This window comes from Styela clava, chromosome 2, assembly GCF_964204865.1.
Source record: "Styela clava chromosome 2, kaStyClav1.hap1.2, whole genome shotgun sequence".
Lineage (NCBI taxonomy): Eukaryota > Metazoa > Chordata > Ascidiacea > Stolidobranchia > Styelidae > Styela > Styela clava.
In genome coordinates this window covers 18,163,544-18,307,722 of record NC_135251.1, presented here as the reverse complement: position 1 = coordinate 18,307,722, position 144,179 = coordinate 18,163,544, and the positions used below count along the sequence as shown (strand labels likewise).

The 144,179-nt window shown below is 34.3% G+C and overlaps 10 protein-coding genes and 1 long non-coding RNA gene across 17 annotated transcripts; 5 read left to right on the top strand and 6 right to left on the bottom strand.

The window, feature by feature from the left end:
- Positions 1-3,608: 3,608 nt before the first annotated feature.
- Positions 3,609-12,064, bottom strand: LOC120336307 (glucoside xylosyltransferase 1-like). Its single transcript, XM_039403964.2, has 9 exons — positions 11,727-12,064; positions 11,456-11,559; positions 11,277-11,373; positions 10,916-11,038; positions 10,311-10,454; positions 9,545-9,760; positions 9,142-9,325; positions 5,766-5,941; positions 3,609-4,664 (listed from the first exon to the last, which is right to left on the bottom strand). Exons 1-9 carry the CDS (start codon positions 11,727-11,729, stop codon positions 4,476-4,478), a joined length of 1,236 nt encoding a protein of 411 aa, XP_039259898.2. The 5' UTR covers positions 11,730-12,064; the 3' UTR covers positions 3,609-4,475.
- Positions 12,065-12,516: 452 nt separating this feature from the next.
- LOC144432004 (uncharacterized) lies at positions 12,517-13,104 on the top strand. The gene has a single exon (XM_078119992.1). It carries the CDS (start codon positions 12,517-12,519, stop codon positions 13,102-13,104), a length of 588 nt encoding a protein of 195 aa, XP_077976118.1.
- Positions 13,105-30,787: 17,683 nt separating this feature from the next.
- On the top strand, positions 30,788-44,868 carry LOC120336204 (uncharacterized). 3 transcript variants are annotated; one of them, XM_078109650.1, is made up of 20 exons: positions 30,788-30,967; positions 31,737-31,891; positions 32,489-32,624; positions 33,010-33,072; positions 33,503-33,589; positions 34,202-34,320; positions 34,840-34,926; positions 35,392-35,589; positions 36,333-36,388; positions 36,930-37,113; positions 37,764-37,907; positions 38,670-38,804; positions 39,338-39,459; positions 40,601-40,706; positions 41,760-41,885; positions 42,539-42,642; positions 42,744-42,860; positions 42,939-43,087; positions 43,667-43,862; positions 44,529-44,868. In XM_078109650.1, the coding sequence occupies exons 1-20, from the start codon at positions 30,882-30,884 to the stop codon at positions 44,619-44,621; spliced, it is 2,463 nt and encodes an 820-aa protein (XP_077965776.1). In that variant the 5' UTR covers positions 30,788-30,881; the 3' UTR covers positions 44,622-44,868. The 3 variants fall into 3 exon arrangements, with proteins under 3 accessions (XP_077965776.1, XP_077965775.1, XP_077965777.1); XM_078109649.1 differs by having other exon boundaries at positions 33,491-33,589; XM_078109651.1 differs by lacking the exon at positions 33,010-33,072 and having other exon boundaries at positions 33,491-33,589.
- Positions 44,869-47,354: 2,486 nt separating this feature from the next.
- LOC120336477 (etoposide-induced protein 2.4 homolog) lies at positions 47,355-51,847 on the bottom strand. The gene is made up of 5 exons (XM_039404164.2): positions 51,491-51,847; positions 50,790-50,988; positions 50,196-50,324; positions 49,518-49,661; positions 47,355-48,701 (listed from the first exon to the last, which is right to left on the bottom strand). The coding sequence occupies exons 1-5, from the start codon at positions 51,640-51,642 to the stop codon at positions 48,255-48,257; spliced, it is 1,071 nt and encodes a 356-aa protein (XP_039260098.2). The 5' UTR covers positions 51,643-51,847; the 3' UTR covers positions 47,355-48,254.
- Positions 51,848-55,584: 3,737 nt separating this feature from the next.
- On the bottom strand, positions 55,585-56,859 carry LOC144413186 (uncharacterized). The gene is made up of 3 exons (XR_013469228.1): positions 56,686-56,859; positions 56,106-56,286; positions 55,585-55,795 (listed from the first exon to the last, which is right to left on the bottom strand). It is a non-coding gene; the product is annotated as an uncharacterized LOC144413186 (long non-coding RNA).
- Positions 56,860-59,971: 3,112 nt separating this feature from the next.
- On the bottom strand, positions 59,972-60,781 carry LOC120336697 (venom protein 302-like). Its single transcript, XM_039404432.2, has 3 exons — positions 60,524-60,781; positions 60,334-60,442; positions 59,972-60,140 (listed from the first exon to the last, which is right to left on the bottom strand). The coding sequence occupies exons 1-3, from the start codon at positions 60,655-60,657 to the stop codon at positions 60,072-60,074; spliced, it is 312 nt and encodes a 103-aa protein (XP_039260366.2). The 5' UTR covers positions 60,658-60,781; the 3' UTR covers positions 59,972-60,071.
- A 2,343-nt stretch (positions 60,782-63,124) lies between these two features.
- Positions 63,125-66,533, top strand: LOC120335424 (uncharacterized). Its single transcript, XM_039402928.2, has 2 exons — positions 63,125-63,371; positions 63,983-66,533. Exons 1-2 carry the CDS (start codon positions 63,179-63,181, stop codon positions 64,456-64,458), a joined length of 669 nt encoding a protein of 222 aa, XP_039258862.2. The 5' UTR covers positions 63,125-63,178; the 3' UTR covers positions 64,459-66,533.
- Positions 66,534-66,542: 9 nt separating this feature from the next.
- LOC120336905 (uncharacterized) lies at positions 66,543-82,449 on the bottom strand. Of its 2 annotated transcripts, XM_039404685.2 has the most exons (13): positions 82,311-82,449; positions 78,460-78,688; positions 77,328-77,505; positions 74,996-75,141; positions 74,663-74,778; positions 72,888-72,991; positions 72,177-72,300; positions 71,594-71,745; positions 70,505-70,760; positions 68,907-69,032; positions 68,629-68,827; positions 67,536-67,663; positions 66,543-66,985 (listed from the first exon to the last, which is right to left on the bottom strand). In XM_039404685.2, the coding sequence occupies exons 2-13, from the start codon at positions 78,628-78,630 to the stop codon at positions 66,766-66,768; spliced, it is 1,920 nt and encodes a 639-aa protein (XP_039260619.2). In that variant the 5' UTR covers positions 78,631-78,688; positions 82,311-82,449; the 3' UTR covers positions 66,543-66,765. The 2 variants fall into 2 exon arrangements, with proteins under 2 accessions (XP_039260619.2, XP_039260620.2); XM_039404686.2 differs by lacking the exons at positions 77,328-77,505; positions 78,460-78,688; positions 82,311-82,449 and adding an exon at positions 76,155-76,286 and having other exon boundaries at positions 66,546-66,985.
- A 9,793-nt stretch (positions 82,450-92,242) lies between these two features.
- LOC120336221 (somatostatin receptor type 2-like) lies at positions 92,243-103,205 on the top strand. 3 transcript variants are annotated; one of them, XM_039403848.2, is made up of 11 exons: positions 92,243-92,405; positions 96,372-96,567; positions 97,898-98,060; positions 98,169-98,350; positions 98,445-98,663; positions 98,868-99,024; positions 99,182-99,469; positions 99,810-99,922; positions 101,087-101,337; positions 101,966-102,112; positions 102,199-102,338. In XM_039403848.2, exons 2-10 carry the CDS (start codon positions 96,386-96,388, stop codon positions 102,091-102,093), a joined length of 1,683 nt encoding a protein of 560 aa, XP_039259782.2. In that variant the 5' UTR covers positions 92,243-92,405; positions 96,372-96,385; the 3' UTR covers positions 102,094-102,112; positions 102,199-102,338. The 3 variants fall into 3 exon arrangements, with proteins under 3 accessions (XP_039259782.2, XP_039259778.2, XP_039259779.2); XM_039403844.2 differs by lacking the exon at positions 92,243-92,405 and adding an exon at positions 95,609-95,804; XM_039403845.2 differs by lacking the exons at positions 92,243-92,405; positions 101,087-101,337 and adding an exon at positions 95,612-95,804 and having other exon boundaries at positions 102,199-103,205.
- A 13,642-nt stretch (positions 103,206-116,847) lies between these two features.
- Positions 116,848-121,053, bottom strand: LOC120336637 (uncharacterized). Its single transcript, XM_039404355.2, has 5 exons — positions 120,269-121,053; positions 119,353-119,446; positions 119,053-119,270; positions 118,636-118,776; positions 116,848-118,014 (listed from the first exon to the last, which is right to left on the bottom strand). Exons 1-5 carry the CDS (start codon positions 120,365-120,367, stop codon positions 117,118-117,120), a joined length of 1,449 nt encoding a protein of 482 aa, XP_039260289.2. The 5' UTR covers positions 120,368-121,053; the 3' UTR covers positions 116,848-117,117.
- A 6,280-nt stretch (positions 121,054-127,333) lies between these two features.
- Positions 127,334-141,121, top strand: LOC120336233 (T-cell immunomodulatory protein-like). Of its 2 annotated transcripts, none has more exons than XM_039403860.2 (13): positions 127,334-127,526; positions 128,694-128,784; positions 129,135-129,293; positions 129,826-129,991; positions 130,947-131,142; positions 131,405-131,553; positions 131,827-131,919; positions 132,452-132,583; positions 133,596-133,806; positions 134,693-134,776; positions 135,499-135,697; positions 136,548-136,671; positions 136,884-139,519. In XM_039403860.2, the coding sequence occupies exons 1-13, from the start codon at positions 127,431-127,433 to the stop codon at positions 136,945-136,947; spliced, it is 1,764 nt and encodes a 587-aa protein (XP_039259794.2). In that variant the 5' UTR covers positions 127,334-127,430; the 3' UTR covers positions 136,948-139,519. The 2 variants fall into 2 exon arrangements, with proteins under 2 accessions (XP_039259794.2, XP_039259792.2); XM_039403858.2 differs by lacking the exon at positions 136,884-139,519 and adding an exon at positions 139,563-141,121 and having other exon boundaries at positions 127,337-127,526.
- The last annotated feature ends 3,058 nt before the right edge of the window (positions 141,122-144,179 follow it).

The window sequence follows — 144,179 nt, the reverse complement described above, 5'->3', positions numbered from 1 at the left end:
ATGATAAAGTAGAACCGAAAAATATTATAAAAATTGATGGGAAAACAAGACGATTTTTACGTAACATTCACTCCAAATAGTATATCATATTTGCTTGGTCACTTTTATTATTTTACAGACACAATTTTCATTTTCACGACAATCCTATGTTTTAGTTTTTGCTTACATATCGTTAATGTTAAACGCAGAATGGCATACAATTTTGTAATGAATAAATGGATGGGCAGCTGCTAAACCGTTACTGATAAATGCTTCAGCCACCGCCAAATCTAGATATTGCGCTGGGCAGAACCCTCTCGAGAGCAATCGAATATTTGTTGCGGTTAATTTTAAAATTGATTCTAACGTTGTCACCTGCCGTTTCAGTGCGTAGGTACGCTACGCTTGCTCTTTTTGCGTTTGTCGGCGTAATGGAACTACTTATGGGCGCCTTATCACCGAGTTCATATTATCGGTTATCAAACACAAAATGCATTTTTGTATTTCACAGATATAACCAATCGTACATAACCCAAGACGTTTTGTAAATTTTGAATGTTCAACTTGTGATGAGTTGATAGCATGAGTATGCAATAGCATGATATGACCCAGCGGAGCTACTTTGCGATTTCTATTCGTGGCGAATTATGCAATTATTGCTTTCGGAGTTACATTATGAACCAATAGCAAAGGCGACAATAAAGTTCGGCAATCTTTTCCGATTAGGGTTATTAACCCGTCCCTCCTCATATAACGTTACATGTCACATGATTGTAGAGTTTTTAGAAATTTTATTCAGGTATTGAAAGAAGTAAAACAATGAGGGTAAATTATATTCCATTCGACAATGAGGAAAAGTCTTATATTTGAAATACGATTTTAAACACGACAGTTGTGCTTCGAATCTGTTCCAATCGAGTCATGCAGAGGTCGCTGTGATAATCGAGAGAAACCAACATGTGTCGCGTGCCGTTCTTATCGATCATATTATTTGTTCAATAACGCCATGGATTGGATTAATTTATCGCCTATAACTAGATTATACACATTGGATATGCGTGGGTGCATACGTCCAGATTAAATGTAATAAAAATAGTTTCCTAATCTACTGGCTTATTTTAATGCATTTGCAAGGCATGTTTAGGTATATGTATATACTAAGAAAACACATTTCCGATAATGACACATACGTAACTAAAACTACCAATAATGGTAATTTGATTCTGCATGAAAATTTCCATATTTCATTTAAAATATATACATATCATGTCATACAACCATGATATTTAGATGAACGGAATCGCTTGTGAATAACTGCATTGCAAGGCATACTTATATACTCATAACTATAAGTTCCCTGTAAGCTGTAAGTGAATATGAAATAACAGCCAATTAATTGCATATGCAAACGTACCTTTTTGTATACAAATCTTCCAAGCGAACCGGCTGTTGCACAGGTTACAACGTGTCCATTTTCGGCGTTGGTAGTCAATTTCTTTATATTGCCGCCTTCTAATAATACACTGTAGTATAGCCCGGCGAAACAAAGTAAAGTTGTGATCTCGTTTTGTTTAGAAGTGGTACCACAATATATATCACAATAAAAACCGCAATTATTGAAAACCTTTGAGACTAAAAATGACGATCAAACAACTTGAGGTCGCCTTACTTTTCCACTCCAGCTTGTTAATGTACTGGTAAACTGTTGAAGAGTGATTTTGAAGTCTCAAGTACTTCTTTGAATCCAACTCAATAAATCGTGTTGTTTATATGTTTGTTTGTATGAAATGAGAATTTTAGATGTAATAGGTGTTGGCGAAATAAATTCTTTAGCGTTTTATTACATAAACTTTAGTAGTGATGAAAATAGAAATAACTAGTCCTAGAGGGAATTTTTAAACATTAAAAGTTTTGATTATATTTACTTTTTATTTGCCATTTACCCCTGGTATGAGATGATAAATGTGAATGGAATCAATCAAATAATGCAAACTATTACTTTCTACGTGTTATTAAGTATTAACTATCTTATAATATAGGGTGAAATTAGGTTAGTTTTAAGTCAGAAGCTCGTTACCCCGAAATCATCCAAATGATGTCATCCCACAAATTTCTCACGGTACCGATGACGCCGATTAATAGCAATTCACCGCTAACAATAAGATGAAACCCAATATATCTGGCGGCACCTAGACCGCATGTAAATCGTCGTCAACTAGAAAACTCGTCTCAAGTATGTCCCTCGCTCTACCTAATGGGTATTTTTGCTGCCCACTCCGGTGACTAAAAGCCACTTTAAAGATGATATACAAATATAACATTTTTTTTAGTAAAACTGACAAATGTGACGAAAACTTTCAAGTGCTCTCATGCTGAGCTAACATGAGAATATCTGCCGTTCATGAATAAATTACATTTTCAAAATATAAAAAAATATGTCAACTCACTATACTTCTGTTTTTAGGTATTCTGTGCCTATGTGCTACATTTATCTTACATGCTAAATGTCGACTTCCATAGGTTTTTGTTCAATTCTTTACTAATTAAAAAAAAATACTTCTATGTATAAATCTTAAAATATGCCATGGGATTCGTGAGACAAGCGATAATTTTTAATGGGTCGTTTTTTAAAACATCGGGTACAAAGTACGTTTATTACTATAAAAATGCTAAAATGGTCTTCTGGTGCGACATCTCTTGTCGACAATGGACAAAATACACATTGACTGTTTGAAAGTTGCTGTTAAGCATGCATTCACTGGTTGAGCAAAACAAGTTTGTAATAGACAAGGTACAAAGTACGTTTCTTGCTGTGAAAGATGATGCAATAGTATATATTTGCAACATCATTTGTCGATTATAGATTGAACGCGGATTTACAGATTGATCTAGTGTACTCAAGTCTATTATAACTATTCTAGTAAACTTGAAACGATAAAGTAGCATTTTGATATTTTCATAAATATAGTAAAGTCTAATCGGACCGGATTTAAAGATATGATTAACAGAGCATATGATAAATTTACAAAACGATCTGATTCATTATCCGGAATATATACAAAATTGCATTTAATTATAAAAATATTGTTTTTTTCTGTCTGCAATGAATAAATGAACGATTTTTTTCGTTGCCTAGCTTTATGTATCGGGGCCACTAAACAATTAGGAAACCAACAAACATAATTCGCTTTCCTTGAATTACTTGATTCGTTGAGTTTTCTTCACGATGACAATTTCTTTCATATCATTCTGGCCTACGCTGATCCTGGGACTTCTTGCCGATGCAGACTATAGGACTATTTGGACTTCACTTCAAAACCAACAAATAAGCCCTATCGTACGTGTAGCTCATTCTAAACTATTGTTTTGTAGTATAGACTCTTTGAATACTAATATCTCTATTCGAATAACGTGAGCCATTCTACTCCGGGAATTCAAATCAGCAACATAATATGTAATTTCGCTTATATTTTTGGCCTTAGACAGATTTTGTCTCAAACAAGCGAGCTCACTCATAATTCTGGTTTGAGACTATTGTCTCATTTTTTTAATTAATCTTTAGTGCGACCCGGTTTACAGTTGACTCGCGCGCCAGTCCTGTACCATTACTCACATAACTGCGCATGATACCGTATCACCAACCATATTATTATTTTCTTTCCAATTCTGTCACATTTAATTAAATTATAAAATATTTATAGAAGATGTTCCAAAGTTATCATCTATTCCGTCCCATAAGCCAAATAACAAATTGTGTCACAATGTCAAAAATTATAGTAAAATTATACTTGCATAGTTCAACAAGCGTGAACTATCCAAAGTGTATAGAATCACATCGCTTAATTGTTAAATAGTCAATATTAATAATGCCGATAAAAATGTTATATATATGCTCGCTCAATACAAGGCCTCGAGCACTAACTATAGAAGTTGAACTGAGTAAATTCGCAAGGGACCACTGACGTGCAAAAATAGCAATAAGTCAAATATTATTGAAAGAGTGAGACGGGGGCGGTGCGTGTTTACAGAAGCCCGTTTCTGGCATGTTTAATTAAATTTTTCATTGTTAATATGTAATGAAAAGTATCATCTTCTTTTAGCAAATATAATCACTGTAAATTTAAAACATGACACATGATGGGCAACTTACTCAGCGGTTTGGTTCCTGATTTGGAATTAACCGATTTCTGAATTTCCAGTAAAATGCTACAAAACGAGTTGATAAATGTTTCATAAAAGTAATTGTGAGATCAGGTAAGAAATCGTGAATTATGAACGTAAAATTAGCCAGCAGGGCAGTCAATCATAAAAAATATGCAAAACGTAAATAGTTTCTTATGAAAAAATAAGCATGTTCGACTTATTATTATTAAGCGTATAATTTGAAAAAAAAAATTCAAAACATAATATTTGATTTGACTTGTTGGGTTTCACTCTATTTCTTAAACCAATATTGATATATTATATAACGATAAATGAATAACGATATATTGTATTCATTCGAATGCAGGTGCCACTTCAACATCTATATCAGGTGTAATGAAGTCTACTTCCTTCACACTTTTTCCTAGTGATTCAGTAATTATTCGTGATTTTTTTCCACAATATGTCTTCGAAGCAAACGCACCGAGAAAGGATAAATATCGCCGATATAATTTCTTCTCTGGATCTTGTCCGAGCTTATACTATGAAAACAAATTATTGAAGAAAGTTTTTCAGTAAAAATCTAAACGAGATCAAAATTAAAAGGCGATAAAGCTCTCAAGCGACATAGTTAAATAAAACCTATGAGTGTCTAAAAAGGGCAAATGAAATTACCAATAATGTCAAAACAAATTGAGAGCCAATGTGCCTTATTCATGAAATAATATATAATGTCGTATCGAAGTTGGAGTATACAATTGTTCACAAAGGTTAATTATATACGAGATAGTAAGTACAAATGTGTGTATATACGAATAAAAGTATGAATTCAGCAAATACAATTAAAACTATGAATCCATCAACTTTGTTTATTAGTAGCAAATATAGATCATGAAGACAATATTGGTTCCTGTAAATTGATAATATTGTCGTCGGTAATGAAGCTATTTCAATATTTTAACATAATATTTTAACGCTTAGATTCAGTCTACAATCTACAACACGTTGTTGCTTGGTGTAGTTGGGTCCGTTTGCTGAAAGTATTTTGCGAAGGTGAATTAATCCTTTTCATTTTTTTGTCGTTTTTGGTAAATATAACAACATTGGTTGATATCATAATCATGGAGAATAATATATTATATCCTGGATCATGGGTGTCATTGAATCATTATTCCTATATTAAATATAGCTTTGTTCCCATAAATTTTTCATCTATGAAATTATATACCAACGACCCGATATATACGTTCTCAATGACAATACTTTGTTTAATATCTTTTTTTATGAGGATCCTTTTATTCAATGGTTTGTTAAAAGAAAACATATCATGGTACATCATAGATTTGTATATGTAATATACTATATAATGCAAATTCAAGTCATATTAATTTCTATTAAAATAATTCCTGAAGGAATACAGATTTCAAACATTGTTAATTATATTGAAATAACGATCATTTTAATAAATCCCAAATTAAAAAAAAAGGGGTTTTATTAAATATAAAAGATTTTAATTATATTTGGGTACTTTAAAAAAGGCGGCTGAGGCTCATCAACTCTACTCTCACAACTTTGCCTTTGACTAATTTATATATGAGATGAATATATTTTTTCTGGCTATTTTACATTGAATAATAATTTACCATTAAAAAAAATTCATATAATCCTTTGAATGTCGGATTTGAATCCCCGAAAAAGGATCCTGATATTCCATGTACTGCTCCTGCTCCATTCGTTTCTGCATCGTCACATATATTACCATCGTCAGTGCAAAAATTATTCTTGAAATTCCAAGAGCATGGAAGTTGATAAAGCAGATCTAAAATATTGTGTTCATAAAATTAAGTGAATTTTAGAAAAGCAGAAAATTGAGAAAAAATATCTATTTTCAAATAGTTAATTATGGTTGGTTCACATACAGATTGTGCAACAACAATGTGGATTTAACTTTATCTTCCCGACGAGTGAATTTGCCGTCATAATTCGCGCCAAAACAGTCACCTGTTATTCAAATACAAACAAGGCCCATTGTAAGTATTTTATGTCCACAAGTAACTCAATACATTGCTAAAAACAAGTGAATTTAACTGTGATTCACAAGTTACATAATAACAATTATGTTTTGAGAACACCTGTGTGATTTAAGTTGAACGTCAAAGTAAATTGAGATGCTTTATGGTAATGGCGTAATTATGTTGAATTATTATTTTATTAAATTCTGTAAATTTGTTATATTTTTAATTAATATAAACATCATTTTCCAGGCAGTATAATGAAATCATTAATTGTTGACGTGAAAAGAAATCGCTCATGACAAGTAAATTATCACGTAACAATTAAGTGCTTTCAAACGAATTGAATTTTCAGAAATTTGGCTCGAGTTTCTGAATTTTTTGAGGTGACGAAACCCAACAAGAATGAAATTACTAAGTGCCTGGTGGTATTGCTAAATTTTGAAAAACAATACATCATGGATATTAGAACATGAAGAATTTCAGAACAATTAACTTCAATTAATGTTATAATTGCCTCAAGCATCACCACACGTATAATTGTTATCACATTTGAGTTTTAATTATTATCAATTCTTTAAGTGCATTGTACTTATAAGATAAAAGATAATGCCACTTTTGTGTAAGTAAAAACTAAAAATAACTATTGATCTCATATGGGGCAAATAAAATCACATATTTAAAGTAATGTAATTGTTGGGAACTTTTTTGCGAATTGTATACATTTTATTTGACGCTTACCCCATTCATTTTCTAATGAGAAGCAAGCGTTAACTTCAGCCATGTTGGGGTAATGGAGTCGGAATGGAAAATTCAATTCCATACAGCGAATGTCAATCATTTCTGATATCTTAAATTATTTGCCGAAGTATGAAAGGACTTTACAGGATTGCAATCGTAACAAAAAATTCTCGTTGAAAAAAAAAGTAAATCGTTTTTGAACTCTTTCCAATCATTGGATGACCCTGATTCGATGAATCCTATTTATACATTTTTTTTTTCATATAATTTGAATATATGTATTCATATGTGTATTAAAATGTTAAATAGCGCAGTAAATTTTACGCAAAAATACCTATCAATTCGATTTTATATTATTAATATTTGCCATTATGCCATTTATTATAGGTGTCGCGTCTGTGGTGCGCAAAAGGTACTAAAATATCATGATACACCAAATTGAAGAGCCTTTGACAGGAGCTGATGTGTGTTAACACGACATAATGAAGATGGTATAAAATATTCATGCGTTTGAATACAAATGGATAAGCAGTCTCTCGAGATGTTCGAAGAAGCGAAACCACTTAACGCTGAATTGAACCTATTGTGTAAGCTGCTGTAACAAAGTCTTTGTAAATTCATTGACATTTTACAGAAAATCGCTTTCGTGATTCTCTGAAACAATACTTGTATTTATTTACAGTTTGTTTAGGCTGGTTGGTGCAGGGTTGACCATGCGTAATTGATCAGTGACAATATATTTACGCTACTTAACAATAATATCACCACGAAGCTATAATGCGACAGCAATGCCGTGAACGCAAATTATAAATAGCCTTTGTTTGTGGCAAACAACAGAATATCTGGTCATAATAGAGTTCGGTAATGAAATCTAAATAAAATGACACAATATAATAAAAAAAAATAGTGTAGGCATCTGTCATATTGGCTAGATCGCATTAGAATATACTTGCAATTTCCACATTAAATTTATTATCATTTTTTATTGTAATATCAACAAGCCAAGCGTGCCTCCCCAGTTGAAGAACAAAAAGAGATTTATTTAATAGTCGGTATTCGCACCTGACACTGGCATAAATTGTCGTATAATCATTTGATAATAATGACAATTTTACGTCTAGAAATAGCATGCTTATACCAAGAAAGCGGCAGTGTATAAGTCATGAGTATTTCACGCAAATTGACACGGTCGGGCCTGTTTACTTTATACTGCTTCGTTGCCAGGGATCGCGGTTACGTACGCGACATTGTGCATAAATGACAATCTTCGTAATACGTCGCAATTTAAAATGATTTGATTAGTCGAATTTGTCGTCAAAAGTCGTCAAAATAAAACGGGAATTTAGCAAAAAACTTACCACTTCTCAATATAAGTTTTTCTTTCATAGTTGTGTCAAGAATAAACACAAATATGAATGAAACATCTGACAACTAATGGATGACAATAGGAAAATCGTTTTAAACAGCTGGGAACTGCCATTTGCCCAGTTGGGCAACAAGTTACAAAAGTCCCGTAGGTCCGTTAGCCCGTTCTTAGGTCAAGTACTCTAATGCGTGTCCCCTGAGGCAGACTCCAAACTTAATAGGTAGATCTTGCGGATTGTATTTTATTTTCGTGCTATTACTCGCGTGCTGGCAATTAGAGGAACAAACCGCTTTTATGTTTTGAAAGCGAAAATGAGAACGAGATCAGGTTTTGTGGTTTATTTTTCCTAGTAGCCATATGCTAGGCTCGCTGTCAAAGGTCGTGCATTAACTGGATATAGCACACCATATGCCGCGTGTGCCAAACTGACATCGAACTATTTGCTGAACATCGGCAAAGATAAAAGATATATAAAGGCGATTAAGCAGTTTCTGAAGAAGGATTAGAAGCGACACTCAGCTCATAAACTGACGAAAAAAGGTCATCTGCTCTTAATCGAGTGTTAATGGATAAATGATTTTCATTTAAACCGATGATTCAAGAAGCGTAATCTAAGTACGAGAAATTCCCGCCCTTTTCATTATCATTAAATTTTAATAAGAACGTGACTTGAGATTAAAACGACATTTATATTCGCGCGCCGAAAATTGCAAATTGTCTGTCTATATTTCCGATTACTCTGGTTCTCAAAAAAGTACCAATTTCTTAAATGCCAAACGTCAACGTGTCATTCTTCCCTGTGAGAATAGGGTTGAACACAAAAAATGAGACTTTGTCCCGGTCTAGTTATCACTAGTGTATAGCGTTACAAATCTATTTTATTCATTGCACACCTCTTACCAGAATTAAAATGAAACATTATATTCAACAACTTCTGATCATGTTCAGCTTCATCCTTATATTTTCTATAAAAATTCAGCAATAAGTCAGCTCCATATTTCGATGTGGATACTGTAAGATCGTCCACATCATGAAACATTTTCCAATCAGCTCTTAGTATTCTCGTGAAATTCAACACCATTACCTGTAATACATCAAACAATACCACATTCAAATGATTACATTAATAAATTTGCACAGAGGTTTAATGAAGATTACAATGCTCTTTTTTATGTCCTCTGATATACTAAATATATATACTATTATTATTTCTTTATGTTCGACAAAGAATGCAGGCAAATTGGCTGAAACATCTTCTATTTCTCTGGTACCCGGAACTTTAAGCAATATAGTGTCAACCTACACCGGAATTTATTTGAAACATTTTTCCGTTTGAATCAGATATAAATTTTTCATTGCTCTTCGGTACACTTATCGGATGACCCGATGTGGATGAAATACCCGCTACATGGCGCTCGTTCATCAATTTCAACTGTTTCCAAAGTTCATCAATCGGTTTTACGAAAACAACGTCGCTGTCACAGTATATTGCGGCGTCAGTGATGTTTTTCAAAATCATCTAAATTAGATTAATATATTTTTAAAATAAAAACGTATTTACTGCAAACACCACTTATTCACGAAGCAGTTGTTGGTGAAATTAGCAATCATAAAACGCATTGTATCACACGATAATATTCACCGGTGACATTATATTTAAAGTACTTGATTTCACTTGGTTTTCCGAAAGTTTTTATCATTAGTAAAAGGTATATAGATAAAAAAAACAATTCCTCGTTATTCAAAACATATGAAGGTTGCTAATCTAATGGCTTTTGGGACAATATGTCACAGTGAATCCGTAGCCTAGCCTAAAGAAGGGAACAGTTTCGACGCGCTAAGAAAATTATAGGTTCGTATTACGGGATTTACTGAAGCGTTAGACAATGATCATCATACATTGATATTCCACGCTGTTCACTTGCTCAGATGTGTGTGATTTTGGGGAGGAAGTATAAGAGGGCAGAATGAAAGTGAAAAGATAGTGGGGGATTCGATAAAATACCATATATAAGGAGGGAACAGTTTGAAATATTTCAAATATATACGTGTTTTTCTAGTATTCTTACTGGAAGAAATAGCCTAAAAGATCCACATGGCTTGTACCAGCGTTTCCATTCATTTATCAATTCCTCTGGAAGTTGGTTTGAATAATCAGCAGAATATATTGAATACTTTACACGTGCTTGAACTTTGATGGGCCAAGATTTTATCTAAAATATGACAAAAGTAATATATGACATATGGCGTAATGTTTTTGTCGTTGCTCTGATGTTGCTCATACTACATATTATGCAAATAAATGGGGTGCAAGCAATCTCCACATCAGAAAATTCTATCTTTCAATATTGTATTATAGTAATACTACGTCAAGTTGTAGCGAATGTGCATTGTGTAACTATGGATTATAATGAAATAACCCTTTCATATTAATAGCATGTAATATGAAAGGGTTAAATACATTATAATCCATAGTTACACAATGCACATTCGCTACAAAGTCATGTCATGACTTTTCATTACAGCCTTGAGCTCCTCAAATTGTTTGAAAATGCAACTTATTATTCAATATACGTGTGGCATTAACACAGGTATTTTTCATATTTATAACAATTGTATGACGTCACCGCAGAGATGAGCCCCACAGTTGGGATTTGGAACTAACATAGCCTACCTCTTCTTCAAACAAACCCTTTATCTCATCCTCTGTGAATATATGAATATGTAATGGGGATTTGGCAAACATTGAAGCTGATTTGATCATTGTTAAACTTTGGTCCAATGGTTTTGAGAAATCCTGAAATATATATTTATATAACATGAATTTGTGACTGTTAATTTGTTAAAAATAGAACATGCATAGTCTTGCTACATTTTGCGTTTTAATAATAATAATAATTTTTTGCATGATTCTCCATTACGCGAATCACTATATTATGGCTGGAATTATGAGATCCAATGTAAACATAACATGATAGGATCCACAAATGACTGCGGCACACTTTCACGGTTTTTATAAATTAAAATCATAGTACCTTGATTCCAATATAGCCTGGTCTTCCACAGGATACGACAGCAAGGTGCATCGTTTCCGGTACAGTGAACTTTTCAATGCGATCGAACGTAAAGTAGCTGTAAAATATAAACCCGTTGTGATGCTATAACAAAGCCTCAATACTAAAATGTCTGCATAGATTTCATCAACTCAACTCACCGCATTTCTTTTTCTTTGAAGAGAATCAGGCATATAGTTGAAATAATAATAAGAAATAAGAACATTACTGGCCTCCACTTGATCTTCCATGCCATGTAATAGGGCTGAAACAAATTGTTTTGCTGTTTTACATTTACTTTCGAGTGGCAAATTTTCAATTTCCAAGAGAATATGTTTATAAAAGAAACATTGGAAATCTAATAGAGTTTCTAAGAGATAAAAACCTCTCTCATTGTATTGAAAAGCTATTGCAATAACTAGTTTGACATACCATTTTGATATTTGCAATATGCCTGCGGCAGTTTTGTATACGCCTGATGTCAATATTGTATTAAATGCCAATGGCTGTCCATCATATTATAAAATGTTGTTATTCAAATTTCATTTCAAACGACTCTTCCTTTATTTAAATGTCATGTAGATCTTAGTAAGCTTTTGTGGCTGGTTTGCAGTAAAATATATGGTTTCATAGTTCAAATAAAACATTGTCTATCTGAGTTGCAAATACAATATAGTATTTTATCGAATCCCCCACTATCTTTTCACTTTCATTCTGCCCTCTTATACTTCCTCCCCAAAATCACACACATCTGAGCAAGTGAACAGCGTGGAATATCACTGTATGATGATCATTGTCTAACGCTTCAGTGAATCCCGTAATACAAACCTATAATTTTCTTAACGCCACAACGTACCCACGGGCTATTATTATGAAATGAGAAGATAACCAACGCCGACGTGAATGTGGACGCTCGTGGTGATAAAAAGAATTAAAACTGTAACAAAAACATGAATATTCATCAGTAGCTTACCGGTGATTGACTTTGGCCCTATTTAAAACTTTTCCACTTCAAATGTAAATGTGACATTCTTCCTCCTTCAAGCAAACTCACACTCTTTTTTTCTCCAAGAATACTACAAGTCTAACAACTTCTTTGCGTCAACCCTTTCGAAATATAACGGTCAAGCAATTTTTGTGTATTTTTCGCCAAAACCGTAACTGCTCATTGCCATTAACTTGTTTCTCAGCAATCTTTCACGCGACATGTCTCAGTACCGACATGACTGTTGAATTGTGTATTAATTGTACACTACTATTTTTTCTTGTTGATACTGGTAGTCCAGTTACATTGTTATCGCGTTACTTTTATCGCAAATATTTTTCTAATCTGAAATTGATGAAACCTACAATAATTCTTACATCCTACTCCAAAATCAAAATTAACTTGTTCGGTTGTTTCCATGCTAATCTTTCTTACAATGGTAAATCCGGCAATAGTATTAGGGAGAAAGAAGGTCTTTCATTGCTGGAACGTGATATTTTACATGTGAAACTTGATGGTACAAGTATGTCTGTGATGCATACTGATACAAATGCTTCCTACAAATTGCCAAAAGGCTTAGGGTCTGAATTTGTTAAATATGCTGAATGTTTTGAACCTATTGCTGGAACTATTAAAGGGTTTGTGCATAAAGTAAAAATGAAAAAAGATGCTAAATCACTCCAACAAAAGTTGAGACGATTACCTTTTTCTATCCGTGATGGTGTTACTGTTAAATTGAAACAGTTAGAAAATGCTAATATAATTGAAAAGATTAATTCCTCTGAATATATTTCACCAGTAGTCGTAGTTCGAAAGAAGACTTAAGAAAAGTTAACGAAATGATTGTGGTTGATGAATTTCCTTTGCCTACAGTATATGAAATATTTAGGGAAACGCATGGTGCCAAGTATTTTTCAACATTGGATCTTGCTTCTGCTTATCATCAATTAGCTTTAGCTGAGGGAAGTAGAGATTTAACTGTTTTTGTTACACATGATGGTTTATTTCGTTTTCGTTGTGCTTGTTTTGGTTTAGTCTCTGTTCCTAGTGATTTCCAAAAGATGATGGTATCTGTTCTTGAAGTTTTAAAAAGTGTTAAATGTTTATATATACTTGATGATATTGTAATTTGGGGTCGCACCAATCAAGAACATGATGCTAATTTACATAAAAATTTTGAACGACTTTTGAAGCTTGGTTTCAAATTGAATGATAAATGTGGGTTTAATGTTGACAAAATTGATTTTTTTTCAGACATGTTCTTACTACTCAGGGTTTAATGCCACACCCTAAATTGTCTAATGCTATATATACTGGATGCTCTCTCCCCTCATGACACTACTTCTTTACGTTCCTTTCTTGGTTTGATTGGATATTATTCTAAATTTTGTCATAATTTTGTTGAACCAATGAGACGTCTTTTGCGCAAAGATGTTACTTTTTGCTGGAATACTGATGCTCAGAAAAGTTTTATTGCTACTAAAAAGTGTATTTCTGACCATATTACGCTTGCTTTTTATGATCCTAATTTGCTTATTATAATTACTACTGATGCTTCTGGCTATGGTTTGGGTGATATTTTGAGTCAAATTGATGCAAATAAGACTGAACGTGTTATAACATGTGCATCCAGAACACTTACTGAAAATGAAAAAAAGTACTCCGTTGGTGAACGTGAGGCACTTGCTTGTGTATGGGCATGTGAAAATTTTCATAACTACATCTGGGGTAGAAAATTTAAACTGCAAACTGATCATCAAGCTCTTACTACTTTGCTTACATCTCAAGGAAATACTCGACAATCTATGAGAGTTGATCGATGGAATGCTCGTTTGCTACACTATGATTATACAGTGAAATGCAAATCTGGTGCTGAAAATAAATTTGCTGATGCTTTATCCAAATTACCCCTGGATTCTACTGAAAATGTTGATTGCGAAGATGGATACTACGGATACTGATTTATTCATTTCATTACTTGAACTACTAGAAGCTACATGTAATGCTGCAATGCTGTCTAAAATGAAAGGTTACATTTGTAATGGATGGCCTTACATAAAAGATGTTGATTCTGCTTTACAAACATTTTATCATGTACGTGTACGTGATGAGCTGACAATTTACAAAGAGTTGATAATCTCTGGTGAAAGAATCCTTGTTCCTAATGCTCTTACTACTAAGTTGATTAACCTTGCACATATGACACATCAAGCAACAACCACCTAAATATCGAGGACGGAAAAGTGCACAACTATGAGACAAACTTCCATTTTATTAATTTCCCCTTAGCTACGGGGAAGGTGGCGCTTTTTATCATAACATTTAAAATCGTTGTGCCACTATATAAATTCCAATTACGGTATAACTGCAGAAAATTAACTTGATGCTTACGATAAAAAAAAATATCTTTAAATAAACCAGTTTTATTCAACGTTTGCTACTTTGCAGAAAAGTTAAAGTTTGTGTTTATCTATAATTGCTAAAGTAAATGCTACAAAATTCGAGAATATTGTATTTTGCTTATTTTCGTGTATGCATCACGCCATCACGACTGAAGATTGTTGCAAGTTGCAACTAACGCCTGAAAGAAGATGCCATTGTAGAAATTTAGACAGAATATTTACAATAACTGTCAATATTTTTTACGCGAATTTGATGCGCCATCTTTTGAAAAATGTAACTTTTTTTTAAATAATTTAACAAATTAATATAATAAACTCTGCTACGCATAATAAGAATATAAGTTTTTTTTTATTTTTTTTTTATTCAACTATAGAGAATTAAAAATTAATTACGAAATATGAAACACATTTTTAAACGTATGGGAATTTTTTGAGACTATCAATGCAAATCAAGTCGTTTTTCTGAGGTCTATGAAAGTAGATTTGAGGAAACGCATCCTTTGATTGACTTGCTCAATTTTCCACTGGCGTTCGGTATTTTTCATTATTGAGTGCTTTTTACCACTGTGAAGCTAGCAGCACTTTCAGCCAGAATATTTTTACACATTGAATATAGGTTCCACGCGCATATAGTGTTCATTTATAGGTAAATATGAAAATTGAAAATGCTGATCAAAATATAATATTGTCACGAAAATAGATGAAAAATCTTTAAACTGAATGAATACATTAAATTTAACAAGAAAATAGTGCTCAAAAAAAGACTAACTAAGCGAAAAATGAATTTTTAGGTATTCCGCAAATACAAAGTTTCGGAAAATTATCCTTTTCGGAACCTCGATTCCTCGAAAACCGCCAATAAAGGCAGCACCACGACACATTTGGAGAAAAGCAGATACCATATAAATTCAATTTTTCTATAACAGAACAGTAGCAGTACGTTTTGGCTTGACCATATAGATTACCAAACATATCGTGTAATCTAAATTTTAATAACGGCATGGACGTAACAAATTTAAAATTGATTTTGTATTTCAACTAAATTTGCTAGATAATGGATAAAATATCATTTTCTTTTTGTCACACATTAATACTGTACATCTTTTAAACTTGGAATACGTTGCGGGAAGTATAAAACAGCAAAAAATCATTTGCGACTTCTAGTGGATTCTGTCCTGGATTACAAAAAATTATCGTTTTTAAAATGGCGATTTTTTCGAAAACCGCCAATAAAGGCAGCACTACGACATATTCGGATAAAAGCACATACATTATAGATTCGATTTTATTATGCCAGAACAGTAGCAGCACGTTTTGACTTGGCCATATATAATACCAAAAATAGCGTATATTCCTCGATTTTTAAAACAAAGGTACGTAACATATTAAAAAAGGGTTTGTATTTCAACTAAAGTTGCAGGATAATTGATCAAATATCTTTTTCTCTTTGTCGCACATCAATACTGTACGTCTATTAAAGTTAGAATAAGTTTCAGAAAGTATAAAGTAATAATAAAAATTTTGCGCACCCCCTTGAATTAGTTTGAGAATTTCGAAAATTATCGTTTTTGGATTAGTGATTTCTCAAAAACCGCCAATAAAGGCAGCATCACGACACATTCAGAGAAAAGCACATACCTTATAGATTCAATTTTATTATGTCAGAACGGTAGCAGAACGTTTTGACTTTGCCATATATAATACCAAACATAGCGTATACTCTTCAATTTTATGAACAATGTGGACGAAACAAATTTAAAAAGGAATTGTATGTCAACTAAATTTGCTGAACAATTGATAAAATATATATTTTTCTCTTTGTCACACATTAATACTGTACGTCTATTAAACTTAGAATGAGTTGCAGAAGAAAAGTATAAAATACCAAAAAAATATTTTACGCCCTCTCGTGGATTCTTTTCAAAATTTCGAAAAATTATCGATTTTGGAAGGGGAATTTCTCGAAAACCGCCAATAAAGGCAGCACTACGACACTTTGGAAAAAGTATATACCCTATAGATTTGATTTCACTATAACAAAACAGTGGCAGCATGTTTTGACTCGGCTACATATAATACCAAAATAGCGTGTATTCTCAGTTTTATAAACATTGTCGACGTAACAAATTTAATAGGGATTTGTATTTCAACTGAAGCTGCTGGAAAATTGATCAAATATATTTTTCTCTTTGTCACAAATGAATACTGTACGTTTATTAAACTAAGAATTAATTGGGAAAGTTTAAAATAAAAAAAAAACATTTTACGCTCTCTATAATGGGTTCTTTTCTGAATTCCGAAAAATATTCGTTTTTGAAAGGGCGATTTCTCGAAAACCGCCAATAAAGGCAGCACTACGACACATTCGGAAAAAAGCAAATACCTTTTAGATTCGACTTCACTATACCATAACAGTAGCAGCACGTTTTGACTTGGCCTTTATAATACCAAACATAGCGTATATCTCAAATATTTGAATAGCGTAGATGTTCACATATTTTGAAAAGGTTTGGTATTTCAAATAAACTCACCTAATATCGTAATATTCCATTTTCTTACTTTTTCAAACACCGATACTGTGTGTTAATTAAACTTGGAATAAGATGCAAATTGTATGAAAAAGTGAAAAATGTCTTACAACCTATATATAATTTTTCAATTTCCCAAGCATGCCGTTTTTGGAGTGACGATTTCTTGGACAATGGCCAATAAAGGCAGCAATACGACACTTTTGGAGAACAGCAGATACGTTAAAGATTCGATTTCACCAAACCAGAACAGTAGCAGCACGTTTTGATCTGGCCATATTTAATACTAAACATAGCATATCATTTTCAATTTTATCAACTATGTATATGTAACATATTTAAAAACGGTTAAGTATTTCAACTAAATTTCATCAAACACTTTTCTCTCTTGGTCATACATCAAAACTGTACGTTCATTAAACTTGAAATTAGTGTGCAAATCTTAAGATGCCAAAAAATGATTTGCCCTCTAGTGGATCCTTTTCGGAATTTCGAAAAATTATCGTTTTTGAAAGGGCGATTTCTCAAAAACCGCCAATAAAGGCAGCACTACGACACATTCGGAGTAAAGCAGATACCTTATAGATTTGATTTCATTATGTCAGAACAGTAGCAGCACGTTTTGACTTGGTCATATATGATACCAAACATAGTGTGTATTCAAAATGTTATAAACAATGCAGACGTAACATATTTAAAAACCGTTTGGTATTTCAACTAAATTTACTAGATAATTTATCAAACATCATTTTCTTTTGGTATACATACATACTGTACGTCCATTAAACTTGGAAGGAGTTGCGTAAAGTAGGAAATACCGAAAAAATCATTTTACGCCCTCTTGTGGATTTTTTTTGGAATTTCAAAATAATATCGTTTTTGAAAGGGCGATTTCTCAAAAATTGCCAATAAAGGCAGCACTACGAGACATTCGGAGAAAAGCAGATATCTTATATATTTGATTTCATTATGTCAGAACAGTAGCAGCAAGTTTTGACTTGGCCATATATAATACCAAACATAGTGTGTATTCAAAAAGTTTTAAACAATGCAGACGTAACATATTCAAAAAACGTTTGGTATTTCAACTAAATTTCCTAGATGATTTATCAAACATCTTTTTCTCTTTGACATACATATATCCTAAACGATCATTAAACTTGGAATAAGTTGCGGAAAGTATAAAATACCAAAAAGCATTTTACGTCCTTTTGTGAATTATTTTCAAAATTTCAAAAAATTATCGTTATTGAAATAGCGATTTCTCGAAAACCGCCAATAAAGGCAGCATTGCGACACATTTGGAGAGAAGCAGATACCTTATAGATTCGATTTTAATAAGTCAGAACAGTAGCAGCACGTTTTGACTTGGCCATATATAATTCCAAATATAGCGTATATTTTCAATTTCATTAAAAAATGTAGATGTGACATATTTAAAATCGGTTTGGTATTTCAACTAAATTTACTGGAAAATTCATCAAATACTTTCTTCTCTTGGGTATACAACAAAACTGTACGTTCATTAAACTTGGAATTAGTGTGCAAATCTTAAAATGCCAAAAAATGATTTGACGCGCTCTTGTGGATCCTTTTCGGAATTTCGAAAAATTATCGTTTTTGAAAGGGCGATTTCTCAAAAACCGCCAATAAAGGCAGCACTACGACACAGTCGGAGTAAAGCAGATACCTTATAGATTTGATTTCATTGTGTCAGAACAGTAGCAGCACGTTTTGACTTGGCCATATATAATACCAAACATAGTGTGTATTCAAAAAGTTATAAACAATGCAGACGTAACATATCCAAAAAACGTTTGGTATTTCAACTAAATTTCCTAGATAATTTATCAAACATCTTTTTCTCTTGAACATACATATATACTATACGTTCATTAAACTTGGAATAAGTTGCGGAAAGTATAAAATACCAAAAAGCATTTAACGTCCTTTTGTGAATTATTTTCAAAATTTCAAAAAATTATCGTTATTGAAATAGCGATTTCTCGAAAACCGCCAATAAAGGCAGCATTGCGACACATTTGAAGAGAAGCAGATACCTTTTAGATTCGATTTTAATAAGTCAGAACAGTAGCAGCACGTTTTGACTTGGCCATATATAATTCCAAACATAGCGTATATTTTCAATTTTATTAAAAAATGTAGATGTGACATATTTAAAATCGGTTTGGTATTTCAACTAAATTTACTGGAAAATTCATCAAATACTTTCTTCTCTTGGGTATACAACAAAACTGTACGTTCATTAAACTTGGAATTAGTGTGCAAATCTTAAAATGCCAAAAAATGATTTGACGCGCTCTTGTGTATCCTTTTCGGAATTTCGAAAAATTATCGTTTTTGAAAGGGCGATTTCTCAAAAACCGCCAATAAAGGCAGCACTACGACACAGTCGGAGTAAAGCAAATACCTTATAGATTTGATTTCATTGTGTCACAACAGTAGCAGCACGTTTTGACCTGGCCATATATAATACCAAACATAGCGTGTATTCAAACTTTTATAAACAATGCAGACGTAACATATTTAGAAACGGTTTGGTATATCAACTAAATTTCCTAGATAATTTATCAAACATCTTTTTCTTTTGGACATACATATATACTGTACCTCCATTGAACTTGGAATGAGTTGCGGAAAGTATGAAATAACGGAAAATCATGTTTCGCCTTCTTGTTGATTATTTTCAAATTTTCGAAAAATTATCGTTTTTGAAATAGCGATTTCTCAAAAACCGCCAATAAAGACAGCACTACGACACATTCGGAGAAAAGCAGATACCTTATAGATTCGATTTTATTATGTCAGAACAGTAGCAGCACGTTTTGACTTGGCCATATATAATACCAAACATAGCGTATAATTTTCAATTTTATCAACTATTTAGATGTAACATATTTAAAAACGGTTAGGTGTTTCAACTTAATTTACTGGATAATTCATCAAACACTTTTCTCTCTTGGTCATACATCAAAACTGTATGTTCATTAAACTTGGAATTATTGTGCAAATCCTAAAATGCCAAAAAATGATTTGACGCCCTCTTGTGGATTATTTTCGGAATTTCGAAAAATTATCGTTTTTGAAAGGGTGATTTCTCAAAAACCGCCAATAAAGGCATCACTACGACACATTCGGAGTAAAGCAGATACCTTATAGATATGATTTCATTATGTCAGAACAGTAGCAGCACGTTTTGACTTGGTCATACATAATACCAAACGTAGCGTGTATTTAAACTTTTATAAACAATGCAGACGTAAGATATTTTAAAACGGTTTGGTATTTCAACTAAATTTTCTAGATAATTTATCAAACATCTTTTTCTCTTGGACATACATATATACTATTCGTTCATTAAACTTGGAATAAGTTGCGGAAAGTATAAAATACCAAAAAGCATTTTACGTCCTTTTGTGGATTATTTTCAAAATTTCAAAAAATTATCGTTATTGAAATAGCGATTTCTCGGAAACCGCCAATAAAGGCAGCATTACGACACATTTGGAGAGAAGCAGATACCTTATAAATTCGATTTTAATATGTCAGAACAGGAGCAGCACGTTTTGACTAGGCCATATATAATTCCAAACATAGCGTATATTTTCAATTTTATTAAAAAATGTAGATGTGACATATTTAAAAAGGGTTTGGTATTTCAACTAAATTTTACTAGAAAATTCATCAAATACTTTCTTTACTTGGGTATACAACAAAACTGTACGTTCATTAAACTTGGAATTAGTGTGCAAATCTTAAAATGCCAAAAATGATTTGACGCCCTCTTGTGGACGCTTTTCAGAATTTCGAAAAATTATCGTTTTTGAAAGAGCGATTTCTCAAAAACCGCCAATAAAGGCAGCACTACGACACATTCGGAGTAAAGCAGATACCTTATAGATTTGATTTCATTATGTCAGAACAGTAGCAGCACGTTTTGACTTGGCCATATATAATACCAAACATAGCGTGTATTCAAACTTTTATAAACAATGCAGACGTAACATATTTAAAAACGGTTAGGTATTTCAACAAAATCTATGGAGTATCTGCTTTTCTTCGAATGTGTCGTAGTGCTGCCTTTATTGGCGGTTTTGTGGAAATCGCCACTCCAAAAACGGTATGTTCGAGATATTAAACAAAATTACTATGGGGCGTAAGTCATTTTTTTGTTGTTTTATACAATTTGCAACTTTTTGATGAATTATCCAGTAAATTTAGTTAAAATACAAAATCTTTTTACAATATGTTACGTGTACATTGTTTATAAAATTGTAAATAGACGTTATATTTGGTATTATATATGGCCTAGTAAAAACGTGCTGCTGTTGTTCTGACATAATGAAATGAAATCTATATGGTATTTTCTTTTCTCCGACTGTGTCGTAGTGCTGCCTTTATTGGCGGTTTTTGAGAAATCGCCCTTTTAAAAACGATATTTTTTCAAAACTTCAAAAAAACACCACAAGAGAGCGTCAAATCATTTTTTGTTATTTTAGGATTCGCCGTCTTATTCCAAGATTAATGAACATACAGTTTTGATGTATGACCAAGAGAGAAAAGTGTTTGGTGAATTATCCAGTAAATTAAGTTGAAATACCTAACCGTTTTTAAATATGTTACATCTACATAGTTGATAAAATTATATATGGCCAAGTCAAAACGTGCTGCTACTGTTCTGACATAATGAAATCAAATCTATAAGGTATCTGCTTCACTCCGAATGTGTCGTAGTGCTGCCTTTATTGGCGGTTTTTGAGAAATCGCGCTTTCAAAAACGATAATTTTTCGAAATTCCGAAAAGAATCCACAAGAGGGCGTAGAATCATTTTTTGGCATTTTAAGATTTGCACACTAATTCCAAGTTTAATGAACGTACAGTTTTGTTGTATACCCAAGAGAAGAAAGTATTTGATGAATTTTCCAGTAAATTTAGTTGAAATACCAAACCGTTTTTAAATATGTCACATCTACATTTTTTAATAAAATTGAAAATATACGCTATGTTTGGAATTATATATGGCCAAGTCAAAACGTGCTGCTACTGTTCTGACATATTAAAATAGAATCTATAAGGTATCTGCTTTTCTCCAAATGTGTCGTAATGCTGCCTTTATTGGCGGTTTTCGAGAAATCGCTATTTCAATAACGATAATTTTTTGAAATTTTGAAAATAATCCACAAAAGGACGTAAAATGCTTTTTGGTATTTTATACTTTCCGCAACTTATTCCAAGTTTAATGAACGTATAGTATATATGTATGTCCAAGAAAAAAAGATGTTTGATAAATTATCTAGGAAATTTATTTGAAATACCAAACCGTTTTTAAATATTTTACGACTGCATTGTTTATAAAAGTTTGAATACACGCTATATTTGGTATTATATATTGCCGAGTCAAAACGTGCTGCTACTGTTCTGACATAATAAAATCAAATCTATCAGGTATCTGCTTTACTCCGAATGTGTCGTAGTGCTGCCTTTATTGGCGGTTTTCGAGAAATCGCTATTTCAATTACCATAATTTTTTGGAATTTTGAAAGTAATCCACAAGAGGACGTAAAATGCTTTTTGGTATTTTATACTTTCCGCAACCTTTTTCCAAGTTTAATGAACGAATAGTATATATATATGTCCAAGAGAAAAAGATGTTTGATAAATTATCTAGAAAATTTAGTTGAAATATCAAACCGTTTTTAAATATGTTACGTCTGCATTTTTTATAAAAGTTTAAATACACGCTATGTTTGGTATTATATATGACCAAGTCAAAACGTGCTGCTACTGTTCTGACATAATGAAATCAAATCTATAAGGTATCTGCTTTACTCCGAATGTGTCGTAGTGATGCCTTTATTGGCGGTTTTTTAGAAATCGCCTTTTCAAAAACGATAATTTTTTGAAATTTTGAAAATAATCCACAAGAGGACGTAAAATGCTTTTTGGTATTTTATACTTTCCGTAACTTATTCCAAGTTTATTGAACGAATAGTATATATGTATGTCCAAGAGAAAAAGATGTTTGATAAATTATCTAGAAAATTTAGTTGAAATATCAAACCGTTTTTAAATATGTTACGTCTGCATTGTTTATAAAAGTTTGAATATACGCTATGTTTGGTATTATATATGGCCAAGTCAAAACGTGCTGCTACTGTTCTGACATAATAAAATAAAATCTATTAGGTATCTGCTTTACTCCGAATGTGTCGTAGTGATGCCTTTATTGGCGGTTTTTGAGAAATCGCCTTTTCAAAAACGATAATTTTTTGAAATTTTGAAAATAATCCACAAAAGGACGTAAAATGCTTTTTGGTATTTTATACTTTCCGCAACTTATTCCAAGTTTAATGAACGTATAGTATATATGTATGTCCAAGAAAAAAAGATGTTTGATAAATTATCTAGGAAATTTATTTGAAATATCAAACCGTTTTTAAATATTTTACGACTGCATTGTTTATAAAAGTTTGAATACACGCTATATTTGGTATTATATATGGCCGAGTCAAAACGTGCTGCTACTGTTCTGACATAATAAAATCAAATCTATCAGGTATCTGCTTTACCCCGAATGTGTCGTAGTGCTGCCTTTATTGGCGGTTTTCGAGAAATCGCTATTTCAATTACCATAATTTTTTGGAATTTTGAAAGTAATCCACAAGAGGACGTAAAATGCTTTTTGGTATTTTATACTTTCCGCAACCTTTTTCCAAGTTTAATGAACGAATAGTATATATATATGTCCAAGAGAAAAAGATGTTTGATAAATTATCTAGAAAATTTAGTTGAAATATCAAACCGTTTTTAAATATGTTACGTCTGCATTTTTTATAAAAGTTTAAATACACGCTATGTTTGGTATTATATATGACCAAGTCAAAACGTGCTGCTACTGTTCTGACATAATGAAATCAAATCTATAAGGTATCTGCTTTACTCCGAATGTGTCGTAGTGATGCCTTTATTGGCGGTTTTTTAGAAATCGCCTTTTCAAAAACGATAATTTTTTGAAATTTTGAAAATAATCCACAAGAGGACGTAAAATGCTTTTTGGTATTTTATACTTTCCGTAACTTATTCCAAGTTTATTGAACGAATAGTATATATGTATGTCCAAGAGAAAAAGATGTTTGATAAATTATCTAGAAAATTTAGTTGAAATATCAAACCGTTTTTAAATATGTTACGTCTGCATTGTTTATAAAAGTTTGAATATACGCTATGTTTGGTATTATATATGGCCAAGTCAAAACGTGCTGCTACTGTTCTGACATAATAAAATCAAATCTATTAGGTATCTGCTTTACTCCGAATGTGTCGTAGTGCTGCCTTTATTGGCGGTTTTCGAGAAATCGCCATTTCAATTACCATAATTTTTTGGAATTTTGAAAGTAATCCACAAGAGGACGTAAAATGCTTTTTGGTATTTTATACTTTCCGCAACCTTTTTCCAAGTTTAATGAACGAATAGTATATATATATGTCCAAGAGAAAAAGATGTTTGATAAATTATCTAGAAAATTTAGTTGAAATATCAAACCGTTTTTAAATATGTTACGTCTGCATTTTTTATAAAAGTTTAAATACACGCTATGTTTGGTATTATATATGACCAAGTCAAAACGTGCTGCTACTGTTCTGACATAATGAAATCAAATCTATAAGGTATCTGCTTTACTCCGAATGTGTCGTAGTGATGCCTTTATTGGCGGTTTTTGAGAAATCGCCTTTTCAAAAACGATAATTTTTTGAAATTTTGAAAATAATCCACAAGAGGACGTAAAATGCTTTTTGGTATTTTATACTTTCCGTAACTTATTCCAAGTTTAATGAACGAATAATATATATGTATGTCCAAGAGAAAAAGATGTTTGATAAATTATCTAGAAAATTTAGTTGAAATATCAAACCGTTTTTAAATATGTTACGTCTGCATTGTTTATAAAAGTTTAAATACACGCTATGTTTGGTATTATATATGACCAAGTCAAAACGTGCTGCTACTGTTCTGACATAATGAAATCAAATCTATAAGGTATCTGCTTTACTCCGAATGTGTCGTAGTGATGCCTTTATTGGCGGTTTTTGAGAAATCGCCTTTTCAAAAACGATAATTTTTTGAAATTTTGAAAATAATCCACAAGAGGACATAAAATGCTTTTTGGTATTTTATACTTTCCTAACTTATTCCAAGTTTAATGAACGAATAATATATATGTATGTCCAAGAGAAAAAGATGTTTGATAACTTTTCTAGAAAATTTAGTTGAAATATCAAACCGTTTTTAAATATGTTACGTCTGCATTGTTTATAAAAGTTTAAATACACGCTATGTTTGGTATTATATATGACCGAGTCAAAATGTGCTGCTACTGTTCTGACATAATGAAATCAAATCTATAAGGTATCTGCTTTACTCCGAATGTGTCGTAGTGCTGCCTTTATTGGCGGTTTTTGAGAAATCGCCTTTTCACAAACGATAAATTTTCGAAATTCCGAAAAGAATCCACAAGAGGGCGTCAAATCATTTTTTGGCATTTTGGGATTTGCACAATAATTCCAAGTTTATTGAACATGCAGTTTTGATGTATGACCAAGAGAGAAAAGTGTTTGATGAATTATCCAGTAAATTAAGTTGAAATACCTAACTGTTTTTAAATATGTTACATATACATGGTTGATAAAATTAAAAATTATACGCTATGTTAGGTATTATATATGGCCAACTCAAAACGTGCTGCTACTGTTCTGACTTATTAAAATCGAATCTATAAGGTATCTGCTTCTCTTCAAATGTGTCGTAGTGCTGCCTTTATTGGCGGTTTCCGAGAAATCGCAATTTCAATTACGATAATTTTTTGAAATTTTGAAAATGATCCACAAGAGGACGTAAAATGCTTTTTGGTATTTTATACTTTCCGCAACTTATTCCAAGTTTAATGAACGTATAGTATATATGTATGTCCAAGAGAAAAAGATGTTTGATAAATTATCTAGGAAATTTATTTGAAATACCAAACCGTTTTTAAATATGTTACGTCTGCATTGTTTATAAAAGTTTGAATACACGCTATGTTTGGTATTATATATGGCCAAGTTAAAACGTGCTGCTACTGTTCTGACATAATGAAATCAAATCTATAAGGTACCTGCTTTACTCCGAATGTGTCGTAGTGTTGCCTTTATTGGCGGTTTTTGAGAAATCGCCCTTTCAAAAACGATATTTTTTTTAAAACTTCGAAAAAAATCCACAAGAGGGCGTCAAATCATTTTTTGTTATTTTAGGATTCGCCGTCTTATTCCAAGTTTAATGAACATACAGTTTTGATGTATGACCAAGAGAGAAAAGTGTTTGATGAATTATCCAGTAAATTAAGTTGAAATACCTAACCGTTTTTGAATATGTTACATCTACATAGTTGATAAAATTGAAAATTATACGCTATGTTTGGTATTATATATGGCCAAGTCAAAACGTGCTGCTACTGTTCTGACATAATGAAATCAAATCTATAAGGTATCTGCTTTACTCCGAATGTGTCGTAGTGCTGCCTTTATTGGCGGTTTTTGAGAAATCGCCCTTTCAAAAACGATAATTTTTCGAAATTCCGAAAAGGATCCACAAGGAGCGTCAAATCATTTTTTGACATTTTAAGATTTGCACACTAATTCCAAGTTTAATGAACGTACAGTTTTGTTGTATACCCAAGAGAAGAAAGTATTTGATGAATTTTCCAGTAAATTTAGTTGAAATACCAAACCGTTTTTAAATATGTCACATCTACATTTTTTAACAAAATTGAAAATATACGCTATGTTTGGAATTATATATTGCCAAGTCAAAACGTGCTGCTACTGTTCTGACATATTAAAATAGAATTTATAAGGTATTTGCTTTTCTCCAAATGTGTCGTAATGCTGCCTTTATTGGCGGTTTTCGTGAAATCGCTATTTCAATTACGATAATTTTTTGAAATTTTGAAAATAATCCACAAAAGGACGTAAAATGCTTTTTGGTATTTTATACTTTCCGCAACTTATTCCAAGTTTAATGAACGTATAGTATATATGTATGTCCAAGAGAAAAAGATGTTTGATAAATTATCTAGGAAATTTATTTGAAATACCAAACCGTTTTTAAATATTTTACAACTGCATTGTTTATAAAAGTTTGAATACACGCTATGTTTGGTATTATATATGGCCGAGTCAAAACGTGCTGCTACTGTTCTGACATAATAAAATCAAATCTATTAGGTATCTGCTTTACTCCGAATGTGTCGTAGTGCTGCCTTTATTGGCGGTTTTCGAGAAATCGCTATTTCAATTACCATAATTTTTTGGAGTTTTGAAAGTAATCCACAAGAGGACGTAAAATGCTTTTTGGTATTTTATACTTTCCGCAACCTTTTTCCAAGTTTAATGAACGAATAGTATATATATATGTCCAAGAGTAAAAGATGTTTGATAAATTATCTAGAAAATTTAGTTGAAATATCAAACCGTTTTTAAATATGTTACGTCTGCATTTTTTATAAAAGTTTAAATACACGCTATGTTTGGTATTATATATGACCAAGTCAAAACGTGCTGCTACTGTTCTGACATAATGAAATCAAATCTATAAGGTATCTGCTTTACTCCGAATGTGTCGTAGTGCTGCCTTTATTGGCGGTTTTTGAGAAATCGCCCTTTCAAAAACGATAATTTTTCGAAATTCCGAAAAGGATCCACAAGGAGCGTCAAATCATTTTTTGACATTTTAAGATTTGCACACTAATTCCAAGTTTAATGAACGTACAGTTTTGTTGTATACCCAAGAGAAGAAAGTATTTGATGAATTTTCCAGTAAATTTAGTTGAAATACCAAACCGTTTTTAAATATGTCACATCTACATTTTTAAACAAAATTGAAAATATACGCTATGTTTGGAATTATATATGGCCAAGTCAAAACGTGCTGCTACTGTTCTGACATATTAAAATCGAATCTATAAGGTATCTGCTTTACTCCGAATGTGTCGTAGTGCTGCCTTTATTGGCGGTTTTTGAGAAATCGCCCTTTCAAAAACGATAATTTTTCGAAATTCCGAAAAGGATCCACAAGGAGCGTCAAATCATTTTTTGACATTTTAAGATTTGCACACTAATTCCAAGTTTATTGAACATACAGTTTTGATGTATGACCAAGAGAGAAAAGTGTTTGATGAATTATCCAGTAAATTAAGTTGAAATACCTAACCGTTTTTAAATATGTTACATATACATGGTTGATAAAATTAAAAATTATACGCTATGTTTGGTATTATATATGGCCAACTCAAAACGTGCTGCTACTGTTCTGATTATTAAAATCGAATCTATAAGGTATCTGCTTCTCTCCAAATGTGTCGTAGTGCTTCCTTTATTGGCGGTTTCCGAGAAATCGCTATTTCAATTACGATAATTTTTTGAAATTTTGAAAAAAATCCACAAGAGGACGTAAAATGCTTTTTGGTATTTTATACTTTCCGCAACTTATTCCAAGTTTAATGAACGTATAGTATATATGTATGTCCAAGAGAAAAATATGTTTGATAAATTATCTAGGAAATTTATTTGAAATACCAAACCGTTTTTAAATATGTTACGTCTGCATTGTTTATAAAAGTTTGAATACACGCTATGTTTGGTATTATATATGGCCAAGTCAAAACGTGCTGCTACTGTTCTGACATAATAAAATAAAATCTATAAGGTATCTGCTTTACTCCGAATGTGTCGTAGTGATGCCTTTATTGGCGGTTTTCGAGAAATCGCCTTTTCAAAAACGATAATTTTTCGAAATTCCGAAAATAATCCACAAGAGGGCGTCAAATCATTTTTTGGCATTTTAGGATTTGCACAATAATTCCAAGTTTAAGGAACATACAGTTTTGATGTATGACCAAGAGAGAAAAGTGTTTGATGAATTATCCAGTAAATTAAGTTGAAATACCTAACCGTTTTTAAATATGTTACATATACATGGTTGATAAAATTAAAAATTATACGCTATGTTTGGTATTATATATGACCAACTCAAAACGTGCTGCTACTGTTCTGACTTATTAAAATCGAATCTATAAGGTATCTGCTTCTCGCCAAATGTGTCGTAGTGCTGCCTTTATTGGCGGTTTCCGAGAAATCGCTATTTCAATTACGATAATTTTTTTGAAATTTTGAAAAAAATCCACAAGAGGACGTAAAATGCTTTTTGGTATTTTATACTTTCCGCAACTTATTCCAAGTTTAATGAACGTATAGTATATATGTATGTCCAAGAGAAAAAGATGTTTGATAAATTATCTAGGAAATTTATTTGAAATACCAAACCGTTTTTAAATATGTTACGTCTGCATTGTTTATAAAAGTTTGAATACACGCTATGTTTGGTATTATATATGGCCAAGTCAAAACGTGCTGCTACTGTTCTGACATAATAAAATCAAATCTATTAGGTATCTGCTTTACTCCGAATGTGTCGTAGTGCTGCCTTTATTGGCGGTTTTTGAGAAATCGCCCTTTTCAAAAACAATAATTTTTCGAAATTCCGAAAAGAATCCACAAGAGGGCGTCAAATCATTTTTTGGCATTTTAACATTTGCACACTAATTCCAAGTTTAATAAACGTACAGTTTTGTTGTATACCCAAGAGAAGAAAGTATTTGATGAATTTTCCAGTAAATTTAGTTGAAATACCAAACCGTTTTTAAATATGTCAATCTACATTTTTTTCAATGAAATTAAAAATATACTCTATGTTTGGAATTATATTTGGCCAAGTCAAAACGTGCTGCTACTGTTCTGACATATTAAAATCGAATCTATAGGGTATCTGCTTTTCTTCGAATGTGTCGTAGTGCTGCCTTTATTGGCGGTTTTTGAGAAATTGCCCTTTCGAAAACGATAACTTTGTGAAATTTATCAAAGAATCCACAAGAGGGCGTACATTTTTTTTCAGTATTTCAGACTTTACTCAACTTATTCTAAGTTTAATGAAGTGCATTATTGTTGTGTGACAAAGAGAAAAATATCTTCTTTGATGAACTATTCAGTAATTTTAATTGAAATACAAAATCAGTTTCAAATTTGTTGTATATACATTGTTTTAAAAATTGAAGAATATACGCTATGTTTAGTATTATATATGGTCAAGTCAAAACGTGCTGAGACTGTTCTGACATATTGAAATCGAATCTTTGAGGTTTCTACTTTTCACCAATGGTGTTGCAATGCTGCCTTTATTGGAGGTTTTCATGAAACGACCATGTTACACGACGAAAATTCAGTCATTTTTAAACATCTCTCAAAGAATTATAAAAAAATTTTGTGCACTGTAACAGTCGCTTTAGCTTGTTTACCATATATTAACAATACGAGGAGTGTAGTTAATGATTGTTTTGCTTTAATTGCTATTGTGAAAATAATCAAAATATACACTTTTTTATAAAAATCATTGGGAACATTTAATTTTACGCGTGGGTATTTTCTGCGATTCTGTCAGTCACAATTTCGTGTTTTGCTGCTAGCTTCGCAGAGGTGTGCTTTTTGGGGAGTTTTGGACGATATTCAGCGCGGGGATTTTCTTGTGAGATCATTTACTTTTCGTTTAAATCAGTCTTCAAAATGGCGTCGGATCACAGTGACATGGAGGAGGGTGAGGTAGTTGAAGTAAAAGAAGAAACAGACCTGAGACAAAAATTGCTCAAAAGGTACCGTATGGGTGCTCCTACGTCTGTCTTAATATTCCTTATATTAATTGAAAAATTGGACAAGATGATTTTATTCTAAGAAATCTCAATGCAATAAATATCTCAAATGGCAAGCATGTTTTTACTGAACGTCTGCACCAACGATTCAATTTTTTTTAATAAGTTGGTTTAAATCAAAACCTTCAACATGACCAACTAAAGTGAGATAGTTGATCATTTGGCTTAGTTATGCAATATGGCACAGCTTGACAGTACTCTGATTCCAAGAATACGATACCAAAGCCCCCACACTGAAAGACATCAATTATAACAGTCAGTGCAAACCCCTTCTATACGAGACAGTCTGGGCCTCCTTATCGACAATTCCGCACTGCACTATAAAATAGAAAAGGAGCGCGGTCTAAAAACGTCACCATTGGATTCCTATTCCTCGGAAAAAAATAATCCGACTTACCGAAGGAAAAAAATATTTACCGTAGCATCAAGAGTTTTTGCAAAAAATTGCAATTTTGGTCATGGGACGGCCGGCGCATGTCACGATAAATTTATTTTAATAGTGAATCAAGCATGGCGCGATCTGACGCATCTGTTGTCGTGCCAGACGCCCTCATTTCAGAGACCAATTGAGTGATTGTTTTATTGCCAAATGTTGGGGCATCTTGGAATCGGAGAACTGTGTTATATGATCATGCACTATTTTCACCCTATATATTGTTTATCAAGCATGTAGCAATGCAAGAATATCTACCTAATATTTCGATTCAACTAGGGAGCGCTTTGATGCTGAAGAAGAAGAAGATGAGGAAGGATTATCAATAAAACCTCCCCCTGTTCCAACTAAGAAACACAAGCATAGGCACAAAAATAAGGAAGAAAAAAAGAAAAAACACAGGAAAAAAAGGAGCAGATCGAGAGAGAAAAAAAGTAAGTATCAATTATTAGTTTTTACTCAAATAAACCTTTCAAAAGAATTTTTGAAAATATGAATAAGATTGCGAATTATTTTCAATGAAATGAAATTTGTTCGAACAATTATAATATGTAGTTTGACAGTTTACATAAAAAAAAACAAAATATACATGTTGTACGGGTGGTAGACAAAAAAATTGTTTAATGAGTGAAATATGGTAATATATTACTTTACATATATAATTGATCACAATTGAAATTATTTTACTTGGCAACGTTTTACTCATTTATGCTTGTATATTTCTTCTTCGTGCTATAATAAGTTTTATCTTTTAACTTTTTCCCAAGATTTTTGGTTATGAGGAATTGTTTATCTCAAAGCTGTTTTCCTGATTGTATGCACTTAGAGTCTCATTTTAATTGTCATGTAAAACACTACCATAAGTCTATACAGTTGCAGTAGTTCTTGGAATGTCATTGGTCACTTGTAACTCTGATCACATTGGAGTCTTCTTTACATCCAAGTGAGTGCGAGTGTCAATGCTCCGAGCGAAATCTTAGATTCTCACATATTTTGACCAGAATTATATTTTTCCTCTATTTCATATACAGATGAACAAAAATCAAGAGTCACAGTTCTAAAACCAGACGATAGAACTGATCGTAATAAATACCCAGAAAAATATGATGATTACAGAGGAGGTAAAGATGAGAGAAGGAGAAATGACGATAATAGAAATTATGATCGGTAATTAATAATTGAATTGCTGTAGATGGTTGAAATCGTAGCATACTATTTATCTTGTGATTAGATAGAGGTTCATTTTGTAGCAAGATCACCAGCAGGCTTGTCCAAAAAGAATTGAATATTTGAATCGATTTGTACTTGATTCTATTCAACTCAATATGGATATTTTTATTTTAAATATTCATTTCTGTCACCCATATTTTTTGTAAAAGTTCAAACAAATATATGATAGTTTGATGCAATGTTGTACTTACTTACCTTATACCTAAAAATAGTCACCATTTTTTCTTAATTGAAAATTGAAATTCCAAAATTGATAGATTAAGCTTTTTAGCTATCTTTTTATATCATACATTAACGCCCAATTTTGTGTTGTTTTAATTAGTGGTAGAGGAAACACAAATCGTCAACCTAGGATTCATGAAAGAAGGGAAGAATTCGGTAGCCGGTTTGTTTCAAGCTTATTGTCCCATTCAGCTTAATTTAAACTTATGAAGATAACATACCACCTGAATGAATTTTTATTTTTTTTTTGTTTACTTTTATACCCTGCTCATTTTTTCCTTCACATATAGGTGTAGTTAGCTTTTTCTAAGAAGTTAAGGTTTTTTTATTTTAAATTTGTTTGCAAGTGCGATTGGGAAATTTTGATATTTACGATATATAGAAAACTGTCATTGTAAAACTGACAAAAACTGAACATTATGCCAAACTGGAAACTGATGTTGGCCTAGCTGTGTCTGATTGAAAGAGTACGCAATCTTTCTGAAAATAAAAAATAGATTAAAACTAATCTAACCCAAGTAAGAATTATTATACAACATTTTCTGTGCCAAATTGACCAGATTTTTATTACTTTTTACCAGAGGTGATGCCAGAGGTGACCGAGATAACTATTATCATCCATTGAGAAGAGAAGATGATGACAGAATAAGTGGAGGAGATAGATATTCTTCACAATATCGGTTAGTATACTATTGTTCATCATTCCAGGCTTTTTCGGACGCTGTTCAAGTTTTTTGATTGTTCACTTATTTTAGGTGGTAGTTTATATGATGCTAAGATTAACCTTCTCCGTGCTCTTGTCAGCCTTGCTAGGCCAAAGCCTTGAAATAACTACAGATGAAAAAATGGAAATGGTGGTAATCAAATTTGATGTTTGATGGAGAGTTTGTAGACAGTGACATACTGACATGTGAATCTGTAGCAACCTTGTTTGTAGGGAGACATGACACCTGGCATTACTTGAGTACAGGCTTTGTAATAAACATGGATTATTTATACTTTTTATAACTATGTGTGGACTTTGTTTGCATACACAGTTGTTCAGTCACAGGAAATAATTCAACTACAATATAACAGTCCGCTCAGTTATTTGGTTCATGTCCTTTTTTTCCAATTAGAGCAAAGCAGCCTTCCAGTGAACCCTGGTAAACTTATTTACATTCAAGAAAATTGAAAAATTATCAAGATTGCCTGTATTGTATCAACTGATGAATTCTGTTTTCATTTTATGTGACAATGTGCTGTATCCTCAATATATAGTATTTCTTTATTTACATTCTTCTTTATATCAGTGGTAAAGATCATGGCCGATACCAGACAACAGGTGGGGTAGACTTTCATACTCGTCCTGGATCACAAATCTCAAGAAGAGGAGGTGAAAGTTCATCAGCACAACATAGAAGAGAGGAAGGTAATGAGAGCTGAATATATCTATGAAAGTTTAATCAATCTAGCTCTAGGGATGAGGTCAAAACTCACTTTCTCTGTTTGGTAAACCCAAGGGATTTTGGTAGGCTCTTTGATTTTCTAATCTAAAACCATATCTTTTGTAAGCATTTGAATGATCACTATTCTAAGATAAATTGTTGGTAATCTCATTGTTATTCTCTTTAATATTTTCCTACAATTTATTTATCCTATATCATGTATTTTTCTTTATTTGTTGAGAACCAAGATTCACAGGCATCAGTGCCATGCTCACTCACTCGTGCATATTTCAGACTTATATGTGTTTAGTGAGAATAAGAGCTTCATTAATCATAAAATCTTACGCTTGTATATGAATGATACAAATAATTATGATGTGGCAGGAACAGGCAGAAAAGGAGCATGAATATTTTAACAATTTATCAATGAAATCCTGTGTTTATAACAAAACTATATAGGCTACTTATTTATTTACCTTGATTTCTTTGTTTATTTTCATCAGTTCGGGGTGGTAGACGAGATAGACCACCGCCGCCATTACTTGTTCGACGTTATGATGATGAAGATGACAGATCTAAAAATGAACCAGGTGGGTTTGTACCATTAATATATCCTTGTTTTCATTGAATTCATGTTTCAAAATTTCATTTCATAATGGGCTAAATTATTATGTGATATGTGAAACTGAAAGTAAACTAGATTTTGTAGAGTCTTGTTTCTGATGATGCCCAAAACAAATCGGAAATTGGTTAAATGTTATATATTTGATTTCTATTTTTCTTGAACTGATATAGATAAGAAATTTCATATTTATTCTGGGAAGAGGAAAGATGATAAGACACCTTAATCATATGGCAAGCCACAGCCATTTGTCTGGTTACCAGTCCATGTCTTGTATGGGAATAGTTATTTGTTTCAGAGGCATGACCTTGATGATGGAGCAAGCCATAACCGAACGGCAATCTACTCGCACATAGTAATCTCCCACACGATTTTTCTGAATGTTGAATATGTAACCAATATGTTCATGTTTATCGATTCATTGATATTTCAGGAAAATATTCAAAACCGTCATCAACGGTGTCATCGTCTTCTGAAAGATCCAAAATATCAATCAGAGATCAAGATAGAAAACGAAGAGATGAATCACGAAATAAATCTCCAACAAAATCTCATCGACGAGCACAAACTTCTACGGGTGTAAGAGTTGAAAATAATATGAATGATGAAGTTTTGAGCATCAATTCATCAGGTGCGAATTGTTTTTGGACACTTAAGTGTCGTGAAATATGGATATTTGGCACTGTGATGGCCTAGTGAAGCATTAATAACTGCTTGGCATCTCACATTACACACCTCAGGTTCAAACCCCATGCTCTCTATCTCACCCAGGGTTTTATACATTCAGTAGGCAATGCTGAACCAGAAAGATACCGGTCCCTCCAAATAAAAGTAACTCCTTATATATTGTAAGATATCAGTGGCTGCTTGCTTGTACTGGGCTTTGTTCTTGAAAGGCGTGAATAAGTGCATGAAAAATCTTGTAGAAAATTCATCGGAACACTTTTCCAGTCACGTTTGACTGAATCTTTACAGCAAGCTCGGTGTTCAGATAAGGTCTTACTGATACTAAAGCAAGGGACGTTTGTGTCTATATATTTGAGCTCTGCTCTCATGTTTATATCAATGAGATTTTTATCTTATATGGAAATCATTAATTTCTTAATGCTTGTACGAAACTTGTAAAAAAAATATTCATTTAACACTTGAACTTCTGTTTGTGTATGACTGTAAAAAGTTTTAGTAATCTTAGACACTTTGCACAAAAATTATGTTCTCTCTAGAATATGTTCCAAATTACCTACATTCTGTTTTTTTGGATCACCCCGTATTTAAGCTAGTTATATTCTACCCATTGGGTTAGCTAACCTGCCTTGCATTTGGCCCATGGTTACATTTTGATATTATGCCAACCCAGCTTGGATTTATTTCTAGATGAAGATATATCAGAAAATCAAAAAGACGAAGAAAGTGACAAAGATGTTACTGAGGTTTCTATTGTTTTTCTTCAATTAAAACGGTCAACTGAGATTGAGCAGATCTAACCACCTGATTTCTATAGTGAATATGCCACTCTACCAAACAATACAAAATGATGCTAAAAATAAAAGCTTTCGCTATTGAAATTGTTTAGGCACCCGGGTTTTAAGCTCTCACTGTGAATGTATATTTATGGTTTGAAAAGATTCCAATTTTCTAACGTGGTACACAGGTGGCTCGGCCGTGTGGCGCATTGTGCTAACTGCTAAGCATTAGGAATATGCTTGCCACCGCACCTCTGATTACCCTGCGTATTATGTACGAGAGGATTGCTGCTTTGCTGGACCCCCGCTGCCGTAGGGTGTTTCACGTAACTGCTGGTAGGTTACGGCTTCTTCCACCATCAAGTCCATGCTTCCGAAAACAATCAACTGGTCGAGAGGCCGTGGTTCAACATATGATTAAGCCGGGATAAATATGTAAATCCTATCCTACTATTATAGAAACAACAATATTGCTTCTATAGAAAATAGCTACTTTAATTTTTTCAAGGAAATGGCAGACCAGAGCCCAGCAGGATCTGGTTCAGGAGAAGATGTAGAAGCATCTTCTGGGTCTGAGGGTTCTGATGAGGAGGAACAAGATTTATCTGGAGAGGAGAGTGGGAGTGGTGAGGAAGAGGTACCAGGATCTTCTGAAGAGGAGGATGCTGAGAGTGGAAATGAATCTCCTTTGGGTTACATTATTTCTTGTCTTTGTAAATCACGGGTATCCAAAACGAATCATTAATCCTTCAAATGTTGAAATTTTGTGAGCATTATGACAGGGGCGTGCAAGTGGCAGCCAGCTGGCCACAACCCGTTCCGCCGAGTCATTTAGTATGACCCTTGTCGCCACTTAGATTTTTCCCCACCAAGCACAAAAGTCGGAATCTGACAATTTGTTTACAAAGGCGCTCACAGTCACATGGGTAAAAATACATGTTTTTTTGTTCTTGTCGTTGCATTAGACCTTTTGCTGTTTTACCCGGTGCCTCTATTACTGATAGCGGTAAAATAATTCAGCCCACGACGCTTAATTGAAATTTAGCGACAAAACGCAAGCAGATTATTTGCCTAGTAAGATAGTTTGAGAGTAGTCGTAGTGTTCGCTCTTTATTGAAAGTCGCTTGCCAAGCGATCTCTTTCTCACAGCGAATTTTTAAATTTGTTGTGTACATGGAAAAACTAAACTTTTTGTGTGGCCAAGCTAGATGTCAGAAGTTGGTCATATGGCCCACTGATAAAAAATAATGCACATTCTTGATTTAAGATGTTATTCTGTTTATTGTTGAAATGAATGCATTTTAATTTTTGTCATAAAACTCAATTTCAATTATTCACACAGAGCCTTTGAGATCAAAGTTTGATTCTCCAGAACCTGATCAAGAAGGTTCAGAATCTGATGATGATGGACAGGAGGAAGGTGAAGATGAAAGTGCTGCATCCGATTCTGATCAACAAATGGAGGAATCTCCTGTTCCTTCTCCAGGTAATTCATTATTGTTATTACAAAATTATTGTAGAATATTTCACGGGAGACCAGATTTTTATGACCGTGTCTGGGGTGATATTTTACTGATTTTGTCCAACATTTGCGGGTGTGCCGTCTGCCGTGTTAGCGAGGTTAAAACCCAATGAACCCCCGAGTTGTTTGAGCCACAAAAGAATGATAGTTTATTTGTCCACCAGAAAACATATTCACAACAAAAACATAATTAATAGAAAACAAAATAGTTCTCAGTAAAGACTGGGTGGCAACGATACGACCGTGCGATCATTGGAGTCAGTTACCACCCATTATTATTATCAATAAACATGAATAAAAAACTCTTCAGATATGGTATAGCATATTTCAGGTGTGTCCAAAAACAACATTAAATTTTCATGAAAAGAAAAAACAAAATAGTTACATATACGCAATACATACGGGCAATAAAAGCTAAATACAATGACGGACAAGTTACACACTTGATCAAGTGTGGTATTTCATACGAATATGCATTTTGAGTAAATGGTGGAAGATTTAAGGCAGCACAGAACCTTGCTTGAAATGAAAGGCTTGAAAACGCGATATAAAAATGATTGTTATTATTGTAATTTCTATTATCAATTTGTTATTGAAATTAATATTTTCTTCGTATTATATAGCTCCATAGGCCATAACAGTTCTGTTTGAAGCTTTCACTCCGAACTATATAGTAGCTTGTCTTTGCAAATGTTTTTAATAGGATAATTTACTTGACATCTACAGAGATATTGAAGCCAGAACTTCCATATTATTTACCTGCGATACAAGGATGTCGAAGTGTTGATGAGTTCCAGTGTTTAAATCGAATTGAAGAAGGCACTTATGGTGTTGTCTATAGAGCAAAAGACAAGAAAACAGGTATTCATGCTTTTATATTTGTGTGCTAACTGCTAATACTATATTCATTACTACCAATGAGAGATAGGATTTTCATATTTAATATGAAAAAGAGTTAAACTGGACAGCTTGATCATATTGCAAATTAACACTTTTCAATATCATCCAGTCTCCAGTGCAGTCAATGCATGATAGTCAACCAGTGCCCCATAAAACTGAACCCAGGACATTTGGAACATATTCTAGGGCGAGCATAACTTTTGTGCGAATTGTCTAGATAACTGTAACTTTTTTGAGTTAAATCATACACAAGCAGAAGTTTTAGTGTTACTTATTAGTGTTAAGTGTCAGTTATTAAGAAAATTATGGGTTCTGTTTTGGGGTTGCGCTGTACCATGGACTTAACCTTGAGTTATCAATTATTGAATTTCAAACACCATGCTTGTGCGTCATTTGAAGCCTTCTTTATCCACAAAAAGTTTTAGAATATTTTAGGTAATCAAAAGTATGTACATTGGCTGTGATGTCTCATAGTACCATAATTTTTTATTCAGGTGAAGTTGTTGCATTAAAACGTTTAAAAATGGAGAAAGAACGTGAGGGTTTTCCTATCACATCTTTAAGAGAAGTTTGCACTTTATTAAAAGCACATCATCCTAATATTGTTACAGTACAGGTGATTTACTTTGGGCTACTTTCTGTTTATCAATAATGTGAAAGATTTTTATACCTTTCTAAATCAGTATCCCCCTATATCTGAGAGCTTGGTGTTGTATAGTGCCACAAGTTTCTGTTCAAGTTCCGTGTTGGGTCCTGTTGCAATTCCGCTCTACTAAAAGTAATTGTTATACTGTACACATGGCCCAAATCTATGGAGCGGAGGTGTAAAACTTTATAAAAAGTATACCTGCATTTTTTCATTAGTCTTGATCAGGCATGTCCAAAACGAATCGAATATTCAAATACATTTGTTATAGGGAATTTTTCATTTTAGGAATGATTCACAAAATATTTTCATTTGAAAATTGATTTTTTTATGGGTTTGATATCTTACGGTCGGCTAGGGTTCCAAATAGCGACTGTCAATAGAGCGAACTCACGACAGCAATTAATTTAAAACAGTGACTGTCAATTGAGTGACTACACGACAGCGATTCATTCAAAACAGCGACATCACTTCCTTTATTAAATCCAAGTCTTACTCGCACACACACTCTCCCCCCCAACCCCTTCCCACACACACACCTTCCATCCCCCCACACCCTAGCCCTAACTTTGTTTTGGCATTCCTGTACAAAAAGCCTTCGTGACATATCATGTCACTTCCTTTTATGTTATGAAATCCATTGGGCAAATTTTTCAAACGACCTTTTTCAAATTAATGTGACACGACATCATAGCGTTACCTTTCAACGACCGACCAGGAAATTTGACTCAGTGAATTCAACTCAGTGGACATGGATTAAGTCGCTATCATAACAGTCGCTGTTTTAATGTGGTCAGCATTTATACAATCGCTGTTTGGAATGTCACTCACTTGATTACGTCGCTATTATGAAGTCGCTGTTTTGACAGTCGCTATCAGGCCTGGATACCCTTATGGTCAGACGAAAAATTACTTCTGGCGCTATAACACAGAGAATACTAATTAGAACATAATCAATCTCAAACATTTGACATAACCAAATTCAAATTCTACTATTTTACAGAGTGGATTTTTCTATGGAGCAGACGCATTTCAGAAGATATTCAGAATATTAAATTATTTGGTTTTGTCCATCCCTGGTCATGACATAATAATGAAATTTCATTTCTAGGAAATTGTTGTCGGATCAAACATGGATAAGATATACATTGTGATGGATTATGTTGAACACGATTTGAAAAGTTTGATGGAAACTATGAAACAACCTTTCCTCGTTGGTATGAAGTTTACTTTTATTTATAATATTCAAAAACATCTTTTTGATAAAATTGCATTTTTATGTTTGTGTGGTATTTAATACAATTTTTTCAAATGTTGTCACATTCATAAATTTGCATTGAAGATGATGATATACCATGATAATAAAACTGTGTTGAATCTGTGCCGGGTAGGGAGACTGGAGCTGTTTATTTTCTGTATGAGTCTGAACTGGAGCCAAGCTTACCATCATAGGTGGAACTGAAGCTACCAGAAGTATTGGTGTCTCCAGCTCTTAATATTCAGTTATTTTTCACATTAATGATTTTCTGATACTCTATAAAAATAGTAAAACACTTTTCCTTCTGGCTTCTATATATATTTTTCCAATATTCAGGTTGTAAAATTAATGTAAATGGTAAATTAAAAGTATAATGTTTAATTTCAAAATTTGAATCCCTTATAGCAGTGGTTCTCAACCTTTTATGACTCGTGGCCCCCTTTCGGAGGCTTTCAGCACTCATGGCCCCCACTTTAATATTTCAGAGGTATTTATAGGGTTATTTTCATTGACAGATTCCAAATCCCATTATGTTATAACAATTTGCACAAAAGAGAGCGAAAACACCCTGCGAAATAACCTTGTTGAGCAGCAAACTAGAAAAAACTGTGAGATTTCTTTTAAAGTGAAAAGTAAATTCAGATTTCAGCCCATCCTTGTGGCTCCCCTCCAACTCCTCTGTGGCCCCCGGTTGAGAACCGCTGCCTTATAGCATGGTTTTTAGCCTCTCCGCTGCAAAACTTGATGGGGCTGATGTTTCATGGTGCTCTGTTTATACCAAAAACATATCGGTTATGGAGCCAGGGCTGGAACCACAGTTTCAGTTTTAATATTAATTTAAAAGTTTTGAGTTTTGACTTTAGTTCTGGAGCCAGAGACATTGTGGTTTCAAACCAGCTCCCCATTTCTGGATTGGTAAATGCTTTAAGATATGATAAAGTTTAGGTGCATTCTCGCACAAATAAGAGCTAGCCTTTTGAATAACCAATGAAATAAAAATTCTCTTATTTAGGTGAAGTTAAAACATTGATGATTCAATTATTAAGAGGTGTCCATCATCTACATGATAACTGGATATTACACAGAGATTTAAAAACATCTAATTTGTTATTGAGCCACAGAGGAATATTGAAAATTGGTGAGTACATGTTCCATGTGTACTTGTTAAGGGATTTCAATAATAATCGTGGATTATTGATTCAATTTTCTAATGTATTATGGCATAGTTTCTGAATATGACTAGTATATAATGTAAGTTTATAATATTTGTGTTCCCCAGTAGTTAATGGTGATAGTTTGTGCATTGACAAATTAACCTCGTCTACCATGTCTATTTATACTATCCGATATGAAACAGACAGATTTGCCCAAATTGTTTCAATCCAGATACCAGTCAGGCACAGTGGCTTACATTAAACAAACAATAAAAGATTATCATGAAAATAAGTACTACAAGCAAGCATGAATATACATATCACTTCACTTGCATTTAAATAAGTCTTAGTCAGAACAGATAATCTTAGAAACTTAAGAAATAACTGCACCAGTAACTAGCTGAAAAAACTGATTTAAACCAGAGTGCAAAATAGTGAACCATAGCAAGAAGCAATCAATTAAGCAACCAATTATCACGAAGTAAGTGTACAATGCACACTAAACATAAATAGTGATTGGTAAATCAGTTGCAAGTTTAAACCACGTTGGTGAGAACAAGTCAATTAGCAGTTCATTCACATGTTCAACTGCAGCAAAATACCCTGAGCACTAATAATTGTTTTTTTTATTTCACAGGTGATTTTGGACTTGCGAGGGAGTACGGATCACCATTGAAACCTTATACACCCATTGTTGTTACATTATGGTATCGATCTCCTGAGTTATTACTAGGATGCAAGGTATGATGTCAAGGTCAATGTCAAAAGTTTAACTATGAGTCTCAACTCTCAACATAAAGTTCGGAAATCTTGGTATCTTTTCAATGTATTTTTCTCTTTAGGAATATTCAACATATATAGACATATGGAGTGTTGGTTGTATATTTGCTGAACTTCTAACAATGAAACCTTTGTTTCCTGGGAAATCTGAAATAATGCAACTCAACTTAATATTTAAGGTAAATTCATAATATTTTATATGTTTCCGGTAATTTCATTTGTAAATATTTTATAAACACCGACTTGATGTATTTCAGGAACTCGGTACACCAAGCGAAAAAATTTGGCCAGGTTACGATGAGTTGCCGATGGTGAGAAAAGCGACTTTTGTAAATTATCCATATAATCAGTTAAGAAAAAGATTTGGAACAAGCATAACTGAGAAAGGATTCAAACTTCTGAACAGGTCATTTAAAGATAACACTTTTTGTAATGGTGGATGGTGCAAAGATTTCGGTCTTTCCAAATAAAAGTAACATGATCTATCAGTGGCTGCTTGGAAAGGGCCTTGTTTGGAGCAAAAGTGAATAAGTGTTATATAAAAAAAATATTTTAGATAAGTTGTCAGTGTAACGCCAACTGATTGTCACTTTTCAAATCGTTTCTTAAAATATAGATTAAAATAAAAACTCGATACCAATGTCGAAATCTATTTTGCATCTCCTTACATGAAGTTCCAGGTTTGTTTATGTAATGATGATTAATTGGAAGTTGGGACAATACTCAATAACAATACTTATAACAGTGTATAAAATCAAGCTTTGTGTATTCATAAACACTATGAGCTTAGTGGTTCTTAGCTCATGTAAATCCTCTCTGTCAGCCAGACTATTTAAAACAAATCTTCACTCTAAATTTGTTGATTTTTTCTTCTTCTTGAACTTACCCATTAAAGTATGTTTGATATTTTGCTTTGGAGAGTGTTTATTCGAGAACATAGAGTTATAGACTATCAGTAATCCTGCATCGTTTAATTCTGATTTAGGTTTCTCACATACTGCCCAAGCAAGCGCATCACTGCCCAAGGAGCGTTAAAGCATGACTGGTTTCATGAAACTCCACAACCCGTTGATCCTGCTATGTTTCCAACGTGGCCTGCAAAGAGTGAACAACCCAGGGTGAAGAAAGTTGTTGACAGTCCTAAAGCTCCACAAGGTGGAAAAGAATACAACAGTCTTATAGTGAGTTTTGTTCCTGATTCTTATGTTTTACGTAAAAAGTCCTCTTTGGTATACAAAATTCCATGTATATATATATGGTGGTTATTTATCAAGACTTTACATTTGAAAGTCTCGTCAGGGCCGAGACCAGGTGTCTGCATATTAGACTTACCTAAGCTAAAGATGAATGCCTTTTCACTCAAAAGTATTATAAATTGGTAGGATTTTCTTTTAACTGGAAAAATTATATTCCTTCCAAAATTATGATAACTTCTTGCATATCAGCTTGTATGCACCACTTGATGAAAAAGGTGTTTATGCTATACAAATGTTGTTCTATTGCTTCTTTGAGCTTCGATTTTTGGTCAGTAAATCTTGCATTTTATTATACTTAACTGTTTTATTGCTACAATACGAAGGTTGTTTAAAACACTAGAAACTTGAAATGACGACGTCGTAAACTGGAAATGGGGTTTGATGGGAACTATGCTGTTTCAAGTGTTGCTCTTGCCTTGATTTTATAATAATGGACATCTGCTCAAAATTTCATGATTTAAAGTTCATCATGCTTCTTAGACTATTATTGAAACCTGTACGTTTTATGTACGAACATTTCATATCTTCGAATCACTAGAGTACAACAGAATTTATAATTCAAAGTTTGAAGATTGAACTTTTTTTCTGTAGAATGATGAAGAAGGATTAGTCACAGGATTTCAATTAACTGCACCAAAGCATGGAATAAGTAAACATGGAGTTGGATTCAATCTAAAGTTCTGAAAGCATCTTGTCAGTAATATAGTCTTCAAACTTGCTCGATAACTACCCTACCTGGAAGACATGGGAAGAACCTGAAATTTCAGTTTGAGGACCTGGTGGTACTACAGAATGAACAGATATGCTCCCAGTGCCATGTAGAAACCTGGCTTACAAAATTCTGTGGTTTGTTTGAAAGAATGGCAATTTATACTTCTTTACTATGTTTTATGAATAAAATATTGTTGATAGTACAATCAATGCACGTCAAGTTGAGTTTTTGCGTTTGGTTCAAGGGGAAGAATTAGGACTGATTGCAAGTATGTAGTGTGGGACCATCTTTTAAGTTTTTAAATGGAACTGATGACTGCCAAGTCGGCGAAGAACATAATGCCAGGGGTTCGCCAACCCCCAGGGGTTCACGAGCAGATTTCCAGGAGTACTTGGATGACAGTTGAGTTTGCATGTGTTGCTATTTTTTAATGTCTATTACTATCAGAGGAAAAAGCGTGCCGATTGAAAATTAGCGTGGATTTTCCCTGATCTTGAGTTGTTGTGACCGAACAATGTGAAATCAACAGCTTTGCAGCCAAACAGGGCAAATCTCAATAGACAATGTGCTGTTTGCTCCTCGAATTAAGAAACTTATTCGCAATAAACAGGGACAGCCTTCACACTAATGTTCTGTATAAATAAAATGAATACTTTTGTTTAATATCATTTAAAACAGGGGTCCCCAACCTTTCTGGCGGACCGGTAAAATTAAATAAAATGTACTCGCAGACCGGCAAAAAATTGAAATGGAATAGTAAAATAATAACACATAGATCAAACTTTGTCCAGAAGAGGACCTATTCTCCTCGTTCTTATTTGAAAAAATACCAAAATGCGCTGTTGGTTAACTGATCTCATATTAATCCTTCTGCAGTTAATCAAAGCATCAAACAAAAGTCGTCTGTAACTTGGCACCAGGTTCACAATCTCTCTCTCTCTCTGCTGTGCATAACCTGGAAAAGATCTCTGCGGCCCATGCTTTTGTTGCGCGTCTTGTGACCACATGCAGGATCGCAACAAGACCCTATTTTACTATATGTCAAAGCGAAGCCCTGGAATATTATATTGTCCATGACTGTTTTCCGGCTTGAACAAAGAAATATTCAAACCTTCACAATGTTCACATTAAGCAGGAAAAGCATGCAGAACAGAGAAAATACATTTTTGGCCTTCTGAATCTTGCGAGATTTGACGGACGCTTCGCGATGAATTTGAACCGAAAAAGCGTGATTACTCGGCGCCAAGCCGTCGTCGGGCCACAAACAGCAATATGTCGGCGAAAGATAAATTGTGTAATAAACAAACACAACGTCGTTATTTCGGGTTCGGTAAAGCGATTGAAAAACAACAAAATTTCTCGCAGACTTATTAGTTAATATATGACAACTTTGTTTGGTGTCTAATTACCGGGGGTTCGTGTTGATTATTTCATGACTCGGGGGGTACTTAACAGGAAAAGGGTTGAGAACCCCTGACATATGCAAACGAGGTCCTAATTAAAATGCGATCCTCCAGTCGGGCAGTGAAGTGAGTTGTAGGTAAAAAGGAAGTTTCGCGTTCTTCACATCTAGCACATAATTATAACATTGTCGCCTAATTCTGGCCTGCATGTGATCAGAAATAACTATTATCAGTTATCACCTTGTTAAACTGACTTAGCTGAGGCACTGGACATTAGGACTAAACATGCACACAATAAATTCAGAAAGATTGTATTGCTTCAAATCAACAACAGGCAAATCTTAAAAATAGAGAAAAAAAACATCCTCAATTCACCAAGCTTATTATACATGCATGGTATGACTGGATTTACAACAATTATGGGTCACTAATGTCATTTTCATTGCTGAATTGAAACAGAAATATAAAAAAAAAAAAATTCTGGAAGTACGTAATTTGTAGGATAGTGGGTTGTTTGATACCAGATATTACTGTAGTATAAAGGCAGCAGCTATAAACAAACGAAAAAATATAAATTTTACATTAAAAGCTTATAAAATAATAAACAAAAACCAGAACTGCGAATCTCCAACTGAATTATATTGTAAATGTTATTTTACCCTATGTCAACTCGGATCATAAAAGTGACGCTGCAAGAATGTATATAGCGATGACTGACTGATGAGTCACTGTCACTATTTGTCAGGAAAAAATAATCTTTGTTATTAATCATAGGTTACTATGGATAACCCAAGTTAAGAAATGCGAACAAATTTCTAAATCTAAACAAGCAGTCTTGATTCTAAGTTAACTTCCTAGTGCCATGTAGAACCTTGCTTACAAAATTCTGTGGTTTGTTTGAAAGAATGCCAATTTATACTTCTTCTTGAATATACAATCGAATTATTTAAAATCAAACTTATTAATCCGATCTATGTTTGTAACAAGCTTGGAGCCATTAGGACTGAGTATACTACAACCATCTAAGATTTACGAAGTTGAGTATGTAGCGTGGGATCATCTTGACAAGTTCTTGAATGATGATGACCGAGAAGTCGGCAAAAAACATGCAAACAAGGTCCTAACTGAAATGGATCCTCCAGTCAGGCAGTGATTATTAAGTACAAAGGAAGTTTCACGATCTTCACATACTTATAATATTGTCGCCTAATTCTGGCCTGCCTGTGATCAGAAATAACTATTATCATCTTGTTAAACTGACTTGGCTAAAGCTCTGGAAATTAAGACTGAACATGCACACAATAAATTCAAAAAGATTGTATTGCTTCAAATAAACAACAGGCAAATCTTAAAAATAAGAAGAAAAAAACATTCACAAATCACCAAGCTTATTAAACATGCATGGTATGACTGAGTTTACAACAATATGCGTCACTAATATGCCATTTCCATTGCTGAATCGAAACACAGAAATGTAATTAAATTTTTTTTCTGGAAGTACCTAATTTGTAGGATAGTGGGTTGCTTGATACCAGATATTACTGTAGTATAAAGGCAGCAGGTATAAACAATTTCTATTCTATTTAAAATTCTCTGCTGGCCATTAAATATTTTTGGTGAATTTTGAAAACGGAAAATATATCATGTTGACATGTGCAAACGTCTGTTTGATCTGAACAATGAATGAATATTTGTACTCAATAAGGAGTAATTCAATGAATGAAACTTATCCATAGATAAATGCTAACTTATAAACACTGCAAATTCATAAAATGTCATAGAAGAGAGAGGATTAATCAAATAAACATATCAGTCATCACACACTCTTTAGTTGCCATGTAAAATCCATTTCATTTTGTAACAAACATTGAGGCAGATAGTTACAACAATTTATGTTCAAATACTCAGTACGACTAAAAGAAACGAAAAAATAAAAATTTTACATTAAAAGCTTAAAAAATAATAAACAAAAGTCAGAACTGCGAGTCTCAAACTAAATTATATTGTAAATGTTATTTTACCATATGTCATATATTACAAATACCAATTGTGATATATTACAAATATCAACTCAGATCATAAAAGTAACGCTGCAAGAATGTATATAGCATTGACTGATGTGAAGCTAAGAAATGCGAGTAAATTTTTAAGTCTATATAAGCAGTCTTGTTGGCAATTGATTCTAAATCAAGAAATTGAAATTCATCTTTGTTGCTGATTGCTCAAATAATATTGGCTATTGTTATCTGCTTCTGCATTATTTCTTGCTTTGACTGAAGTTTTGAATAGAGTATTGCATAATGACATGGAAAGCTCAAATATCCTTAACCTGACAGCAGGAGTTTCTCTAGGGGTCCCTGCTTTTGTGGCACTTATGATAAAAAATGGAAACAGTATAGAAAATACACAAGCACTTATAACGGTAGGATAAAAACTATAAGTTACGCTTGTAAGTACGAAAAGTGGAGTACCAAATCCACAAAAATACGGCCAGTGAGTTTCAACCATCTGTATCCTCAATCGTACATCCAAGCCCATATTAAACCATTTGTATTCGAAAGCGTATAATGCATAGAGAAGAGAGTGATGTATGCAGAACATTATGTAAGTCAATTCTTGCATAACTGGAATATGTTTCACCAACATGGCCTGTGAGATACAGAATATACAATTAGAAACAAAATAAACAATTAGAAATAAAGAATGGTGGAAAAGAGAATATTGGAACATAATTAGAGTTTGAGATGATTAATAAGGATGACCAAAACTAGATATCTGATACTAGATAAATAGAAAAGGTACACATGGAAAGAAGAATGAGGAAAAACGAATAAGAACTGCGAACGGTAACACTTGTCGTTCAGCGTTCACTGAATATCGCTAGCAACTGAAACCAAGTGAGGAGCATTGTATGTGCCGTGGGTAACAAATGGGCCAATGGTGCCGTGGGTAACAAATGGGCCAATGGAATGGCAGTAAGTTATTTGAAACATTATTTCTACGAAAAGACGTTTCATAACTTGGATATTTTGTATTTGAATATATTCTGAATTGAGTCTTAGTTGACAGAGAAGTTGAACAAATTATTGTAGTTCCATAGAAATAAAGTAGGCAAATTCAGAAGAGTCAAGATAAACATTGTTATTATTGATTTTACATTTATACAGTGTCAGATGATAAATGAAGTTTATTCTTCGTCTGACCATCAACTCATATGCCCAAAATTCAAAATGAAAATACAAGTATTCTAAATTATTCCCCAGGAAGAAAAATTTAATATAAAGAATGTAGCTAATTTAAAACTAATTCAAAAGTTTGATATGTTTAGGAAAACGAACTTTGAGATACTGGTATATGAAGTATTTTAACAATAACAAACAACAATAGGTGGCTGGTGAGATAATCAATCCACTGTGGATATAAACAGAAAATACAACTCGTACATCATTAATAAAGCAATATTACCTGCAATAAGAACACAGTTTCAATGACAAGTCCATATATAAAATCTGCTATCATTTTTCCTACGGTAGGAAAAGCACGAGGTCTACCATGATATAACTGATAAACAGAGTTTGATACATCGACAAACCAGAATCCATTGACAATCTACAAAGTGAAAAAACACTCAAATAAAAAGCAGTAAAAAATGTGAGAAGACGAATTTCTTCAGTAATTTAGTTTTAAAAAAAGTATATAGCTATATTGGAATGGAGAATATGTGGAATTGGGAATGTTAAAACATTTAGAATATATATTTGTGAACTTACAACTGTGTGAAATTTACATAGAGAATTAGTGATGCTTGGGACTGTTGGGAGTTACATTGACGACAAGCATACAGATTAAGAGCAAACAATAAAATAAGACTATTATTAGCCTATTGAATGGTAATTTTTTCCTCAAATAGTAGATAATTTTATCACATATAGTCAAGATTTGGAAACATTCTTTCATTTAATATACCTATTTGGAAGAAAAAAACATTTTAATAGACATCCACCATGCGAACATTGCACAAAGGCATGAAACAGGTCATATAGATTTTACTGTGTTTGGTGTTATAGAATGTAGAAAATTGATCTAAAGACAACAAGTTAGGCTCTGATTGTACTCAAATAAATATGAATAAATTAATTTAACCTTGCTGATTATATACAAAGGCAACACCCATAATGAAGAAAAAATAAACTGCAGAACAAATTCTGTGTTTTCCCAAACTTTTCTTGTTTTTTCTACAGTTTCAACAGCTGGAGATCCAGGTAGAAGATTCTAAAGTACAATTGGTTAAAGTTATTCAATATCATAATCATTCTAAAAGATTGGAAAAACCACATATGGGTAATAATTCTAAGCACACTCATGAGGTATAAAAAATTTGGCAATGAAATTGAAACTAAGATTCAGATACCGAATATCGAAAATAATACTAAGACAAATACTAATACATCATAGTAGAAAAAGTGAATAGTAAGAAGGAAAAAAGAAGCAATGATGAAACGATGAGAAATAACTTCTCTACATTTGAATTTCCAACTACCAATCTGCATCAAGTTTACTATAATGGGTGACATAAATAATAAAAATTAGATTTATTGTTTGACAAAAATATATCAGAATTCCATCATTCCTAAGTATTTATAAAATGATAAATAAATCTTATAGCCTTCAACAGTAACTTAAAAAGCATCCAAATGTGTGCAAAATACACTTCCTTTACTACTAAAAAAATATTACCTGAGCATAGTACCGAATCAAGGGCAGCAAAAATGTATTAAATCCCCAAATACTAATCCAAATAAATGAACTCATTGTTGCACTGAGAGCGACTCTCCCCAATAAACGAGGTTCTGTTTTAACTGGAAGACTTTGATCATTTAATCTTGATGTTCCGGGATGTATTGGCCGCCGTACGTCAAATCTACCTCTTTGCCTCCTGTGGAATTAATAATTGATAATATTTAATAATTGAGTGCGTGTCCTAAATCAAAATCTAGTGGTTTGAGTAAAACTAAGCCAATGTCAAATTTTTACATATGAGTAAGTCTGACTGAAATGAAGAAGACTGTAAAGAGACAGGGACGGTTGAAAGATCCAACTTTTACAAGTACCCTACCTCGGTACCGTACTTATTTATTAAGCAAGATACTCGAGACAGAGTCATAATTCATCATGTAAAGGTGAATAATGGATCGATTCCAATTTAGGAAATTTACAAGCAACCATTGACATAATACAGTGCAGCAGGAGAGCACAGTTCTCTGATTCAAAGAATAGCCCCCATATCAGCATATCAATGACAAGCTTGGTGCAATTTGACGCACCCGCTGTCTGCCACATGCCCTCGTTTCAATACATAAGCCAGAAGACAACTGAAAATTACGATATAATACATAAACAGGAAAAAATCATACAGTCTGGATGTCAGATTGAACTACCTTGAATTGATTTCATCTTGAATTCGTTGTCGCTTTCGACGATTTTGATCTTTTACTTTTTTATCCAATTGATAAATATAAACAATTCCATAACCAGAGTCTTTCAGTCCTTGTAAATATTGATAAAAAGATCCTTTAATGGCTTCTCCCATTTCAAAACAGCCAAAGCATTCATTTAGGCTAAATTTTCTAAGTTCATAAGTTAGGTTTATTAATTTATCAACAGACAGAAAACATAGGTGTAAGAATTTCAAAACAGGTGTTTAAAGGTTAGTAACCCATGAAAGTCATATTTAGAGTGAGTGGCTTTTATCAACGCCCGCGATTTCCGAACTTACAAATTGAAATCTAGGCATTCAAAACAAAGAAACAAAGCAACAGTAAACAGGCCCAACTCACAAAGAAATCACCAATGTTCAGAACCCAGAACAGGTATAACATAGATTGCATAGGTAAACACACCGCTAGAGGGTGCAAGTAAACTGCGCGAAAAAAATCGTTGGTTCTCAATGTTTTACTTCAGGTCCAGATTAGGCTTGCACGTAATTTACGGATTTACGGAATTACGGAATTATTTCGAGTTACGGAAGCGAAGTTACGAATTACGTAAAGTCGTAATTATTGGTCGAGCGCTTTCGCGATTGAAACGAGCTCTCTTCGGAGCAGTCAATTCTGTCGATTGTAAAAAATTATAAGTTTAAGTGAAAGAAGTTTTTCTCTCTCTTGTTAGGCAGATGGGGAAGGGATAACGCGTCACTTACTAACCTATTATCAACTTATCTAGGATGGCCAATGTACATTTTAACCGTAGATAAGGAATAGAATTGTGTTGAGACCGATGGACGTCAACACACCTGGTTTCAACTTCTTCGGGTGAAATGACTAAAGAATGTAAGAGATCAACTTATAAAACATGGTCTATTTGTAAATGCCGTGATAATTGATGTCGCGCTCATCAAGCAGCAATATAAAGACGGAAGAGAAATTGCGTAATGAACCAACGCAACTTAGTCTTTTCGGCATCGTTAAAGCGATTGAGACGGCAGAGAAACAACAATACGACGGGATTTCCCGTGTTTACTCTGCACGAGATCCATTTTCTATCACAAAATCTTGATGTTCTGTTACCGATTTTATCGTTATATATCTGTCCGGACTTGGCATTGCTCAATACGTTTTTCACAATGCCTCGCAATATGTCGGCCAAATATGATTACCTGTCTTTACCAAATGCGGCAACTTATTTTGATTTATCGTCGACTCGAATACCACCGGCACTCGACCAAACTTGTGTCAATCTTGACAAATAGGATTGTCGACTTTAGTTAGAAAAATAAATTAATATTTTCATGAGTGCAAAATAAATGTCACAAAATGCATTGTTTTGCGATATAACTTTGTATTTTCGGAGAAGGCATGTCATATAAGTACGGTATTTTAAATAATGCGCAAATAATTAATATTTGGTCTAAATTTATCGCAAATAATGTTATAACTTTTAGGCCGCGAAATGATTTAATGTAAAATGAAGCATGGAATTCGGAATATCGTCAATAAGTCGGCATCAATAATTATTATAAAATGCTTACTAAGTAGTAAAGTCGGATATTCTAAAAAACGGTGAAATAACAAGTATTCGTCGCGAGGCAAGCGAAAGTATAATCAAACGAAAGAATACGCTTGTAGTTGATTAATAAATTAGCAACCCGGAATTTTTATTTAATACGAAAGTCGTCATAATACGTTAATACGATTTTAAAAAAGTGAACTATCGTTTCTTAAATATATTACCAGTGTTGGTAATGATAAAATTGATCGCATAAAATTTGTTTATAAAGTGGATAATAAAATCAAACCTAATACAAAAGATAAAAATCAGAATAAAATTATTTTGAATTCACTCCTTGGTATTTGTCTTTAACATCTGTCGCCGGCGTGTAGTATTGCCGGGAATATGAAAACCAAACTTCGATGTCCCATTCGGAATAGAAGTGGATTAAATTGGTTGTTATGATAGGTTTAAATGTGTGAAAAAATATCGCAATTACGGGGTCATTACGTAATCGATTTGGCCGTAATTACGGAATTGATTTTTGTCAATTACGTGCAAGCCTAGTCCAGATCATAGAATTCAATGCTCATTATTGGACACGTAGTGGGCATAACGATCGTTTCAGTATTATGTTGTTCTTGTTCTTGGACACAGAATAACACACCTAGTGGAAATATCAAAAAACCGTTTTTTCTTCGAATACTGGACCAATTGCTTTGAAATTTTCAGTGGTTGAAGATAAAATTTTTCCCCAGACGGCTATTACTTTTATTCATTTTAAATATTTCTGTTAGCTCTGTGAGATTTGTTTTTGTTTTCTATGACGTCATTAAACGTTCTGCGGACATCGGACGCTGTTTTGTGTCCTACTGTACTGCTTCGCTTGGTGTGAATATATTTGCAGACTGTGATCTGACGGTACAGTAAACCGTACTGTACTGCGAACAGACGTGTCCATATATTTGGGCGTGGCTCTCTTGTTATTATTATAGTGTTTTCGCGAGTTGGTGTGTGCAACTCGGCAGTGTGGCTCATTGTGCAATGTGTTAGAAATACCGCACCGCACGCACCTTCGATTACCCTGAGTGGTTCGAATCCCATGCGGGGAAAATTATGTGCAAGAGGATTGCTGGACTCTTCGACGCCATAGTGTGGTTCACGTAACCTCTGGTCGGTTACGTCTCCCTCCACCATCAAGCCCATGCACCTATAAACAAATATCTGGCTAACTAATCACTTTCCAACATGGACTGGCAATCGGACGAGAGGCCGCGGTTCGCTATATGGTTGAGCCATCTTGTACAATTTCCTCTCTCCTGGGATAAATACGTAAATCTAATCCTATCTAATCTTTTCCTTTCTGTTTCTCCAATACTACAACTTAACTAAAACTCACTCACAGCTAAAATTTTGAATTACGTGTACTCGTGCCCATCTCGCATCTCGTGTCAAAATTACTATATCGTCACGCTAATAACCGAATTGCGTAAGTCATTTTTAGCAGTTTTGAGAAAAACGTAAAAAACTTCCTGTTGATATTGTTATGCCATTGAGAGTCAATAATTTGCCATGGTTCAATTTTTTGATCGTAGCAGGACTTAAGTTGATTTATATGACGCAGTTAAGTGACGTCATAATGGCGCACTGTGACTCGGGTAGAAATGTGTCTATGACTTGGGGACATACGCAATTTTGCAACTTTACTATATGCACCAGTCCAGAAAACTAAACATTCCAAAAACGAATGTAATTTTCAGTATCTACAATGTCTAATCCCCCAAATTGCTAATCAGTTTCAATTACATTATTTTTTATGTTTAAAAATATATATTTCAATAATATAACACGTTCTGCACACCCACCGAAATAAGACTAAGATTAAATATAAATAATAAAACAGCAATGCACCCAACATAAAAGCCAACCAAGGTGAATTGGACTCGGACAGTGAATATCACAAGTGCACGCCTTCCTATACTGCAGTATAAATTCAAATTAATACGCGCTAAGCTAGATTCCGAGATGCAAAAACTCGAAAATACTTCGCCGAGGTTATTTTGCCTTTCTGGCGTCACAATAGTCCTGCGGTAACAATGATAATTCATTATGATGAAACAATTGCACAAATGTGCATGTCATACTAAATCCACACTTTTATGGGTTTCGGAATTCTTAAAATAAAATCTGAGTTAACAGACAGGTGCGCAGCATTACATAAATACCTATTTTATAAAAAAACTCAAAATCCCAAAAAATGACTTACGCAATTCGGTTATTAGCGTGACGATATTCCACTTTTTCAAACTCAGTTCTTACATACTACCGCCAGGGGCCAGTGGTCCACCGGCATGCATAGTTGGTCTAGGACTTGACACGCACAATCGTGAAGTTTCTCGCTTAAAAAAAGAACCAAAACGACTTTTCCGGGAGTGCTCAAAATTGGGATCTTGCGTTGTCAATTTGGTCAAAAGCTTTTTTGGAAAGACCGGAATATTACAGGTTCGGCATTACCTACCCAACCTATTACAACATGGAAGAGACGGTCGTTATGGGACTTGAACCCAAGATTTTAACCTGCGATAACGTCATAGATGTCAGTATATAGATATATATATAAACATTTAATTTGTACGGAAGGCTTTATGGTTCTCAAGTGTAATGTTGATGGTGTATTTCATGCATGATACTCTTCTCTCTCTCTAGCGTAGCTACTGTCAGTTCTTTTCAGAAGTGCTTCCTTTGGCCGGGTAAACCTGTAAATATTGAATTCGTGGATTATATTGCTTTATTTGATTTATTTTTTTTAGATTGCAGCACTAAATCGGGTGTGCCATACATGGTAAAAAGAGATTATGATTCAACATGCAACATGAATATTTATTATTGTGCCAGCTACCAGGTGTAAAACAGGGACTACTTTTGGTGTATATTTACGCTTGGTTGTAAATTAAAGAAAATAAAAGATAGGAACGACTTATTATAGTTATATTTGTCGTGTTCATTGATCACGATTTTGGTTATAGTATATATATATATATACAGGAATCCAGCACATCAGCCTACCGTTTAACAAAATATATAATAATTGATAGAAGTAGAGATGCAACCACTATAAGAACGGGTACTCCAATTGTCATGAATTTCGGAATCGGCATTTCTGATTCTTTCTTGGCGTCATCAGGTGTCACCAAGTCTATTTCCTGTAATTTGGCAGTTTCTTCTTCAAGCATTGACGTAATTGAGGCTGAAATATTAACAACAAAAGTTTCAATAAAAATCTGTAACAATAGCCATCTATAAAATTGGCACTGCAAAAATATACTAAATTAATTTTTTGCATGAAAGTCATTCCAATCGTTCCTTTTCATTAAAAATGAATTGCATGTATTCAGCGACTAGTAGTTTAGAAAATTTACCAAGTTAATTTTCAACATATATATTCAAAATATATTGCAAGTATTATTACAAAACAGATATTTATATCCATCGCAACGGTGGAATTATTCAGAAAACCCATTCATCAATTCATTCTACCACTGTTTAGTAGCAATTTAGTAATACCGTAATAACAATGGGCAAATGTTCAAATTTTACGACTATTCTCAAGCACTACTTAAGAAAAATAAAAAACCAAATACGCAACCTGTAGCGTTAGTAGCCATTATCACTGAGCTATATTCTCCAGATATTGTTTTTCCCAACACCTTCTCTTCAATGATATTTAAAGAAAGAAAATTGGCCTCCCGTATTATATTAAGAGTTAACGTGATGTGCAGCGTTCTAGTAGTTTCAATATATTTTAAATAAATTTATTGTGTTCTTAACTAACAATTAAATATTATTAAGAGATGATTAACTAAGATGAGAGCTTTACAAGTTATGCAACATGCGTTTTATCCCCAAATCTGAATATTACCCGCCTATTTATACTTCTCATATTAACGTGGTGCCTGGAGGATGTATTTCATCGACGAAAGCTCAAAATGTTGAATGACACGCATAATACCCATCGTTAACCGAACGCATTGATACGAATAAATGAACCAGCTTTAGGTGTGAAGTGATCTCATTTAACATACATTCATCAAAGATTCATGAGCATTGTTATTACTTATTATTCCGACTAAATTAGAATAAGAAAATGAAACTGACAGAGTAAAGATAATCTTCATTTCCTATTTAACACTTGCAGCTAAAACTATGCAACTACAATGCTGCAATGCAATGCAAGCCTTGCACCAACTCTATTGTGCGCCATAGCCTTCCTGAGTGTTTCACATTCCAAAATCAATCAAACATGTCTAGGAAAACTGGCTTGCACTATCAGAAAAATAAAAAAATCATACTGGTAATCACAAGTAATTAAGGTAATTTGTCATTTAATTACTATTTCTGTTTCTGACTAAGTATGCTGAGAATAGCCTACAGAGAATTAAAGCTAGCATGCAATTTGTCTAGGATCAAAACTGGTGTAAGGCAATGTCACTATTCATTTGTTCTTGAAAAATTAAATATCACTTCATCGGCAAACATGATAAGTCATGATAGATTGACTGTGACAGTTCTTTGAACCATTACAACATGAATCAATTGATCACGCTCTCGATTGTTTTAAATTCCAATTTCACCATTCGAATAGCTCGCTATTCTGTCACCCATGAATATAAAATTGTGTCGAAGTAATACTTAATGTCGATTCTGTTTTATGTAATGTAAGACAGAAATAAAACGTTATTATATTTGAATGGAGAAATGAACATATATAAGACATTAGTACTAACCTATACGACTTCCCAAAACAGCCGTACGGAATTCGTGTAGTGAATGGTTCACCCCGTGGTGAATAACGAATAATAGTGTGTGAATGAAAATTTTGTAAACAATTTAGAGACGCCAGGTTTTGCACCGATTTCTGCTTAATGTAATCCGTTGTCAGTTTTGCGGTTAGCTTCTATTATAAGTCCTATTAGATATATTTAGATTTTGACACGATATTATTTGCTTCCGAGTGGAATCCAAGTCCTTGTGACCTCTTCTAAGTTTCGAGAATTTTATTGTTAGCAGTTAAATTTGGTTTCTGAATATATTTTGTCAATTGTGGAACTAGTTAAAATTACACTGAATTGAGTTGTCAATTGAGGGTTCGAGTTTGAGTAGAAATTATAAGCAACCCTAAAATGGATAAACTCCAGTCACATTAACACTACGACTTTCACCACGCCATCCTCGTTATTTTTAAAATCAATCTGGGATTGAAAAATATGTTGATTTATCTTTAACAAGAACACGACGTATTGCAAGGTATTTCCGCAACACTGTAATATATTTTCAACTTCCAAATACCACAATTATCAAGGTGGCGTATCATATATAATTGCCGAGTTTTTTAATTTGAGACTTGCATAGAATTATTTTCTAGTCTCGCGCCAAGTTTGCTAATAGTTATTCATGTCGAGTCATTTCGAGTATTTTAACAAGGTAACCAAGCTTGTTCAGACTAACGTTAAATGAAAGGATGCTAGTAATGGTTTATTACCGACATTGGATGGTAGATGTCTATGGCTCTTAACTCTTTTGTTCCGTATAACTTATATATTCGTATTACCATCCTTGGTCATAATAGTTATTTTCGGACTATTTTAAGTTTATGTTCATGTTTTGTGAAGTATTCCGCACTAACTAAATCATTTTGAGCATCCAACTATGATCCGTGCTTGATCTGTCAACATTTTGTTTTTTTGTAAATTTTTTATTTTACTACTAAGTGAATTTTATTTGTGTAGGCATTTCAAAGCTTAGAGATACACGAAAGTATTTGTCATTACTTCAAAAATAAGTCATTTGAACGAGCGGGAAACAATTTCGCGCACATAATAAACAAACAAAGATTCCAGACAACTATCGTGGACATGCTCTCACATATCATTGATTATTTCGCGTTTCGCTTCGCTTGCGAAGCTGAGTCTGGTTTTTCTGCAAAGGTGACGTAACCCTCTTTCAGAAGAGCGCTTGGAATTTCGTTTCTTTGTACCACGTGTTCATCGAAGCGATAAGAGTGTGAAACGTTCTCTCAAAATTTTTTGAAATTTCTCTCTTCTTACACGCGTAGGGTCGAACAGTTTCGCCTACGTCATTTGGGCGCGTTTTAGTAGGAAGACGCGAAAATAAGCTTTTTAAAGAGATATTGGGGGTGTTCCTTGTACGTTTGGTTAACTGGTCATTGCATATTATAAAATGGTACATAAAGTCGATTGTATACAGCGGAAAAAAAGGGTTAATAAAAGATTTCCTGTGGTGAACAAAATTTAACGATTTGTAGAAAGGGTGAAGAAAATTGAAAAAAAGTACTGATCTAGTGTTGAATAAGAAAATACGATTCGAACGAGAAATCAAAAATGTTTTTCTAATATTTTACCAGTATTCCAGAAGGCAATAACGAACTTAGGAATTCAGAAATAATTGGTACTTCAACGACCGTATTTTAGTGCTTCGTGTACATTAACTACTAATCGACCCCCCGTTCGATGGGCTTCACCATCTCGAATAGGCTACAATAACTTTGTTGAAGATTAGAGTTCTAAATTTCGGCTTAGACGAACGCAACCTCGTAATTATTAGATCGATGAACCTAGTTATATATGGCTTTGTTGAAAATCTTGGGTTCTATCTCCATGCCCACCATCCACGCCACAGCTGGCAATGTCGGACGCAAAAATATCCAATCTTCCCCAAATATAGCATATTATTCTGACCGCTAGCTAGTAGAAGCCTGTTTGAGGGTCAGACAAAAGAAGCGTGCTCTGGGTTGCTACGTAATGAACACCATTTGTTGTACTTATCACGATATTTCTTTGATGTAACTAATCGTTTGCCTTCCTTGAAATTACACGATTCTGCAAAGTAATTTTTATGCCCCAATTCAATAAATTTTTGCTCTTGTAGACTTTATTAAACCCCTTTTGTAAAATCAGTCAAAAAATCGACAACAAATCTAACAATTTCCCACATGTTGTTGCAAGGACATTTCATTCAATCAAAAAGAGTGGATTCTTCTGGAATTTGTTGGTGTTCCTGATTACAATCTTCATCGTCTTTCGTCTAAAATAAAAAGTGAAGATATTTGATTTTCCAAGCTGTTACAACCATGTATTCAAATTGATTATGGCAATAAATCATATATCTGAAAATATTGCAATTTTAGGTAAGTAATTTTATTTCAGAGACATAGTAGAGATCGAAATCGAAATAATTATATCTTTGTAATTTATACAATGAATAGAATTTGGCTTACCTGCACACATTTTTTGTTGACGCATTCTAAACAAGTATCACATTTTCCTCGATGAAACCATGCTCCTCCGCATTCATCACCTTCTTGCTTAGCGCATACAGGGCAACATCTGACAATGATAAACTTCATTATTCTCAGCTAATACCAGAAATGGAGTTAGTGGAAACACTACATAAGAAAGATCACTAACCCGCACGAAATTCTAACTTTGCCAACGCGTGGTCCACATCGTAAACTTCCGCATTTTACTCCTCTACAACTACATCGCAAAGCATCAGCAAATATGAAACAGCAAGCTAACGTCAATAAAAGTATCTTCAGCATGCTCTTAGAATTGAATGCACTTTACTATCAATGGATGTCCTAATCAAGCCCAGATTCAGTAACAAAAAATTCTCGAAATAAGATGCGTTTTGAAATGCTCTTGGTAAGTAAACAAGTCCGCTAATCCAAATGATGAATTGGTTTCGGTACTGGTCTCGCTAAGTTCTATTTCCCTAATTAGCAATTTCCGTCCTTGTGGTGAGGTAATATTACGACAAACAATAACTTGGAAAGAAAAACTTAATATTAAATGGACAAATTCGATTATGATTCATGGCTGCCTCAGTCAAGATGTTAGTTACCTGATTGTAATACTGTATATATAAGTATTTAAGAAACCGAAGTGATGAAGCAATAAGCCAAATTTTCATAACTGAAAAATTCTTCAAACACAGGCAAAATAGGGCTTCACCAGGTGAGTTCATAAAAATTCCATCGAGCTCTGTTCGTGTTATTCTTCCACCATTTACCGCGCGGCGGTGTGGCTCATCGTGATAAGCGTTAGAAATACGCTCGCCACCGCACCTCTAATTACTCTGCGTGGGTTCGCAGGTTCGAATCCCATGCGGAATGGTTATGTGCGAGAGGATTGCTGGACTTTTCGCCGCCGTAGGGTGGTTCACGTAACCGCTGGTCGATTACGGCTTCCTCCACGGTCAAGTCCATGCTTTCGAAAAACAAGTAACTAACTAATCCCATACCCGACATGGAATGGTAACCGGACGAGATGCCGTGGTTCGCCACATGGATAAGCGATCTTATCGGCTTTCCTCTCCCCCGGGATAAAAATGTGAATCCTATCCTATCCTTGATATGTCAACCAAGAACGAGAAATGTTCGGATAATTATGTGTAGTTATTCCCTCACTGCAATTTATGTTGCTTTATACCCAGCAAATTCATACTCTCCAACAAATCCGTACTCTGTCTATTGAAGGCAGTTTGGGTTTCGACAAAATCTCCTAGAGTAACGTAGAGGTGCGAAAGGCTAGCAAAGTTTAAGAACAACGGGTCTAGAAAGAAGAAATATTTATGAAGTACTACATACGGTGTTTCCCCGAAAATAAGACAGGGTCCTATTTCAATTTCGAAAATAACGCTAGGGGTTATTTAGGGGGATGTATTTTATTCCCATTTATCAAAAACAAAATTGTAAAGTAGAAAATTACGAAATTTTCAAATATAAACCGATATCCATTTTCTTATAAATAACAAGTTTCTATTTAAAAAAAATCGCTACCTACATAGAATATTAATCATTTAAAACGTGTAGGAGAGATTTCTTGCTATCAACTAGATAAAAAAAAATCACGCTATAGAACATGCCTTATTTTAAAGGGGAAGGCTTATACACAGGACTACAAACGGCGCATATATCATGTAAGAATAATATTTTGTACATACAGTTCCACTCAATACATTCCATATACAATACATTCGACAGGATTGCCATTATTATTGATGGTGGTGTGCACAAATTCTTTCATTTATAAGGCTGTGTTAGTATTTGTTATCTGTATTTTTGTTGAAGTTACATATTTTCAAGCTTCAGCTGACCAATATGAAACAAGAAACATGTTGTTACTATGTTGATTTGCTGCATTTGTTCGTTGGAAACTGATGTGAAATTGTCTGTACCAAAATATCAAAAATGCAGACCACGATTTCTCAAAAGCGTATAGGTCTGCTGTTGATGCATACTGTTTGAATACTGAATATCGCACTAGTAAACAGTCTACTGAGGCAATGCATAACTTCAGAAAAACGTCAGACCAAACTCTTAAACTGGATTTAGTATTTTGCTTTATATATATATATATTCATTTTATTTTTATCTTTCTGTGTGAGCATCTAATGCAGCCTTACAAGTTTATTTTGCAGTTAATATCACATAAATTTTCTGCAGTGTTTTTCAAACAAATAATTTAGGAATATTTGTAATAATAGGAATATCATTGCAGTTCTTGTATTGAATAAAGTAAAAATTTACCTTCCACGATGACTATGAAATATAGGCCTTCCGCACTTTCCGGGCTTCCTTGTTTATTTAAAGCAGAAATCTGTGCATGTTAACCATAGGCAGCCAACACATGAATTCTTGAAAGTAAATAAGAAAACCCAATGTCAATATTTAAAATGATGGCTTATCTCGCATCATGCGGTCTAGAATCGCAATTTTAGAGATGAGTCAACACATTTAAAAACTATTGTGCAGTCAAGTATATCTAGCCAAGTTTAGTGTCAGATCTTATAATGTACGATGTTTTTCAAAATGCAAGGATATATATATATTCAATCAACAGATAGATATTCAATTTTCGACTTGGATTTGAAAAGTTGTATATTATCACTGAAATTATATAACACAGCGAAGTTAGAAAAGTCAGTTTAAAACGTCCAACCTCATTAATCTACTGTCGCTGTTGCGTTTTGTGCTTTTTCTAATATGTTTATTTTTGCCAGAGGGAACTTGACAATTTTAGTATAGACTTGCAAAGCATATTATATAGGCTACTGACAAAATGTTGAAGCTTGTTGAAATGCCATTTGCTAGGAAATACATCAAAGAGCAAATCAGGAAGCCATCTTCAGGTTTTTGGGGATTCATCGCAAGAAAGAGTCTGCTGAAAGGCAATTCAACAATTGAAATAGACGTTGCTCGTGCGACAAATGCTGGGGCTGATGAAAATATACTGGAGATTGGATTCGGTCTTGGTGAGTCCAAAGTAGAAAATCCCACTGAATATTTTTGTTTTAAAATAATGATCAGAGAATTTTATGAAAAACACTTGAGTAGGAATGCAATCAGAATTTTGAGTAATCAGCTGACAAACATCACCTCCAACATACTGATTAGTTCACAATAAACTAAAATTCATTTCGTCAATTTTTCTGGCTAGAGCTATTAAAATTACGACCACTATCGCATTTTGAATTCGAATTATTCAGAATTATACTAGAGAAAGCCCTATTTAAAATTTTTAAATATTGATTTGTTGAAATGGAAGCCGCAATTTATTGTTGTTTGATATCATTATGCACATTGGTGGATGCAAACGAGCGAACACTAATCAGTAGACGATTATTTCACAAGTGATAATATGTTTTGTTGAAAGTGCTCAAAAGTTCCAAAACCTATTCATGTGTGAAAACACAAGTCCGAATTGACAGTCAGAAACAGGATTAAATTTCGGACAAATATTTTCTCTTAAATATATAGCCATTTGAAAATGTCAGTCCTGTGCACATAACACATGTTAAGACCAGCTGTAGATCCAACAAGCATTGGTTCAAACAGTTTCTGTTATTAAAATTATAATTGACAGGTGATGGACTTGAATATGTTCTGCAAAACACTATCAGAAATGGCAAAGGTTCACTTTATGGTGTCGATTATTCAGAAGACGTGTGTAAATGGGCGCGGAAGTCATTGAAGAAGGACGTAGCATCTGGGAAACTCACAATACTAAATGAAGACGTTGCTAAAATGTCGATTCCTGATGCGACTATACACAAAGTATTCCACGTTCATTGCTTTTATTTCTGGCCTAGCTTGGCAAATTCAATCAACGAAATAAAACGAGTCATGAAACCCGGTGGATTGATGATAGCTGGAATGCATCCTGAAAAGCTTGAAATGGTGAAAGATAAAGGTCTGTTAGAAAGCTGGATGTTTGAACCAAAAAGGTACATCAATGCTTTACAGGAAGCCGGATTTGAGAATATAAAAGAGAAGAATATTTACAATGGAGAAGTGAAATCAGATTTCAAACTCATTTTTGGCACAAAGCCCGATGATTAAATTGTGCTGTAGCCTTAACACGAACGATTGATTATTTGATGAAGAATTTGTAAAAATATACCTAAAATTATTATATTACATTATAAAATTATCGGTTCCTCTCATATGCATGGCAAACTCGAGTTCATCACTGATGCCTCAAATGCCCCATTTAGTTTGAATATATTGCCCAGGATCTTCTCAAATGCAAGTATAATATTCTTTCACGACGGGTATCCCGATTGCAGTGAATTTTAAAATATATATTCGATGAATATAAACATAAAAGGTTCAATGTGCACTTTTTTCCTACTTTAAAAGGCATTGCTGTACATTTGTATTTGTTTTTTCTATACCATTTTCACGTTTTGCAAAGCCTCGTTGAACGATTGGTAGCTCAACAACACGTATGACGAAAGCTATCTCTCCTGAGATTCATATATATATATGACATGACGTAGTAAGTTAAGGGAACTAAAAGAAGATTAAAAATCTTGCATATTGATTTGTAGGTGTTATATTTTGATCGTAGTATTAAGTTCTTATTTTATAATGATCACATTTTGCAGTATCACTAATCCCAGTTTGAAAGTGTTTACAATGAAAGATATTTGCAAATATTCAACATGTGTGCATGACTGGATATGCTTTGGCACTACATGCGAAAACGCCAACTTGCAAATTTTGTTTGCTCTGAATAGCCTTTTATATATATAGCTTTAGTATATAAAAAAAATCAAGGAGTTTGTGAAGCCGGATTTAAGAAGGAATGCGAGAACGATGAGTACGATACGTATATTGCCTGCATATTGTAAAATTTATTGAGTCGAAATTGATTATGTTATTATAAGTGCTCCAACATTTCACTACTTTCATTCATTCGTTCATATTACGTATGTATTATTAATTCGTATCCGGTATGTATTACGACTATGTTTAGCAATTTCACGTTTTTATTTTCAGCAGCACGATTTATTTACAACTTCAATAACGAACTCTAATATCTTTTTATGTCTCTCGTTCAACATCTCCTGTAACCTCTTTCTATTTTATTGAAATAAAGTATTCATCTTCACTAAAAAAAAATGATGGAAGCACTACGTACAGATATATTTAAATAAATGTGAAAACATAACAAATGCACTCGGTAAAAATAAACGAAGAATAGTTATATCACTACAAAGGGAAATGATAAGTTATCGCTATGAGGGTTGTTTTGTGTTAATCGGTATTTCATAAAGTTTTTATTGACAATAAATTTAATTGTTTCAGATAAAGTTTCTTAAATTTTTTACTGATTAAATTATATGACCCGAACCCCCATAGAATGACTACTCCTCAAAAAAGTGCAATGTGTATCCTGGTTAATTGAGACAAAATCAGAGATGTTCAGCGAAACTACAGGCGTAAGTATGGAAGAGACCCACCATTACGTCTTTCAATTCGTTCATGGTAAATAAAACAAACACAATGTAAGAATTTGGGATCGGAAAACCCCCCATGCGAGTAGAGAACTTCAGCGTGATAGTCTAAAAGTGAATGTTTGGTGTGGAATCATGTGCAATCAAATAATTGGGCCATTTTTCTTCGTTAACGAGGCATCAATTGCTGCAAATATTTACCTTAACCTTCCGAGCGAATATGTGGCACCACAACTGATTGAATTTCAACCAACCATCATATTTCAGCAAGATGGTGCAACATATTTTCCCGACCGATGGATTGGAAAGAATGGGCTGATTTCATGGCCACCAATTTCACCAGACATCACTCCCCTGGACTTCTTTCTTTGGGGTTACGTAAAGGATATTGTGTATCGAACAAAAGTACGGAACCTTAAACAAAAAAATTTCAATGCCATTGCAACCATTGATGAGGCTATGTTACAACGAACATGGCAGGAAATGAGTACCGTCTGGATGCGCTTCGTGCAACTAATGGTGCATATATATATATAGAAGCGTATTAAATAGAGTAATTATATTTTTAATTAAACGTTTAGACGTGTATTAAATGTGTCAATAAAAACTTTATGAAACACTGATTAACAATAAACAACCATCATTGCGATATCTCATCATATTTCGGTGTCTCAAAAAATCGAGTCCCACCCTTGTTTCACTTGTCCCACGTGTTCCGCTTGTCATACTCGTCCCTCTTGTACATTGTAAATTATCGTTTTTGAATATTTTCCTAATAGCTGATAAAAGATCATCACACACACACAAAAAAGAATAGCGAGAATCTCTTTTTATTGTATCGTAAAAATAACTAATATGCGCTCAAATAAACAAATTTAACATAAATATTCGTGTTTCAACAGTTTTGTCAGCTCTTGCCCTCTGAAAAATTAGATAAAGTCCGTAAAAAATATTTTTCCGAAGCTTTATGAGATCTCCATTGTCCCGGATACACGTGAACTCTACGTATTCCTTGGTTATCAGACCACCTGATGAAGTCTTCGAGTCTCTCTTCACTCCACCTGTAGTTTCGCTTTGGCTTGGGCAATACCTGGTCATTGTACATCAGTCCAAGACCAATTTCCAGCCTTCGATATAAAGAAAGCAATCATATATAGAGACAAAATTATAAATAACTTAAAACTAATTATTCCATCCTCCCTAATTGTTGTACATGAGATTATTATATTGAAGTTGGTATTTTGTCAATTTTATTTCGCGATTAATAAATTTTATTAATTCATAACTGACGTCAATTCATAACCGATTTTCACACCGGTAATAGCGAAGAATTCGTAATAACTAAATAATTTTTTTCGGCAAACGAATTTTATTGAAACACCAATTATTAAATTTAAGCCTGGTAAATTATTATCTCAATCTGAGTGTGAATATTTTGGTTGATTTCCGGTATTTTCAAACATTTTTTACCTCGTTTAATTTTTGATTTTTGTGACGACTTTTTTTTAAAGTGAAAGCGTGAACCAAATCAAATGATGGAATGGTCCACAAGTAATCTTCTCCGTGAACTTGTGGCCACAAATTCTCAGACGCGTATCGATGAGGTGAATTATCAAAGTTATTAAATTACTCACTAGTTGGGGTTTAGCTGTACGTTTGAAATTCAGATAAACCTACCTATCTGTATCAATTTCTTTCATCATGTCCAGCACATGTTGTTTATTGGAATCTGTATTATGCCCATAATATGTGCTGCTCATTGATCCTATGAAGTTAACTTTACTATTTGCGAAAATATCGTAGTACTGAAAATAAGATATATTAATACGCGTGTTAAAAATGGCAGGAACTTGAATGAACAGTAAAAACTAAGAACGTTCAACAAAGTACTTTGCTACTGTTTTATCTAACGATTACTTTTTTGGATTGAGACGTTGGTTGTGGAGATATTAGAGGAATAAACTGATGAAAATATTGACAAAATAACTGAAGCATTATGACCAAAAGCAGTTGTAAGTCTCCAGTTACATATTTTCTGGAAATGAAACAAAATATATATAATGCAAGAATGTCGTTTATTCTTCAACTATTCTGATAGAAATAGCGAAGTTAGATACTGCAATATCAGAAAACGAGAAACAAACATAATGTCACGCTAATAACCGAATTGCGTAAGTCATTTTTAGCAGTTTTGAGAAAAACGTAAAAAACTTCCTAATGATATTGATATGCCATTGAGAGTCAATAATTTGCCGAGGTTCAATTTTTTGATCGTAGCCGGATGTAAGGTAATTTGTATGACGCAGTTATGTGACGTCATAATGACGCACTGTGACTTACGCAGAAAGGTGTCTATGACTTGGGGACATACGCAATTTTGTAACTTGACTATGTACACCAGTCCTAAAAACCAAACAATCCAATAACGAATATAATTCTCAGTATCTACGATGTCTAATCCCCAAAATAGCTAATCTGAGATGCAAACACTCGAAAATCCTTCGCCGAGGTTATTTTGCCTTTGTGACGTCACAATAGTCCTGTGGTAACACCGATAATTCATTATGACGAAACAATTGCACAAATGTGCATGTCATACAAAATCTCCATTTTCATGGGTTTCGGAATTCTTAAAACAAAATCTGAGTTAACAGACAGGTGCGCAGCATTACATAAATACCTATTTTATAAAAAAAACTCAAAACCGCCAAAAATGACTTACGCAATTCGGTTATTAGCCTGACGATATATTACTTAGAATCAGTCATACCTTTAATATACCCCAAGAAGAAACTACAGTTCCCAGGGACATGTTGTACTTGCTCAGCTCAGATGCCAAGTCGTCTAGAAATATACGGTAAGTGACAGCATGCTCTCTAGAATAACTCTCCCTGGGTTCATAATCCAATATAAGCCCATCGAGTTTAAGGTTTTTCGCTTTGTTGACGAGAGACGATATTATTTCGTGCCTGTTAAACAGAATTAGCAATAATGTCGAGTCTTGCTTAAAGTTTTTTTTCACGTAAAAATATTAGTAACATAGTTTACCTGTTTGTTGTTGCCGCTCCATATTTCATCATAGCGTCATACTTTGCAGTTACGTGAGTTAAAACTCTCACCGATGCGAACTCCCTGTGATACATTTCAACCAATGTTTTGAAATATTCCACAGAGCTACAAGAAAGAATATTCTTCTTTACAAAATATAAGTAAAGCGAGTTGTAATCTCTTGATAGAAAAATGTGAGAGCGTCCTCAGTTTTAGTAAAATATATATACCTCGTCTTTGCATGTATATTGATTTATCAGTTAAAATTGTCTATTCTGTGAAAAAAACTTTTACGTTTCTTAATTCGATAAGAATGAATAATACTCATTTAATTTTTATTTACACTTGAACTTCTGTTTGTTTATGATTGTACCCAAAATTTTCAATACTTTAGGACGATTTTGCACAAAAGTTATGTTATCTCTAGAATATGTTTCAAATGACCTTCTTGGCATTGTAGAGAAACTTGCATCCGTTGCGCGGAAGTGTCTATCACTCGCACATACTCCCAGTATGTTCCCCAGCTTTTCCATTTAGGAGGGGTGTTTTGAAATTTAGGGGGTGGTAAATAATTTGCTATTTGAGAAAAAACTAGGCTATTTGTATTCCTAAAAAATTGGTATGTATTTAAGAAACGATGTACAAGAGGGGCCCCCAAGTTGATTGACAGCGAGCCAAAATCCACAGCAGAATAAAATTGTGGGCCAGAAAAGGGCAGCGAGGAAAAGTGCGGGACGACACGGCTGGGGTTCAGGGCGCGCTTAAGCGCCCTGAGAAAATGTTGAGAAATAGGCACCAAAATAGGCTCTAAGCTTGATTTTAGATACACTTAGCATCGCAGTTTGTTATGTAATGAAATCAATAATTAAAATATTTAGCTGATAGAACTCCCGGGAAATAGATAACAAGCACGGCTTTCAACCGTAAATATATACTACTACATTTCAACAAGTAATTTGCAACTGATAGTAATTTGCAACTAACAATAGACGGTATCTAAAACTCAAAAGGTACCACATGAAGGGTTAAACTATTTCACTCAAGTTCGGCGGGCCATTTTAAATCGTCACGCGGGCCGTAATTGGCCCGCAGACTGCGGTTTGGAACCCCTCATCTACACTGATGAATATGCCATAGGCGTTATATTTGAATACAATTATACTTGAGTTAGGAATTACAGTGTAGAATCGCACCTCAAAATTAGGGGGGTGTTTGAAATTTTAGGGGGGGGGGGGGTGTTGGGAAATCACTGCATACTCCTCTCCGATGAGTTCTCCATTTTTTCTACAATTGCAGCCGCGAGAGTTCACCAATTATTTGAAGATATTTCGGATTACACATTGTCCCTCAATCACCCCCCCCCCCCACATTAAAATGTAGGGATATAAAGTCAGTGAATGAAGTGCTCACTCGACGCCCCAATTCCTACTGATCAGCCTAAAACTTACAACTTACAATGAGTACAATCTTACACATACGGAAGTCCGAAAGTAAACAAAATTAAATAAATTTCATTTTCGTAAAATAAATTTATGGTTTTTGTTTTTTCGGTCACCCTAGAGGCCTGCTAAATATAATTTGTAATACAACTGACTTACTATCGTTGCTTCACGAAAGGAGTTGGAGAACCACCAACATTATTGTATGTAATATTGAAGAAATTGCAACAAGTGTAGACAGACTTAAGCGACATCATCAAAGGAAAACGGGAGGAGTCATCATTTGATTTAGCAATCATCAGAGTGTGGCGCAGGTTGTAGATATCTGCAGGATCATTGGTTACCCACCAATTCACAGTTTTATTCGCATTCGACCCCACAGACATAGACTTCATTCCAGGATTGTTGAGATTACCTGTAAAAGATAGTTTTTATTTCCTAAAACAGTTCCGTCATTTTGTAAAAATTAATCCGAGCTCAACAAACACTTTACTGAAAAGGGACCAATGATACGCTAACGGCGGCATGATTCTTGCATGAAACCGGTTACACTTACTGTCAATAACACTTGGTTAAAGAAGTAAAATATTTCGCCACTGTAACAATAACGAGCGTCTTAGCGTCTATCAAGCAGGCGAAATATAGGACCTAAATACAGATAGTATGTCTAAAATGAGATTTATTCAAAATATTCTCGTTAGAATCGACGTCTCTAGCCCCTTCCTAATGAAGAAGCGTCTCATCTCTACGTTAAGAACAACTCTATTTTGGCCCGGTAGATGGCGCAACTTACCCATTACCACGAATCGAATCGGCATTGCCATTAAGCCAAGGTTTTGTGTCGGTATGTTGAAAAGATAAAAAATAATATTGAAAAATAATGCCAACGGGAAATCTATTATATTTCGGTAATATGCTGCTTTGGCTGTTTAAAATATGCCATGTTCATGAGAACTGTTTAACGTTTTTAGGTAATTCCGTGGAGCTCTAGAATTGATGGAGTTTGTGTTAAAATTGTAGGCTAAATAAATTTGTGACCGTAAAATATGTAGAACCTGATTCAAACCTAAAATTAATTTTAAAAAGCGCTAAAGCAGGTTTATCTGGAATACCCCAAGACTTCTGTATAAAAACAAAGCCTCATTTCCTGAAGTTTGCTGCCTAATTTCAACCTCAAATTTGAACACCGCCTGAACGTAGCCATAATCTATCGTTATACCATAGTTTTGTACATGTTACGTCACATACCTTTTGTACAATACGCTCCACTATATTTATTAATCGGTTCTCTTGGTGGTTTATAAATCGCTCCAACTGCTCCTTTCTCACAATCTATACTCGCATATTCTTGTTGTATAATCATTCCAATATGCATATCCCGTAGCCAACCAAAAGTGCACCTGGTGTAATTAAAAGTTAGCCTCTGCTCAGCAAATAATTCATGTCAAAAAATTTATTGCTCTAAATCGTGATATTCAACCATTTAAAAAAATTGAAGGGTTGTGGAAAGCAGACAAAGCTACAGATTCAAAATGAGAAAATAGCATAACTATTAAAAATTTAGAATAAAAATATATGTATACATTATAAAACATTCGATCCACAAGTCATTTTTTCTTTTTACTCAGTAGTACGTTTTGATGACAAAATTACTATAATGAAATGAAATTGTAGTTGTAGCTAGCGTACAAAAATCATCATCATTACGAGGCAAATACTTGATTTGTTTTTTCTATTGTATCCATACAATTAATCATATATTGAAAACTACTTCAGTCAAGTATGGTCCGAAATAACCGCATCATATTCTGGTTAAAAATAAGATTTTCACCTATTATATCCTCCTTTCCAAGCTTGATTTATATCTTCTTCTAACGCTAGTTTTGTCCCTTCCCTTTCGCAAGCTTCTATCGCTTCATGAAATGTAAATGGCCCACTCATGTAAAATATGGGAACTGTTAATAGGAAAATTGATTTTGAATTCTCAATAGGTAAACCAGGTATTGTCTTGTAAAATTTTACTGTTTGCCAAAGAACTTATCAAAAAAATAAAATAAAAATTAAATATCGAGTAACGATACTGCATATAAAATATGCATATACCCTGCGCGCGTGAATCCCAGAATATATATAAGAACGCCGCAAAACCGCGTTGTATCTAGATCAGGGGCCAAACATTTTGTCCACCTAGACTGGCGGGCCATGTAAGTGTGACGTAAGAAGTTACATTTTATAAACAATATTCACAGTCTTACAAAAGCAAATGTGAAAAACAATAAGCTTCGTGCCATAACTAAATTTAATCGCAATTTCAACAAATTCCTTGAGCTAAACCATCAAAGTTTGGTTGTGGCAACATCAGGCGGGCCAGATTGAATCACCAAGCGGGCCGGATTTGGACCGCGGGAGGTAGTTTGATCATGTTAGATGTAAATTTTAAACAAATATGAGTGCTTTTTTCTAAAAATCTCATTTACTTTCATTATATCTTTTATACAAGACTTTAAAAATAAAATGACACTATTTCTATATTCAAATTTACCACTTGTTGGCGTTTTTTCCACAATTGTTGTAAATTCACCATATTGAGTTGTTACATCGAACGTCGTGGGACTTGGTGTTGTCTTGGTGCTATATTGAATTATTCTGTTGCATGCACAATAAAATGTATTTTCAAGTCAGTATGTGTATCAGAAAGTTAAAATGCTGTAGTAAATTGGCTCCAGAAGTGTGTGTATCAATATGGAGTTAACTAATTTTGTTAGTCTACTTTACATCAAGTTGTGTAAAGGGACTGAAACCTATTATCAGGCGGTATATTTACTTGGCTAACACAGACAGTCCCCGAACTTGTAATAGAACTAATTTAAGGAAAAATCGTAATAAAATTATGGCTTACCCTAACCCGATACACACACTACGGGGGTACCAAAATTTAAAACTTCAATACACGAATAAGTATTGTTTTAAATCAAAATTTAACGACCAAAGTTACCGAAAAAAACTTCTTCCATGAAATTCTTGTGCTCAAAAATATTGTTCCAATTTATCAAACAAAACAAGCTTTACGTCTGGAACAAATCAATTGTAAAATGTTGCGGCTCTTATTTATGAATATATGTAAAGGGCATGGATACACCAAACACATTATATATAGGCTTACCATATATCTGGAACAAAAAACCGGGACAGTGCGGATCGGACTAACTTTGGTTCGATTCTGAGGCTAAGTAATATCTGAAACTTCTATCATATATTTGCGAGTAGATACCGGGCATTAAATTACCTAAATAAATTAATTCGTACGCGCAGTCGCCAAACATTACCGTATTTATAAAAGCAGTCAATTATTTGAACATTTCAATAATCGACACAAGAGAGACACGGAATGATGTTGAATTCGGTTTTAAGGTAAATGAGCCGCAAATCCTATGCCGGTCTCGTAAAGGCTCGTTTCAGTTTTATTTTTGAGTTTGAAAAAAAACATTATTGTCCCTCGTCTTTCTACGCGTCCATTTGGCATTTTGATAATTTATCGACAGGTCAGTTAACATTGTGTGTCAAATTATCGCAATTAACATAATTATAAAACCTATGACCAGTGGCGTAGCATCCACCCCCGCGGTCGCGGGAGGGGCCCAAGCGGTTAGAATTTAGAAATTTAAGCCGCAAAACCGAAAGCTGCATTGCAAAACCAGATAATCTGTTAATGCACATCTTATAACGTTGATGTTAGTTCTCAAATCGTTTCGTTACGTAACAATGCCAGGGAGTCGTCGATTTTTCGCGTCTTGTGGTTGTTCGCACCGGCAAAATTACGAAGGCTGTCAGAATGATGTCGAAAGCAAAACCTCTCAGTGGCGCACAGAAACGCAGAAAAATGGCAGAGGAGGGAGCACGTATGAAAAAATTAAAGTAACCAAGATAAACGGCAAATATTAGGTTACCATTGTCTTTCAATAACGGCATGCTATGCTTTTTGACAAAATAAAAAAATCGTTTTAGCTTATGTCCGAGAGTTTTTAGGGTCATTTCCACGAGAGTCTTGCTACGTCACTGCCTATGACACAACAAAACAGCAGTTCTCTCTCCCTCTGTTAACTAGTGAATCAGAGATAAATTGGAGGCTTCCGTTAAGAAAATAACTTTGTGATAATATCATATGAAAAAATTGTTTTTGACTGCCACGCTACATAACCGGGACATTTAAGTCTACCGGGCGGGACGCCGGGACAGCTTGTCAAAACCGGGACTGTCCTGGCTAAACCGGGGCGTATGGTAAGCCTAATTATATATATTATCAGTTTTAGAACCAACCTCGTTGTTAAACTTGGCGCTGTTTCTAAATAGGGATTTGAGATTGCCAACGAGGACGTCTGTCCTTCGGATGTTGTATAGGTATATGTCGTTGCAGAATACGGTACTTGTGGAACCTGAAAATAGAAATTAAAGGCTACTTCAGAATAAATACTAGCAGATAATATTTAATATGCGCTAGAAACTATTTAAACCAAGGTGACTATTTTTGTACAGATACTTTGTCTAAATGGGTATAGTACAATAATCCATTCAATTTGGTAAATAAATATTTTTTACTGGATTTTTAATTTAATTAGGGATGATCACAATTCATCTGTGCATCTTGCTTACCTTCAATCCTGTAGGTATCACTGTCGCAGGAACGGTTGTATAAGCTGAAGTAGAATTGACTACAGATGGTGTTGCATAGATATTTGTCGAGGAAGCCGTGCTGGTTGAAATCAGCGTTGGCTCCGTTACATCGACACCCGGATATTCTGTAAATTAGATATCATTATACATGATCACTCCATATATATGAGTAGAAAAGCAACAACGGGACACTGATACTGAGAATAACGGTCGAAGGGCTAACTTAACATACTATACCAACAATTTTCATATCGTCACGCTAATAACCGAATTGCGTAAGTCATTTTTAGCAGTTTTGAGAAAAACGTAAAAAAATTCCTAATGATATTGTTATGCCATTGAACGTCAATAATTTGCCATTGTTCAATTTTTTGATCGCTGCCGGATCCAAGTTAATTTGTATGACGCAGTTATGTGACGTCATAATGGCACACTGTGACTTAGGCAGAAATGTGTCTATGACTTGGGGATATACGCAATTACGCAACGTGACTATATGCACCAGTCCTGAAAACCATACATTCCAAAAACGAATGTAATTCTCAGTATCTACGATGTCTAATCCCCAAAACAGCTAATCTGTTTCAATTACATTATTTTTCCTGTTTAAAAATATATATTTCATCAATATAACACGCTCTCCACACCCACCGAAATAAGACTAAGATTAAATATAAAGAATAAAACAGCAATGCACCCAAAATAAAAGCCAACCAAGTTGAATTGGACCCGAAAAGTGAATATTACAAGTGCACGCCTTCTTATACTGTAGTATAAATTCAAATATATAAGCGCTAAACTAGAATCTGAGTGGCAATTTCTTGAAAATACTTCGCCGAAGTTATTTTGTCTTGGTGACGTCACAATAGTCCTACAGAAACAATGAAAATTCATAATGACGAAACAATTGCACAAATGTGCATGTCATACTAAATTTCAATTTTTTGGGTCCCGTAATTCTTAATAAAATCTGAGTTAACAGACAGGTGCGCATTACATAAATACCTATTTTATAAAAAACTCAAAATCGCCAAAAATGACTTACGCAATTCGGTTATTAGCCTGACGATATTACATCGCTAATAAATTTAAACGATAGTATTTTATTGCGTATAGAATTCACTATAAAGTCATTTACCATCATATACTTGTCGACTATATATCATGTAAAGTAACAATGTCTTTATATAGCTACTGTCCATCACCCTTTGTATTTTTGATCCTTCGATGCTGTGACTATATTAATACTACTAACTGAAGTGCGATAGAATGTTAATCGTAGTTCGTAGAATGTTAATCGTAGTTCAATGTTAATCTCATACATTTATACAAGAAATATTTATAGGTACCCCTCGATCTAAACCTTATTCAATAAATCATTCAAAAGCGAATTACAACAGTCGACCTGCGCATTGGAACAAATTACAACCAACTGGATTGAAATGAATAGAAAACATTTCCCCACAAAAGTTTTTAAAGAAAGTATTTAGTATTCTAAAATAGCTTTTAATGTTGTGAAATTCATTATTTAATTTTGATTGCTTCAGTTTACGACATTTTCCAATCTTTACGCGAGTGCACGTCTTTAATCGTTTCAACTATCGCTGCAAATTTTGAGACAAACCCTGGGGCTGGATAAGTGTATGTCATTACTTATCGATCTTAAGATCGGTAAGTATGTTGATAGGTATTTGTCTGTTTGTCTGTCTGTCTGTTTGTATGTTTGTCTGTTTGTCTGTTAGATGAACGCGATATCCCTCACGAACGCACGGTTGAATCTGCTCCAAATTTTGCATGTGCATGCATCTTACCTCGGACCAGAAGTCTATAGATTTTGGGTTAAATATGTCGTATAATTAGCGAGTTATTAACTAATTACCGATCTAAGATCGATAAGTCTTCGGTCTCCGACCGATATTCTCGTTTTATAGTTTGTGTGTTTAGGATTCGTTTTGTGCGTTTTTTTTTAATTGTCGGAACAATCTAAGACTATTTTAGCACATGGAATCGAAACAAACATGGGTCAGTTATAAAATTTTGATTCACGTACTATTATGTCACCACTATGTCATCTTACTTTTGAAGTTGAACTTTCTACTTCATCGGTGCTTGAAATGGCTATTCGTCCGCAAAGGACATATAAAATTTTCAAAAGTATGGTCGTAAACCTTCACGGTTTACGTGAAAGTCTGACCTGACATATAACTCTGCTCGCGATAATTTTTTTCCGTCGCAAATTTACCTCGACATATTAAAACAAGTGTGGTAATATCTGTAATGAATGGGAATAAATACTCACTAAAAGCCTTACCTATATTGACGTTAAAATAGTCTTTCATCTTGAAATATAAATTTACGATCAGAGCAGACGCGAGTAGAATGAAAAAAACGAATGCAATCACTAAAATCACAATTGTGGGTTTTCGACGACTTTTTCTGGTCCAAGCTGAGGTTACCATGCGATGCTTTTTGGGATGCTTACAGTTGGTCTGCATACAATAAATTTTCAAAATTTAATCATGAATAAAAGTGGTAATAATTAGAATGATAATTCAAATTGTTCGGACTATGGTCTAATGAAATGCCGGACTGAAATGTAGTAGTACTTTTGATTGAGTTCATTGCTAATACAACAACAATCGCACAATTCACAAATAGTATATAGAAAATACACGCTAACACACTGAAGTTTATACCGGTCATGCACCTAACACGTACTTAAAAGTACTCAAAGAAAAATATCTAGTTGGCATCGCTGAAAACATGCAATTGTTTGAATAGTTAAAATTCTCGATGCTTTAGTAAAGACCTAAAATGACTACACACTTTGCCAGAAATATTCCGATAATCCAATTTGCCAGAAATATAACGACATGATTGCCACACTGCTCTACCACAATTTGTTTGGTTAAAGGTATTTATAAGGATTTAGATACTGGTCAAAGTGACAAAAATTATATGCATCTAATTCTAATATATATAGATTAATTTTTTTAAATGTGGGGATAAGAAAGCTGTCATGGTGATTTAGTCACTCGAGTTGAGTTATAGGTGTTGCTGGGTATGTGACAAATTAGTTAGTTAAGTAAGCCGTCACCGACCAGCAGTTACATGAACGAATAAGAGTACGGCAATTTCTTTACGAATGTCAATATCAGAGCGATTCAATTTTGCACTCCATCTTCGGTACTTAGCATATATACCCGAAGAGTTGGCTAAATTATGCGCGAATGCAATTCTTAAAGGGGTTTATTTATTAAACTAATGAAACCAATTCAGTAAAATAATTTGTGCTATAGATTTTTATTCTGTATATTAGCATACGGTATATATATATATATATATTTAGTGCTTAATTAATGGCTCCCAGCAACTTTAGAGTTATTTTCTTCACTCCGAGTGACAGTATTTGTTGTAGTGTTTTGAGTCTTATATTCCCTCACCTTTTTATTTATGGTGACGTCATTGTTCTTTTCGCCATCATGAGAAGAACCAATATTCCCAGAATTAAGTTCTCGTTGCCAGGTTAATGGATTTGCTTCTTCATTTCCTCTCATGATGTCATCGCCATAATTTCCAGTATATTGATAATTTTCTGTGTTTTTCATTCTCATCCGACAACTTCTTCATGATGCGTACATACAGTTTTTAAGTTGACTCATACCATATTTTCTGTATTTGTGTAAAAGTTTCGTTCTGAATAAAAATATATAACACAGTCTCAAGCAAAAGCAAATGTTGGATTGTTAAATCCAATGCAATTCACCTTGTAATGGTTAGAAAATAGACAACAGTACTGTTGACCTTCTCGGATAGAAATTACACGAATGCAATCATTAAAATTGGTATGTTACACTCGTGAGGTTTTAAACTGAACGTTTGGGAAATTTGTTGCCCGAAGCTTTTTATTTATTGTAATTGAATATACGTCAATTCTTATCGAAATAATCTTGCAATTTATGTTGCGATTCACTGATTTAATGGACAACCAAAATACCAATTGACGTGAACTTGAAAGCATAAATTTCAATGATATCATCATGAATATCGAAGACGTCAATCAAAAACGTTTACGGAATTACAATGAAAACACAGCTGTAGCAAAATTGAAATATCATATTTCCAATGTAAGATCAGCTACAATTATAGCAACTTCTGCCTCAGCTTGTGATAACTCGCAGATTAAAAAATTAATAGAATAATTCCATCAACTGCATCTAGTATTTTTCTTCCGCATATCGCGGTCCGTCATTCGTGTGTTGACTCCAATATTTCGAAAATTGCGATTCTGTTTGAGACTCTGCTTCCCAAATGAGACAATATATATTAAAATAATAATGCTGCTCATAAGACTCAATAATGCCCATAAATACCGTGAAAGTTTAATAACTCTCAACTCATTAATTTGAATTATTTCATATGAATAGTCCACTTCCGACTTTCGGAGCCGTAAAATAACTTTGCCTCTAACTCAGTTTTAGCTGATATTGACAATGTCATAACCAAAAATGATTTATGATTTCCAACGCTGTCAGATGTAATCCTCTCATTTTCTTGATCATTCGATATAGAGAAATTCAGTTTCATCTAACACCTTATTAATCGTTCTAATCGCGATTCAAATGGCCTCCACTGTAGAGCGTTATCAGACACCTTTGTTGACATTTAAAGTAACTGTACAAAGGTACTTAAAATTTCACCGATTCCATCTATCTTTTAGGACAAGACAGCACAATATCTGTTGCTATATTGAGACGATTTGTCCAAAGCACATGTCTAGTCCACATAATGAACGTAAGAAAATTAATTTTGTACCTTATCACTTTAATATTGAGAATTGCGTTTCCGCTTAGACGCGAAATATGAACGGCATTTCGTAGAAACGGTACTCAAATATTCATTAATTTAATACACGCCATGCCTGGAATGAATCATATATTTCCTCAAAGTAGATTGAACAATTTGACTATTTCAGGAGAAAGTTATGTCTACATGCGGTTTTTGATAAAGAACTTATCAGTATGAAGTAATTTGAATTGCTGTAGTAGTACAGATTGTTAAAAATATTCATTAACATGAAAGTGAATGTAATCGTTCATTTCACAACATCCAAAACGTTTTTTTTAAATTCAGAGCGATTGAGGCTCGATCGACAATTCCTAACCGCCCAGGGTCCGTAAGGTATGTACTGCTCAATGTTCCATTACTGGCCAACTTAGGAAAACACATTACTAAACAGTTTCAATTGTGCTTGATTGGGATTTTCTGGTGTCAATTAATTATTTCCGAATGTACTTTATAAGTATAATTCATTACAGAACTTGATTAATTATACCGATCTCTACCACCAGCATATTACCAAAGTCGTCTGAACGTTTATTGTTAAAAGTTTACTGAATAGTTGAGACACGCGGAACCCGGTAATAATACACTCAGTATCGAGTTGAGTGAGCAAATTATACCTTATCATATGGACAATGGGAGCGAGATACTTTTTGTCGCCAACGACGTCTATCAAAAGATGTATTTTGCTAATCAATAGCCATTTTGGGGTATATTCAATCGACTGACACACGAAACCAACTTATATATATCCATGGCTGTCCGGAACTTTTTTAACTAGAAATTGTTTACGAAGCAATAATGGACACATTTTTATGATTGAATTCAATATGGGAAACTCAATCATTCAAAAAGCTTTGATCATAATTTAGCTGTGCGTAACTTGACGGCTTTCTGAAATTATTGGTCATTATATTTTAGAGTCGTTTCTACTAACTAAACAGCGACGAAGCTTCCTACAGAAAATATGGAACTGTAAATTATGTTTCCATAGCAATCAATACCGACACTTCAATACATGAATAACCAATATATTTCCTAACTTTCATCAAGAGTCAAATACCCACACATAGCCTAAACATCTGGTGAAGAGCACAAACAAAACCACATCATCTGAAGAACCCAATGCTATGGAGTAGTCAGTCCAAACAATATAGGAATCCGACATTTTGTTTTTATTACTAATTAGTCCTCACTTAAATAAAATCCGAAAGTCAATACGTTTTTAACCTTCAACCCTAACCTATCTCTCAAAGACAAAATGTTAGTTCCGAGTGTCAAAAATAATAATTTCTACTCATTTTTAAAAAGCATCACTTCATCTCAAGTGTACCCTCGGCAATTACTAAAGTGGACTGAACAATGTGCCAAGGTAATGAATGGGGGTGATTACGTAGTCTACGAAAACCACATTGTATGTTTTGTCTTAGATTATGAATGACTGTGTATGCGAATAAATACGACTCACGTGAATGATTCCAGTCAAACTATTTTATATAGATGGTGAACAAAAAATGGAGATTTGAATCGAGTTTTACCGTAAAACCCTATAAATTTAAGATTCGCTGTTTATGAGGAATAAGCCTTTAGAAACTGAGCCGACATCTATCACATATTATTACCCTATATCAGGGTTGTCCAACCTTTTTGGCGGAAGGGCCACCTTTAGTTTACGAATGATTGCGCGGGCCCCTTGTAATGGTAGTTATGTCTAGTTTTCACTACACCGACTACAGGTTAAGGAAAAAACAAACGGAAGCCTGACACCAAAATTATAAGAACAATGAAAATACGAAGATACAGTAAAGTCAAAAACTCTTACCACACATAAAAATTCTAATGTGAAGTATGCACTGATTTTATACAAAGTTGTCAAGATTAGGTGCTATGGGCGATGTAGAAATGCGAAGCGAATTTTTCATTTGAATGTTAGAAATTAGTGAACTGACTCACGGGGGATTTGACATAGCTCAATCCGTGAAAAAACTTGCTCGTATAAGTAATTGCTGTCAAATATTGAGGTAATGAAAACTGCCTTTTCTAGCTTTACAGAAAAAAATGGCAGTGAAACAGATTGAAATACATAGCAGACGATAAAAATGAATTCAAATATCTTTCTCAGACAATAACGCCCGCAAAGAGTTTAAAAATATTCCGATAGATCGGTGGTGCTCATAGCGCGTTTGAACGACGAGGAATATTCAATTTTTTTATTAAAGGTTTCAATAGTGGCTCAGATTTGTGAAAGACATCGGACATCGAATAATACCGCGTGGGCCACTCGATAACCTTTGGCCGGCCACATGTGGCCCGCGGGCCATGGGTTGGACGACCCTACTCTATATCATTTCCATCATCGCAGTAGTGTTAAAATAAGCAACAGGTCAGAAAGAGATACAAAGCATATGCAAATATAGAGTGCACAAAAAATAGGTAGGAATATTCTGCTTACTTGTAATGGGTATTAAATTCCAAGCAAGTTGAGACGGTCAACGCAGATTCTAGACGTGTCAGAGGTGTCAGTAAGTCGATACCACGGGTTTGTGAGGTTTATGTCATTGTTCCCCATCAGTTGAGCGCTAGATGGCGTAGGGCAGAGATGGCGGACCACTACTCACCGTGTTTTAAGTGATCTGCCAAGTCACATCTTAATGCAAAAAATATAACATTTCCGTGATGCAAATTCATAACAAAAACCGGCTTTAACACCGACATTACCACCAGTTGTATTTAAGCCTGTAATTTATGGCTTCTTTTCAATTCAGTCACACCTTGTAAGCTGTGAACAGGATAACTAAATCTAACAACATGAGAACTATCATATAATACCGATATGGAGCTGCCGAAGTGATACTGTTACGACTTTCGCGATATTGATCTGTCCATTTCTCACAACTTGTCTCGTATTAACAATTCTCTTTTGGAGATATATGAACCAAAAGAGGCGCAGAATGTTTTTGGGAGTACACGAAGTTTGGAAAACGCAGCATTTTGTTATCTGGGAATTAGGAAATTCACTCCCGTTGGATTTTAAATACTGCATACCACTGAATTCAATAAAAAAAACTATTGAAACCATAAACAACAAAAATAACATTGAATGTAATACAAAATTTTGTAACTGATGAAAACCGCCATAGGTAGAAAAGCCGAACCACCTACCATTATAGAAAACCCGAACAAAATCTCAGAACGCTTCAAAACTAAAATAATAAAATATACAGTGCATTGAATAAAGAATGAATTTTGTAAACCCAAGAATTATTAGATTTACGGAAAAGATACAGTAAAAAGTTTCTCATTGATGCAAACTTCGATTACATATCTATGACGCACAGTCTTGTGTTCCACAGTGAAATTACAATTTTTGACTCATTCTTTCAAAACAGGTTTGCATCCCTGGATTATGTCATTGGTCTCCATCAGTTCCGCGCTAGATTGGCAGGGTATAAGATGAGATACTTTACTAAAGCTGCACATGGGCCCAGTGAAATGAAATTCATTTACTGCCATCTCGCTAAAAAAACTCGGCTTTGCTTAAAATGTGATAGTCCGGCCAGTAATTTGTGAAATTTTACGTAAAACTTTTGGCGCTCCAGAAGTGTGTGTACCAATATAGGGGTAACTAACTTTGTTCGCCTATTTTACATCAAGTTGTGTAAAAGGACTGAAACCTGTGGGAAGGAGTATATTCACTTGGCTAACACAGACAGTCCCCGAACTCGTAATAGAACTAAAATAAGGAAAATTAGAATAAAGTTATGGCCTAACCCCAACCTGGTACATATACGGGAGTACCCAACATTTTGTCTCAGAGATTTTTTCCCAAATTGCCGGATATGAATTCGTTGATAAATCCAGTCATGAAACGGCCTTCAATTCGCGGGTCATGGGAAACTTACAGGAGCGATTACTCAAATTATTACTGAGCTATTCTCTTACAAAGAAGAGCTTCTCACATTTTTATGTATATGCAGATGTATGTAAATGACGTACTATATGTGAGAAATATTTTGTGATACGATATTCAAGTTTGTTTTAAAATGTTTGCTTGAAGTTTGATACGTAATACAAATTGATACAAAATGTAATTTCAAACGCATCAGTCACAAAAATCTCCCATCGTACTATACAAATAACTGGCGTTTGCGAATAGATAAGATTGTATTAGAAACAACGTGGTACAAATTTTAATTTAACCGGAATATACTTAATATTTTTTCGAGTGGATATATATATAAAAACTCTTTCCATCCACAAAAATAAATGTCATCGAAATTTTTAGAACATCACTTTAACCATTTTTGTTGCTTCAATGAATAAATGTTCCAGTTGTTAATTCTGTACTTAAGAATCCACAAATGAGGAAGGTGGTGAGAAGGAAAAAATTCTTAGATCGGGCAAGGATTGAACCTACGCTCTTCAACTTTGGATACTAAAATATGAATTATGCCAGCTATATGTCAACTTGTCCACAATGAACAATTTGAGATAAGTTCGATATGTTTTTACATTTCCACTGGGGTTTTAGAGTGTTATTTGTGTTAACTTTGCTTTATATGTATGATTAATATTTGAAACACAATTATTATATCATATTAAGTTTATTTCAATATGACTAATATATATATTTCAAATTTGACAAACAGTTTTTGTAGATGTGCATATTATGTAATTTTCTAAAAATAAAGATAGTAACCTAGCAAGCTTTTATACCCAGCATCGCAGTGGTATACTCGTTGTGGTGTGAATTGTAGACTTGCACATTTGAGACGGACTTCAAGTAGAAAAGGATGATATGATCTTCATAAGCGTGTTGATGAATCAAAATGTATCTCTCCAACATTAGTACTTTGGATTATCTGACAATAAGATCGACCTAATTATGAAACGTGAAGAACGTAATTGGTTGATAAATCTGAATACTTATACCTTTTAGACCATGACTATTTCTCTGTCTATAGCTAATGTAATCCACTCGACACAGAAACAGATAAAACTAGCTTTACAATCAGTATATTGCTTCGTTCAAGTATAATCAGAACCTTTCATACAATTCAAAATTTAGGATACAAGAGACAGCTGGTGCACAAGCAGCTTAACGGAGTATTACATAAGTCGTCTTTTGCATTTAGATTTACATATTGGCTACATCAAAACTATAGAATGAAACATGTAAAATGAAAATAAATTATGCCAGATGTGACATTACTAAGTATTCTATGCATTCAAAAAATTATTCAAATAAACAGACTCACTTAATGTAATTATTGAGTTTCGAATATTTAGAGAAATTTCATAATTCTACGCGAATCAATTAATTCCGGATAGTAAAACAAGTGAGAATAAAAATTCGATCAAAGGGAAAATAAGAAAAAGTTGGTAACAACATTGGAACAGAAAGAATTAGCAAATATGGTCTGCGCTTGTGACACATTTCCCACGAATCGATGCCATTCCGAAGCTGGATAAAGGACATGAACACTTGCGAACCACATTTAAAATGTTTGTTACTATTTTATTCATACAAGCTGGTTAAGGGGGGGGGGTTGTTCTTGGTTCAGTGCTTCAGTTTTTCTTCATTATTTCCCATATGAAAAATATAAAATGACAAAAAAAAGCTGTATTTGCAACTGATACAGAAAAATATTCATTAAATATCATAACGAGTAATACTGATTAATAGAATTTGTTTTCATTTTTGATCTACGGAAAAATATCAACCCAGTCCAGAATTCTTTGTCCTATTTGAAGTATTGCTAATATAAAAAACGCAATGAATATTTCGCGTGGGTGCGTTTCTGACCGCTGTTGTGAGGCAAAATAACATGTATAACTATTTCATATTATAAACCTAATGACAACAATTTTGATAGATTGCGAATTAGATTTCAAATTACCTTCAACAATGTCTTATAATTATTGTTGCCGTATTGCTAGATATATGGGTTTGAATATATGACCGAACGTGGATATTATCAGTTTGATAACTATAAGAAAGAAGCAAACTTCACTTTGAACCGAATCATCTTAGACGAACTCGTGGGAAAAATCATTACACGTTTAAAACCCTATACACAAGTCTTCGTCATATCCGTATGAAAACTGATTCCCTAATATAGGGATGTACCAAGTATTTCAATTCCGTTTTACATTATGACATATTTAGTGTTTGCACTCACCAATGACGCAAATGACTTATAACATGGAGTGAGTAAATAATAATCGCCGGAACTTATACTAATTGACGCCACTCAGCAAAATGCTTTGTAACATCCTGCATAATCGTTTCACGATTTTGCCTTCTTCTTTCTTCCATTAATCATAACCTAATCCTATGTCAAAGTTGTATTGATTTAGGTGGGTTTAAATTGAACAAGTTTTCTGCATCAGAGAACCACTTGTAATTTTGTATTACCTTTGAATTATTTCTATTTCATAATTTTCTGAGTATAATTACTTACATATTATGCAATTTTAACCGATCTATTGTCGAAAAGATCGTGTGACAAATACCGTATAGAGCACTTTTTATACAGTACTGATAAGAATCATCAAATATCGAGTATATCATCGAATTGGCATTATGTATATTCATCAAGTGACAACGGATCAAATGTGGAATCCAACACAAAATGAAAGTGAAGCAAAGTAGGTTCAACTTTCTAAATCGAGAAATATATGCAATATGAAGTTTTTATCGTCGCCATAAGTTTAAGCTATAATGAAAAAAATAGAAACCGCAAAGATTCATAATGTTCTTTCAGATAAACAACGAGCAGTGCTCATATATACGCACGCGAAGGCCAAAACAAAGTAATATCAAATCGTTTACAGTATACCGATAGTCTTCCTTTTCAAAAATTCCCAAATTTGCTGACCACCAAATTGCTGGAATTCGATTGCGGTAATTTCAATAACGTCTCCACACAAAACCATAAATTGGAAAACGAATCTCATAGAGACCACAGGAATAAAATCAAAATAGTAATAGTCTTCTAGCGACAACAACCATCTTTAACCGGCACTGAAAATTTCAAAGCATTTGGCTCAGTAGTTGAAGAGAAAACCGATTTTTCTTTGACAACAACAATAGCAACAACAACAACATAACAATAAAAAAACAATATATAAGTCCACTTGGTGTCTAACAATATGGCGACTCCTAGAAAACGGGCTTTGTTTGGTTCTCTTACATATAAACTACGTTTCAAGTCTATGGGAGACCAAATCACATACAATTCCACATGACAACAAGTGAAATATCCCAGATTTTAGCAATGTGATGGTGAAATGTTTCAATATTATATATTATTACTATTACACGGGTTTCCTCATCTAACTGTTCGTGCAAGTATCTCGAACGATGGCGAAAACATAGTATCGTCATTGGTGCTGTTAATGAAATATATTATATAAATAACGTTATGAGGACTTGGTCCAAAGATTGAAACATATTGCCTTGTTAAATGAACATCATTTGGCGTGAAAGTTTGGCAAGCTTGATACAATGTAGTGTTCCATATGAGGATATACATTTATTTGCTGGGTACGGGCTCAAGTATTGGAAAGTTGGAAGTATACTCCATATGCATATGTACGATGAGTCAATTCACAATGTGGTGCATTGTTTGCGAATAAACCCGACGTATATGTAATTGTTTCAAATAGACGAAGAAATTTGGCTTGCTTATTAAGCATATAATCACGTTTAATTTATTCCAATGCTTCACAAATGTTACGCCAACCACATGGTTATCGTATGTTCGGCCCATCTATAACTTCTCGATGACAATTCCAAAGAGAATCTAAACATAACCAAAGCTTATATCCACAATTATAACCGGATATTATGTAATAATCAATAGTCACGATATTATGATATTCAAGAAGCAAAACCAAATTCCCTAAAATATTTTTGAAGTAATTTTGGGATTATTAATAAACTTATTGTTTGACTAATTGAGGTTTGACGTAAACAATTTTTTTTATTGCAAATAGAATTAAACTATTCTTCATTGATTACTTCAAAATAATGTTGAATACTGTTATGCAAAATTCATCTTGTTGATGTGAATAAAATAAACTATATAATTTCGAAACCAATTTATCACTCATATTCAAAGGACAAACGAAATGCCGGAAGACAGGAATAGTACAAAAGTTTAATTTATCTATAAATTACGTTTAAAACAATAATTTTAGACAGCTTGATCTATATTTTGAAAGCATTTATGTGTAGACTGATTTGAATCGTAAATGACATACATTTCTGACAAGGAAGCATCAATAATTTTCATTTCTTGCTTTAATTAAAGGACGAGAGGAGTATTTTTACACGAAAACCTTGAAAAAGACTACTTGATTCGCAGCTTTGGGTTAAATTTAATTAGACAAAATTAGATAAAAATTGAATTTTCTATATTTTATACTACTATTATATCAGATTATTAGAGTTGACAGTAGGCATATTAAGCAGAGATCGTAGCAAAAACATTTTTCGTTGTTACTGGTACTGACCTTCAAGTGGACATTCTTCTACACCGCGTCATAAATTATACATCTAACGGTGGAGATTATTTGGTGAAATTCCATGTTTTAAAATGTGTAGGAACGAATTGATAAAATTTGCTGTTTCATTTGCGTCGAACTGAGATATGTCAGACATGTCTCAGTTTTCCGGTTCCAATTTTCTTTCATCTATTTATTTTTTACGTCTCCAAAAACAGGTGTAAAAAAGTCGTGCAACAAAGTTGGATAGCTGTCAATGTTCAGACAAGCTTCAAAATGTAAATTAGGTAGACCGAACACACGTACACTGTTGACACTTCAGTAAGGTTAGCGTAGTACAATGAATGACACTTAAATATAGCAAGATCGTTAAATACGACATTGGTATATCATCTTCATAATAGTGGGAAAAACTTTGGAAAGAGAGATGCCTCCTAAAACTTATTATGCCTAAATATATGTCAAATGTTTTGTGGCGGGCAATTGTTCTAAAATATCGATTGTACAAAAATCACAAAAGTTCAAGATTTCTCTAAAAAAAGCATCTTTTAGGTAATGCTAATCCGAGAATCATGATAAAACATTACAGATAATCTACTAATTCGATATTGCGTCTAATTTAAAAGTAGGTATTGGTGGATAGGATCCTTGTTGTCGTAGCTCTTTTGATACGGATTTCCAGTTCAAAATTTGCGTTGTAATGACTTTGCAAGTCACCGAGGAGAGAAAAAGTAGTGTAGCTTAATCTGACTGAGAACACGGAATGTTATAAGGAAATTTAGCCAAATTCAGACACTTCTGTTGTTGTTTTTTTAATTTTGATACTAATAAAATTGGATTTTAGGATCACGTGGATCTAGTGTTGTGTTATTCTGGGAGTATTGCACGTAATTCAGGTTTTCATCACAATAGAAACAGATCGTTTGCAAAGAAAAGTATTTGTTCCATATATGATTTTACTCAGTGGAAATCGATAAAAAATGATAGCTGGTCTAAACGTAAAAGAGTTTCTTGCAAATCACAATCACACAACCTCATATTTCATGCCAAATAAGTCATATAGCTATTGATTTTATTGTAGGCCGACATCCATATTTAAGTCTGGCAACCGAGTACTTAAAATGGCGCCATTGGGGCAATATTTTCCAGTTTCGTATCCTGTTCAACGGTCTTTAATATATGATCGCAGACAAATGATGCAAATGACATGTATCACGCTAGAATCATTTTAAAGATACTTTTCGAAACTTGGACTGGTACGACACTCATCACTTCTCTTTGTAACATCCTGCACGAAAGTTTCATCACGTCCAGACGTTCTCACCCCAATTCACACGTACGTTACAAACTATTGCCTTTTACAATCTATATTATTATTTGTTTCAAGAGACTGGAAAAATCGAATGACTTATTCAAACTTTTTTCCACCCTATTGTCCAAATCTACATGTACGCTACAAACTATTATTACGTTTTACAGACTATAATATTCTTTTGTTTCAAGGGATTGGGAAAACTTGATGACTTCATTCAAACTTTTCACCTGAATTGTTGAAATTTATCTGTATACATGCTCTTTATAAAATGCATATCATCGGACGTAACAACACGTTTATATTACACAATTTCCCCCACCCCATTGTTATTTAAATGTGAAACTTCCTTAAGTTTTCATCATTCAGCTACCTGCAGGTCATTAATGCCTAAAACAGGAAACTGGGGTTGATTTAATGATGTTATTCATCTACATGACAGGCGATAATAAATGTGCTGAACTAAAAACGTTGCATATATTATTTAGGTTGTAGTATATAGGTCGCTGTTCTGACGTATTTTTTAATATATTTTTATATTTTCACTGCTAATGAATTGAAATATGTAAAAGTTAGAAATCTTGCAAAATTAAAGTCGCTTTTGTTTGACGAATTATTCAAATTAATAAACGACCATTTTTAATTCAAATGAAACTGTAATATATCACAAACGTATTTGTGACAGTCCTTTTAACTTCTAGATAAGCAAGGTCTGAATATTTTTTTTGCCTAAATATTGAAAGAAATGAATGAGCTTTTGCAATACCAACTCGGAATAGGCTTTGTGAATCACAATGCTTCAAAATGGAGTAGAATAGATAGAAATAATAGAATAGAAAAAATAGAAATAATCATCACGATAAGAGCGTTTTAGACCAGAAACTACTTTCGGGGCTTATATAATATAGATATTCATTCTTGAGATTATTTTAACCAGATTCAGCACGCGAGCTGGATTAGCGTATTGAAGTAGCGCAGTATTTGAAAACACTGCATTGCATAGAAAAAGCGCTTAAATATAAAAATATTTCAGAGTACCAGAAACAGAGGCGAGACAATATTTTAAAGACTGTAGAAATTTGTTTCTGACTTAGTTCGTTATTCATAGATGCTACATCTTTGCACCATTCAAAAACTGGACACATATGTTATAAGTATGAAAAGTCAGATAGACAACATACGGACTGAGTCAAAAACGATTTATTTTAAAGTTGGCAGTTTACCATTTTCATCATTAATTAAATTGTCAATTGCGGTTAACGTTTTTAAAAGGATTTGCTAAACGTAAATGAATCGAATCCCTTTCTTTTATATGTGGTTATTCTAAGCTGCAATTCATCTTATAAAAGGCGCGCGACCGCAATATATATATAGTTTTACTATCCTTTCATAATTCGATCCTTTTTATAATTAATGCGAAGGAGAAAGAGTATAAAATTCGAGGTAACCAGAATGCTATTATATATATATACATATGTATTATGCGTATGTTCAATATTGTGATGCTGCGTTACATACGTGTCCTAAATTATATATTAATACTGTGTAATTCTATGTGAGTGATAAATATGTTTGTATCCACCTTATGTTCGACCTATTTTAAATCATGGAATAACAGACTTAGCGTCTTTGCGTTTCCGGCAGAGGAATCTCAGCAGCTTTAGTGTGATGTTTCATCTGCAAACTGAAATCCTGAGGTCAAGTCAGGCTTAGTAACATGTATGTCTGTATATCAGGACACGAACTATTAACGAAGCGCACCTGTACAACACTTGTACGTTTTTGTATCCGATTAAACAATATCGTCAAAATACATGATAGAAGATGAATCTGAAATAGCTCAGATCTACATTAAACGATTGACGGAGAAACTTAAGTTTTCTTGTAAAAGATGACGTATGCAGGTGTGCGTGAACGAAATGATGAATATTTTGGTTTCTTTTTCACTAAAACGAGAGATGTCAAACATGCTGCAGTTTTCCGGTTTCAATTTTTCTCTCGTTTCATTATTTTACGATACCAAATTATCAGGTGTAGTGCATAAAAAAATGAGTTAAAAGTGTTTCAGAACTAATTTTTAAAATCAATTGGAAACAACAAAATCGAGACGGCGCTCCATGTTTATCAGAAAAAGCTACACATTTATAGAAGGCTGTTTAAAATAGCTGTTTAGGCCAGATAATTATATATCGAGAGGAATTGACAATGGAAGAAAATGTAAAAAGTAGTTTAATTTTTTCTATTCTTTATTTGCTTTATTATATAGTTCTTTTTCCCTCTTCGTTTTGGAACTTTTATCGCTAATATTCTTATTAATGCAATAGGTAGCATGTTGTGTTAAAATAGGATTGTATTGATATCAAAATGATATTTATTACCAGATTCAAACTTAAATAAACATGACCACCTTTTTTGCTTTATTAACCCATTAAGGTTTATTTTGCCTCTTCATAAATATTAGCAATTTTTAAATTTCTATGACCGATTAGTTTGGTGATTCAGACCTAATAAACACAAAGGTATAAACTATATTTTAGTTAATCAATATAATAAATGCTATTTTATGTTTACTTTCTTCAGCTAAGCTTTCGGTTAAAGTAGTGCTAACTGCTAACAACTAATTTTATTCAATCTGACGAAATTGACTCTGATGAATATTCAGATAGCAAAGAAAGAAATCTTCATCCTCAAGGAAAAACATCAAGCACATCTGAAATAAGAACGGTGCGTTTTTATTTATTTTCCTTATCATTTATCAATGCATATGCCCGCATGTGATCATCGATTACGCTTGTTGACAATCATAATATATACGTCAGTTTGAACTCGAATGGGAACAAAATCACGAAGTTGATTTCGGAAATTCTGACTTTCTTGTGAAAAACAATTTTGGAATAAGTTCTTGTTGTGTTTGTTGTTGTCATGTTGCCAAATGAATTGCAAAAGAAAAAAATGAAATAATCTAACCATTTATACATATCTACATTATCTACATTATATTAGTCTTTTACTGTTTCATAAAAACAATGTTTTGAAATGATATCTTGAATTGCATGTTATTTTGCTTAACTCAAAGACTGGGCTAAAATTGCATCCGACTTGGAATTCTGAACTGAAGCATGTCTTCACATATGCCCAAAAAATACCGGGAATGAAACCCGCAGGGAGTAGCTTTTCCCGCAGGCGCATTTGAACAATAGAGTACTGGCGCGATTAATACACGGGTTTTCACAAATAACAGATTTTTCGATGATTGATTTATATTTTTTTGACTCCGTCAACATTAGCTACGGATTACTTACTCAGTAATTTTCGAGAAATCAAATGTCGTCTGCTTTGGCGAGATATACCTAAAATAGAAAAAAAAAAAATTAATGATGTTTCGAGAAATGAAGTTTATACTCTGCTTTTGACGAAGACTATAAAGCGAACATGATTTATCGAGAAGACCAGTGGTAATAACAGAATCACATAACGATCTGCGCTAATGAGACGTTAACGAAGTAGGCATGAGATGACTTATTTTCGAAACACAAAGCATCATTAATGAATCTTCAGCTTATAAGACTGCTCCGCTATCGCTTATACGTGAAACTAGAGAAAGTCGGAAGCAATCACCCTTTGCGACATAAGTAGAATTCTGTAAACATGAAGCCCCTGCAAAATGAAGCGCGTTAAATAAATAGCAGGATACTGTGGATGTTTTTGCAGGGTCGTTTAAAAGAGAAATGATGATGCGTAATTAATTAGAGTAATCATGAGCGTGTTAAGAATGATATGTGAATACTGAGATGTCTCAGTGACGAACCGAACAAGTCAGTTACGCCTTAGCTATGTCTCGTAAGTGATTTGGGGTCATTTCAGACGGTGAAAGGCTGTTGAATGGAAAGTCAATTTATTTTCGTAGTTTTATAAATTTAAGTAGTAGGGGCCGAAATCAAACTTTGCAGAGCGTTTAGTCGAAACCAGTAGTCGCAGAATTGTTATCCAATTCTCTAAATTCAATGAATTTACTGCGAAGAATGTCGCCACCTAAACTGTGACGGCTGGTATCCAATCGTTATGGTTATTATAGTATTCAACAGTATCATTTTTCCGTCGTGCAATTGTACTGGTGATGGAATTAAAATTCGTGTTGTTTTATGTGAAATTGTATTGTTATGTATATAGATATAGTTGCTTGCAAGTTCATTTCTACGCTGAAGTGGGCTAGGGCATGACTTTAAATGTAGCACCTGATATCTAACTCAATTGAAATATTGAATTATTTTCGCTTTGTATGAAGGGATTACGTTACTATACAGTTTTTGCGGTTAAGTTTGACATTGCGTTAGCTGATAGTAACAAAATAAACAAAAGGTGGCGGCACGTTGTTTTGTGATTTAATCATAATCCTCTCTACTATAGCAGGATGTAATATAACATTCAGCGCTTCCCGTCCGTCCGTCAACTAGTTTAGCTTGCGATACATTCGTTCATCTTTCAGTTTTCGGTTATACTCGGGCCAGTGTTAAATAACTCACGACTTTTGATTCGTGGTAAATTGATTCTGTTCAAGGAAATGTTTTTTGTCGCGTGATACACATTGAAACAGCGATAAAAACAGGATTATTGCTTGTTATTTTCGTTCGGGATTTTGTTAACGCATCGACGCGTTGCAAGGATTCCTAACGATAATAAGGAGAAAAATATTTCAAGCAACCTTTTTTTAACAACTGTAAATTATCTGGTTACATTTAATCAATGCATAACTATTTGCTTCTGCAATTTTGATAGTGGCAACATATTACAAAACAACACTTACAAAAATGAAACGACTGATACGCTTACATACCACATACTTTGTCAGCTTTTGAAGGACGCCAAAATCGTGTTTATAGTAAATTTGTACCGGACAATTTATCATAATTATTAGGCAATTGGAACAAGATATTACCACTAACGTTAATATTAACATTTTGGAACGGTGATGCAATCAAAATCAACGTTCCTTTTAAAATTGTTTTCATTGAATTCTATCACAGAAAGTATACGCCCGCGCGACTTATATATTTTTTATTTATAGTTTAGCACAATTATATTCGGCGAAAAACAGACTAGAGTTCATAGTATCCACAAATAATTATTACAATCAATGGCAAAACGAACATAAGCGGAAACTTTATCAATCTATAAATATAAAACTTTAAAACCATTTCACTGGGATATGATTCTTTGTTAACGATGCCTATTTATTCGCACGAGAGTTATGACAAATTCAGTAAAGTCCCGTATATTTCCGAAATTCAGTTCCGTTCGCTGACTTTGTATACTAGAGCTTAGGCATTAATGACACTTTCTGGTCGAACCAAACAAAACAGTGTTGGTGGACTTCTTAAAAAATATCTGAATCAAATGTCCAACAGTGCTCATACTTGGATGCTTTCTTGGAAGCTGATTTTAAAATGAAAATTTCATTTATAAGTGTATATTAATAACTCTATAACGTCATCCAATTCAAAAGGTTCTATTTTCTAATCAATAAATATAAAAGTAGAATACCTGCGCATAATATAATATACAATTTAATTTCCAAGTAAAAAGCCCAATTTTGTGGTAGCAGTGTCGCTAGTGCTGTTAAATGCAGATAGGAAGCGCTAGATTTGCAAGCCAGTTCAGACAATGTACAACTTATCTTGATCCAAAATTTGGCGTTGTATTGCATGATATTCTTGTTTCGTTTAAGGTGAAATTCATGCAATATTCCAGTGGTGACATTGACGTCAAGAAGTTTGGAATCCGCTAACGATAATTTCTCATATGCGATCTTTGACCTTGCTTCATTGTGATGCAACTCATATTCATGTTTAATTAAAACGTGTCACGACTGTTTTATTAAATACTTTCATGAAAATCATTATTGCATTTTAAGATATTTTCAAATGTAATAAATGATTTACAAATCAATTTAGACTATCAAATACTTAATGATTTAAATATTTTTCGGTTTCTATAAACGAAATTGTGGAAATTTTTGTTTCAAAAATTTTCTTGAAAAACGAACTGGAGAAAAAAATTTATTGCTTATATACTGAAACATCATCATGAACAGCATTTCATATGATTTAGATGACCTAGTGGAAGGTAAGAATGGATAAGCAATATAAGTGTCATGGACATTATCAGAACTTGCATGAAATTTAGGAGTATATTCTCATAACTGGGGTTTATCTGATGGATATATCTGAATATTAGAAAATTATCCGATATTTTATTTTACGCAAGCCATACAATTCAAAGTTCCACTTTAACGTTGATTGCGGTTCGATTTGCTTGCTTCAAGCGCTTTGGCAACATAGTAAACCAATTTTTATTAACCATTCCATCAGTAAACAACAGTAAGAATAAGAATCCTCGAATTACCAACCTATTCACATTTGAATATTCAAGCTTAGCTCCAGTGCCCAGATTTGTTTGCCCATGTTTTATTTAGGCTATATCCATTTTGTGATTTTGTATTTTCCATCCTTGCAACTCAGTTGTAATTTCCCGATTTCGAAACAACGTGACGTTAATTTTGTTGATCAATTGTGACGTCACTTAGCAATAACAAAGCAAAAATTCGGAGCCTTAGCTATGGCAAGCTGTTAGGCTGATCATGAAACACAAAAAAACTCGTATTTATTTGCTTAATTTTTTTTTTAATTTCAGAAGTTGCAAAAAACATGGAAGTCGATAACAATAACGGCATTGAGCTACAGTTTACTACCGAAGGAGATCAAAAAGAGGTCAACATTACTCTTACATTTTTCCGTATTCTGGTCTGTGTTTTTGGGATTCTTGGAAACATCTTAGTTATTTTTGTGATCCTGGTCCTCTCTGAATACAGAAAAGCAGTAACGCACTGGTAAGTGAAACAAGTAAAACTCTATTCAAAGCAGTTGTTATAAAGCCTCAAGCTGGACAATATATATATAATATTATATAATATCAAAACAGATGCCAACAAATTATAAATTTTTGTAATATTAGGCATTTGAGCATCAGCATTCATGTGGTTGTATGACTGTATGTTAAAATAGAAATATAATTTAAATACAAATGAGTAAAATTCATATTAGTATGTAAGGGTTTGTAACGAACCCGAATAATAGGCTCTTTTTAAATTATTTTAATTTATTATTTTCTATCATGAAGCACTTAGTGAGAATTGAAATGGAGATTTTGGGGATGTTATAACATTTTTGTGTTCACAATAAAATCGAAATCGAATTTTGCATTACGTATACGTTGATTTCTGTGAAATGAAAAACTGTCGGTGTGGTTGATACGTATGCTGGCATTTGTTTGTTAACGTATCAGGTTACGTAATGATTCGTTCTGTTAGCAGATTGTCAGCGTTTTGTTGTTAGTTTGCTGTTGTTAGCAAAGTATGAGGTATTTTTGACTAAAACAATGATATAAGATGTGCCACAATGAAATGCTTGTTCTAAATCCCAATCTGAGTAATAAGATTGTATATCAGTCCATGATTTAAAAAATGATGAGCAATCTGTTAGCGTTGAATATGGCAACAAACGAAATATAACACAATACCATATTTTGCCATGTTTTTACCAACATAGCAAAAAAATGCAGTGCTTCATCCATGCAATGATAATTCTGTTTTGTATGTTAGTACTTTGTATTATTTCAGTAGCGCAGAATTGGAAACTAACCAAATGTATTTTGTGAAATTTTGTTCATCGATAAGATACAGTCAAAAATGTCACAAAATGTGCGAATAAAAGCGAGCGTAAACCTAAGTCGTACAAAGAGCGCGAGACACTTTTATTTACGATCACTTCCGAAACGAAAGTGAAAACGACAACGATGTCACTAGAAGAAAGTAGTTGCATTAATTATAAATCCAAATAGGATAAAGTTTAGAAATTAATAACACAACGCAAGCTAATAAATAGATCCTGATTTTTGACGTTTTTTTTTACTTTGTCGTATTCAATTTATTTTTTTGACATCGTTAGAGAAAACAATGTGTTATTAAATATGCATGGCCAGAATGGGGTAAAACTTTATTTCTTGCGATTCTGTGATAAAATTTGCTACGCTTAGTGAGGCACAAACCCATATTTATAACCGAAGTAGCTTGGACGTAGTCCGTTACCCATTTTATACCAATATATGATTTAGTTTAAAAATTTCTTTTTTCGTAATTTTCATTTTCCCTTTTTTTTAAGGTATGTGTTGCAGCTTGCAATCGCTGATTCGATTTTTCTGCTGACGATTCCGTTTCGAATAAGTGAAGATATTGAAAACACATGGATTTTTCCGGAATGGATGTGTAAAGCAAAGGAAACAATATTGTTCTTAAATTACTACTCGTCCATTGCATTTCTTGTGGTGAGATTTTTAATAGAGCTATACAATTTCGGTTTACTAAGTTATTATAGTCGTCTGCATGACAGGAGTAAAAGCGTGTTATTATAAATTGTACTTTTTAACTTTTAGGTTATGAGCATAGACCGATATATAGCAGTCTGTCATGGATTTTCAAGTTTTCTGCAGAAATTCCGAACTCCGCTTGCCGCTGCTATCATTACAGTTGCCGTGTGGACAGTTTGCTTCCTAATATGCATACCCATTATGCTGTACAGTACACCGAGAGGCCACATGCCAAACTGCAAATGCGAGTAAGACATTTTTGACTGTTGTTGTTGTGTATGTAAAGGGGTTTAATGGGTATCTTTATAAAAAGTTTATTCTAACTCCATGTTTCCAATTTAGATATCAATTTCCAAAGTATGTGGATGCCAACAAAACTTGTGCAGATGAGGGAGAAGTTCCCGGAACAGATGGATTCGACTCGTGTGTAGCCCATTTTGGAGACATGAGTGGACCAGCTTGTGCAAATCTTAGTTTAACTTCCATGATATTGGGGCCTGGAAGCGGAAGCGGGGCGTTTGGATTCGATTACAGCGAGATAGATCTCAATAATTTTGACCCGTAAGTTATGTTTGATCAAAACTATTTGATGAAATATTTTGATATGATGTGATCAAATTCTAACATAGAAAATTTTAAATTAAAAACTCAGTTTCTCAGATAAATAGTTTTTTCTATTTCTGAAAACATACAAAAAGTTAATAGCTACCGGATGGTTCGAATAGATTAAATTCAATCTAGTTATAATGGATCTATTTATTATAGATTTGCGTCTGAGGAGACAACCGCATCTCCTACAGGAGAAACAGATGAAGAAAAGCAAGTCTTTCTACAGCCTGGATGTCATTATTTTGATTATGCTGATGGTTTCAAAGCTTTCATTTGGTTCAACTTCGTTGTTATGTTTTTGATACCCCTATTGGTAAGTTTAGTTAAAAACAATTATCAGTTATCATTCTTTCAATTACAAAAGACGCCCGTTAAAAAAGGCAACATGAATCTGACACAACATACTTCGGGACGCGACGAATAAATAACAGGCTCAAAGTTACCACCTAAACAAAATTTTGTTTTAACAGATCATGACTGTCTGTTATGCACTGATTGTAAGAAGACTATACGGGACTAAATTTCGCAGCGGCAGTACTAGTGGAGCACCAAACTCCAGCACTAGCGGAAATGGAGAAAAGGGGTCATTCTCTGGTGGAAGTAAGAGGAAGCGCACACGATCCGCAGCTTCGGCAAAAAACAGCAGGAATAAAATCAGAGTAACTGTAATGTGTGCAAGCATGGTGATTTTATTTTTCATCTGCTGGCTGCCCTTCCACTCGGTTCATTTGGCAAAAATGAAAGGAATTCCCCAGAAGGTTTGTGACATGCCTGCTATTTATAAAAGCATATAACTGTATCAAGCATTTTTCTCGGTCTAACATTTTCTGTTAAACTAAAAAAAACTGTTAAAATTAAATACTGACGGACTTATATATACCACGCCAAACAAAAATGCCTTGAACTCGAATAAAAACTTTATATTAGTGCTACCTGTTGCTGTATTATTGTGGCGTTTGGCGGGCGGCCCTGCAGGGTTTGTCTAAGGGCGAGAATATTTTACCTATTACTTGATCATGGCCAAGAAAATGTTAATCATGACATTCTAAAGGTTGATTTTTTTTTGCAAATTAATCTACATGGTTATATTTTTTGCAGCAAAAATTCTGCCAGGATCTGTTCTATGCTGTCTCGCTAATTGCATTTGCTAACTCGGCAATCAATCCTTATCTCTATAATTTTATCGGCACAAGATTTGGAAAAAGATTGAGGTATTGTGCAGCTTGGCAAAATTAATTTGGTTTGCACGCTTGCATGTTTGTATTGTATTATTTTAAACAGTCTCTGAAAATACTAAAAACCTTCACTTTTTGCTTACTAATCATTGAAAATAATTTTTACGTATTATTATATTTCTGCACAGATAATCGAGTAATTTTCTACAAAACACGGAATAAAACTAATGTGTTAAATTTTTGCTTAGAAGAATGTGACAAAACTTCCATTTTATTAATTTAAATTGATGTAAAAAATCATGCATGACTTTTTGAAACTTTTTTGAAGAATTGCAGAACCCATATTTGTTTTCAGCAACTATGAAATGTTTATGATTCCATAAACATTTCCAATCATGCTTAACAGTTGTGTTTTTAAAATTCTATTGAATTTATTTAATATTTGGCTACGAAATTCTAGTTTAGCTTTGGGGACGAAAAAATCTGACCTCTTTTAACGTTATCCTATACAATATATTGGAAAGTAATTTGTAAATTTCCAACTGTTGAAAATGTTTCCAGTTCAAAGTAGACCACTTGTGTTGTTGCATACGGAATATCATACGCAAATTTCTGAATTTGTCATATCAGTCATCGTATGTCACGTAATGCTGGTATATGCATGGTGCGATGACGTGCTTTCAAGAAATGTCACGGCTGTGTTAAAGTAGAAACAATAGCACGATGTTCCTAGTTGGTAACAAACAATCTTGCACTAAACACCATATGTTCATTCTATGAGGCAAATGCATAAATGTCCGTTGATTTTGCTGATTGATGGTGAGAAGAAAAATAACCAGCATAAATGCCTATTAAAATATTTTTTTTGACCTTCAAAAAAAATTTCAAAATGATTTTTGCTATTTATACGTTTGCAAATTTTCAAATCTAAAATGCAACCATCCCATTAACCCAAATCACAGATAAAACTCAAAAGAAAAATTCAAATGATTCATTTGAAAAACTTGTTGTTTTATCAGTCTATCAATCCTTTGCTCGCTTGATTTGCATGCTTTCAAGGTTCAGTTGTGTCCATTATCTCATTTGTTTGCATGATCTGTCAGTCATTGCACTGTAAACTTTCGTCTATGTATGACTGTTTCCTGTCAATTCCTCAAAATCATATCAAATTTTCGCCATTTGCGTGGCGTTACTTGACAGGAGAGTCAGAGAAACTAAGACTGCCAAGATGTTTCTTTCAATCGCCACTGGGAAATCGAGGGCGGCGGGGAAACATAGCAGCGTTTCTGGTGCCGACATACGCAGCGAATCTGCTACCAAAAGATCTTCTACGAAAGGCAAAAATAACGATTCAAAGAATAACCGATATAACTCGTGGGAACGTGAGAAGGAAAAGGAAGCTCGCGAAGAATTGTTGAGAAATTATCCCGTTTACACCGGACCCACAACAGGTCTGTTTGAGACAATTCGGGCAAAGCATGACATATTCCCATTACGCATCAGTGGATTGTCCGTCGGATGCTGCTTTTGGTATTTTTGATGCCAACTAAAAATAACGAAATATTAGAATACAGCTGGAGCCCAGCGACATTTCTGCTTGTGATTTTTAAACCTCATAATTGCTTCAAAATAGTCACTCTCGTAAAAAACTCTGGTCATTTTTCAGGCAATGGTGGCTTGGATTATTATTGCATGATCACTCATTCTGTTCTAAATCAATGATTTGATTCTAGCATGTTTTCTGCACTCTCACATATGTTTCGTTTGTTCAATATTTTTTATTACATCATACTTATTTCTAATAATATAAAAATTGAAACAATAAAACCCACCAGTTGAATATAAAAACACCAGACTCAATTTTTAATATTAAATCTGCAAAGCACCCAAATACCATACAAAAAGCTACATCCTTCAAAACACTGGCACAAAGTGCTGCAGTTCTTTAATACTAATGCGGCAATATTTGCTACGTATAGATTGAGTGCACGGATAGTTTTTTTAACGTGTCAAATACAAACCATTTAGTGTTATGGTTAAATTGTAAAAACGATATTTCAGTTGTTTTCTATATTACAGCTCAGCCGCAGCTACCGTTAGAGAATCTATCAAAAAGCGATCCCCCTCAATACCAGGAACAGTCTCATACCACCACACAAAACGAACAAATGAAAACGGAGCCGCTCACAGCCAAACTGGAACAGTGATGACCAAGTTATTCAAAGGGTAAGCATCAAGTTTTAAAAATGGTACATTTGATCTCGAAACAAAATTTTCACTTTAAATCCAATATTCTACTTTATTTCTTACAGTAAAAGCGAAGGGCCCACTAGTGCAGAGTTTTCCTCTAATGTCTTTTCTTCTGACGGTAAACACAACGAAGAGCAGCAACGTCTTACAAACGCTCTACCCACGGAGCAGAACCAAAATTATGAACCAACTAAACCAATGTTGGACCAGCCTCCAGATTATGACACATATCAGAAGAGTATTCAGGCCGAAGAATTAAGCTCTAAAGTTTGAAGATGATAAGACAAAAATTCCCGTCATGCCCAAATTTAGTCAAACATGCTTTGGTGGGATTAGCGTTGTATCTCCATCGATGACCCAAATTTATGTCTGTCCCCAATTTCTTGCACATTTTAATAACACAGTACAATACTTTGTGCTTGTATATAACCAAATCTATATATTTGTCACCTGAGGATATGAAAATTCTGTATTGTACATTTTACTTATCAGTTGCAGGCAACGAGACATTTTGCATAATATCACTAACTTTTAGTTTGTTCAAACTATAGAGCTGGTGTCGCTCTGTAAGTCGTTTATTTCACACCACCTGTCGTGTTATGTTTCCGTGGTCCGTCTTCAAGTAAGCATTTAACGTTGTCGACGTGACATGACTAACTCACGGTGAAAACGTACACGTATTAGGTGGTATGGCATTGTTTTCCTTGATATTTTTCAGTTTATTTTTTTTTGCATAAGACATCTGAGTCTTACTTGTTTGAAATTATGTAAATGTGTTTGATATTTTATTGTTAATTTGATTTTCATAATAATAATTTTTTTTCTTCGTTTCTGGATCAAATTATTCTTGATGTTTTCAATTTTCAGGAGTAGCTTGCTCGTAGTTATAATCAGGATAACTGATTTATGAATTGATTTTTATTCAAATTTAACTGAAAATTGATAAATATGATATACTACATGTATGCAAAGCATATCATAGGCATATTTTACAAATATTGTATTATTGCATCAAAATGATAAATTTTACTTTTGTGTAAATGAGTAATAAACGTAATATCAAAATTTATGAGTTATTGTTCCATATTTAACATGATCTTATCGCACATTCATATCGCAAATTTTGAAATGAGAGAAACAAGTGTTGCAAAGCAAGTGTTGAAGTTAACTCCACTCGTGATGGTGCACATATTATTTATAGAACGGCTTTTTGTATAATGATTGAAATGAGTTTTAGAGAAAATTAGAGTCGTTGATATGCTCGCTATAACATAGTAGGCTACATAGCTCAGTAATGGATCCGGTTCATACTCTCCAGAAATACAAAAGGATGTTGCTGTCAGTGTGTGTTCAATTTAAATGTGAAGTACATGCTCCGTTTCGTTATCATTCAAATCCAGAAAGGTTTACGAAGGTTTGTATTGAACATTGAATTTTTTTTACAAAAACGTAAGAAGGGGAAATTTATTCACAAAACTTACTTTCGAAAAATATAATAAAAAACGAGCGTTCTGGGTTAGATATTTTACAGCGATGAAGAGTCCTAACTTTCAGTGGAGCTTTTGTAAGCAGACATTATTCATCACTTCTCTCATTTTTTAGATGGCTACGTTATGGTTTAGAGGTGAACCGTGATTAGAGCCGCTGCTATATGCATTCACAATATAGTCATCAATAGATAGTATTCTAGTAGTATTCTAGTTTTTTCATAGCACAATCAGAAAGATTCAAATGTTAATGCATATATTTATACATACGAGCATGTGTAATTTTTTAAATCAGGAAAAAAATACACATGGGCAAATCCCTTTTTAATGTCACAGGACAAAAATGTTCGGGTGGAAATGAATGTATCCCGTTTTCACAGATCCTTTCAAATGAAAAAATTATTAAACGTCATAAAATGATCATGTTATCGCCCAACAGATTCATATACGATGAAGAAAGTCCTATCACACATATGATCCGAGCCAGTGAAACGTCAGTCTCACTGAACTTTTCGAGTTGCCATACTGCAAATTTGAGTCCTCAAATGAAAACAAGTAAAATTACACGATATTCGATATGGCTCTTTAGCGCCAGTAACGGAACATATTCGATAACATTTCCCTGTAGCATATATATGAACCGGATTCTTTGAATTGGAGGCGGTGAATCGAATTTTAAACTATCGAGAGTCGATTGGAGAAGTTACTTTATTAAAGTAATGCACAGCCAAAACGAAAGACAATGGTTCTGAGTCGATTACAAAGAAGAGTGCAATGCTCAAATTGAAGAACAAGGAGATCATAAGACTAAGAAAAGCATAATTTCGGATGAAATTTGACCCTGTATCGTTCATGTTATGCGACGTCAAATTTATCTACTGAGCCTTTTTAATTGGTACTTTACACCGCATTTCAACATGAAAGAAGGCGCAGTAAGGACTGAACCGTCAAAGCTCCGGGTGTAATTATCCCATTTTCAACAACATCCCCAATTATTTCGATTCGGCGATGAATTTTTCACAGTGGCACATTACCAGTTGCCATTGTCCTTTAGAATTCAACATGCTATTAATACAAAGGGACTGAATAACATTACAAATCCATAGTTATATTCCACATTCGCAACAAAACAAATGAAGATAGTCTAGAGCAGTGGTTCCCAAACTTTTTTGACCATCGCCCCCCTACACTAGTTTACACAACTTCATCGCCCCCCGGCACTACAAAAAAATGTAAAGTCAGAAACGAATATATTACAGACCAAATAAGAAGACAAATCATAGTTTATGGTGTTTTTTAATGAGATGGAGGAGCTTGGTGTTCTTCAGCGAGTTTTTTATTATATCTGAAATTACCCAGTTTACTGATGGAAAGGCGATTTCATTGTTTTGATAGCAATAGTAGCACGGCTCAAAAAACCCCTTTCACCATAATAATAGGTCGGAAATGGAAGAATCCAGGGTTCTACCTCCTCAAAAACCGCCGTGTACTCTTGCCTTATAGCATTTCACTCCCTAAATTCACCCCATTTCACATTAAAATAATGAAAACAAAGTTAATTTTCCCAAAGTTATAATAATGATTCCGTACATCTCATCATTCCTACAGCCTGATGACCTGCACCAAAATACTCGATACCCGATTCCTCATCCTACCCCGGCCTCCAGTCCGATCACCAGTCCATAGAATTAATCAGCTATTTGTTTTTGGATTCATGGACTCGGATGTGGAAGAAGCTGTGACCGACTATCGACTACGGCCCAGGGGTCGGCAAATTTCATGTCGCTCGCGAGACAAAATTTAGGGTTGCTAGTCTTTTGCGGGTCGCATATATTTTTTAAAAAGTAAAAACGGAAGAGCGCGTGAAAATTGCGACAATTCGTGAACTCAACTTAATCATCTTATTAAAAAATTATTACAATGACCTTTAATGTGACACTGTCTTGTTGCTGCATCACGCTTGGTAGCTTTACGACGCCAAGATTGGAACATTTTCTAAATGGGCTAATCCCAGTTTTTTGCTTGTTCTTTGTAATGTTCATTTTCGAAAATAATTGTTCGCACAAATATGTACTTCCGAACATCTAAGTGAATATTCCCGCATGGTTTGTGAAATTTTAATAAAGATTTTCTTCAAGAAGGTACCTTCTTACAAAAATTACGCAGTGATGAATCTCTCGAATAGAATATGAATTTTATTTCCGTATAGCATTGCAATTTATTCGAATATTTACTGCGCTATCGAACCCTTGCCCTCAACATCAACTTTTTTTTCTTCGTGTTTCCATTTGTCCAATTAGAATTAAATTGTAGGCTCGTTAAACGAGTAGCTAGCTGTTCAATAGAATTTTCAGGATATAATAAAATTTAGTCTAAACGTGTCTCACGATAAATTCTGTTACGTGAGAAAATGTAATTTACCCCTCGAGCGTAGATTATAAATAAAATAAATTCATCGCCAAAACCGCCGTTTGGATGTTTACCCGGGCATAGACTTTCTTGTTTTCATCGTGACATTGGCCAATCAGCAAAATGCAAAAATAAACGTAACAATACCCCCTTTCGCATCCGCTCATACACACTCACTCAGACAGACTTTCAGGCGTGGTCGTGAACCTTTCTCATTTTCCCGTTTTTGGATTATAATCGTTAGTTTTTAGTTGTTTTCCGGAAATTTAAATATAAATCATATACGTCAATGATTACTTTGTCTTCCTATGAGTTTCAGTTTAAATACAGTAATCAAAAATTAGATTAGAAATAGCTGTGATAGACTAGACTAAAATTCTTTATCGGTACTTTTAAAAAACAGATTGTTGAATGATATGAATTATGATGATAGTTTGAAACAAATACCCCATTCTACACAGGCAACAACTCGCAAAACCACTCTTAAAATAAGCACAGAAAATTTTAAAATGGTGAAAGTACAGGAAGAATTTTCCGCGGTCAAAGGTCGGGGAAAGTTCCATTCAGTGAATCGTCCCGGGCCAGATTATTTTACTCAGGCCGTATTTTGCCGACCACTGGGACACGCAAACTACCGTACCTTACTGCGGAGACGAGCCCAGCAATCTTTTCGCGTGTGATAATCGACCACGAGATTCAAGCCTGTGAATGCATACAGAGTACAGAATTAAGTGCACTGTGCGCCGAGCAAAAACAGGTTTCACGAAATCGCCCCCTTCGACTTTTCGCCCCCCTCTGTATCGTTTTCGCCCACCGGCGGGCGATATCGCCCACTTTGGGAATCACTGGTCTAGAGCCCAAATTGGGCTTTTACCGAGGGAGCCTCGAACGCGGAAATCTACGCCTGCTGACTAAAAAACAATGTCTTTTGCTTTTCGTCAGAGCAATTCTCGACGATTTGCAGGTCGGACCACGTGTCGCTTCCGCTTGACGAAGATGATTTGAGGTCGGAGAGTGTGACCTTGTTGTTTAATCGACAACATAACCGAGTCGGAATGATGTTGCATTTTCAACGGCGATTGCCTTTTCCTTTAATACAGTATTTCTTAACCTGGGTTAGATTGAACCCCTGGGGTTCGGTGGTGCTGAACCAGAGGTTCGGCGAATATATAAAAATAACTGTAATTTAAAGCAGATATCCAAATTCCAACATTCAGACCATTAATAGAATAGCTTATTTATGTGTAGTATTGCGCGGATAAATGTTTTACAAGACCTGTCAATGAGAGAAGTCACGCGCTTGGATGTACCTCGGGATGGCCTCATTTTAGATGTTTTCTGATTTCCAAATATCTGAGGTTGTTATTACAAACATCGGGCTTTGAACCTGAATATTTGCGTAAACGGCATGTTATTTATAGCCTACTAATAAAACGTAGCTCAATTGTACGAACAATTTGATTATAATAAGTGCGCATGAATGAATGAGAAATTAGTGCACGTTTGAATTTCACCGAAAGATAGAATTTCTAGAACAGAATATTCCATGGCGGAGCTTTGCGTGAAAATGTCATCACCCGTCGGCGATCTTAATTTAGCACTTATACATATCGTATCTGTGAAACAATGGGCAAGTGCTTTTATGTCCATCTGACGGCCCGGTTGAAATCTGTGGTGTGTATGACTTGAGCCACCAAAGTTTTTGATACAGTATCTCAACTTCTGGATCACCAATGTTGCCATTTTGCTTTCGCCGTTTTGCCCATTCTATCGGAACAACTAGGGTTGGGATTTCGGGACCAGTTTTTGAAATCACGGTATCGGGATATCCCGGGATTGAACCGTATAATCCCGGGATTTTTCGGGATAAAGTAAAAGATTGAAACAACTTGCATAACAATTAAATCACGTTTTTATTTTATGTAATATCGACGCAGAAATATAAGAGCATCTAGGGCAGTGGTTCCCGACCTTTTTTTTTTATATCGCGGCACACTATTTAGCACTTAGCTCTTTGGATATTCGCGGCATACCTATCACGAACGCGAAAAATTTCTACCCATTAAGAGAGCGATAGTCGAACGTGAACAAAACGAGAGCGTCTTCGGATCACCTCACATTATTGCAAAAGTTGCGCGGCCGCATGGGTAGAACGTGGTCTTCAAACGCACCGCTGATCACGCGCTTCGGTTTTGCTCGCCCTTCCACGTTACGTCTTTATTATTATCGCATGTATTCTCACTTTTTCACAACCTAATTCATTTTTGTTACAACTCAATATGTGTCTCCCATTGCCAAAATCATTCAATAGTGTTATTGTCGGCAGTTGCGAGAGAAATGAAATTGGCAAACAAACTGTATTTCATTACAACAATTAAATATTATCGCTAAAAACACTAAATAGGTTTAAAGTTATTTTATACAATTTTCACAGCTGGACGTATCTTTTTACGTTATGAATTTTGTGCAAGGCCCGAGCATAATTTGATGACAAAGATCACATCATTTACTATGTCGAAACGCTTCTTCGACTTTTCAGACCGCCGAAAAAGATGACCGTTTTTGTGTTTAAGATATGAAATATTCGTCAATTCCACCACGCTGTTGTGAAATAGTGCAATTTACTAAAGGTTTTATTTATGAAGGTTTTAATAAGTTTCATTGCATCAGTGTTTGGACTACAACGCGTTTCGCCAGATTACTAGCGTAATAACAGATCGCAAAGGTGGTCGAAATAGTATATTTTCATCGAATAGAGTAATTTTAACGAATTGTCGAATATCGGGTTGAATGCGGAAATTTATTCCGATTTTTAATTTTTGGGTCGGCTTTGACCTTTCTTGTTACCGTTTGTATATTAAATGTCCCAATTTTAAGCTAAAAATATTATCATTTTTGACGCCGGAATGCGGATATTTATGAAGACGATAGTTGACCTTCTTCATTTTACTTTTAAAAGTGTGGCTGTTTTATTTTTGTTTTAAATAGTGAACAAAAACCCTGCAAAGTCATAATAAATCATTGGTACAGTTTGAGAAAAATTTCGCATAATAATTCCACTTCCACTCAAACTGTAAGCGTGTATGGCTTTTTTTTTCAAAATAAGTATTAAATAAAATGGTATAACCTACCATTTGTGAGAATATCAATATGTGGATAACGAAGTCCTAAAATTCCGGGATTTTTAGGAAAAATTGCGGGATCGGGATTGAAAAAAAACAGTCCAAATCCCGGGATTTCCCGGGGTCCCAACCCTAGACACAACTTTTATAACAAAAACACATCTTTTTGCCAACGAGGTCTTGGCAGCCGATGCTATTGTGACATAACAATGGTCTTTTCGATACGGCTTATTGGTATCTAAGATGACACCGCAATTTTAGAGTGGTTCAACATTTCTTGTTTTCAAAAACTCTTTGCAATTCCGAGGAATCATTTTTATGAAATATGTCATCCAAGAAAAGAACGTGGTCTGATGACTATGTGCAGTATGGCTTAACCTGCTCAACTAAACATGACTCCAATGCGAAAATGGCATGAGAATTGCTTTTTCTGAAACAAAGCCACGTATCTCTCAGTTGAACACAGCAGCAGAAGTGTCACTAATAAATCTAATGAATAAATAAAGTTCACTGTTCGTTGCAATTTATGCTGCTACAACCAGTGGCGCAACCAGGGATTCTTTCGGTAGTTGATACTTGATACACTCTTGAGAAAACATTTCCTTCAAATTTAACCCAAAAAATCAACCTATGCTTAACAGTTAGGGAACGAATTCATAATATATAAACTGAAGACGGTTAGATTTTCTATAAATTTGTACAAGACCGGCCTTAATGAGTTCATATTGCGCTCTTAGTTCAAATATTTGGGGCTCGACAGAAGCTTTCGGAATAGCGTAGGGGTACAGCAGGCTCACAAATGTTAAGAATTGGTTATTGTAGCTTGTAGAACTGTTTATATCAGTTGCATTACACGTGGATTTTGTCAGAATGCCTAGGAGGGTTAATGACGCGGAGCAGTGAAAAAACACGTCCGCAATCCGCGCGTTCACCGCTCACATAAAACATTCGAGTAGAAAAGTACGTTACATTTTGCATACAATATGTCGTTCATGTTACCCCTTGTTTCAGAATCCTATACCTCTGTATATACTACTATTCTATGTTTTCCTTTCATTAATCTACACGGACAGAATCGTAAAAGAAGTACTACTGGGGGGGTTACCCTTTCGGATATATTACGGAAATGATGATGCGGTGAAAATTCTTATCATTGTTCGCTTCCGTACTGCGGTCGATTTTTACCGCAGCGGTTTTCAATAGGATTTCTATAGGATATTCATTAGCACAAAGCTACTGGTAGGGAGTTGATTCGTGCCATGTAATTCAATTTGTTGAAATGAACCCATGTGTTTATATCCGCAAGTTCAATCAATAATGAATTTAAACTAATCTAGGAAAGGAGTTTAAATAACAATGCTCATAAATCACAAAAATTGTTTAGAGCACCATAATACACTTCTATGCATTGGATCTAATAATGCTTGAACCCATGTCTTAAAGGCAGTTCAAACACGAGTCTGAGGATTCCTAGGAAATGTAAATCTTTCGCAAAGCATACCACTGAATGACAGACCCGGCCCGAGGAGTAAAATACTCCGAACCGCGACGCTTCACTGAATTATAGTAACAAAACGGCTGTTTTGACGATTATATTCTTTACGTAACCGACACGTAGTGGACATAACGATCGTTTCAATATTATGTTGTTGTTGTTCTTGTTCTTGTTCTTTGACACGTTTTTTAAAAAGTCGCTTTTCTCTTTGATTACTGGACTAATTGCTTTGAAATTTTCAGTGGTTGAAGACGAAATTTTTCTCCAGAAGGCTATTACTTTTATTTATTTCAAATATTTCTGTTAGCTCTGTAAGATTTGTTTTTGTTTGCTATGACGTCACTAAACGTTCAGTGGATATCGGACGCCATTTTGTGTCCAACGGACCATCTTGCAATTTCAATTCACGCTGTCACAAGACAGGACCTTCTAAAGATAGAGAAGTTCTGGTACCGTAACACAGCGCGGTGACACTGAACTAACTCGTAGCTGTCAAAAGCTTGAAAATCCATACAAATATGAGAAATAAAAAGATGAAACTTGGCAGGTGGGTAGAGTTGTGTTTCTTTTAACCATATTTGAAAGTTTCGCGTTTCTACATTTGAAGGAGGGGGAATAGGGGGTGTGCATTTCCGATACGTCGATAATATCTTTGTCAACCAATTTGCGGCCACCGTGTTTTCGTCTGTTTGATTGCTGTGATGTGGTGCTTTGTTTATAATTTAACGAGTTTTGTTCGAAATAATCCTGTTCTTGAAATATATGACGGTCAGAAATGCATTTAGAAGCCAATGTTTTCACGCTGTCACAAGACCAACAATTGTCAACCAATTTGCGACCACCGTGTTTTGTCTGTTTGATTGCTGTATGGCTGCGTTTGCGATAGTCTCGACGCAGCATAAACGATGATCAAGGCTTGAAATCCGTGGTCGCACACTGGTCGTTCGGTCGCAAATACGTCTTTCGAGTGCCGTACTTTGGGGATTTGTATAGCTTTAACCCTTTGTCGTAGAAAGTTAATACGAGGTTTAGCGTGTAGAATAAATGCCGCCAATGCACCCACGGTGAAAAAATTAACGGGTTAGATATATTGGTTTTTGTTTTATAGCGGTTTGAATGAAATTGTCCGCAGACTGGCTACACCACCCTAGGCCTGGTGAGTTGTCCGTGTAGTCGAATTGTCCATCAGCCCTAAACGGCTATGACAGTCACTGTACCAAAAATTGTACCCCGATTCGGCTGGTGTTAAGTTGACGCATGTTATATAGTAACGTTTTTATGTGAAATGTTTGACTGTGGTTCGGTACCTGATCCGATAATACGGTACATAATTGACTCATATCACGAGATATTTCAACTGATGTTTCAATTGTCACAGGACCTAAAATATCTATGACAGTCCCTGTACCGTCACGGTACCCCGATACAGGTACTGGTAAGTCACCGCCGGTATGTTAGTCGTTGGTCACCGCATATGATTTTTGGGGAATTGTTCTGCGTGTCCATATATTTGAGCATTGCTCTCTTGTTTAATTAGATAAACGGCAACAAAACGCAGAAAAGTTGATGCTAACTAAGTGCAAAGGGTTCAATGGCGCAGAGGAATGGCAATGAGAAAATAAATCTATATTCTCTTCGATCCAAATTTGACAAACTATGCGAAAAAAAATCACATCACTGTCTGTGTGCCAGCGGCCTTCCAAGTAAAACGCGGGGCAGTTGGATGGGCAAAATTGATTTAATGTTATTTTGTTTGAATACTTTTCCTTCATAAAAAAATTCCCCGTCTTCCATTCTCCCGAAAATGGTAATTCCAGACGGTGACAGCACATTTGAACCTACCTACATTTGAACCCATACATTTGCACCCGTAAACTGCACCCAAGTCATTTGAACCTCCATACGTTTGCACCCACCGACATTTGCACCTACGGACATTTAAACCCATACATTTCCACCCATGGAGTTTATCACCCGCATATAGATTGAACCCGCGGTCTTTTGAACCCATGAACATTTGAACCCAGGAACATTTGTACCCGCGGATATTTGAACCCATGAACATTTGCACCCGCGGACATTTAAACCCACGTACATTTGAACCCGCGGTCATTTGAACCCATGTACATTTGAACCCACGAACATTTGTACCCGCGGATATTTGAACCCATGAACATTTGCACCCGCGGACATTTGAACCCACGTACATTTGCACCCGCGTACATTTGAACCCGCGTACATTTGAACCCACGTACATTTGTACCCGCGGATATTTGAACCCACGAACATTTGCACCCGCGGACATTTGAACCCACGTACATTTGCACCCGCGGACATCTGAACCCACGTACATTTGCACCCGCGTACATTTGAACCCATGTACATTTGAACCCACGAACATTTGTACCCGCGGATATTTGAACCCACGATCATTTGCACCCGCGGACATTTGAACCCAGGTACATTTGCACCCGCGTACATTTGAACCCGCGTACATTTGAACCCACGTAAATTTGAACCCGCGTACATTTGAACCCACGTAAATTTGAACCCGCGTAAATTTGAACCCACGTGCATTTGAACCCGCGTACATTTGAACCCGCGTAAATTTGAACCTACGTACATTTGAACCCGCGTACATTTGAACCCAGGTACATTTGGACCCGCGTACATTTGAATTTTGAACCCACGTACATTTAAACCCGCGTACATTTAAATTTTGAACCCACGTACATTTGTCAGCAACCCACGTGGGTGATCTCCAAAACAGACGATGATCTAGAAAGCGGTATTTCGTTGAGAAAACCAGGGCTAATATGGAACAAATATGTTATCGCTGTTTATTCTCCAAAATTCACAGACCCATGAAGTCTCAAATGAGGGTCTTACTGAAAGCGCCCACTATGGAATCACGCCCAGGTGACCGTACATTTGAACCCACGTACATTTGAACCCATGTGTATATCCGCGGGTTCAATCTATATGCGGGTGCTAAATCCCATGGGTTAGGGTTGGTATGGGTTCAACTATCCGTAAAACAAAAAAAAATTCCATATGTGCAATAGCATGCAGGTGCAATTGTCATGGGTTCAAATGTAACGGAACCTCACGCCCAGCATGAGATTTGGGAGCTCTGTGGCCACTTCATGTTTTCTTGATAGCATCTTCACAAAATTGTAATATGAAGGCATACACGACCACGCTTTACTGTTGAAAATGAGTGTTGTCTCAAATCAGGTTTTGCCATTATTCTGAAACCAATCCATAAATTGGATATTATTGTCTGTATATAAATAAACAAGCGCACAGATTATTCGTTTCTAAGAAAATATGGAACTAAGATATTGAAACTATGCCATTTTTGAAACAACATTTTTGGAAAGCAAGGTGAAGACTTCGGCAACTTCGGTAAAGGGAACACATGCCAGAGCCGCCAAACCTAAATTTCAGATTGAAAGAGGGTAGACATTCAAACTTCTCTTTTAATCCGATAGAACCAACTTTTCGAATTATAGCTTGTGACAGGTGAAAATTATATCCTTCAATTTCGGCCCGTGGAAATTGTGCATGGAATGCATTGATAGCTGCTATTTCAAAATCAACAATGATTTTGGTGGGGTTAGCATTTGGGAAACATTTCCAACATCTGAACGTATGTTTTCTTGTCGCTTGGCACGAATAGAAAATATACGCAGGGAGGATAGGATGCCCCCACTTTGCAGTGAATTGTATACAACTGGAAAAAAATATTGGGTACCACATCAAATGTACCGTCGCCAAGATATGTGTCACTATCTAGATGTGCAAGTAGTGATCGCTCTTCAATGGCAATTATTCGATGACGATCCTCCGGGCCAGTGCATGCAAAATGATATCTAAATATTCGCTCGGATTATTAAAGTTAGCACTTGTAGGATTCGTATGAGAACAATTTTTCTGTCGCCCTACTCTTCGTATATTTGCCTCCAGGGTCGACTTGCTTGGCAAGCGCATTAGTATAGTACATCTGTTGATCTATTATTCAATACTTCACATAAAATATATCTTGTCGATGTATTTAAAGGTGTTTATGCTGCTTCTTTTAATGTTGCACGAATGATCCCAACTTCCGTCTTAATGCTGTCGCCAGAATGACTGTGAAATCCTAGTTCTTTTATTACATTTTCACCGATCGTAACAACAGTCGATTTACATCGAAATTTTCTAAACTGACGGCTTTCGCTTACAATATTCGTGGCCTTTGTAAATCAGTATGTCGTTTCCTCTTGCGGTCTTGGAAAATGTAGGCGCCATGTTTCCAACTTATTTTCGCATAGGGACTTGTCATCTTCGCAGCGGCAACGTCCTAAAGAAACAGTTTGGAATTGTCAGCGAAGGAAAAAGGGCATTGGTACGAGGAAAAACTTTGCGTGGGATCGAACTAACACATCAAATAAAATCCTTGCTCGCAGCGCTCTTCCAGAGTTGTCGACCGTTCAAAGCACAAATCATACTCCCAAATTTGGCTCGCATTTCCCCGTGGAACATTTTGTCAATTGAGTCCTATGATATCGACAATTGCAACGACAATGACAGACGGAGTATAATATAAATATATACGACCATGGTTATAATGATTGTATTCGCAACGTATACATTGGAAATAAGAATCCTAAGTGTACCTTTTAACCCTATAATAGCATGGAAGGATAAGGGTGTGTATTAGAGATGTACCGATGTATCGGTATCGGGTATCGGTAATATCGGCCATTTTTTCGGTATCGGCCATGTATCGGTATCGGTTAGATTAAGGCCGATATTCCCGATATATTTACCTTTTTGATATGGTCCAGAATGTTTTAAAAGATAAGTTGGAATACTACTTTTCAATTTATTTTTGTCTGGAGAGATCGTGAGCTATGAGCCATAAATGTCCCCACCCCCGCGAGAGAATAGGATTCACGTGTTTTTAGCTATTCATCAGCTCAACTAGCTCAACTAATTTGGCTATTTTCGCTGTCAAATTTTTATATTGACATTTTTAATATTACATAGTTTTTATGAAGAAATATATCAACACAGCACATAACAAAAAGCAACTAGGCGCCCAGTTTTAAATCATACAGTGGAATTGGGGTCCTTCCTTATTAACGGCACATGGACTTTTGGCACGGTTATAAATTCTGACTGTTTGTCGTCAAGTACGAGTGTCATTTAGTCCGTCGACATCGATAAACTAAATTCCGACACAATTATCCCACTACACAGGTATTAATCTTAATTTTGCTTAACTACACGATTTCTTTATAGATATATTGACTTGACCGCCTAGCCCTAGACTGTCTCAAAATATATGATAGCAATTGTAAAATATTATAAAATAGTGAAGTAAAAAAACATCCTCCACGGTTATCGGTGGGCCTTCTTTTTGTCGATGCTGATTGATATTCTTTCATGTTGGCTTTGACTTATTGCGTCGACGATTACGATTAGCCACTAAATAAAATATTTGTAAAATGCTTGAACGTCGGACGGCGGCGCTAGAATGTGTGGGTGATATTCAATATTCTTTTAAACACGAATAACGATATTCGAAGCTCGCGATATTAACATTAAATTCAAATTGGACATCCCGGCTTATGAGTTTTCTAATTGAACACCGAGATTACTAGCGTTACTGTACAATATATCTTAATCAGTTACAGCATATGGATACCAAACATTAATTTCATATTATGTGATATATATTTTTTTTCGATCTGAAATAATGTGTACTATGAACTACGCTCAAAGACCATTGTTTTAACCCGTCTGCCCTACACAGCATACCTAATTAAGTAATAATTACATAGTATCGGTATCGGAATATCGGTAATATCGGCCTTTTTGTAGTATCGGTATCGGCGTTTTTAGCTGGTATCGGATCGGTATCGGTATCGGCAACAAAAGTGGTATCGGTACATCTCTAGTGTGTATGTTAATACGCTAAATCCGTAAATGCAAATGCCCATGAGTATAGATGTTCATGGGTGCAAATGTCTGTGGGTGCAATTGTACATGGTGTGTAAAAGTACGCGGGTGCAAAAATATGCGGGTGCAAATGTATGCAGGTTCAAATGTTGATATTTTTTCTCTTTCTTGTTGCTATTGTTGTTGCGAAAAAATGCTTTTCTCTTCAACTACCGAACCAATTACTTGCTAACTTTTAGAGGCTGAAGATTGTTGTTGTCAATATAAGGCTATTTATTATTTATATTAAACATTAAATTAGGTATTACTAAAATATGAGTAATCACAGTGACAACAAAACAAATAACGTAACAAAAATTCTACATAAACACCACTCTAAAACGTAATCGACGATAGATAAAGCACCGGTATCGGTTGCAATAAGCATTACTGTGTCTCTCTGATAGTATATGGTCGTATTTTAGCGAAAAAGTTTTCCAAGTAGCCTAATTTTGACTAATTACAAGGCACTGTTTCGATTTAGAAACCCTTTCCTATTTCTGAAAGAGATGTAAAACCAGGGATTTCAGAAATTCGCGTTGATCTCCTCAGTGGAGATGCTGTATGACGCTTTGATAAAGCTGGTTTGTTAAAAATTATGGGACGAGCAAGCGACGAAGTGCCCGGTAACGAGTCATATTGTTCTTTTTCGATAACATCTGCCTTTACGATTTCTTTAATATTATAGTCTTTTTTGACTGGAACTCTTACTCTTTCTGAATGCCACACATCGTCATCTGATGAAGTACACCGGCTGCGACCGCTCTCGTAACCGACATCTACAGAAGTTGAACTGCTATATCCGTGAAGGGGATGTTTTCGTCGTACGCAGCATTGTGCTTGGTTATCGCTACTGATAAATTCAGAAGAAAATCCGACTAAAACTGGAGGAGTAGGTGGAGAAAACGACGATATTTCTGTGGCATCACTGCTGTGTCTCTCTTTCCCACCAGTTGCTTTAACCTCATCAACAGATCTTGCGCGAACCAAAAACATACTAATACTTCTGCGAACTGAGCTTACGGCTCTTGGAATATATCTACTCGAAGTTTCATCTTGTTGTTGATTCTTTTTTTGTGGCTTATATGGCCGATTTTTTGTCGATGCATTAGTTTTTTCTTTCTTGTGCGCTACTCTAGGAGAAGTATTGCCTTTTGTTTTATTCTCACTTTTGATATCATACTGGTAAAAAGAAATGACAGAATTCGAATTCGATCCAGCTGAATGATGAGAGCAAGTTTCATTGTCATCTTCGTCGTCAGTTAAATTGTCGTCGAGATTTTGTGATTGAGATTCAACTGACTGTCCAGAAATATAACAGTTTGTTTTTGCGATGTCTGACGGACTTCCCGGAAGAAATGTCGATTTTGGAAAAATCTAAACATAAATGCAACAATTGTTATAATAGCGATATATGTTTCGCAATGTGAAGCAAACACACAAGCAACATACAAATCCCATATCCAAATACATATGTTAGAAAGGTAAATCTTCGAGAGTGTAATGAATGGCTAATGGCCTGAGGCTGCTGTCTCTATAGTGCAATATCAATATATATTGTCAATCTAATTTAATACAGACAACTTGTTGATCAATAATATTTGGCACAATGGGAAATCACGATTTGGTGTTGATCAATCACTGATCTACGTATCTTAAATATGACGTGCAGTATTATTGCAGGTCACAGATGGATGTTTGATAGTACTTTCCATAAATAAACGTGCAGAATGTAGGATACGTCAAATAAAGTTTACGTAGTATTTTATCTCATTGTTAATCAAGATTTAAAACACATTGTTATGACAAACTAATATGATTCTTGCTAGGGGCAATACTCAAAATACAAAATTTGTATATATTTCATTAAATGGGACAGACATTTAGGATCGACATTAATAACCACACAGAGACTATGGCATTTTGTTGGCGATTTAATATCAATTCAATATAGATAGCCACTTCTAAATGTCAAATTTAGTATTTAGCGTTACCTACCTTGAACCAGTCGTCTCTTCCGGATAAACATTCAGTGGTGTTTCTCGGCTGATTACTAGTTAGATATTTTAAAGCGATATGTACTGTTCCCAAAAATGTTTTTCTCTTTACCGTTCCTTTTGACGCCTTGTAGACACAAACCTAATTAAACAATAGATTTTTAATTTATTTCAATTGATTTTCGCGACATTTACCTTATTTTAGCCATGCACAGTCATGCCTAGGACTTGCATTGCGGCTTGAAAAATACGACGAAAAAATCAATAACCAAATTCTATCTAATCCAATTATGATGAGGTTGCTTTGCGCTGAAATGATTTGAGCCAACCAAAGGGGTTTATTATTCAAAACGATTATTCTTAGATAAATATTATACATATTTTATTTGTTTTTCTTGATTAAAACCTTGTATAGTACCTGTAATATTGCGTCAACAATTTTATCATTCTTCATTCCGTTTTCGGACTGTTGTTTACGGAAACTAAAGCTGCAGCTTCCTGGATGACCCCTTTTCAAAGAGCTTCCTTTTGTTAGACTTCTAGTCTTCCTTCCTAGAGTGCCAGTTTGGGTTGCTAAATCTTCAGCTCCAGCAAGTACCTCTCCGTTTTGCCATATGTAGGACTTCAAAAGAAAATCTGAAAAAAAGCAAATATGAAAATAAGCAAGGTATATCAAAAAATTCGGACATGTATCTCGTGAGAATATTATCCAACTTACTGCATAGATCGTTTTCTTCAAATTCCGGTGCACCTATTCCACGAGCAGCGAGGATCTTCGTCACGAGCTGATCGCAAGAATTTTCAATTGATATCTAGGAGAAAAGTACATGAAAATATTTGAAAACCACATGCCACATAAGCCACAAAATATTGTGTATTATTTGAATCGTGAAAAATGTAGGTTGTGCAATCTATAATGACAATCACGCAATTCAGTTTATAATGCATGAATTGGGCAGAGTAAAATTCTATTTTCAAGTATCGAGTACATTGACTTACGTCAAAGAATCAATATATTTTGAATTTATAACAACGCGAAAGAACCCAAAATTCCATTTCTGTTTAACTAAATATGGCTCGAATCGCGGCACAATGTACCGTCGGTGTCTTACGGGTCGAAACACTGAATCAAAACAAGACGTGTTCTTCGGGATTTTTCGTTTTATTTCAGAATGACAAGAGGTGCCTGATGGTCGTAATTTTCAATGCCTCAGCAACGGACCTGATCTAATGTGCCATTTGCGAATTTAATAAACAAGTCTACAATGTAATATGTATGGACCTGCCTTGAAATAAAAGCATCTTTTGGAAATAAGACTCGTCTTTAGGGATAACTAATCAATAATTAAAGCAGGCTCTACGAACGATTTTGGACTCTCGTATTTCTATGCGTGCATGACTGAGAAACGAAGACAGAAACCAACCGAATTGTTGTCGATCCATTCACTTTCACTTTGAGACACAGAAATAGGGGTGAATTCAATATGAGCTAATTGGACCCACCACGACGCGAAACGAAGGAGAAATGAACTGAGATTTGTGTATAGACATGAAATAAATTCCAGCGAACACAAGAAGTAGATGACTCAAATTAGAATTACGTACAAACACCAAAATTATGAAAGTGCCTTTACCTGAAGGTATCCAACGGGAAGCGCCACGAGTGATTCTCTATCCACAATCTGTCCTGGGCCGATTGGTTCCACAAACGATATTAAATTTGCATCAAGCATGTTGTTAGGTTGTAATAATCCAGTCTCTAATTGTTTAATTGAAACTAGTTACTACCGTGAGAACTAAGAATTTTCTAAAAGACGACCAATTTAAAGAATTAGTCTTAAAGCATAACGACATCGTTGATGTAACAACTTATTTGAAAAGTGTGTGATGAAGCCATTTGTTAATTTCGAGAATTGAGATCCGGTCATGTTTTAGATCACATCATTGAAAGGTCAATCAACATTCGTTAATACCGAAATTTCCCCCGATATCACTTATAAATTGACTATTGATGATTTGACACAACGTCATATGAGCAAAATTGTATCAAATCAGTCCACAATCAAGAAATATCGAGTGATACATCATTTAGACAAGTACTTTGAATTAACGAACTGCACTTAATGGTTTTCATGGGTATCCAACAATAAAACATTTTTGTGACCTGAAATATTAATTTATGCGTGACTACAATCTTTGCGATCAGTTGGCATTCCACCCAATTATTGATCGAATAATGGAGACAATAGAACACACACTGCTGATAAGTTTTCTGTAGGTAGGGAAAATATACGTTCCGTACACTTATCCCACATGAATGGTAAATGAAATGAAGTCATTTAACTCCTTTTTATATATGCGATTCCAACGCCCTCTCGAATTCTTGATATTCCCTAATAAAGAGCCTGAGGTTAATATTGTTCTTTTTTTCGTTATTAAATTTGTTATTAATTCCGGAGTTATATTCAGTAAAGGAGTGTAGAATGCGGTTACTTTCCAAATAAAAAATTTGTTGAATTGAAGTTTGAATTGAGTGTTTGTAAGTTCAACAAAATACTAAACTACATCAAATATATATAAGAAATAAGTTGAATTTGCGATCCGCTCTCGCAGTAAATAAAGATAACTCTAAATCATTTTTACATCGCATTTCTCGCAAACAATAGTCTAGAATTGAAGTCCAAATTGAGTGTTTGTAAGCCCAACAAAATACTAAACTACATTAAATATATATATAAGAAATAAGTTGAATAGCTCTAAATCATTACATCGCATTTCTCGCAAACCCTAATTTCCATGAAGTAACCGACAAATTGAATCGCTTCCAATGTGGGACTGAGTTCGTGGAGCTGTCACACAAGCTATCGGTTCCTTCTCTGACCATTCGTAAACCTTCGCATAAACTCAAACAATTAATTCTTCGGCGTTCTATTTCTGGGCGAATGCATTGCGTAAGTCTACCAATGTGTTTACTGCCTAACACTAGTGCGCAGCTTCGTCATCGTGCTGTATGACGCGTCTACAATCGCAACAAATGAAAAAATAAGCTCTAATAGCCGATGCGGCTTGTGCGTCTCGTGTGGTAATTTTTGTGAGAAATGAGGCGTTTCGGAGAATGTAGTATGCGCTGATTCAACTAACCCAAACAAACTATTACCACGGCCATCGCATAACAGTGATATATTCATAACAGCTGAACCAAAGTCGCTAACAGAAAAATATAACTTACTTTGTTGAGTATAAATATGCGATCTGTTTATTCGACAACAACAAAACATGCCACCATAAATGAAATAACCATTAGGCTCAATAGAGCATTTTCCAAATTACAAAAATAATCATGTTGATTTTCCTTCATAGATTTTGGTGAAAATATCATAACGCATTACTTGTCGAAAAGTCACCATGAATCCTAATTGATCCAGTTATTGATTTATTTACTGTTCAATCGTGTCAGCGTTAGCAAATTAATAACAAATCTAAACTTGAACATTCTCATTCGAAACCTCAATTTCTATTTTATCGAAATCGCAATTTACCATACAAATTCTGGCAAGATACGTCACTGTTTCCAGAGAAAATCATACTTCTCTGAAAAATTCTGTTATAGTTTTAGAATATCGTTTGCAACATTTATTGTAATCGGTTCGGAATTGCCACGAATGTATTATAACGACGTATCTCGCGCATAACAATACCACGGTTCTAGTTCAACTTTACAGCTAGCATATTGTTTTTCGAAACTATACTGTATTATCGTGGTACAATGATAAAATCACAATAGCTCATCCCTTAAATGGCATACACGCGCGTATTCCGTGCGAAGGCGTTGTCATCAACAGAAAAAAAACAATGTATCTTGCCTCAAATATCAGATTATAGCCTCGGGCGTTTATCTAACTTTGCAGAACACAAAGATTATCTGGCGAATGAATAACTCTTTCCGTACAAAATTGGCGACAAGGAAAACAAGTAATTCGACATAGTTCAGCCCTGAAAGTTTTGATATGCTGTTTTGTTAAAACGAAAATGTCACGAACTCGAAAGACATCGTTATAATTGAAATCAGTATGATTATGGTATAATCTGTTTTCAATTTTTACACTTACTCGATGTAAAAGTTGGATTTCATTTATTTTTTTCTTAATTTCGTATGTTATTCTTTACTGGATGTAAAAAATAAACTTGACTGTGACTATAATGAGGAATTGGAGATAGATAATGATTTATTTCCGAATATTTCATTACATAAAAGTACATATTGCAGTAAGAATAAAACAAACAAACAATAATCATGAAATATAATCGGAAGGGGGCAGGCTATACTTCGGCAATACGAGGTTGACCGACTCCCAAGTTAAGAATGCGGACATTATCTTCTCAAAGCTCTGCGCGTATCCATGGGAAATTTAAAAAATTATCGTGTTTCCTCAATTCGATTGAGCGAACGGTAACTCGCGGATCGCAATTATCTCAAGAATGTGTAAGATAAATATTGCGACGAAGATAGTGATATTTATAGCTTGTTTCGAGGCTAATTAAAATTAAACTACAAATTCAAATATCAGCATATATTTCTACAAATCAAAGCCTCATGAACCTATTATGAAGTGAATAATGAAAATGCCAAATCAACTGGTGACTCACAACGACAGCTCATTAACTCCTTATCTTCAGTAAATCGAATGAACAGCGAACGAGGTACTTGCTCATAAGCATAAAATAATTGCCTCAATTATGACAATCGACGTAAAGGGAAAAATCATTCATTACTATTCTTAAGCGGCTTAGTAGATATAAGCCACAAATTCTACTTCAGCGGATCTTTGGCGACGAGTAAATTCAAGGATAAAGCAAAGATGGCACATATGCAACTTAAATTTCACCCTCAATTCTGGAAAATAAAATATGCACAATTTTAAGAAGTCCAATTTGGAATACATAGCTTTACATAATTAGGTTTTTTATTTATCCTAATCGAACAATGCTTATATTGTCTGTACGAGAATTAAAGGTAAGTGTTACAAGAAGGTGTTTTTCAATCAAACATTATGTTATTATATAAAATGAAAAATATAATATAAATGATAACTCAAAATTCACTTTATTTTCACTAATGGAAATTTTTAAAACTGAAACATCCAAATTTTAACATCACAAAAAATGTCCTGTACAATATGTATGTAATTCTATGTAGGTTTATTCATCATGTTATTATATAGATAAGGTGGTAATTATTTAATTTGGAAACGTGATGTATGCATAAAATCATACTAGCCTAAAACCCAAGTATGCGGCATGCCATATATTTAGACAATTTAACCCAGGCCCACAGCTTCATTATCTTTGGTCCGCGTCACTCGGACAGTAATCAAAAAATCGCATTTGGTGTTGTTTTGTCATAAAATTATCCAGAAAAATCTTTTGGCATATTGTTACATCATTAATGTCTGTTAATTGACTAGTGTTATGGCTAGCTGAGGCAACCAGCGAAGTCGAATGACGTGCATGGCGGTCTGACTTCCTATCTTTTTTTTCGAGATATATGCTAACAATTTTGACATCATAGAAAACTAAAAATCGAATGCGGATTATTTTTAGCCTAGGTTGACTATGCCTGATAACTAAATATTAATGTTATGACCTAAAAATATAATTCACGCCGGATGTTTTCTGCAACCAGCCCAAACAGTATCACAAAAAAATGCTGCCTGTATGTCAGAAAACTTAGTAATTACCCTCCTGTACCTTACATTTCGTAATCAATTAATCTACATTTATTCTGCAAACATGAGTTTGAAAAGAAAGCTGACGAATTTTAACTGGAAGTGAGCATTTTCCAAAGTTACGATTTTGCTTCAAAAATTGTATCGAAGTTTGGAAACACTTACATTTGTGGAAGCACTTTTTCAGTTATGAAGAGTTTGTAATTACACTGAATATAGATATAGAAGGATATTTGCAGGTTCTAGTAAGTTTCTTTGGTGGTTTTTGGCTGTTTTGACTTGATAAATGACAAATACTGATCAATGCGTTTGCACAATAAAAGTGTTTGTTTTGCATTGCACTGTTTATCTATTCTTGACTATATTGTGGCCCGCGAACAATGCAAAAATAATTTGGCCCCCGAAGCCGACAACCTTGGACCACCCTGATCTAGAGTCTGAAACAGTGGTTCTCAAACGGCGAGGCGCGTCCCACAAAGGAGGCGAAGACAATTTTTGAAGGGGCGTGAAGCTAATAAAATTAAAAATAATTAATTAGATTTGATCTTGCCTGCCTTCTTTTCGATATTTACATTTCTTTATTTTGGATATTTACGTTCATTATCAGCGTGTCGGATGAAACCTATTTTCGCCTTACTATCTGGTATTTGTAGCTTATCGTTAGCTAGTTATTCTCGAAGTTGGACGCGAGACTCAGAGCAAATTTCAAAAAGTGGGCGCGGCTAAAAAAGTTTGAGAACCATTGATCTAGACTCTAGAAAACAGCTCTGAAACATATGGACACCAAAGCCGGTACAGAACAGTCTTGGAGCACCGAGTTTGCTGAAAAGATTGGCAAGAGTAACGGAAGCGATCAATGGTGACGAACTACATAAGTGTATCTCTCCAATTGAAAGAAAACAGCAATTTTTAAGTGAAGTCTTACAAAGTACTATGTAAAGTCCAAAAAATATATATATAATTAAAAATAAGAGCCTTCTAGCAACCTTCGAATGCTAGATTGTTTCATAAGTTACAGAAAAGGAGACTTGTCCCAAAAACAAACACCCCAACAACAACAGTGTAATCAATATTCAACAACATTTGATAAATCTAGTCATAAGATAATCATGGAAATATCAATGAGAGAAAATAATAGGGGTAGAGTGTATAGCATCTAGAATGGTAAGGACAACAAAAATTTGATGAGAGACGAAAACGCGTCTAGATTTCCGATCTACCATCAGATGCGTGTCTATGGGGGTTCTTGTCCCGGGCAGCATTACAGTTTGACACGCTTCTGTCTACCATACATGGACGATACAGTTTGCTCATGCAAAATTGTTTCCATTGTGAGAAATACATGGCTCATGATAACAACAAGGTGACGATATCATCCTATTCTTGATCCTCTTGCCAAAACATTTTAGACATCTATAATCGATAGGATTAGAATTGTTGATGAAGGGTTTGAATGATTCATGGTATATACTATATATTATATAGGGTAATTAACGTGTTTTTTGCAAATAAACCGCATTCAGTTATCCTATAATAGCCTTAGCCAAGCGATTAATAAATAAGGGAAAACAGAGAAAGCTCCAGAATATATGCACTACTTCATTTCCCTCGAAAATTTTGTATGTTTATGTAGACGTAATAAGTTAAACAGATGCACCCATTATAAATATTTATTGTATATATTCAGAATAGTTTACGCTTACGGTGCTCCCGAAGTATGCGAACCTAGATGGCGGACATCGGAACGTAACATGGGTAACAGGTTAGGCGATAATTTTTTTCCAATTTTCCTTATTTTAGTCCTATTATCAGTTCGAAGACTAGCCAAGAGCCTCCCGTAGTATTTATACCTAAAATTATGGCCTAACCCTAACCTAGTACACATATTACATTCCGATGTCCGCCATCTTGGTTCGCATACTTCGGGAGCCCGACGCTTACTTTTGACCACAATGTGTTGTTCTACCGACAATTTTATCTATGTTATTACTTAATGTAATGGACCTTTGACCCTCGAAAAATTCTTCCTATACTTTACCATTGCAAAATTTTCGGGGCTATTTGAAGAGTGCTTTTGCGGCGCCTGTAAAATTGGGTATGTGTTTCAAACCATCATTATGATTCATCGCATACAACAATCTGTTTTTTGAAAGTACCGGTAATTAATTTTAGCCTAGTCTATCACAGCTATTTCTACACTAATTTTTTATTACAGCAATTAAATTTAAACTCCTAGGAAGACGGCGTGATCATTGAATGATCTGATTTTATTTAAGTTTCCGAAACACAACTGAAAACTAATGAATAGAGTTCAAAAACGCCAAAACGAAGTAATGTTTACGACCACACTTGAAAATCTGTCTGAGTGAGAAAAGTGTCTGGGCGGATGCGAAAAGGGAGCGTTGTTACGTCACTTTTTGCATCTTGCTGATTGGTCAGTGTCACGAAGTAAACAAAAAAGTCGATGCTCGGGGAAAGGTCCATGGAGATATAAATCCCTATTTATTACAAGAAAACCGTATTTAACTTAATAAAATCTAACGCTTCAATTAAATCTTCAGAATAAAAACATTTGGGAAACATTTTTTTTTCCTTTATCATTTGTTTTTGTTTCAAGAGCTGTTACCGATAGTTGTATAATCTGATTAAAATGGTTTTGACCTTGATTTCTTTTGTTAGGCATTGTCCAATATTGTTTTCATTTGAGTTTTAATACGTCTTTAAACTGTCTTTTCTTTGAAAATTGCATGTGCGACCAATGTGGTCTTCAAATTTCCTCATATTTTTGTTTTTGTGCGATCGAGTTTGGGAGATATTATTCCGCTCTCTAGCGATTTCTAGAGGAAGGCATATGATGTTGAGGGGAATTACCGAAAAAGTGCGTGTAAGGCTAAGGCACACCTCAACGGTGCGGTATAGAATCACTACTAGTAATACCGTACCGTACAGTGCTGCAGTGTCAGATCTCAGGATCTGCTATTTTATTTATATACATTTCTGTAATTAGGCCTACACCCTCTTTTTACCAGCAGTTGTTTACGTAGTGCAAAATTTGCCTAATACTTTTAATATGGCAAAATATTTGATCCAAACTTTAGTGTATGTTGGCTTGTTCTTACTTGTAACTGCTACAGATGATCCGGCAGTAATTGAACTGGATGCAAAGGTACAGTATGGTGAACGTCAATTTTCTGAAATTAGGATTTCACCGATCTGCTTAGAAATGCGAAGTACAATAACTGAATAACATTACTCGAATATCCTACATAGTCTGTTTTTATATCTATATATCGTTTAGGTTTATTGCGAATCATATGCTGATAATCTGATAACAAAGTAACAGAATTTGCTGTAAACTTTTTAAGTATAAGGTTAATTTCGTCTTTATAATCTGCATTAAAGACCAAATTTAAAATTATTAAATGAATTCACACACACTGACACACAACCACAGAGATATCATAAAGTACTGAAGTAAGAATAATGCGAGGAACGCGGTAAATTACATAGTAAAAAAAAATAAGTAAATGAAAATAATAAAAATTATTGCCACTCCATATTAATAATTTTATAACAGTTGCCAAATTAAATATCGGTTTTGTACACAAGAGTGAACAATAAAGAAATATTTATTAAAAAGATGGCTAAATTCAATTGGGAGTCAAATGCCAAATTTCCCAACCAAAAGTTGCCTCAGTTGGGTGCATGAAGAGTTGAGCTAGATCACTTTATTTAAAAACAAACTTGCAAATTTTGAAATCTTGAATGCGCTCACAGTGCAGTGGTATGAAAGGTCCCAGGTCAATTATTCAAGCTTCGGCAACAGTCTAAAGATGGCAATGGATATTTTTTTTCTGATTGATGTCAATGACTCGGTAAAAATAATATCGATCCCTGTTAAGTTGGTGTACTATGAATTTGCAGACATGACAACAACAATAAATATAAATATAGTAATTGAACTTAGCTCTGTAGCTTGACATATGTCCTTTTTCTTTTTGCGAAGAATGTCAAAGAATTGAAAGGTTGTGGTCTTGTGGATTCAAATTGGAATAAAAAATAAATATAAAATTGTTAAATACTTCATCTTTAAGGTCTCGTGTAGTTTCATACCTCAAGTACTCCTGGTGGGCGTAGCAAAAAAAAACCTTTTGCTTCGCCCACTAGAAGTTCTTGAGGTATGAAACTACACTAGACCTCATCCTTGTACTGGTTTGCTTCATAGAAATAACATGAAAGTATCTTATCATTCATATTTACTACAACTCCTATACTTCTAACTAAAGTTTTTTATGAGATTTAAATAAGTTAATCATTTAATTCCTTTATTCAGGAGTTCATTGGTGATCAAAGCCAGGTTGGATTTACTGCAGCTTATGGTGATGTCAATATGGATAAGAAAACAGATGTATTTGTAATATCAAGTACAGTATCTTTGCACAATATCTATAAATATATATGATGGAAATTTTTGTTGGTATTTCATACCCTTACACAGTTACACTAAACAATGTACTGCACAGAAAATGTATGTAAAAGGATGATAGACCTAGAACATGCTACCCAATTCTTGGCCTGGGTTTAAAATGAACAGCATTAGGATCTTGAATCTATTATCTGGTAATTATTTTTTTTTCCCAATATTTAATATTTTATTTTTTTAAACCCTGTTTTAATTATGGTTGTGTCCCTTTGATAACCAGTTTGGTTCTTTTTTCTTGATTCATTCTTCAGAAATATTCCCCCACTTAATGCCTGCCTAATTGTTTTCTAGATACTAGGAAAGAAATTCTTATCTTCCTTGCATATGAAAAATTTCCTATCTTGAGACTGAATCAAACATTAGTACTAGATGTCATTGCAACATCAGCTGTTCCTGCGGATTTTAATGGGGATGATATAACTGATCTTCTAATCACTAGCAAAGAAAATGGTAAGAATTGCTAATGGGTTGGGTTTATTACTAAATGAAAATGTTAGTGAAAGGGTGTTTAAAAAATATTTTTATATCGATAGCATCTTATTATATCTATAATTAGGATAAGATGGCTTGGCAGTGTGGCGCATCATGCTAAGCGTTAGGAATACGCTCCCCACCGCACCACTGATTCCCGATGGTGAGTGCCGGTTGCGGGGTTAATTATGTGCGAGAGGATTGCTGAACTCATAGCTGCGTATGGTGGTTCACATAACCGCCGGTCGGTTACCGCTTCCTTCACCCTCAAGTCCATGCATCTGAAAACAAATAACTGGCTTATTAATACCTGACATGGACTGATACCTGGACGAGAGGCCATGGTTCGCCATACGATTAAGTGGTATTATTGGCTCTCCTCTCCCCGGGATAAATATGTAAATCCTATCCTATTTTATATTTTCCTATAATGTCTTGTTTCAACTACAACAACAACACATTCATTTTATCTTTTCATGTAATATTTATAGCAATGTATATTTTGATTTAGAAAATATGTACCGTGTCTTAATCTATTGGGGTGGTAAAGATGGAAAATTTTCATCGAAAAATTTCTATGAATGTCCAGAAAGATTTTATGATGAGCCTTTAGTTTTAGATGCAAATGCGGATACAATTTCTGATCTTTTTGTTGTTTATTCAAACCACACTACCAGGTAGGTGATTATTATGATATTATAGTTCAAAGTATTGGAGATTGTGCTGCTTATCTGATCATTATGAAGAAATGATCGAATTCTTTTTTAAATCATCATTTTATGACACAAATAATAGCGCAGTGATACCTCGGTAGTCGAACAACTCGATTCTCGAAAAATTCAGAGGTCGACCAAGAAATTCTAATCAAAAAATGCTGCGGTACTCAAAATGGAACCGCACATCGCAGCTGCCTATTGATCATTCAACAAGAAATCAAATATAACATGGACATAAAGACCTAAACGTACTAGTATGAGTATTGCAATCTGTCACAGTAGATTACTGGTACAACAATCTTCACAACTAACGTGAAAGCGGTACCACCACAAGGTGCGCATTTTTGGATGCGCATTTTGTCTTATAGAGCTTGACGAAATTTGCGCATTCTTTGATGCGCATTACTGCGCATAAATATTTATGTAAACACTTAAATAATTATTTTTATTTAGGTACACGTGTTGTTAATATGTTTTGGGAAGGGCCTATTTTGGAATGTGTAAAAACTATTATGGCAAATGGTTTCTTATGGCAAAAATGTTTCGGTACTCGAACAATTCAGAAGTTGAACACCAATTCTGAATGAATTATGTTCGACTACCGGGGTGTAAATAGTATTGTCTTGCTATGAACTTGAAGTCCTTAATAAAAGGACAAGGAGCAATGGTCGAGGGAGAAATCAAGGCAATGATATAGTTTTGAAATTATAATTTTAATTCATCATCAGAATTTCAAAAAATTATAATACAATAATCTATGTAACGGTTTTGAATAGTATCAAATTTATCTTATTTCTCTGAAGACACAGATTTAAATAGGACTCTAGTCTAATAGCCCATATAACAAAAAAGTCAGTTACTAATTATGTTCAATTTATGTTTTATTTGTACTACATCAATGTATATTCTTTTTTAGAGGATTTCTTATAGGGGTGACCAAACAAGATAAATGGAGTTTTGTGTCGAAGCCTTTCAAAACACGAGATGACATCGAACTCCTTGATCCATATTCCCCACACTCTAATGCATTTATTGATTTGACCGGAGAAGGTTCTGCGGATTTATTTCTTACTTCTGAAAAAGAAGGAAAAATTGAATATGAAATTTGGAATGTGAGTATGAGCACTAATTCACTTAATTTTGTTATTTTTTAATTGACAATTTTTTTATTGTCTGTATTCATATTTTTCATATAAAAGTAGAAATTTTGACATATCCGAGTCACAATGTATGCCTTCCCCTAATTGCATGTTAAGTATGCTTATCAGAAATTTTAATGTAAATTATAACTAGCATTGAAGAATGCGAAATTTTTTTAGAATTCTCTTCGATAATCATGATTAATCTCATCTTAAATCCTACATCTTTGAACAGGGTTCATCATCTGGTTTGGTACAATTTAAGACAATATCAACCTATGAAAATGATCCGAATGTAAAAGTCAGCCCGGTGGCATTCTCTGATTTCAATGCAGATGGAAAACAAGATATTCTTATTGCAGTATGCACACTTGATGCAGACAGGTACCATGATGTTTAACTCGTGGTTTTTAATCTGGAATTTAGTCATGGTTCACCAAAGCAATATTCACCAAAATAATTTTTTAGTTTTATTGAAACATCTTTACTTTTTCTGGTTTCGCCCTTTTTGGTTGAGCCCTCATTTTGTTGCAGTAATTATGAGTAAGATACTGATATGTGATTTGGGCGGAGGAGAAGGTTCAAAAATTGGATTGCTCATTTAATTTTATTTTGCATTTATCAGGTTTGATCCACTCCTTTTTTTGTTTTATGTAGTTGCAAAGATGGAAAAATTGTCATTTACGCAAACGACAAATGGTATAATTTATTTTCTACCAATGAAGAATGGAGTTTTCCTAATACAAAAGAGTGAGTTATAAATTATCTCAAATTCGCTTGAATATTTTATTTGCATTGTCAGGTATTAGGAAAATGGAAAAAAACTTCTTTATTAGATTTACCACTGTACTATATGGTGCTATAGATTGAGTTTCTGCAGGACTAACTACTTATCCATATTCTATGCTTGTGCTGGCGGATCTGTATCATATAATGCAAGGATGCTGTAGCAAGAGTGAAGATAACAGTTCTAAGGGATTAATTGTCTTGCTGCACAGTAACACAAATCTATTTCTTTAGTGTTTCGTCTGACGCAAGTTAGTTAACAATTCTGTATGTCTGACATTGGTTGGACGAAACGTTACAGAAACATGCGCCTCTATTTGTGTTAGTCTGAACTGAAGCAACACTCTTGATAAATCGCTTATAACCGATATATGGAACCTAAATTGTTGTTGAACGTGGATCATGATTTTTCAAGTTTTGTCTCATTCATTTTTGCATTTTTAAATAAACAGACATACACAACATCATTTTATATTTATGATTTCATGCATTTCAGTGAACTCCTTCATGTACATAACACGCTACACATTGCTGACTTCAATCTTGATTCCTATCCAGATATTCTCATGATAATGCAAAATAAAGAAGGAATCCGGAAAGCTGTTGTTTTCTATAATGATATGTGCAAGTAGGTTTTTTACATTCTTTGAGAACTGAGAGTATGTGATAATCTTATCTCATTGGCACTTGTTTTTCTGTAGTTAGTCATTCATACACCCTTTCTAGTTATGCACAATGCCAATAATATGCTATGTAGTATATTTCGATAGGAATTTCAAGCTGACTTATTATGTAGAATAGTTATAATTTTTGAATAATTTGTTCTTGTGCACTGCAGGGCTACGTAAACGTTTGATTCATTTGAACATATAGCTTTTGTGGTAACTGGTATACATTGTCAAATACATATTTGAGATTATTTTTATTACCACAATTAGAAAAAAATGAGTGCTCAGGTTCAACATTTCATCTTGGTCGATTTGTAAGAGAGTACATTATGTACTTATAATAACTACACAAATGTGAATATACCAAGCAGGGATGTAGGACTGGGGGTGTGCAACTCAGATGAAGATATGAGCCAACGTTTTTTAATTAATTTTATCCTGGGCCACTCCATGTTTGAATTATTGGTTATGACTCAACCAACCTGGTTAAAACCACCAGTTTATATAAACCAAGTTTCGTAAAACACATATCAACAAACTTCAATAAAACACATTCGATAAAGAGATGGTCAGTTGTCCACAAATCACATCGTTTTCTTTCGCCACGAAGGGTTTTGCTCATTGCTACAATCCAGTTCGAGTATATCATGGAAGAATATTACTGAAACTGGAATAGGCCTATATTGCATATATTCTATATTCAGGCTTGTCTAGTATACAACATACATAAATAACTTGTATAGGTTATTAACAAATATTGAATTTTGGAGAGTAAAAAAGGTATATTTAACATAGTTTCGATTAGATTACTATTTTTTATTAGTACCTTTTTTATGAGTGCCTTGGTCCAGCGTCCAGCGTCCATAATCGAATACTGAACTATTCTGAAGAATAACACTGAAAAAACATTTCAAACTGAATTAACAGGGCCAAAACAATGCTGCATGTTATGCCATTATAAATTTTTCACAGAACAACCAACTGCACTGGCCCAGGAAGGCAGCTTGGTATATGGCTGGAAATGCCGAATTCAGATAACGCTGTTCTTTCTTCATTCTACGATTTCAACATGGATGGAACGTTGGATATTATTGTAACTACAAAAACAAATGATGATGATAAATACACTATGAAAGCCTATAAAAATATGATCGCTGATGATGTCACATTTCTGAGGGTTCAGGTTAGAGATCATTCATTTTTATAGAATTTTTTTTAGGATTTATAGAAAGGGGGAGGGGTCTCAAAATCGGATATTGCCATGCAACGACTTCTGAAACAGTCCCCCCGATCACATACTTACTCTAAAATACCACGACAATCTGCAGATATCAAAGTGTACCCGATTTCAATTGGATTCAATGCCTATTTTTGCAATGGTGTGAACTTGTTATTGTCGTAATATCCCATGGCTACGAGTATAATTTATTTTTGTATAGTAAAAAATTGATTGAACATACTTTACATTGATTAACTCATATATCATCATAATTTGAGTTTCGAATTCACCCTTAGTTATCGTCAGCGTCTCGCCACCAAAGCTCTCATAATACCGATTTTTTCACACTGGACGCACAGTTCTGGGCGAAAAAAAAATAAACAATTAATCAATGTCCTCGTGAAACAATATGTGCAGAGAAATATTTGTGAGATTGGGCTCACTTGCAAAAATATAGTTTACTGTCATAATATCGTTATTTACTGGCTAAAAAACACGTCAAGATGACGAAGACAATCGGCGATTTCAACAAATCAATCGCACACAATAATAGCCTCCCTTTCTATACTCAAAACCTTTTACTTGGTAATGGTGGTACAAATTCGTGTACTCCCGTAGAATGTGTACCACAGTACCAGTTTACGGTTAGACCATAATTTTATAACTATATTCCTTTTTTTAGTTTTCTTACGAGTTCGTAGACTTTCTGTTTTAGCCAAGTGAATATACTCCCTGCCCATAGGCTTCCTTCTCTTTACACAACTTCATGTAAAGTAGGCGAACAAAATTAGTACCAATTCCACTGATTACTAAGTAATGTGAAACTGAAAATTTTGTTTCTTTTCTGAAGGTTCTCTCCGGTCATAACGATACAGCTGTGTATGGCGTGAATGTACCAGGACCATATATATTATATGAAACGACAAATACCATGGTAAGATGGTAATAGTATTTTTTTTTGCATGCTGGTGTACCTGTTGTTGGATATTATTTTGTATATGAATCGAAAGTAGAAAATGTGATATTTTTCAATTTGTTAAATTTGAATTGGCCACTTTTTTTGTTGAATTTTCCATTAAATCAGTGATTCCCAACCTACCTGTGGTACGCGTACTAACGACCACGGGAAGGTTTTTCCAGGTGTTACGCGAGTACATTCTGTTTTGTTTTTTCCAATCCTAATTAATTGCGGTGCTTTTCTTTGAAGCCATGGTGGTAAAAACTTTTTTTTTTCTGTGTTATTTCAGAGCAGTTATGCTTTTATTTATTTTTAAGTCCATGCCACCACGAAAAAAGTTGTACCCAATTAAAATTGGTACATCAAGGTATTTCAAAGGCTCATATTGGTCACGAATTAAATACTTTGCGCAAAAAAAGAAAGTCAGTATCCACCGAAAAAGTCGACTCTCTTGGCCCAATCGCGGCGATCGTTTCAGAAGCTGTTGCATGCATATTGAAATAAAAATATTATTTTGGAATGTATTCTAATTACTAATATCTTCTGCTTTGGCTGCCTTTGGTTTAAACTCTGTGCAATTAACTTGTAGGAAAGCATGTGGCATTCATATTTTTGATTTAATATAGTGTTGTCACTCCTTTTTGTATGCTTCATATACAACACATTAAAAATCTGCAATATTATTCATTATATTCCAGGGAGGAGCGCAGTGTGGTTCTCTTGGTCAAATGTCACAATCTTCCCATTTATCATTGCAACTACCCTATATTATATTTGGACTTGGTAGATTGGCAAATTTTGTTGATCAACTGATGGTTTCTGTTCCAGTTCCTTTGATTATTGATCCTGATGATCCTGTTATAACTCTCGTTGATAACAATGATGATTCAGATCCAGGTAGAAGTTAACTCTTATTTTAAACTATTGACTGGCTTAGGAAGATTTATATGAGGATTGGGTGCAATACCAAGAACGGAAAAATAAATACACTGTCCTCTAGCATTTCTTTCTATGTGAGATTCTAAACAATTATGTTTAGAAGCAGGGGTGAAGCCCGCGGGTTGGAATCATCCCCTTCTAAAATGAAAATAATAAAAAATTCTGTATACTACATAGCTATTTTCGTAACTTAATAAAACGACCCTCAAAATACTTTTGTTGAAAATCCACGTTTTCCAGACCTACTACCTGTTACCTTTCTTTGCACTAATTCTCTTAAAAAATCCATTTAAATTTGGATCACGCCTGGTGCTTTAACATGTAATGGCAAATGTTATTAAAACACACCAGAAGCAAAACGTGGTAGTTATTTATTCATGCATATGGCCCATTATAAACAGTCGGATATATAGACAACTTTCTTCAGACTAGGGTAACTTTTTTAAGGAATGTTTATATGAATATTCTGATTCTCGGACCAATATTAGGTCGTTAGATTGTTAATGTAGCATTAAAACAGCCCCATCACCAAGTCGATGTAGGTAGTTGTTAGTCTTACTATATTGATGTCATATTCTGAGTGTGATTTTTTGTTAAACCAATGTCAGTTTGGATTTCTTATCGTCTAAAAACAATGTAGCCCAATATGTATCCGTTTCTGCTTTTCCAGAAAGAGACACCCATATTTACATTGTTTTGTCTTATACCTGTGTTTATTTGGTTTCGGTAACTTCCAAGCTTTCTATTATTAAAATTAGCTTAACACAAAAATATAATCTGCTGAGCAGGGCTATTTTCTTTATTTTAGCAATTAAACCAAACACATCATTATCAACTGAAGATCCATTCACACCCAGGAATTATACATGGCCGATGTTGATCCCAAACTCACAATTATATGTGAATCCTTACCCACGATCTTCTCCCAACAGGTATGTCAAGTGTTTTTGCTGTGTGATGTATTAACTCTGAAGTCGATAAAAATCACACATAACTTGGAAGCTTTTTTTTCCTTTCTGTCTTCTGAGAATACTTATTCAATAAATTGTGTTTCAAGTTCCTTACAAATTTTGACTTTGATAATCAATCTTAGAAGTCGTTACTTTCGGCACTGAGCCCGATATATTCGATTTTTCCACTTTAGCTGCAACTCCAGAAAGATGTGCAACTGTGCAAATGTGCAACTGGCTTTGACACAATTTCAATAGTTTTCGCTAATTTTCTGTAATATTTCAATTATTGAATCGTCTCTAACAATCAACTTCTGCTTTTGTGTTTGTTATTGAATAAAGTGTAAGTTTGTGATTTTAGAATCTAGAGTTGGAATTGAATTTTCACGTTAATTATTTGGGGAGCTAAGGTTTACTCGTGTCCCAAACCACAGCCTTTTACATATACTTTATAGCATACTAGTATTTGTTTTTACCTGAATATACTTATCCATATTTCTAATGCCCAGTGGCGCAGCCTTGTGGTGTCCCCTCTTTCGGGATGACCGACAAATTCGCTGATGAGTCGGGCTAATATTGGTAAAATTGCCAATTGTTTTCGTCAGTGGGTCATATGAAGGTGACATATTTAGGCCGTTTGCAGTATACTATTGGACATGTGCCACGAGGCGCAAAATTTAATCAAATAAGTAATTCCGTAACTCAAATTGAAATTTCCGACCGAAAATAAGGGAGTGAATGTCGAGATTGGAAAGCGGTTTTATAATATAAAATACATATAGTATAACGAAAAACACCGGAAATTTTTTTTCATATGTCTGTAAACTATATTTCCGCTAATTTTTAGAATTCTCGGGATATGTGCCACGAGGACGTTGATAATTAGTTTTTATCGTCCGGAACTTTGCTTCCAAGTGTGAAAAACTGGTTATTATGTGATCATCTGTGACGAGACGCTAAATATAATCAAAGGAGTGAATCCATAGTCCAAATTAAAATTAGAGACTGAAAATAAGGAAGTGAATGTCAAGACGGAAAATATGACGTAAAACACCATAAATTTTGTTTTAGAATCGGCACGACAAATCAAAAACGCTATTTTAGACATTGTAAATCGCCAAATTTCGCACACATAGTCCTCTTGGTAGGAAGTTGAACAATTCGACTAACCATTTTTTAAATTACCATCGGGGCCGGCACTCGATTTTTTTCTGGATTATGATGCTTTGACAATGTAACATTATGTTCAATTTTTTTTTATTATACTACAATAAATTGTACTCTGATATTTTATCGCTGACCTTTTTTTAACGGCGATCTTAAAAATAATCGTGGCAGTCATTGTTGAAAGGACAGCTCAAATTTCACGAATCCCATGATAGCAAAAAAATACGAATCAAATCTAATCGGGCAGTTTAACCACGTATTTTATGTACGCACATTGCCGTAGTAATGCTCTTATTCCATCACAAGTCGGCTCAAAGCGGGGTTACGTTAAACACAATTGAATTAATATGGTAAGACAATTTAAATGCTCATATCGACCATGGATTGGATATTTTGCTCAACAGAAAAATCGAGGCGCAGTTCTTACCACTTCATGGCAGCTCCTGCCACGAACGTACCGCGGCGTCTCTTGCCATGGTTTTATCGCGCTGTTACCGGTATATTTACAAAGTCATGTACAATATTTTAGTTTATCATGCGAAATTATATCTACTTAAACCTAAACCTAACCCCAAATACATCAAAACTGTATTCATAAGAAAAACATTCCAACTTACCCAATAATTATCACCATCAGGGACAGCCCTGCTAGTACAGCCGACATGCCGTGATTACGGCAGCAAAATTGGTGGTATTCAATTTGCTGCGTGACCACGGCAGCTCGCTATTAATTTGAAGCAGCTAAAAATTCAGTCGCCGTGTGTTTGGACACAGCGGCAATGGTTTGGAAATCCCGCCATAGTTTTGCGGCAGCTCTAGACGCCACAAAATACTTGAAACTGCACTTGGAAAAATCGTTATTCGCTGAAAAGTAGGCTATTTTAATGATCGGCGTAATCGCTGCAACTGTTTTAGAAGCCGTTGCACTGGAATTTCCGATTTTGAGACCACTTTCTGAAAATCCTGGCTGCGCCCCTAAAAATGAACATTTCCCATTTAGTCATATTTGTCATCAATTTTTTGTAATTTATTTCTTTTCCATTATTTACAATATGGGCTTCAATGTCATTAAGTCGCTCGATTGAAAGGGTCATTATGGATGGATATTTGTTGATATATGTGACTCCATGACACTGTTTAATATTTGATGATTTATAAAAAGCTTCTGGCACTAGTGGTACCTTGTAGTGTTACTCTCTAGGGAGTTTCGTTACCATTTCAGTGAGTTCTCATGAACTCGCTTCACGATGCCGGTGTAGAAAGTCAAGGTTCCCGTTTTCCACGGCATAGCTAGGGTTGCCTCTGATTGATCGCTATTGTTTGATTCATTTGAAAAATAAATTCGTTGACAACTCTAATTTATCAAACTGAAATAAAGCCAGATGGCAGAGTTTAAATAAATAACATGGCCAGCGAAATGTCAGCAAAATTTTAGACAAATTTGAAAAACTTGTACCCAATGTCATATGAAGGTGTTTCGGCCTTTTTTGAAAACTAACGAACTTTATGATAAAATATCAGGCCCGTAGGACTCTCAAACAAAAATAATAATAAAATAACTAGCATTAGATTTCTATCATTTTCTTCCAACTTCAAATTTTGATATTGAGATAGAAAAAGCGTTTTTTTTTTCAAATTCTCAACAATGACAACAATAAAGCACAACAATTCATATATTGTGTCCATTTAATAAGAAACTTTTCTAGGTGGAAAATCAAAGTATTGGTGACTCCAAGTCAAAGTGTGATAACAACTGCTATTGTTTTGTTGGGAACCTGCGGAGTTTTAGTTATTGCTACGCTTGTACTTCATTGGTTTGAGAGAAGAGAAGACAAACAAGAAAAAATTCAAGAATCTTACGGATTCCATTTTGACGCCATGTGAAAGTTATGTTCTAACGACATGAAAGTTGATTTTAGTTCTGTAACATCACTCCATAAATATTGATGATTGTGTCAGCTTCCAACATACCGAAAAGCAAAAAACTTGATTCAAGCCAAGGAGTGCCGCTTTGATAAACTGAGAGGCAGTGTCAAAGTATTCACATTTGTTAACGATGTTTTGTAAAATTTTCACATTTTAATGTATATTGGTCTTGGGATATTCAGACAACATAGTTAAAACTAAACTTGAATTAGATAATTATTTAGCTTTCAACATACCGAAAAGCAAAAAAAAAATTGATTCAAGCCAAGCAGTGCCGCTTTGATAAACTGAGAGACAGTCTCAAAGTATTCACATTTGTGAACGATATTTCGTAAGATTTTCACATTTTCATGTATATATATTTATCTTGAAATATTCAGACAACATAGTTAAAACTAAACTTGAATTGGAAAATTATTTTGGAAATCAAATAATATGAATATCAATTTCGAACGGGAAATTTAACGATTTTCACAAGTCATGATTTGTACTTAGATCATAGGAGAGCAATTTGTCGAATATCACAAATTTTATATGTGTATTCCTCTTCTGAATTTTAGAACAATAGGACTTTGTATAAAAATTATTTGTTTGTATGGACATATACAGTTTTGAAAATTGTTAACTTAGTTAAATTTTTACTTAATCTGATATTTGCACATTTAGGTATAGTTACGTACGTCTTGTCATGATGATATGCTGAAATCAGTAGAAATTTTTGTAAATGAGAAAAATTGTACTTTTATTTTGCAAACTTTGTTGAACTCAGGGCTGGGAAGCTGGAGCCATGGAGCTCTGACTTTTTGGTGGAGCTGAAACCAAGCTTACCATGTTGGACGGAGCTGAAGTTGGAGCTACCAGAAATTTGATTGGCTCCAGCTCCTAACCATATTATTATTTTGTAATATTTATAATTTTTTAATACTTCAAGCGAATAATAAAATCCATCCTTTTGAGCTCATACATTTTTAATTCGTAATAATTTAAAAGTTTAGTGCTGAATTTATATATTCAAAATTTGAATTCTGAAATTCTTATATCATAGTTTTGAGTCCATATTCCACGAAACTGCACTTGGGCAGGTATTTCATGGCATTGGTCAAATATAAGAACCTCCATGAAAAAGAGCCGAAGACCATCTCCGACGTAAAAAATGAAGCGTTGGAGCCACATTCGAATTCACTGCGACTCGGGGACCACTGTGCTTTCGGACTATCTCCCCAGCCCTGGTTGAACTGCTTGAAAGTTTCATCACTGTGTTAATATTTAGAATTTTACGATTACAATCATTTGTCTTGAATATATAAGCTTTTGTGCAATAAAATGATTGTATATCTTGCTTTTATTTAGTAGAATATTAAGACTCATTCAATCGCATTAAATGCATTGCCGGGATCGAAAATTTTAAGAACGGGTTCCCTCAACTCACTGACAACAGGTTCTTCATTTCTAAAAATCTATGTATGCCACGACGTAAACCACATATAACAGGCTTTCGTAAATTGCATACAAAGCTTTGGAAATAAAATATAACGCGTGTGGTCAAGGGCGCAACCACGATTTTCACTGACAAGTAAAATATGCAATCCGTGGCCGTTAGCAGCATTTAAAGCAGTGCTTATTAAACTTTTTAATCCGTGCCCTCTTTTTAGAATTTGTCAAGTCTAGCGCCCCACCTCTAAAATAACTAGCTAACAATAAGCTACAAATAACAGATAGTAAGGTGAAAGTATGTTTTATTCGAGAAACATGTTGAAAATACGTGGACGGAAAGTAAATATCCAAAATAAACGTGGTACACAATCAGATTTGAGGTCTTGGTAATTCGTCTGTTCTTTCAACAACGACCGCCATTCACTCAATTATTTCTAAGATATTTCCGTTAAAAAATCCCAAGGTCGACGATAAAATCCCAAACTGTACAATTTAATTTAGTACAATGATTATTTATTGAGCATATATACTTTACATTAATTAGCATTATGTATAATCATAATCCTGGAAAAAAGGACGAGTGCAGCCGCGACGGTAACTAAGAATGGATAAATGAATCATTCAACTTCAGTGACTATGGTAAAATGTGCGAATAAGCGCGCCACTGAATGTTCAAACATCATTATTTTCCATGGCGCGGTAGAGAAGCGCTTAATATGGTATTCGTTCGGGCCGGTTATAGAAGTAGCAATTGAATTTCAACAGCCTGTGGTGTGTCACGTATTTGTTTTCGTCAGTAAAGTTTCACTTTTGCTCGCGTTTTCCCTAATCTATTTTCAGAGGCAAACACGAGAACCGCCATCTCCTATCACTCGGACTTTGCCACGATCCATTACCGCCATTTTGTTGAATATTATAATTATAAAGATTGGATATGAGCGTATACAAATACACTAGATTACTAGCGTCATCTTCCGTACATAAATAACGAGGGTTAACGAAGGATTTTTATCAGAATCAAAATAATAATAAATACGACAAGCGTTATCATTATCGATAAATGATATTATTGTAATTACTGATAGTATTTGATAATTGATATGGTATTTACTTGGGAGATGTGAATGTAACATGTGAATGAAGGAGTGGGATTGTTTTTTTTACTTATTATCCTAAAAGGTATATTATCCTAAATGTCTCTCGCCTTTTCTTTATTTTATTATATCTCATTCTTCTAGTGTGTATGAATTATAATTTTTCTTTCCACTTTTTTATTTAAAAGATTTAAACCTTACTTGCGGTTTCGTTTGCTCCGCTGATTTTATAATATTTTTTTTTTACTAATTATTTTATTGCCTGTAATGCTGATTATAGAGTCGAAATGAAATTCTACTCATTATGTTCAGTATACATGGTATTTATCTCTATCATTTTTCTGACGCATTTTTGTATTTGGCGTGTTAAAATACAAAATGTAACTATTTCAAAGACGCTTCTGGTTACATAAAAAACAACTTGAAACAAGTTTTAAAAATATGTAGTGTTTTTCAATCTTTTTAAACTTCTCAAAAAGACAAAAAACAGTATCTATATATATATGTATATGCAGTTATTTCTATTTAGTGAGTGCTAACAACTTAAGCAGTCTGTAGTAAATTATTGTTTTAACAAACGTTGAAAAGAGTCAGAAGAATCAATTGCGCAATCAAATTTTTTTTTTCAAAACAAAACATGATAAGCACCAAGATGGCACACAATCTGAACACAGTATGTGTACCAGGTTGGGGTCCAGGTTGTGCGACATCTTGGTGCACATACTTCGGGAGCGCCATATTTAACAATATTATGCAACAACCCAAGCAAATTTAATATCTGAGTACGAATTAATCACCAGTTGATGGCGTATGTTAAATATATTTATCTTCGAATCAAAGTTGCGATTGATAGTTATAAACTGATCGACGTGGTAAATATTTTTATGTTTCTAGCTAACTATTAGCTACGTACAGCTCACAGTGTAAAGACCTTCAATATTTAGGTAATCAATAGGCCACCTGGTACAGTTTAAGCTCAACCAATAATTTTTGTTCGACATCTACATTCTGATGCACATGCAATTATTTTGTTTCGAGCAAAACTGATATGTTACTTACTTGCATATGCTATCATTTTTCACAAACTTGATCACATCATCAAAATCGCTGATTGTTTTATCTTCATAAATCAATCCAGTCTGATCCGTTTCTGATAGGAAATCTGTTTTTTATTCTGAATCGTCTATTGACCCACAAGACGCATTGTTGACAATCTTAACCCCTCGAGGAACTTTAAACTCTGACAATTCGATTTTTGGAATGATATTTAAACTGGTATCACTTGTGTTAGCAATGTATTCAGGTATAAGCTAATAACATCGAATAACCAAAAAATCTATTTGTAGAAAAACAACCAACCTGGTATCTCGACTGTTTGAATTTTGTGAAAAGCACCATTATATTTATGTACACATCGTTGTGCTGCTACAAGAACGGGAGATTCCGATATAAAGTTTGGTAAATTGGCAATCCAGCAATCTACCGTATCATGAGAGTTGTATCCGTAACCCATTTAAACGTCAACCTTTTTTCTCTCGTGACCCACTTCCGTTGCACGAAAAATTCTGTGGCCCATTAACTTTCTCATGCACAGGAAAAACTCAAAAAAATTCATTACACAAGATTAGACACTTCCATTTTCATAATGAATATAAAAATTACCGTTTAGTAGCTTAGTACAGTATTAACAATCATTGCTACTACAATCAAAGTTTAACTAATTCACCAATAACTCTTGTAATTTTTAATATGTTTGTGGATAATAGACCCACCTGAAAATGTTTCCGTGTCTTTGCAGTGGACCAGATAAATGCAACCAAACAACAACTGTACCACATTAAAACAGTCGCTAGACTAAAGTCAGAACAA

Excerpts from the sequence above, each read along its gene's own strand:
- LOC120335424 (XM_039402928.2), top strand. The coding sequence starts at position 63,179 with ATGTTGAAGCTTGTTGAAATGCCATTTGCTAGGAAATACATCAAAGAG. Across the intron at positions 63,372-63,982 it reads GGAGATTGGATTCGGTCTTG|GTGATGGACTTGAATATGTT; the intron begins GTGAGTCCAAAG and ends TATAATTGACAG.
- LOC120336233 (XM_039403858.2), top strand. The coding sequence starts at position 127,431 with ATGGCAAAATATTTGATCCAAACTTTAGTGTATGTTGGCTTGTTCTTA. Across the intron at positions 129,294-129,825 it reads AATCACTAGCAAAGAAAATG|AAAATATGTACCGTGTCTTA; the intron begins GTAAGAATTGCT and ends ATTTTGATTTAG. Across the intron at positions 129,992-130,946 it reads TATTCAAACCACACTACCAG|AGGATTTCTTATAGGGGTGA; the intron begins GTAGGTGATTAT and ends ATTCTTTTTTAG.
- LOC120336697 (XM_039404432.2), bottom strand. The coding sequence starts at position 60,657 with ATGCTGAAGATACTTTTATTGACGTTAGCTTGCTGTTTCATATTTGCT. Across the intron at positions 60,443-60,523 it reads AAAGTTAGAATTTCGTGCGG|ATGTTGCCCTGTATGCGCTA; the intron begins GTTAGTGATCTT and ends TATCATTGTCAG. Across the intron at positions 60,141-60,333 it reads TCAACAAAAAATGTGTGCAG|ACGAAAGACGATGAAGATTG; the intron begins GTAAGCCAAATT and ends TTTTTATTTTAG.
- LOC120336477 (XM_039404164.2), bottom strand. The coding sequence starts at position 51,642 with ATGGGAGAAGCCATTAAAGGATCTTTTTATCAATATTTACAAGGACTG. Across the intron at positions 50,989-51,490 it reads CAAGATGAAATCAATTCAAG|GAGGCAAAGAGGTAGATTTG; the intron begins GTAGTTCAATCT and ends TTAATTCCACAG. Across the intron at positions 48,702-49,517 it reads AAACTGTGTTCTTATTGCAG|GCCATGTTGGTGAAACATAT; the intron begins GTAATATTGCTT and ends TGTATCTCACAG.
- LOC120336307 (XM_039403964.2), bottom strand. Across the intron at positions 11,374-11,455 it reads TTCAAAGAAAAAGAAATGCG|CTACTTTACGTTCGATCGCA; the intron begins GTGAGTTGAGTT and ends TATATTTTACAG. Across the intron at positions 4,665-5,765 it reads TATATGAATTTTTTTTAATG|TATAAGCTCGGACAAGATCC; the intron begins GTAAATTATTAT and ends TTGTTTTCATAG.
- LOC120336204 (XM_078109649.1), top strand. The coding sequence starts at position 30,882 with ATGGCGTCGGATCACAGTGACATGGAGGAGGGTGAGGTAGTTGAAGTA. Across the intron at positions 42,861-42,938 it reads AACTCAACTTAATATTTAAG|GAACTCGGTACACCAAGCGA; the intron begins GTAAATTCATAA and ends GATGTATTTCAG. Across the intron at positions 43,863-44,528 it reads AAGAATACAACAGTCTTATA|AATGATGAAGAAGGATTAGT; the intron begins GTGAGTTTTGTT and ends TTTTTTCTGTAG.
- LOC120336905 (XM_039404685.2), bottom strand. The coding sequence starts at position 78,630 with ATGAGAATGAAAAACACAGAAAATTATCAATATACTGGAAATTATGGC. Across the intron at positions 77,506-78,459 it reads ACGTCACCATAAATAAAAAG|ACCAACTGTAAGCATCCCAA; the intron begins GTGAGGGAATAT and ends TATTGTATGCAG. Across the intron at positions 68,828-68,906 it reads GGAGCGGCAACAACAAACAG|GCACGAAATAATATCGTCTC; the intron begins GTAAACTATGTT and ends TCTGTTTAACAG.
- LOC144432004 (XM_078119992.1), top strand. The coding sequence starts at position 12,517 with ATGACTGTTGAATTGTGTATTAATTGTACACTACTATTTTTTCTTGTT.
- LOC120336637 (XM_039404355.2), bottom strand. The coding sequence starts at position 120,367 with ATGCTTGATGCAAATTTAATATCGTTTGTGGAACCAATCGGCCCAGGA. Across the intron at positions 119,447-120,268 it reads TTCCCGTTGGATACCTTCAG|ATATCAATTGAAAATTCTTG; the intron begins GTAAAGGCACTT and ends CTTTTCTCCTAG. Across the intron at positions 119,271-119,352 it reads TGAAGAAAACGATCTATGCA|ATTTTCTTTTGAAGTCCTAC; the intron begins GTAAGTTGGATA and ends GCTTTTTTTCAG.
- LOC120336221 (XM_039403844.2), top strand. The coding sequence starts at position 95,765 with ATGAACAGCATTTCATATGATTTAGATGACCTAGTGGAAG. Across the intron at positions 98,061-98,168 it reads CGTCCATTGCATTTCTTGTG|GTTATGAGCATAGACCGATA; the intron begins GTGAGATTTTTA and ends TTTAACTTTTAG. Across the intron at positions 99,470-99,809 it reads TGAAAGGAATTCCCCAGAAG|CAAAAATTCTGCCAGGATCT; the intron begins GTTTGTGACATG and ends TATTTTTTGCAG.